Source organism: Balaenoptera physalus, assembly GCF_965194825.1.
Source record: "Balaenoptera physalus genome assembly, chromosome: 14".
NCBI classification, from domain to species: domain Eukaryota; kingdom Metazoa; phylum Chordata; class Mammalia; order Artiodactyla; family Balaenopteridae; genus Balaenoptera; species Balaenoptera physalus.
In genome coordinates, this window is record NC_138893.1 from 71,526,140 (window position 1) to 71,670,318 (window position 144,179).

Sequence of the window (144,179 nt, forward strand, 5' to 3'; positions counted from 1 at the left end):
AACCAGTCCTCTACCCCGGCCCCTCTCCAACTCAGTAGGGAGTTGAGGGGGCAGGTGTGAACCAGGCCATCACACCTAGAGAACACAGTCTTCAGTGGTTCAGGATGTGGGCATGGCTCAGAGAGTTGCTGGCATTATGAGCCTGGCTGGGGCCCAGGCACAGACAGTGCGGTGGACCAGGGACCACAAAGCATCCACCACCGGGTCCGCGGTAACTGCTGCAGTGCTTCGAGAGGCCAGCAGGGGGAGGCACTGCCGACTCCAGCCTGCTTGCAGAGGGCGCCGGCGCAGGGCGCGGCTCCAGTGCGCAGGCTCATGGGAGCCTCCAGGATTGGATGGCACCGATCTCGCAGGGCCGGCGGGCTCCCGCGGGAACCCGACTGGCAAGTGGGCTGGGGGCAGGTGTGTCGGTTGGAGCCAAGCTGGGCCGGCGGGGCAGGTCCAGGTGAGGAAAGGTGGCGGGGGCCCGGCGGGACGTGGGGGAGGGTAAAGGGGGTTGCTGCGGTGGGGCGTGAGAGGGCAGGCTTGGGCCCACCCAATGGCCTTGAGAGGAAGATGCCTTGATGCCCACTGAAGGAGTGGACTGTGGCTCCAGCCACCACAGGGAGGCCTCCTGGGCTGGATTCGGGCGGGCCCTGGGCAAAGTGAGGCCGGAGTCCGCTGAAGCCTTGCGGGGAGACAGCCTGGGCAGTGTGATGCCCAGCTGTGCTGTGACATGTGTGTCACAGGTTTGGGACAGGAAACACTGGCTCTGTGGTAAAGAAGGCCTTGAACTCTTGCTGAGGACTGTGGAACCGCTGTGATTGGTAAGAAGCCATAATCAGGTACTAAGACAGTCTCTGCTGCCTGGGCTGGGGAGGTTTGGAGGCCAAGAGCTCCATTCTCACTCAAGGACAGTGAGGGCTGAAGGGCCTAGAGAGAAACAGAGCAGTAATTCATGATTAATTCCACAGCTATTTTTGAACACCTCCTGTGTGCTAGGACTGTTCTAGATGGGCAGGGCCCCTGTCTTCATGGAATTATATTCCAGGTGGGAGAGAGCCTGTCAAGGCTGAGCCCTGGGATTTTGCCTTGCCTACTTTTGCCTTGCTTTTTGATGAGATGGGGAAAACTGTAGGTGAGAGGTAGGTTTCATTTTCGGAATGGTTGGAATCAAAAATTGTTTTAGACATATTATGTTGAGATGCCTAGTAGGTTTTCTCCCAACATGCAGCATATGAACAATATACTTGGAAAGAATTTTACACTAAACTCCATACACCCACCACCTAGACCCTACCATTAATATTTAGCTACACTTGTTTTTTCACATGCCTGTTCATCTCACCATCCCTCTCTCCATCTGTTAATCACCTGGTATATATATATTTTTTATTGTGGTAAAATACACATAACATAAATTACCTAGTAGATTTTTAAGTTAAGATGTCATATAGGCCATTGGAAATTTGAGTCTGAAGCCCTAGGGGATGTTAGGGCTAGAATTGGTCTTTGGAATCATCACCACATAGGTGGTATTTAAACTAAAGGACTAGGTGAAACCACCTAGGTTGAGAGCGTACATAGAGAAGAGGAAGGAAGCCAAAAAAGAGGGAGGTGGTGGCCAACCATGGTGAATGCTACTGTGCAAGATAGTTTGGCAATTAGGAGGATTTTAATCATTTTAACAAGAACAACTTTAGTGGAGTAGAGGGGCCTTAAGGTCAAGTGGAATTTTGTTTTTAAGATGGAGGAAACTAGAATATGTTTATATGCCAGTGGGATTGAACTCATAGAAAGGGAGAAATGATGCAGATGAGGGGAACACTGCAGGGGAGGTATGTAAACACCTGAGAGGGGAGGAGACTCCAGAGTAGGTGAGCAGTTGGCTTTGAAATGAACAGGAACACATATTCCGTTGTATCTAGAGGGAAAGCCGAGACAAATGCAGATGCGGACAGGTGGTCAGAGGCATCATCTGTCTGTGAAGGCAGTCACTGGCTGACGGCAAGGGCAGCAGGGGAAAGGAGAAGAGGTGTTAGGAGACACATGTGACATAGTCCTTCTGGAGAACGGGAAAGTGAACTAAGTACAGAAATGGAATTGGATTGCTAGGCAGTGCTGAGTGCCCATTTGAGATGTGTAGTCGTGAAAGAGTGGGATCAAGCTAGTGGGGTTGTGTGGCTTCCCATGGATGGGAAGGGTGTTGTGAAGTTTAGGTGCGGTAATACGTGGAAAACATTTAATACAGTGGCAAGCACATGATGAATGTTACCTGTTTGAATTCTTACTTTGTTTTTCTTTTGTTTATACAAATGTGACTGAGGAAGGCTGACATTTACCTCCTGAGAGGATCTTCTCCTGTGACATGTTCTCCAATCACACCAAAGTCCACTGCAGTTTGCAGCTACTTGGAAGTCTGGCTCCCAGTGTGGTTACATTTATACAGCTTGATAATTGAGTATGTTTGCTAAAAAGAGACAAACTATAGCAAATAGAGCTTTCCATTTTCAGACTAACTCATAGTCTTGGACTGGAGGGGCTGGGGGTTTGTCACAGTGGCAGTTCTTATAAGTTTTCATGAATATCTTTTATTACTGCATGTCTTATCGGATCTGATGTAATGGCAATCTACAGAATCTATGGATCTCAGATCACCAGGGGAAATTTTCAGTTTCATAGGTTGTAATTTCTCCGTGACCGCTTGGGCTGTATTATGATACAGATAATAATAATGGCTGACATTGACAGGTCTTAAAAGTGCCAGGCACTGTTATAAGCACATTATATGCATAATCTTGTTTAACTGTCATCTCAACTCAATGAGGCAGGTACTATTATTATCTCTATTTTTCAGATGCAAAAATAGGCTCCGAGGGGTTAAGTAACTTGCCCAAGGTACACATGGTCTGATCTCCAGTTTCTGCTGCATACTTCAACTTTTTTTTTTTAAAGACCTTGGCCATCACTCATCTACACTGTAGTGGAGTAGGCAAGATAATGGACTGAAGCAGATTGCCTGGGTTCAAAAACTGCCACATACGAGCTCTGTAACTTTGGACAAATTATTTAACCTCTGTGTGCCTTTGTTTCTTTATCCATGAAATGGGAATAATAATTGTACCTGATGATAGGGTTCTTGTGAGGATCACATGAATTAATATACTTAATAAGCCTAAATTAATGCCTGGTTATGTAAATGCTGCACTACCACCTACCTGGTAGTGCAGCCATGGTGGTATGTGTACTGATTGATTGACTCCCCTAAAATCATTCTCTAAGGTTCCTACTACTGGTCTAGGTTGAGTTTGGGAATACTCCTAACTCGGGGATCATCTTTGTTTCCTCTGATTTTATTATCTCTCTGAGGGAAGCAAAAATACCAATTTGCTTCTAGGTGCAGAAAACAACTTGGATTTCATTCAGATTCATCTGACCAATGATGTTCATTTAATTTGTCCTGGCATTGCAGTACCACTTAAAGGGAAATAAGGCTTGGGGAGTAATGTGATTCCATTTTGCCCTTCCCAGATCAGCAGCCTATTAGAGGGATTTGGTTAGAAAGGCCAATGGGCTATATAACCAGTGCTGGGCACAGTGTATGGTAAATGACGTGGGTCAAGGGGCTGCACATGAATGTGTTCTGAAATGATCTGTAAAATTGAGACCTGCTGTGATGTGTTGCTTCAGTTACTAAAAGCAACTGAGCAGCCTTGGCATGGGAGGCCAGTGAAAGTTCTAAAAGATGTTTTCTGGTAGACAGCAGGTAGACTAAATGCATGGTATAAAGTAATGGTTCCTAATGGGTCTGCGTCAGGATAATCAGGAGAGTTTTATGAAGCTTTGCAAAATGATAGGCTTCATATTCACAGATTCTGAATCAGTAAGTCATGATGGGGGTCTGGAATCAATCTATTTTTTAAGAGCTCCCTGAATGACTCAAATGTGTACTTAGCATGGGATATCATTAATGCAAATCAGTGCTTTTCAGTCCTGTGTTTTAAAATCACTGTTCAGTTAGCTTTTTAAAAAATACTGATGCTCTGGACTCACCCCAGGGTTTCTGAGTCAATTGGCTTGGGCAAATTCTGGACATTTGGTATTGGTATTTTAAAAAAATCTTCTTATGTAATTAACCTGCAACCAGGTTTGAGAATCGCTGGTGTAAATAATCAGCTAGATTTCCCTCCATAGTTTAGTTACTCCTAGCTTGAACATAGACATAGCTTCAGGTATCATCTTATCAGGAGAGTGAAAAAATTAGTATTTCTAAAGTTTCCCAATGCAGATGTTCAATTTAATAATCAGGTAACAAAGATATGAATTGATGATTGAATTAGCATTTATCACTGGGCAATGAAGATTTCATCAGGTTTTCCCTGGGGAGGAGAATTAACATTTACTGAGACCTTTATGTGTAATCTCAATCTTTTTTTTTTTTTTTAAACTTTATTTATTTATTTATTTTTGGCTGTGTTGGGTCTTCATTGCTGCATGCGGGCTTTCCCTAGTTGCAGGGAGCAGGGGCTACTCTTAGTTGCGGTGAGCAGCTTCTTACTGTGGTGGCTTCTCTTGTTGTGGAGCACGGGCTCTAGGTGCATGGGCTTCAGTAGTTGCAGCACGCAGGCTCAGTAGTTGTGGCTCGCAGGCTCTAGAGCACAGGCTCAGTAGTTGTGGCACACGGGCTTAGTTGCTCCACAGCATGTGGGATCTTCCCGGATCAGGGAACGAACCTGTGTCCCCTGCATTGGCAGGCGGATTCTCAACCGCTGTGCCACCAGGGAAGCCCCTGTAATCTCAATCTTACAACAACTCTGGGGGGTGTGTATTATTCCCATTTTGTAGGTGAGAATTTGGGGGCTAAGGGAGGTTAAGTAACTTACCCAAGATTTACACCCGGATATGTACAGCTCCATAGTCTAGGTTCCATTTTCTCAATGATTCTTAACTTTACACAATTGGATTACCTGGGGAACTTTAATGATCAATTCTTGGATCCCATACTCAGAGATTCTGATTTCATTGATTTGGTATAGCCAGGAATCGAGATTTTGCAAAGCTGTCTATCCAGATAATTCTAATGTGCAGCTGAAATTGATAGTCTCTGCATTATACCATGTAGCCTTCTGGTGGTCTAATCATTTTCCTTTACACCAGTAGGTTGTCCTTCTGTAGAGTGCTGTGACTGGGTTCCTTGCCTACATACATTCACATATCTTAGGGTCCTTTCTGCTCCTTCCTGCCTCTTAATAAATACATATTGAGTGCCCAGTTTGTGCCATTTTTCTTGGTGCTGAGATGACACAGTGGTAACAAGACAGACCAAGTCACCAGCCTCATGGTACTTATACTGAGGGAGATACACAGTAAACATATGAGCAGATAAATTTTGACTTACATACGTAAGCAAACTTTAAGGTAATGCAAAGTGCTTTTAAGAAAAATAAAACAAGGTAATGAGTAGAGTGATCCTAACAGCAATGATGAGCATTCCAGTTGCTTCACATCGTTGCCTGAACTACTTTGTATTGTTTTGTGTGTGTATGTTTTATTTTAGACATTCTAATAGGTATGAAGTGGTATCTTATTATTGTTTTTTTGTTTTTTGCATTTTTCTGTTGACCAGTGGTGTTGAACATCTTTTCATATGTTTTTATACCATCTGTATTTTTTCTTTATAAAGTGTCTGTTGAAAATTTTTGCCCATTAAAAAAAAAATTGGGTTGATTTTCTTCTTTTTGAGTTGTAAAGGTCTTTATATGTTTGGGATATAAGTCCTTTTTCCTTTCTCCCAGTCATGATTTTTCTTTGTATTATTTTTTAATGATATATTTTGAGGAACAGAAGTTTTTACTGTTTATGAGTCCAATTAGCAAGTTTTCTTTTGTGGTTTATGCTCTTAATGTCCTGAGACATATATTCTCTCACTGTTTGGGAAGCTGGAAGTACGAAATCAAGGTGTCAGCAGGGCCATGCTCTCTCTGAGGGTTCTTGTGGAGCACCTTTTTTTCCTCTCCCTCTATTTTGATGGTTGCTGCCAATCCTTGGCAGCACAATTCAGTTGGTTGACACCATTCAAATCAAAGCAGTCTTCCCTCCACCCACAAAAGTCATGACCTTACCATATACAAAATACATTTGCTCCATCTCAACATCCTCAAGAGGCTTGACCTATTCCAGCATCAACTATGAGTCTAAAGTCTCATCAAAATTTCATCAACTCAGAATGTCCCAAATCTTATCTTATAAATCATGCAAATCAGATATTTGTGAGACTCTGAGTATGGTCTATACTGGGGCAGAATTCATCTCCATTTGTTTATCTTGAAACCTAGAAGACAATGGTGTTATAGGCATAGGATAGACATTCTCATTCCAGAAGGGAGAAAACAGAAGGGGAAAAAAGGTTCACAGGTCCCAAGTGAGTCCACACAGCAGGGCCAGTTTCATTAGGTTTCAAGGCCTGGGCATAATTCTCTGGCTTGATCCACCCTCTGGGCCCATGGAGGCCCTGTGGGCCTCTGAGCTGCCCTCAGTGAAGTCGACTTAACTGACGTTGGCCTGCAGCAGCAGATGAGATGCACCCTCTGTATGGCCTGTTTCCTGATTGCAGAATACAAAAAGTCTGACAGCCTTCCTACATTTCATTCTCCTACATTTCATGTCCCTTTGTTCCAGGCTAGCACTGTTTCTGCTGGGAGGGATGGCTGGATCCATGAGTCTTACACCTAATCTCTCTGGTGAAATGTTGTCCAGCTGCTTCTTTAGTCCTGTTTCCCGAGCATGATATCTTGGACAGGTTGAGAATTTTACAGATCATCAAGTGTTGGTTCCTTTTTGCTTAATAATTTCTTCCTCAATTTATCTCTTTCCTCTTGCATTTTACTCTAAGCTGCAAGGAGAAACCGTGGTCACATCTTTCACACTTGGCTTAGGAATCTCCTCAGCTAAACATCCAAGTCATTACTTACAAGTTTTACTTTCCACCCAATGGCAGAACACAGTTTAGCCAAGTTTCTGCCACTTAGTAACAAGGATCACTTTTCTTCCAGTGTCCAATAATATGTTCGCCATTTCCTTTTAAAGTCCTCACCAGAAGAACCTTTTCAAGTTTGCATTTCTAGCAACAGTCTGTTCTTGACGATACATGTATTCTCTAAGCATTCTCTATGCTTTTTCTAAAATTCCCCTCTTTTCTTTCTGACTGCTCACCAGAATTGCCTTTAACATTTGTATTTATACCAATAGTTTTTTTAAGGCAATCTAAGCTTTTTCTATTATGTGCCTCAAAACTCTTCCAGCTTCTACCCATTACCTGATTCCAAAGCCACTTCCACATTTTTTAGGTAATTATTACAACAGCACCACACTTTCTGGTACCAGAATATGTATTAGTTTCCTAGGTTTGCCATAACAAAGTACTACAAACTGGATGACTTTTAAAAAGGAGAAATGTATTCGTTCACATTTCTGGAGGCAAAATTCTGAAATTAAGGTGCCAGCAAGGCCATACTGTCTCTGAAGTCTCTATGGAAGGATCTTTCCTTGCTTCTCTCTGACTTTTAGTGGTTCCCAGTAATCTTTGGTGTTCCTTGGCTTATAGACATATGACTGCAATTTTTGCCTCTGTTATCACATGGATTTCTTCCTCTGTGTCTGTGTCCAAATTTCCCTTGTCTTATAAGGACATCAGTCATTGGCTTAGGAACTCATCTTCACTTGATTATACCTGGAAATACCCTATAAATTTACATTCACAGGTACTGGGGGTTAGGACTTTAAAATATTTTTTGGGGGACGCAGTCACATAGGAGAAAATCTAGGTGGTCTTGGTTTTAGCAATGAATTTTTAGATACAAAACCAAAAGAAAGAAAAAATTATAAATTGGACTTTATTAAAATTAAAAACTCTGAAAGATGCTGTTAAGAAAATAAAGACAAATTGTACACTGGGAGAAAATGTTTGCAAAACACATATCTGATAAAGGACTTGTCATAGAGTTGGAATTGTACAGTATATAGCCTTTTCAGATTGGCTTTTTTCCCTTAGCAACATTCACTTAAGATTCCTCCATATCTATTTCTGGCTAGGTAGCTTATTTCTTTTTAATCACTGAATAATATTCCATTGTATGGATATACCACAGTTTATCCATTCAACTATTGAAGTACATCTTGATTGCTTCCAGTTTTTGTTGATTGTGACTAAACCAACTATAAACATTTGAATGCATGTTTTTGTGTGGACATAAGTTTCAGATCAATTGAATAAATATCTGGGAGTACAATTGCTGGGTAATATGGCAATACTAAGTTAAGCTTTGTAAGGATCTGCTAAACAGTCTTCTAGAGTGACTGTACCATTTTGTGTTCTCAGCAATGAATCCACATCCTTAACAGCATTTAGTATTGTCACTTTTTTGAATTTTAGCCATTCTGATAGTTAGGTTGTAACATCTTATTGTTGTTTTAATATGCAGTTCTCTAATGACATATGATGTTGAGCATCTTTTCGTTTGCTTATTTGCCATCTGTACATTTTTTTCTTTTTTGGGCCGTGCCACACGCCATATGGGATCTTAGTTCCCCGACCAGGGATTGAACTCGTGCCCCCTGCAGTAGAAGCACGGAGTCCTAACCACTGGACCGCCAGGGAATTCTCTGACATCTGTACATATTCTTGGGTGAGGTGTCAGTTTAGCTTTTTTGCCTATTTTTTTTTTTTTTTTGCCTATTTTTAAATTGGGTTGTTTTCTTGTTGAGCTTTGAGTTCTTTTCTTCTAAGCCACCCAGTTTGTGGTACTTTGTTACGGTAGCCTTTGGGCACCAATACAGTTATCTTCTAGCAGTTATTTATAGTTTTTAGTTTTACATTTAGGCCTATGATCCATTTTGACTTAATTTTCATGAAAGTGTAAGGTCTATGTTTAGATTCTTTTTATTTTTGCATGTGGGTGTCCAGTTGTTTTTTTTTTTATAATTTTATTTATTTATTTATTTATTTTTGGCTGTGTTGGGTCTTTGTTTTTGTGCAAGGGCTTTCTCTAGTTGCGGCGAGCGGGGGCCACTCCTCATCGCGGTGCGCGGGCCTGTCACTATCGCGGCCTCTGTTGTTGCGGAGCACAGGCTCCAGACGCACAGGCTCAGTAATTGTGACTCACGAGCCTAGTTGCTCTGCGGCATGTGGGATCTTCCCAGACCAGGGCTCGAACCCGTGTCCCCTGCATTGGCAGGCAGATTCTCAACCACTGCGCCACCAGGGAAGCCCCTGTACTCTTTTAAATTTGTTAAAGTATGTTTTATGGACCCAAATGTGGCCTTTCTTGGTGAATGTTCCATATAAGCTTGAGAGGAGCATGTATGCTAATGTTGTTAAATGAAATAGTCTATAAATGTCAATTAGATACACTTGATTGCTGGTATTGATCATTTCAACTATGTCCTTACTGATTTTCTGCCTGCTGGATCTGTCAATCTGATAAAAGGGTGCTGAAGTCTACAACTGTAGCAGTAGATTTGTTCATTTCTTTTTGTAGTTCTATCACTTGCCGCACATATTTTGACACTCTGTTGTTAGGTGCATACATATTAAGAATTGTTATGTCCTCTTGGATAAGGAGTACTTATCATTATGTAGTGTGCCACTCTTTGTCACTGATACTGTAATTTTCCTTGTCCTGAAGTCTGCTTTGCCTGAAATTAATATAGCCTCTCTAGCTTTATTTTGATTAGCATTAGCATGCTGTATCTTTTTCCTTCCCTTACTTTTAATCTGTCTCTATCTTTATATTTAAAGTGAGATTCTTGTGGACAGCTTATATTTGGGTCTTTTTTATCTACTCTGATATGCAAATGTATTTAGACTGTTCACATTTAAAGTGATGTTAGCATAGTTAGGTTAATGTCTACATATTTGTAACTTTTCAACTTGTTGCACTTACTGTTTCATTATCTTCCCCCATTTTTCTGCCTTCTGTTATTTTAAGTGATCATTTTATCATCAATTAAATCATTTTATCTCCTTTTAATTAAAAAGTTACTCTTTTTTTAGTGGTTGCTCCAGTGTTTGAAGTATACATTTACAATTAATATAAATCTACTGTCCAATAACACTATGTTATTTCACAGGTACTGCAGTTACCTTGTAACACGGTAGTCCCAATTTCCTCCTGTTGTTCTTTACAACATTGCTGTCATTATTTTCAGTTATCCATATGCTATAATCACCCAATACATTGTAGCTTTTATTACCTTGAAAAGTTATTTATTATATCAATTAACAGTAAGAAAGATGAAGGATTCTATTTCACCTTCATTTATTCCTTTTGTCTTGCTCTTCATTTATGTAGATCTTAGTTTCCGGCCTGTAGCATTTTTCTTTGTGCTGAGAAAACAAACAAACAAACAACCCACCCCCCCAAAAAAAGACCAAACAAACAAACTTCTTTTAACATCTCCTGCAAGGCAGGTCTACTAGTGACAAATTCCCTCAGTTTTTGTTTGTCTGAGAAGGCATTTATTCCTCCTTCACTTTGGAAGGATGATTTTATGAGATACGGAATTCTAAGTTGGTGGATTTTTCTTTTAACTTTGAAAATATTCCACTCTATAGTCTTCTGTTGATCAGACTCACTGATTCTTTCCTCAGTCATGTCCAGTCTACTGATGAGTCCATCAAAGGCGTTCTTCGTTTATGTTACAGTGTTTTTAGTTTCTAGCATTTTCTTTTTATTCTTTCTTAGAGTTTCCATCTCTTTGTGTACATTACCCATCTGTTCTTGCACATTGTCTACAGTTTCCATTAGAACTCTTAGTTACTTTAAATATATGATAATTTCAGTATGTGTGTCATATCTGAGTCTGGTTCTCATGCTTGCTTTTTCTCTTCACATGTTGTTGTTTTCCTTTTAGAGTGCTTTATTATTTTTGTTGAAAGTCAGATATGTTGTGTTGAGTAATAGGAACTAAGATATTTAGGCTTTCAGAGTGAGGTTTTATGTTAATCTGGCTAGAGGCTGGGCTCTGTTTATGTTTCCTATAGCTGTAGGTGTCAGAGGCTGCAGTTTACTCTAGTTTACTTGTTTTTTTGTGTGTGTTTTTCCCTCTTCTACTGTCTTTAGTTTTCCCTAAGAATTCCTTCTTAAATAGAATTTATGACTTGCAACTTTTTCACTTATAGTCCACTGCTAACACACTGAAGCCCAATTGATATGGTAGGGTTTCGAGGACGAGAAGCATTGTATAACCTAATGATTAAATCTCAGTTTTTGTAGTGGGCCTGAGTCCTTGGGATGTGACATTTAGAAGTGTTTTCTTATTCTTTTTTTCTCCTCTTACATGAGACAGGATGGCTAGAGGGGGCTAGAGTTGATCAGTTGCCCTTCCTCCAGGTCAGATAAGGCTCTAGTCAAGTACCTTTCTTGGGAGGGCAGCCTTTTTTTATGGAGAGTGCTCTAGGTGCATTTCAAAATGTTTACTTTTCCCCTCCCTTTGTCTGAAACACAAGGGTATTTTTCTCCACTCTTCCCCATGAGAACCTGGTGCAGTATGGCAATGCCTCATGGACTGGGTATGGTCATAAGGGGATGGTAAGGAACAGTGAAAGACAGGGAGAACATGAACAGATGAAGTAGTGGTAGTAGAAAGGTTGCAACCTTTATAACTTCAGTGACTCGGAAAGAACACAGAATGCAGTGATTTCATACAAATAGCATGGTAAGGACCCATGAGGGGTGATAGTTCTCTCTCATTTCTATGATTGATTGGGTAACACCTATTTTTTAAATGTTTAAACTTTCATTAATAACTTGATTTTTAAATTATTTTTACGTAATTATCTCTTTTATTTTACTCTTATTGAAGTAGATTGTTTATCTTTTTATGGCTTTTTAAATATCAGCTTTATTGAGGTATAAGTATGTACAAATATCTTTATCTCATGAATAAAGATAATTTCATTTATTCCTTCCCAGTTGGAATACCTTTATTTCTTATTCTTGCCTGACTGCACTGGCCAGAACTGCCAGTGGCTCTTGAGGTGGCACTTCAGCACTTCATTCCTCCCTGCTTCACCCCGCTCCCAACACTCACACACTCATAGTGCAGAGGATGAGTAATAAACCGCTGAGCAAAAATGAAATTTCCTAGTGGTAATATGAATATTGCTTATCTTTATAATCAGAAAAAGCAACAACATTATTCCTTAAAAAAAACAACTAAACTGAAAATAATTGTTAAAAGGTATAAAACATGTTAAATAATTAATAATAGTCCAAGAAGCTTATACTAGCAGTTTGGTCACAGGAAATATAGACTTTACAGGAAGGAACTATTATCCCTGAGGTGACTTCAGGAAGGGGAGCAAGATTACTCAATATTGAGCATTTGGGGTTTCTTTCATTCTCTTCTCTCCAGGCCAGTATCTCCGAGAGTGGGTCGAGATAGAACTTTTAAAGGAATTGGGAACAGTTACGTTCCTGGGAGGTGGGCGTCTGGGGCCTCCACGTGGCAGCTCAGAGGTGAGAGGAGATGACTTCTGGTTTACAGAGAGAAGAAAAATTACCAAAGCACTTTGGCTCTTTCCGCGGTCCATCCGGGAGCATGCAGTGTCCTTGACCCGCAGATGGAGATGGTGGCTTGCTACCCAGGAAATGGAGCAGGTTATGTGCGACATGTGGACCACCCCAGCAGCGACGGCTGCTGTATCCCCTGCATCTACTATCTGAACAAGAACTGGGATGCCCAGCTACGTGGTGGTGGGGTCCTGCGGATATTTCCAGAAGAGAAATCGTTCATAGCGTACGTGGAGCCCATTTTTGACAGACTGTTGTTCTTCGGGTCAGACCACAGGAACGCACATGAAGTCCAGCCTTCCTATGCAATCAGATACACCATATGACTGTTTGGTACTTTGATGCTGAAGCAAGGGCAGAAGCCAAAAAGAAATTCAGGAATTTAACTAGGAAAACTGAACCTGCCCTCACTGAGGACTGACCCTGATCTGAAATACGCTGGCCTCATTCATTTTAGTAACAGTTCCTGAATTCACTTTAAGAGTTGAGATCCAAAGAAGGCCTCTTCTTTAATGACTTGGTGATGAGAACCCCCCTGCTGCTTGCATCATTCACATCCCTGTCTTGTGTACAGTACTGTGTGTTTTCTTGCCAAGACTGCATCTACCTTCAGACACTCTCTTTGCCAGGTGAACTCATTTGCTAACTCCAGAAATACCTGTAGACGACCTAGCTGGCCAGCGGTTTAATTGTCAGATTTGGTAATCCTGGGTATCAAAGCAAGAACCTGGAAGCACGGGCGAGGGACTGAATCTTACTTGCACTTTATGTACACTTCCTGATTTGAAAGGAGGAGGTTTGCAAAGAAGTTAGACGGTGACAGATGCCACAGAGAGGCATCACTGAAGCCTTAACATCAGGAAACAGAAATCTGTGTCATCTGAACAATTTCCAGATGTTCTTAATCCAGGGCTGTTGGCGTTTCTGGAGGATTATCACAACTAATGACGTTATTACCTCTAGAAAGGGCTGCTGTCATAGTCATCAATCTCTAAGTATCCTGTGGGTGGACACTCCTTTTTCTTGGTCCTGCAAACTGGACTTTCTGCCTCTGCCCCATTTTGCTGAAAATATGACTTTCTCATCAAAGATGACAACACCATTTATTTTCTATTTTCACTTCTGACTTAGAGAACCTAATTCATTAATGTTCTGGTTGCTTTATTGAAATGAAATTTGAATTTAAATCAAAGGAGAAAAGAATCTTCCTGGTAGTTTAGAGCCAACAACCTCTGATAATGGTGTCGAAAGACCTGGGACTACTGATATACAATAAACGTGTGCATCTTGAACAATTTGAGATTGGAGATTGAGTCGGAAATGTGGGCATTCCTATTTTTCAGTTTTTCTTTCTAATGAGCTCACCCTTCTTTAACAAAATAAGAAAATCACGAAAACTAGGGCACTGTATTTTAAAAAGGAACTAGAAATAAAACAAAAAATCCTGAAAAGCTGCTTGAGTTCTTCCACATTTTCTGACCCTAGTAACCTCTTTTCAACAGATTTGACTCTTCAGATTCACTGTGGTTAGCAGTGTGGCCAGAATCATGGAATTTGCTAGAACTGTGGGAAGCTCTGCTCCTACAGTAAGCACAGATTCCGCTGCCTCAAGAACTCTGTATTGAGCTCCTGTTTTATGCAAGTTACTTTTCTTAGTTTTCAATTCCATTTTCATATTTTAAAAACCCCTGTAATTTCTTGCTTGAAAATCCCATGAACATTAAGGGGCCAGAAATACTTTCTTTGGTCACTGACACATACATAGACTTTCCAAGAAAGAAGCATATTTTTATGTGTGTCTGGTTTTGGAAAATTTCCGGATAAGACTTGTCTTCATTCTCATGACTGCTCTGTTTTTTTTCTGTAGTATTCATCACCTCCTAACTTACTATGTAATTTACTTATTTGTTATGTTCATTGTCTGGTATCCTTTCTCTAGAGTATAAGCACAATGAAGACAGGGATTTTTGTATGTTTTTAATCAATGGAATGTATTCCCAGCACCTAAAATAGTGCCTGGCACATAGTAAGGGCTCAATAAATACTTGTTGAATAAACTCATTCTCCTGCCGTAAAAAAAAAAAGAATTGGAAGTAGGCTCAGCCCAGGAGGTCAGAATTGCCAGGGCAAGGTGCATCTTGCATCTAACAAAGTCGATATGAAGAAATGGTCTTTGCTAGCATGTGCTTTAGTTTTGAGAGAGTTTAAGATAAACACACAAAAGAAAATAGTACCCCAGCTGAAAATTTGAGAATACGTATAGTATTCATTGGCTCTTCTATGTCACTGTAACTCCTGAAGAAAAATGTCCTGCTTTTGTTGGCTGGGCAAACTAAATACATGTGTTTTCCCCCTCTTATGATCACGTGAGACCACTTTGTGTCATGTTGGAGCTTTTCTCCTCTATCTTCAGTGCTGTATTCAAAACCAAGTAATTTCTTTTAGGCTTCCCTCTTCTCAGGGTTAATTCCCTGATTTTCTACACTATAGCACCTTCTCCAGCAGTTGGAGGAAAATCTTTATTTTAGGGGTCTGACTTCTGTGTTCTTGAAATGGTTATGCAGATTGCCTGGTGATGCATACACGTTTTTCACAGAATTAACTAATTAGTTAATCCATCAAACACTTCTTGAGTGTGTAAAATATCTAGTCACTGAAGATACAAAAATTAAAAAGTTACAGTTCCTGCCCTCAAATGCTCATGGTTCAACCTGGGGAGATGTGTCCAAGAAATCATTATAAACAGAAATATAGTAGAAGCACAGAATGGGCTTACTTAGCCAAAACATGGGGGGAAGTGGGTAATACAGTAGAAGCTTTCAACTATATTTCCTGAAAAGTTTTCTTTTGCTTTAAAAGAAAGTGAAGATTCTGTTTTTATTGTATAATTTACTTTTGTAGACTTTATAGACTGCCTAGGCATCAGTACACATTTGTTGATGGTGAATTCTACAGTCTTACACTATTACTGATTTACTACAGTGGTTTTAACTCAAAAACTGAAATAAATGTTAATCAGCTTAATATTGATATTATTTTGTTTATTTCTTCTATGATATACTATGTCAAATATAAGAGAAGAGAAATTCATCCAGTTTGGTTCTTGTGTTTCTATAGGGTTATCTCAAACTCACTGCACTAACAGACACCAGAAATGGGCATGTGTTTCTGATCAAAGCTGATTGTTCTGGAAGTACTGCTGACTCTTATGGAAGATTTGAAATTGGTGACCGTTGGTATAGATTGATATGGATTTCAGTCAACTCATCTCTATGCAAGAGAGATCTTACTAATTTGTGTGTGTATTGTGCGTATGTGCATTTATATAAAGAGGATAAGATGTTTGGTTGCCATTCACATGTTTATTTGGTGGAATGCAGTGGATAGCATATTTAAACACTGGTATTTAAATAGTAAGAGTATCTCCAGTTATCAAGGAGCATCTTAAAACTATCTGACATTTCTGAAGGAAATTCATTTTAACTGTCTTTAATTAAGATTGTATCGTTTAATGGGCAGAAGACCTAAATAGACATTTCTCCAAGGAAGACATACAGATGGCCAATAGGCACATGAAGAAATGCTCAACATCACTAATTATTAGAGAAATGCAAATCAAAACCACATTGAGGTATCACCACAGGCCGATCAGAATGGCCATCATTTAAAAGTCAACGAATAACAAATGCTGGAGAGGGTGTGGAGAAAAGGGAACCCTCATACACTGTTGGTGGAAATGTAAATTGGTGTAGCCACTATGGAAAACAGTACAGAGGTTGCTTAAAAAACTAAAAATAGAATTGCCATATGATCCAGCAATCCCACTCCTGGCCATATATCTGGAGAAAATTCTAATTTGAAAAGATACATGCACCCCAGTGTCCATTGCAGCATTATTTACAATAGCCAAGACACAGAAGCAACCTAAATGTCCATTGACAGATGAATGGATAAAGAAGATGTGGTATATATAAATAATGGAATACTATTCAGCCATAAAAAATGATGTAATGCCATTTGCAGCAACATGGATGGACCTAGAGATTATCACACTAAGTGAAGTAAGTCAGGGAAAGAGAAATATCATATGATATCCCTTATATGTGGAATCTAAAATATGATACAAATGAACTTATTTACAAAACAGAAACAGACTCGCAGACATAGAAAACAAATTTATGGTTACGAAAGGGGAAAGGGGGTGGGAGAGGGATAAATTAGGAGTTTGGGTTTAGCAGATACAAACTACTATATATAAAATAGATAAACAACAAGGTCCTATTGTATAGCACAGGGAACTATATTCAATATCCTGTAATAAACCGTAATGGAAAAGAATATGTGTGTGTGTGTGTGTGTGTGTGTGTGTGTGTGTGTGCGTGTGCATGTATATATAATTGAACCACTTCGCTGCATACTGGAAACTAACACAACATTGTAAATCAACTATACTTCAATAAAAAAATTTTTAAAAAGATTGTATCATTTAAAATATTTTCAATCATGTATTTGCGAGGTAGAAGCTTGGATATCATTCTTGGTGGTTTTTATTTAACAATGAGGTCTTTGACATTTCAGTGTTATTTCCAGAGGAGGCCTATCACTTAAGTCCATTACCTCAGTACCAGTCACAAGGCCACTGCTGTCCTTGTAAAAAGAGATTTTTTCCCCTTTGTCAAAGTAGAATTTTCAAAAATTAAAAATGTGACTCATTAAAATTTGAAATGAAACCATGTTAAGGATTTTATTCAATTTATTTATTAATGAAGCAACCAGGAATGTGGCCAAGGTAGTTCAGAGAACATTTTGAGGATCTAGGCTTTTATATGTATTTTGAACGAAGGTTAGAGTAAGAATGCTAGGTTAGATTTTAAAAGCCTGGTTAATGTGTGACAGGGCAATAAATTATAATCTTTGGTACCATCTTTTCTCTCAGAAATTATTTGTTTCCCAACTGGCTGAAAATCTATAGGTTAACATGTAATTTTACTAAGTCTAGGACTTTTAATCAACAGTAAACAATGAGTTGTACAAAGTACAATTTCTTTATATAATTAAATAATCCTTGGGAGGGCCTTTTAAACATCATCCTCATATAACATTGAAAGGATATGCCACCTATGTTTTTGCTTTACCTCCATGTTTTAAATAATCTTTCTTAACATACTATATCAAAGTTTTAAAATATGTTTCCAAACATTAACTTTTAGATTAAGATTATAGTAATCTTATTTCATTTGCAGGTAAACTAATTGAAAGAGTCACCAGACCAAAAAAACCTCTAGATTTCAACCAATGGGAGCAATGTAACATCATCTTACAGGCCTATTATGGCAAAGATTAGAAGAGAAAAAAATGTTTATCCTGTGTGAGGACATTTTATAGATTGAACATGACCTCCTTGAAGATAGGCTCTGAAGTTAATTCTTATCCTCCAATATCGAATCTCCAGCACCTAATTCAGAATAAGTTTGGCATTAAAAGAATTAACTCGCTGAGTTACAGTGACTAAATAAATGAGTAATAATATGTCAAAACTGTGAGAACTCGAGTTGTCTAAAATTCCTTTACATTGTATGTTTGACCAGGTGAACAACAATTGTGTGCTGGCCCCAGGATACTAATTCGACCTTCTGTCTGACTCTGAGAACACAAGGCTCAGTACCTGCAGAAACCTTTTACCCATCTCATCCGGGAATGGGGACAACATGTCTTCATCGGGGAACACTACAGCAGAGTCTGGTAGGTTCTTATGCATTGTGCACCGTGGTGGACATGGGCATCAGGAGGAGCCAGAGCAGTGCTTCTCAGACGGTAAGTACGCATGAACCACCTGTGGATTTGTTAACCCGCGCGTTCTGATTCACTGGGTCTGTGGTGGGGCCCATGACTCTGCATCTCTAACAAGCCACCATGCTTAGAATAGCAAGGATTAGACTCCTATATAAGTTTTATTTTACTCTGATCAAATAATGCTTATTTCTGATTGTAGATATAGTATATATTTATTGCAGAAATTCTTATGTACTTAGGAAAGTACATAAAAGCACAAAAAAGGAGGATTTTGGTATATAATACTAATGCAGTGTTTCAATTAGATGTTAACTGTCTCCCAGCTGACTCATGGTGTCATTGTCGTGCCTCACTCACTGGTAGCTTGCCATCAGTTCTCAACATTTCTTTTATGTCTTTTCTCTTCCATGTACAGCTCAGCTCTTGGTTCCTCTTCTACCCTGCCTCCCTGTAATCAGTGTTGTTCCCTTCCCCTAGGGGCTTAAGCCAGAGGTCTACATAGGGCATTCCCTGCCAGGCTGCTGCTCTAGCCTTGCAGGTCTGATTTCAGAAGTACTTCTGGTCCTGTTTACACTCCAAAAAGCCTGGAGGCAGCTTTCTTTCTCATCATGATGTTACTTATCCATAACACATATGTTGTTTCCAGTTTTTTTTTCCTTCAATTATAGATATTATTATTGACATGTTAATATTTATAGATTTTATTCTTTGGTTGAATTCTTTCTTCAGGATAAATTCTCCAGATTGGGATCCTTGAGCTAATGAATCTTAATTTTGTATCACTTTTACTACCTATTGTGATATTATTTTTAGAAAAGGTTAAGCACGTTACCAGCAATATATCAGTTATACTGTAACCTCACCACATTTGGTGTTACCACAGCAAAAAGAAATGTGGTTAATTTGTTAATTTACTTGTTATGAAATGATGCCTTGAGCTTCCTTTAATTTACATTGCTGTGATTACTGTCCAGGATTATTTATTTCCTTTTGTGTAACCTGACTTAAAAAAAAAATCTGCTTGATACTTTTTCCATTTTGAGCTAACTGTGCATTAACAGTTCTATCAATTATCTTCTGATCTTCTATTCAAGAATCTGATGAAATTTAAATTTTATGTGAGTCTTTTAAAATATAATTTTGACTCGGCTTCTTTCTGTTACATCCTAAGCACTCCATGCCTTTGTTTTAGCTTCTGTGAAAAGGACAATAAAAGCATACAAAAAATAGTTGAGGCATTAATTTTCTTAAGACATTTGCAAATTAATATGCAAGTGGCCAAACTGGGTGGGCTTCCGTAAAAGAAATTAAAATAAAATTAGCAATTCTCATATTTTGTCGTCAGAACTTTTCATGAATATATTTTTCTGTATTCAAAAAGTACTACATTATATTGTAGTAATTTATAGTTTTATTCTTTATTGCCACCTAGCAAATTATCTCTTTTCTCAAGGAAAGAGAATGCTTTGCAAAATTGAAAAGTTAAACATATAGATGGATTTAAAGTCCACAATAAGAGAGACAGACAGACAGAGCAAGAATCAAGTTACTTTATTATTATTATTTTTTAAATTTTTATTGGAGCATAGTTGATTTACAATGTTGTGTAGTTTCAGGTGTACAGCAAAGTGAATCAGTTATGCATATACATATATCCACTCTTTTTTAGATTCTTTTCCCATATAGGTCATTACAGAGTATTGAGTAGAGTTACCTATGCTATAGGGTAGGTCCTTATTAGTAATCTATTTTATATATAGTAGTGTGTATATGTCAATCCCAATCTTCCAGTTTATCCCTCCCCCTACCCCTTACCCCCTGGTAACCATAAGTTTGTTTTCTACATCTGTAACTCTACTTCTGTTTTGTAGATAAGTTCATTTGTACCTTTTTTTAAGATTCCATATATAAGCTATATCATATGATATTTGTCTTTCCCTGTCTAACTTACTTCACTCCGTATGACAATCTCTAGGTCCATCCATGTTGCTGCAAGTGGCATTATTTTGTTCTTTGTATGGCTGAGTAGTGTTCCATAGTATATATGTACCACATCTTCTTTGTCCATTCCTCTGTTGATGGACATTTAGGTTGCTCCCATGTCCTGGCTATTGTAAATAGTGCTGCAGTGAACATTGGGGTGCATGTATCTTTTCAAATTATGGTTTTCTCCAGATATATGCCCAGGAGTGGGATTGCTGGATCATATGGTAGCTCTATTTTTAGTTTTTTAAGGAACCTCCATACTGTTCTCCATAGTGGTTGTACCAGTTTACATTCCCACCAACAGTGTAGGAGGGCTCCCTTTTTTCCACACCCTCTCCAGCATTTGTTGTTTATAGATTTTTTGGTGATGGCCATTCTGACTGGTGTAAGGTGATACTGCATTGTAGTTTTGATTTGCATTTCTCTAATAATTAGTGATGTTGAGCATCTTCTCATGTGCTTTTTAGCCATCTCTATGTCTTTGGAGAAATGTCTATTTAGATCTTCTGCCCATTTTTTGATTGGGTTGTTTGTTTTTTTGATATTGAGCTTTGTAGATTAATCCCTTGTCGGTTGCTTCATTTCCATATATTTTCTCCCATTCTGAGGGCTTTTTGTTTTGTTTATAATTCCCTTTGCTGTGCAAAAGCTTTTAAGTTTAATTAGGTCCCATTTGTTTATTTTTGTTTTTATTTTCATTACTCTAGGAGGTGCATCGAAAAGGGTCTTGCTGCGATTTATGTCAAAGAGTGCTCTGCCTACCAAGTTCCTTTAAAAGGATCAAAATCTTTAGTCACAGACACAGTCCCCAAATCACTTATTATCCCTTATTGAAATTTATAGTTTTTATGGAATTCCAGCTGGAATTTGTATTCTCTTTTCTTGGCTCCCATACGCCTTTATTTATATCCTTATTGGAGTGTATGTTTTATTGCCTCATTCATTTTTATATTTTCTTATTGAACTGCAAACTCCTTGAGGATGGAGATTGAGTCTTTTTCCTCTTTCCTTAAGCAAGCTCAGTACTTTGTGTATTGTAGATGTTTAATAAGTGTTTGTTGGTTTGAACATGATCTCAGAGCTGCTCTTAGTGTTGACAGGAAACAGAGAACAGAGGAGGTACTAACCTGTAGTTTCTGCAATATGCTGTCCTTCAACAAATTACAGATTAGCAGTTTTGACTCACGGTAAATTTCTGTTACCAAACAGATGTTTGTAATAGAAAGAATGAAGTGACCTTCAAGCCCTTAGGAAAGAATGAAGTGATCTTTAAGAACTGACTGAGTTTCACTAAGAGCAAGATAGGTTAAACCAGCCTCTAACTAGAGTAGTCTAGAGCAGCCCTGGATCAAGAGGAAGCTCTCCTTATCCTAATGGAGTAGGCATTCTTCTTCCTGGTCACCCTAAGATTAGAATGACTCAAACCACCAAACCCCTGGGAATTCTTTGCTTGGAACACCTGGTGGCCCTAAAGCCTCCCTTGGAACCCTATTGCAAGGTCAAATAGTTGCTTGAGCCTAGCAATGCATGCTGAAATTAGAAATCATCCTTTTATAATTCTGAAAAATTGTGGAGTACGCAGGAGATTCATTTACTAGTTGAACTAGTATACTAGTCACTTAGATGTCCCATTGGCAAAATCTATGTGAAGATCCTCGGCCTTCTTCATGTTTCAGGCACCTTTAAAACTTAACCACAGTGACCTGAAATTTCTGGTTATTGTACTGCGTCAGGTCCAAAATCTGAATTATGCGGTACCATGTAGGACCTGAGCTAGCTAGCCCAGGGTTTATGCTGCTTGCTGTCAATTCCTGAGTATCCTGGAGGAGAACACAGTTCTCATTATAGTAAATATCTATGCCAAAACAGACCACTAGGTTCTTTGTGCTGGTTCATCTTTAGTTTTTCCAGTCAACCCTACTTTTTCTTGAGATAATTTTTTTCTAACCTTCCCACTCATGTGTCTGAGAGAGGGCCACATTTGTAACTTGTAATTTTTAAGACCTTATAAGTTCATGTCCATCTATCAATAAGCCAAGTGGGGTATTTAAAGGAGTCACTGGGAAGTACTGTTGGTACTGTGCCTTTAATATGGGTAAAATGACAGGTTACCTAGCTCCCAGAGGCAGGGTTAATGAACAACAGGTAGTTAAATCAGTCCACACATCTTTCATGGTAATTATGTCCTTAACTCTTAGTTCTGTAGTGTATCTAGAGCCATCCTGACTCTGGCCATTGGTCAAGGAATTTCAATTCACAAGAAGGGTTTATAGGATACCACATGAGGGGCTGCTAGTAGGCCTCAATTGACATAACATTGCTCACCAGTAGAAAGCATCCCATAGTCAACCTAGACTCACTCAACTCCCATATAATCTCTATCACCTGACCCTTCAAGAACATTGAAGACTGCATTCTGAACTCTTCCTGAGTCACTGAAGTTATAAAGGTTGCTACCTTTCTACTACCACTACTTCATCTTTTCATGTTCTCTCTCTCTTTCACTGGTCCTTACCATCCCTTTATGACTATACCCAGTCCATGGGGCCTTACCATGCTGCCAGGACTTTCAGGATGTGCTCCACAAATAGCCTCCACCAGGGCTTGCTCCAGTGCCGAACCAAGGAGAAAGTCTGGACACCATAGGAGTTCATAGGAACGTGAGGTCAAACAAGCTTTCTTAGGGGCAGGATCTCAGACTGGACAAAAAAGGGACACCCCTTGCCTTATCCCAAGGTTAAGGTGTCTAGGAATGAGTAGGAAGGGAGAAGGGGGTGTTCTATGCAGCCTGGTGCTTTTAAACTCTCATATCTGCCCCTAAGCCACACATGAGCACACATAAAAATGGCTCTCTGTTGCCTTTTCATTTTTCATGGACCCCATTAATTTATGGCCTTCTATGTCTTATATGACTTCTCGTCTCCTAGCTTTCCACTTCATATTTCATTCCTTGAACTGATGCTTAGCACCCCTTCTCCAGTTTTGACCTGTTACTTTCCTTATTTGATTCTGATTTGGACTCTTCTGGCCAAGTGATTATCATGATTTTGAGAAAATACCTTGTTTATTCTAGTCTACTAATCTAGAATCCATGATGGAAGGGCACATCCCCTACTACCATAACAGAAAAGCTTTCCCTGTTGCCTAGCATCTTGCATTTGTCCAAACCTTGGAAAAATACTTTTATTGCTAGAGAAACATATAATAAGATTGATCACACAATGACAATTGCTAACAAAATTCATTATTCCATGGACATTTTTCTACTGCATGTTCTGGCCTGGGCACTGTATTCTAGGTTGGAAATAGAGAAGTGTAAGCAGAAATGAAAAAATTCAAGAGAGGAAGATAAAGTTGGATATATCTTTCAGAAAATAAAAGAAAAAGATAAAGAGATAGAAAATAGAAAAAAGGTAAAGTTAGAGCATGAATCTAAGAGCCTGCATTTAACTAACAGGAATTCAGAAAAAAAGTGGAGACTGAGGAGCTAATTATTAAAGAAAAATTCCTAGACTAAGATGAGTTTCCAGATTGAGAGTAAGTTCCATTACCCAGCAAAATGAAAGAAAAAAGAGCACACCAAGGCACATTATTGTGAAACCTCCAAACATGGAAAAGATCCTAAAAGCTTCTAGTGGTGGAGAATAAAGCAAGTTACATATAAGAGAATGTGCTCTAGAGTGAAATTAGCATCAAATTGTCAGTTTATCAAATTATCTCACTGGAAGCTAGAATAAAGGGTTTCTCAGACATGAAGTAAGTGTCTTCACGTTTATTTTCAATGTAGAATAAGTAAAAAATCTAAAGGAGTGATATAAGGAGCTAAAGATGTTTACCCTGGAGAAGAGAACCTAACAGTAGGTATTACACCAGTGTGCAAAGATGCCAGGAGCTATGGCGGGAGGACCCACTCTGTAGTGCTCCAGAGTGAGGAAGCCAGAACAAGGATTACAGAGTGAGACTCTGCCTTAACATGTTAATGGCCTGTGATATTCAATGATGAAATCATGATCATCTAACACAAACCTATGCAACATTGAATAGAATTATATAAGGGAATCTTCTTGAGGGATTGCTAGACTATTTAATGTAAAATCTAACTAGACAGTAAGATGCCATTATGACAATAAATACCATTTTATTCTTTAAATTAGTAGACAGGAAGCTGTCTGGCATAGGCTAAAAAAGTGGGTCAGAAATCTAGAAGGTTTTTGTTTTAGTTAAAAAAAAAATCTTAACAGAGCCCTGCATTCCTTTAGAGAAGGTAGGTTACTTAAAAAGTATATACAAGGTCTGGTAAACTTGAGGGCTCTTCATTTATTCAAATCAAAATTTGAAAGCTCAAAATTTGACAGAATTCACAAAAGCATCGTAGCCAAGTAGACACAATCCTTTTTTCCTAAAGGTTAAAATCATATATGCTTGAAAAAAATCACTCTGCACTTAAGTGTCAGTTCATTTAGCTACCTTATATTAGAGGAAAACCCATACAAATAAATATAGGAAGAACCTGTCTCAAATAATTTATTCAACTCATTAAATAATCAAGGAATAGTGAGAGGATAAAAGCTGGTTGAAAGAGCGTTTTTGAGAACAGGGTATGTTTGATCCACTAGGTAGGGAATTTTGAAATAAGTTTGCTGAATTAGAAATAAAATTGATTAATGTTCTACAGGGTATTGAAACTATAACCTTTTCTGTCAGACAGACATCTTAACAAAATGATATTATTAAATTATTAACTTTACTTCTGATATAACTTTCACATATATGACCCGCAACTTTAGTTCTTCTTTTTTTTTTTAAACATCTTTATTGGAGTATAACTGCTTTACATTGGTGTGTTAGTTTCTGCTTTATAACAAAGTGAATCAGTTACACATATACATATATCCCCATATCTCTTTCCTCTTGTGTCTCCTTCCCTCCCACCCTCCCTATCCCACCCCTCTAGGTGGTCACAAAGCACCGAGCTGATCTCCCTGTGCTATGCGGCTGCTTCCCACTAGCTATCTATTTTACGTTTGGTAGTGTATATGTGTCCATGCCACTCTCTCACTTTGTCCCAGCTTACCCTTCCCCCTCCCCGTATCCTCAAGTCCATTCTCTAGTAGGTCTGCGTCTTTATTCCCGTCTTGCCCCTAGGTTCTTCATGACCATTTTTTTTTTTTTTTAGATTCCATAAATATGTGTTAGCATATGGTATTTGTTTTTCTCTTTCTGACTTACTTCACTCTGTATGACAGACTCTAGGTCCATCCACCTCACTAAAAATAACTCAATTTCGTTTCTTTTTATGGCTGAGTAATATTCCATTGTATATATGTGCCACATCTTCTTTATCCATTCATCTGTCGATGGACACTTAGGTTGCTTCCATGTCCTGGCTATTGTAAATAGAGCTGCAATGAACATTGTGGTACATGACTCTTTTTGAATTATGGCTTTCTTAGGGTATATGCCCAGTAGTGGGATTGCTGGGTCATATGGTAGTTCTGTTTTTAGTTTTTTAAGGAACCTCCATACTGTTCTCCATAGTGGCTGTATCAATTTACATTCCCACCAACAGTGCAAGTGGGTTCCCTTTTCTCCACACCCTCTCCAGCATTTATTGTTTGTAGATTTTTTGATGATGACCATTCTGACTGGTGTGAGATGATATCTCATTGTAGTTTTGATTTGCATTTTTCTAATGATTAATGATGTTGAGCATTCTTTCATGTGTTTGTTGGCAATCTGTATATCTTCTTCGGAGAAATGTCTATTTAGGTCTTCTGCCCATTTTTGGATTGGGTTGTTTGTTTTTTTGATATTGAGCTGCATGAGCTCTGCTTGTAAATTTTGGAGATTAATGCTTTGTCAGTTGCTTCATTTGCAAATATTTTCTCCCATTCTGAGGATTGTCTTTTCATCTTGTTTATGGTTTCCTTTGCTGTGCAAAAGCTTTTAAGTTTCATTAGGTCCCATTTGTTTATTTTTGTTTTTATTTCTATTTCTCTAGGAGATGGGTCAAAAAAGAACTTGCTGTGATTTATGTCATAGAGTGTTCTGCCTATGTTTTCCTCTAAGAGTTTGATAGTGTCTGGGCTTACATTTAGGTCTTTAATCCATTTTGAGTTTATTTTTGTTAGGGAGTGCTCTAATTTCATTCTTTTACATGTAGCTGTCCAGTTTTCCCAGCACCACTTATTGAAGAGGCTGTCTTTTCTCCATTGTATATTCTTGCCTCCTTTATCAAAGATAAGGTGACCATGTGTGCGTGGGTTTATCTCGGCTTTCTATCCTGTTCCATTGACCTATAGTTCTGTTTTTGTGCCAGTACTGTACTGTCTTGATTACTGTAGCTTTGTAGTATAGTCTGAAGTCCGGGAGTCTGATTCCTCCAGCTCCGTTTTTCTTTCTCAAGATTGTTTTGGCTATTCGGGGTCTTTTGTGTTTCCATACAAATTGTGAAATTTTTTGTTCTAATTCTGTGAAAAATTCCATTGGTAGTTTGATAGGGATTGCATTGAATCTGTAGATTGCTCTGGGTAGTATAGTCATTTTCACAATGTTGATTCTTCCAATCCAAGAACATGGTATATCTCTCCATCTATTTGTATCATCTTTAATTTCTTTCATCAGTGTCTTATAATTTTCTGCATACAGGTCTTTTGTCTCCTTAGGTAATAGTTCTTTACTTTAGTTATTATTTATAACTAATTGTACTGTACCTCCCAAACTGTTTTGACACTGTAGAGCTTCATCAAGTTTGAAAGCCTTTGAAAGGGCAGTGGGATTGAAATTAGGGGAATTTAGGATAGTCTCTGAAAATCCACAACAGGACTCAGTGGTGAATACAGTCAGAGATGAATTGGTTGCAAAGAGAGGAGACTTTTTGGGAAGCTGCTTAGAATTCCATTTTATGGATGCATCTTAACTTACCAACTGTCCTATAATTGAAGGACATTTTTTCCCCCAATTTTTATGGCCACAAATGGTACTAAAAGAAATATCCTTGTTCTTTGATCAGTTTTTACATGTGTGAGTATTTCTGTATGAGAAATCTAGATGAGGAATTTCTCGTTAAAATTAATGCACATTTAAAGGAAGTTGATACTATTTCAATTTACATTCCCTTTAATCTATTTCCCTTAACCCTCATCAGCAGTGAATTTTATCCATTTTAATAATTTTTCCCAACTGATGAGTCAAAGTGATATCATACTGTTTTAATGTACATTTTCCTGAATGCTAGCAAGGTTGTCATCTTTTTTGTTTATTGGTTATTTCCATTTCATATGAATTTTCTGTTCATATCTTCTGCTTTTTTTTTCTACTAGGTTGTTTGCTTTTTTTTTTTTGCTATTGAGTTTTTTTTTAATTTATATTTTTTATTGGAGTATAATTGCTTTACAATGTTGTGTTAGTTCCTGCTGTACAATGAAGTGAATCAGCCATATGTATACATATATCCCCTCCCTCTTGGACCTCCCTTGCATCCCCCCCACCCCGCCCATCTAGGTCATTAAGAGCACGGAGCTGAGCTTCCTGTGCTATACTGCAGGTTACCACTAGCTATCTATTTTACACATGGTATTATATTAATGCCAAACCTAATCTCCCAAGTCATCCCACCCTCCCTTCCCCCCATGTGTCTGCACATCCGTTCTCTACATCTATGTCTCTACTCCTGCCCTGGGAATAGGTTCATCTGTACTATTTTTCTAGATTCCACATATATGCATTAATATACAATATTTGTTTTTCTCTTTCTAACTTACTTCACTCTGTATGACAGACTCTAGGTTCATCCACATCTCTACAAATGACCCAATTTCATTCCTTTTTATGGATGAGTAATATTCCATTGTATATATGTACCACATCTTCTTTATGCATTCATCTGTCAGTGAACATTTAGGTTGTTTCCATGACCTGGCTATTGTAGATAGTGCTGCAGTGAACATTGGGGTACATGTGTCTTTTTGAATTATGGTTTTCTCAGGGTATATGCCAAGTAGTGGGATTGCTGGGTCATATGGTAGTTCTATTTTTAGTTTTTTAAGGAACCTCCCTACTGTTCTCCATAGTGGCTGTATCAATTTACATTCCCACCAACAGTGCAAGTGGGTTCCCTTTTCTCCACACCCTCTCCAGCATTTATTGTTTGTAGTTTTTTTGCAAATTTTGCTGCTAGTTTAGTCCACAAATTGTTATAATAGTTTAATTAATTAATTTGTTTATGGCTGCATTGGGTCTTTGTTGCTGTGCGTGGGCTTTCTCTAATTGCGGCGAGTGGGGGCTACTCTTCGTTGTGGTGCGCAGGCTTCCCTACTTATTTATTTATTCAATCATTTGTTTATATCAGTATGGACTCAGTATATGTATTTTGTACTTTATATTATAATCTAGTTGTTATGTTATTTACTTTGTTCAAATTGTTCTAGTCCAGGTCCTTGGGAGCTCTTTCAGGTTGACTCCTGGAGTCTGTCAAAAGACCCATCCTTTTGTTTTTTGAGCACTTTATTGCATTACAAGATACTCCAGGCTTATCTTGCATTTCCTCCTGTCCCAGCCCTAGATGCAGCCATTTCTCCTAAGAACTTAGTTTTCTCTTATTGGATAATAGCATTTAGGAACCAAGATATGGGCACGGGGCATGTTTGTTGCTGATGTAGTATCATTGTTTCTAGGCTCTGGATATTTTTTTTTAATAAATTGAAAAATAATCACATGGTTTAATGGAATAAATATTTCTTGAAAAATGTAAATGAAGAAAATTAATTCTGGAAACTCGAATAGTAGTAACCAACTTACTACTGACCCTGCGTCAAGTGCTGTGCTGAGCACTTCATGTATATCTTGTTTAATCATTGTGACATCCTTGTGACATAGGTACTGTTAGTATTTCTATTCTGTAGATAAGGAAACTGAGGCATAGAGAGCATAGGGAACTTGGCCTAGATCACACCAAGTGACAGAACTGGGATCAAAGCAGATGCAACAGGAGGGAGGCCATCTACATGCCAAGGAGAGATGCCTCGGAAGAAAACAAACCTGCTGGAACCTTGATTTTGGACTTCCAACCTCCAGGACTGTGAGAAAATAAATTTCTATTGTTTAATCCACCCAGTCTGTGATATTTTTTTATGACGGCCCTAACAAACTAATACAGTAGTGTTTACCTCATAAAATAAGGTGAGAAGTGTTTCCTTCTTTTCAATTTTTTTGAAAGTTGGTGTAGAATTGGTATTTTTTCCATGAATGTTTTGGATTTGACAGTGAAACTCTTTGGGCCTGGTGTTTTCTTTGTGGGAGAGTTTTAAATTATGAATTCAGTTTCTTTACGAGCTATAGGGCTATTCAGATTATGTGTTTCTTTTTGGGTGAGCTATACTAGATTGTGGCTTTCAAATTATTTGTTCATTTCATCTAAGTTGTCAAACTTACTAACTTAAAGTTATTCATAATATTTCTTTAATATCCTTTAAATTTCTATTGAAAGTATTACAAGGTCTTTCCTTTCATTCCTGAGATTGCTAGTTTGTTTCTTCATCTGTCAAGATACTTACCAATTTTATAGATCTTTTCAGTGAACCAGATGTTGGTTCCATTTTCTTTTTCTCCTTATTTAATTGATTTCTTACCAACATATGTTCTTACCAACATATCCATTTTTCTGCTTCTTTGAATTTAATTTTTTCTTCTGTTTCTAACTTCTTAAGGTGGAAGTTTAGATCATGGATTTTAGGCCTTTCTATTTTTTTCATAGAAGTATCCAGTGCTGTACATTTACAAAAACATTACTTTTGCTCCCTCTTTAAAATTTCAATGTGCTGTTTTATTCACCTTCATGAAGTTTAAGATATTTTCTAGATTCCCTGTGATTTCTTCTTTGACTCATTGGTTAAATAGAAATTTGTTGTTTAGTGTCCAAATATTTGGAGATTTACCATATATCTTATTATTACTGGTTTCTAATTTCATTGTGATTTGAGGATATTTACATGATATATTTTATAATTTATATGATAAACTCTGTATTATTTAATAGCTTAGAAATTTATTAAAAATTGTTTTATGACCCAGTGTGTGATCTTTGAGAATGTTCCATGTGTGCTTGAATGGGTATTCTGTTGTTTTAGGGTGAAGTGTCTATTCTTTTAAATTAGGACAATGTGAATTATAGGGTGTTTCAAGTCTTCCATGTCTTTACCAATATTTTTTTCTATTTGTTATGTCAGTTGCTGAAAGAGAATTTTGTGGATATGTGTCTTTCTCCTTTCAATTCTGTTGGTATTTACTTCATGTAATTTTAAGTTTTGCTATTAGTTATATACATATTTTGAATTGTTATATTTCTAATGAATTAACTTCTTTATCATTATGTTATGTCCCTCTTTATCCCTGGTAACATTCTTTGTTCTGAAGTCTATTTTTATAATAATCTAGCCATTCCAACTTTCTTTTACTAGTGTTAACATGGTATCTCTTTCCCCTTTTTTTTCTTTTAAAGTTTGCTGAATCTCTGTTCAGTCTCCTCCCCACACTGGCCCCCATGCTTCATTTTTGGATAGTTTCTATTGCTATCTTTTGGCATACACTTATCTTTTCTTCTCTGCTTATCTGCTATTAATTCCATTCGGTTCATATATTCTTCATTTCATTTCTAGAAGTTCCATTTGGATCTCATTTTTACACTTTACATTTCTCTTCTCATTACATGATGTTTTCTTTACTTCCTTGAACACCTTTATAAAAGTTATAATAGCTTGTTAAAGGTTCTTGTTTACAAATTTCATCATCTGTTATTTCTAAGTGTATTTCTGTTAATTGACTTATCTGGTTATGGGCCATATTTTCCTGTTTCTTTACTTGCCTGTTAACTGTTGACAAGATGATGGACATTGTGAATTATGCAATTTGGGGTTCTGAATTTTTTTTTTTGGTATTCCTATAAAAAAGTTAAGTATTTTCTGCCTTGCAGTTATGTTACTTGCAGTTTGGGTAACTTGATCCTTTTTGAGGCTTGCTGTTAAACTTTTTGTAGGTGGTCCAGAGTAGCTTTTATTCTGAGGATAACTTAGTTTTACTACTAGGAGGTATCTTTTTTGTGCACTCTCTCCAGTGCTCCCATGTTTTGCAAGTTCTTATTCTGGCTGTGAGAACATACACTGTTCCTAGCCCTTACTAATCTCTAGGAATTGTCTGGCTTGCTGCTTTCCAGCGACTCTTCCTGGGTGTCAGGGTTTGTCCTCTACATAAAAGCAGATCCATATTCTGTAAAGGACATGAGAGAATTTCTTTGCCAATATTCAGACTTCTCTTGTTCTGTACAGCTAGCTCCCTTCTCTCTGATATTCTGCCCTACAAATTCTGCCTGCCCTGATCTTCTGAAGTTTGACGTCTTTCTTCTCAACTCAGTGAAAGAAAGATCAGACTCTCAAGGTTCCTTTCCCTGATGTCTAGCCTGGAAACTCCTTGAGGCCTTAATCTGGGGTAATCATAAGGCTCACATCATTTGTTTTCCCTCTTTCAGAGATCACAGTCTGTTGTACAACATCTGAAAATTGTCATCACATGTATTTTGTCCTATTTTCTGGTTATGAATAAATTTTGCAACACTAAATCCCTCATGGGCAGAAGTGAAAGTCAGTGGTAGGTTATTCTATTTTCATTTCTTTGTTTATTAGGTGATGGTGGACATTTTTTTCATATTTTTATTGGCCTTTAAGTTTTCTTCTTCTATGAGTTGCTTGTTTATAATTCTTCTAGACATTTTTTTCCCCTTGTAACTGACCTCCCTAGAATTTGAAGCTCCTTCTTAGGTTTGGAGAGCTCCCTGTCCTTTAAATCTTGGTATGAGGCAATAGTGGCAGTGATATCCAAAGTCAAGGACTTTAGGAAGATATGGTGCAGTTTTAGCATTCAGCATCAGGAGTGTTAGACGTGCACCCCACAGTATTCAGAGGACAATATCTTATCGCTCAGCTTTTTTGGTGGTTAAAGGAGTTTCCCAGAGGACATGTGGTAAATTTTCTTTATTCTTCAATCAGCGATAGTTGGTTGCTTTTCATATTGAATTTTAAGAATTCTGTATATATCCTAGATAAATTCTGTCATCTGTTGTATCACTTTTCCCTGGTAAATGCTTATTTTTTGTTGATAGTGTCTTTTAATTGAATATTCAAACTTATCAATATTTTCTTATACCATAAATTGTGCTTTCATAATTCCAGAATCCATCCCTAACCTGAGATAACAAAAATAGCCTCTTTTATTTTGCATATTTTGGTCTTTGATCTTATGCTGTGAGAAAGGGATATGATCTTTTTTTTCTGGTAGGAAAGCTAATTGTCCCAACCCCACTTATTTTAGTACTTTCCCCACTTGATCTGCACTGCCGTCATTATCAAATGGCAGGTGCTCTTATATGCTTGATTGAGACTGTTTTTGAATCCGAATTCTCTTTTATTGGTCTACTTTTCCATCCCTACACCAATTCACACTGTTACTCTAGCTTATAATAAGTATTGATATCTTATAGGGCAAATGCCCCCTCTCTGTTCTACTCTTCCAGAGTTGCCTTTCTTGTTCTTAGATTTCTGTTTTCTAGTTTGTCTACACACATACATACATACACACAAATACACCCACACATCCTGCTTGAATTTTGAGTAGATTTTCATTGAATCTATGGATTAATTTAGAAGATATTTACCATAATTATGATAGGAGTTTTTGCCTATATGAATATAGGTTATTTATTCTATTTTTTGTACCTTTCACCAAAATTTTGCAATTTTCAGTATATATTTTTGGTTCAATTTATTTCTAGTTACCTTATATTTTTATGTCTATTGTGAATGACATATTTTCTTTTGTTGCAATATCTGGCTGGTTATTGTTGGCCTATGGAATGTTTCTAATTTATTGATCTTGTGTCATCTCTTCTGTCAGACTTTTTTATTATTATTATTATTTCTAGTGTTCGACCATGGAGTCTCTTTAATTTTCTATGTAGACAATTACAATATTTGCAAATAACAGTTAACTTGCTTTTTTTCCAATCCTTATGGCTTTTATTTTTCTTTCATCTTTCTTTTCATTGCTTGGGCCCTGTATTATACAATGTTAAATAAGTAGTAGGCTTTCCTGTATTTTCTTTAAAACAGTAAGAATGTTTCTAAAGTTTTACCATTAAGGGTAATGTTGGCTCAATATTTTGATAAGATAACCTTGTCTATAAGTTAAAGAAGTTTTCTTCTATTTCTACCTTGAAAGATTATTGAATTTTTCAGATGATTTTTCTTTATATGTTCAGATGATAAGATGATTTCTGTCTCTTATTCTGTTAACATTTGTTAATATGCCGATTTACATTGATAGATTTTTATGAAACTGAGTATACTTTGAATTCTTGAGATAAATCTTAGTCTATGCATTTTTTCCACTGCACCATTTAGTAATATTTTATTTAGGACTTTTGCATCTATGGTCATTTTTGAGTTTGGCTTACAATTTTTCTTACTCGTATATTACATGTTTGGTTTTCATGTGAGGATTTACTAACCTTTTAATATAAATTAAATACCTTTACTTAAAAAAAATTCTCTAAATCAGTTTGCATAAGGAAGAGATTTTTGTTCATTGGAAGTTTGACAAAATCTCATCTGGAAGTCTGTTTGGGTCCAGATGGCTTTTTCCTCCTTGGTGTGAGACTTTTGATTATTGGTTTAACCTTTTAAATAGTTATTATACTATTCAGGTTTTCTGTATATTCTTGAGTAGATTTTGATAATTTATAATTCTATAAAAGTTTCCATTTTATCAAATTTGTCTAATTGTAATTTCTTATTAGTTCTTAAAATGATAGTTGGATTTGTGGTTGTGCCTTTTCTTCATTTTGATATTATTGAGTAGTGAAAGAGTTTTGTATATTTTTAAGTCTTTGATTTCAAAGAACCAGTCTTTGATTTTGTTGATTATTCTATTGTTTTATCTTATTTTCTATTTGCTGTTTTTCTTTATGATATCTTTCTTTCTATTTTGGGGGGCTTCCTCAGTTATTCTTGGCCTTTGTAATTGAATACGAAACTAATTTTTGTCATTTTCTTTTGTCTTTTTAAAAATGTTTTCAAAACTATACATTTCCCCTTTAAACACTGCTTTAGCTACTTCACGTTAGTTTTGATATGTTGTCCTTTCATTGATATTTCTTACTATATACTTAGAAAATTAATTCATATGTTGTAATAGTTCATAATTTCTGTTTGATTTCCTTTTTGGCACATTAAGAAATGCACTTTTTAGTTTCAGAAGTACTTGTTTACTATACTTTTACTATACTTTTTATTGTTGATTTTTTTAACATGCTACATCATACATTTCTAAATCATAATATTTAAGGCTGCCACGATATAAGAAACAGTACTCTGAGTGCTCAATTCTAAGATCAGAGAAAAATATCTCCCTTGGCTACTATATGAAAGATTCTGTGCAGTGTAATTAACAGAGTAATTAATAAAAATCTTAAAATAAAACCAACAAAGAGTTTCCTAGGGATGATTCATATTACATTCTTCAATAAAGTCTAAAACAACTTTCTATGTACATTAACATATTACTAATGTATTTATTATTAACAATGTAAGATGTAAAAATGAGACACATAACATACTATTCTTTATTCAAGAAGGAGACTCTGAAACACAGAAGAATTGAATTCTTTAGATCCCAATGCATAGGTTCTGTAGGTGGTATATATTTAGAATTTACTTGAAGGGTACTTTCTTTTTTTTTTTTTTTTAATAAATTTATTTATTTTTGGCTGCATTGGGTCTTCGTTGCTGCACGTGGGCTTTCTCTAGTTGCGGGAGTGGGGGCTACTCTTCGTTACAGTGTGCGGGCTCGCAGTGGCTTCTCTTGTTGCAGAGCACGGGATCTAGGCACGCGGGCTTCAGTAGTTGTGGCTCGCGGGCTCTAGAGCACAGGCTCAGTAGTTGTGGCACATGGGTTTAGTTGCTCTGTGGCATGTGCGATCTTCCCGGACTAGGGCTTGAACCCATGTCCCCTGCATTGGCAGGCGGATTTTTAACCACTGCGCCACCAGGGAAGCCCAAGGGTACTTTCTTGAATAATATGGAAGTAGGAACAAACGGACTGCTCAAAAATCCACTTTCTGAGGATGATCCTAGAAGAAGGATCATGTTTGCTATGTTATTTTTTCAAAGCAGGGAGAACAATGATTAATATAGGAGATAAAGATGAGATGACTAAAACAGGAAAAGTAGGTGAAAATTCCCCTCATGTAGCTTGGCTTTTCTCACTAAGGCTCAAACTGTCCTTCTCTGTCGCACTTTGCATTTGATCAGTTCTTTCCTTTTCTTTGTTCAGGCAAAGATTGGAAGGGAGAGGACTCTGATATGAAAAACCTGGATCTATGTTTGCCTACATGGTATCATGATAACTTGCCTTCATCAAGTCATGACAACTTGCCTTCATCAAGTCATGACAGCTTGCCTTCATCAAGTCAGGAAACGACACCTGTATCAGTGAATTGTGAGGTAAAACTAGAAGAAGAGGGATCTCTGCTAATTAACTATGGCTGATACCTAAATCACTGACTGAGCTCTCTAAAGAATAGATGTCTAATTTATCTCCTTACTGCAATGATTTCTCAATTCTCTGTCACTCTGATATTGAAGATGACCAAAACAGGGATTTGGAAGAGTGGGACTTTTGCAACTGAAGAAAACCCCTTTCACTGTTCTTTTGGAAATTTTACTTATTTTAGCATCTATTTTATTTTGTGCTACTAATAGAGACACAAAATAAATTTCACATAAAATTTGAAGCACCTTTAGATATATTGATGATAGAATTTTTAATTGATAGGGACAGCATGGTGCAGTGTCTCCAAACTATGGAATAGTAGATGGCTGTGAAAAAATCTGGGGCAAAATCCTCACCTTGATATATTACTTTCCTTGTGAAGATACTGCCAGTGTTAGAGCACAGAAAGGGAAATATATTTTCATCTTATGGGTGCCTTGTATTTTTTTTTTCTTATCTAATCTATTGGAGCTTTGGGACTTCCATCATGTTACTGTCCTCATACTCACTCTCTGTAGGTTCCAGCATTAATAGAGATAAAAATCAGTACCAAGAATAGGCACTGCCTCCCCTACTTTCCCAATTTGGCTGCCACCACTACCCAAGGCTGACAGTTGTGCTGCTGCTTTGAAAAACAACATTGTATTTTGGTTGTTCTCTCATGTAGGAGTCTGTCCATTCCTCCGTGACATGCAAGGTGGCCGTATCAAGACCACCATCACATCTCTGGCTGGCAGTTTCTCTTAGTGTAATCCAGGGTTCTCAGCTCCACTGTTGATACTTTTCTCTGATCAGAATGATTTTCTATTTGGAGAGATATTTGGAAGTGAGAAACTTCACAGAATGTCTTGAGTAGATGCTTTATATAACCATACTGACTCCCTTCTAGAACTGAGTATATTTTATGCTTTGGGTGTTTTCCCCTATATTTTATGGCTTGACTTTTCTAGGATGAGTTTTGATATGCTTTAAAGTTTACTTTTAGAAAAGAGTATCTTAGAACATTTCTGGGTATTTTTTAGAATATGTTGTTTAGAATAAAATTGCTAGTTTTATTAGAATTTGCCTTGCTTATATTTCATGAATTAATTTGATGTTATAGTTGCTTGATGCCCTTTCAGTTATGATGCTGTCCCTAGGAATTGTCTAGACTTCATAGACTTGTATGTAGATGACTAGATTTAGAAGATAGATCAATTAATTTTTATTCCAACCCTCATTTTAAAGGTGAAGAAACTAATTCCCAGAGAGCTGAAATGATTTGTCTGTGATCATACAGCTCTTCAGTCACAGCGGAAAGACCAGGAACCAGGCTCCTATCTCTTAGTATTACTGTTTACACTTTGTCCTCATAAATCTTTGCATATGCAGTGCAGAAAAGTTAACTTAGGCTCCTTGGAAAATTTTATCCAGCCTTTTCTTTGACATTACTTTGATTCAGTGAGCACTCTCCAAAAAGACCCGGTATCTTGATAATTTAGAATATTTCTCCTTGTGCCTTCTTGATACTGTTAGCCAAATCACATTTCATTCAATCAAAGACATGTTAGAGTCCTAAGTGAGCCTTATTTGAATTACAACTATCTAGAACAGTTTGCTTCTTTGATAAATATAATCAAGTTTATTTGGAAACATGACTTGAAATATGTCTCAGGTTTAAGTTATGCTAGGACTTCTCACTTGGGTGATGTCACTTTTTCTTAGTAAATGAGTTGTGCGCAAATGACTTTTTAACGTCTTGTTGGAGATGGGAGGGATTGTGTCAGTGTATAAGCATTGCTCCATTTCTTTTCCTCTGTTCCATTTCATTCATAATCTCCACATTCCTACCGTAATTACCTGAAATTAATTTTTAGAGATCTGCTTTACCAATTAGTGTTGATAAACTATTTTTCAGGACTAGGTCAACTCTGTAGAACTCATTTCATTTAATTTATTGGTCATCCACGTAGTTTAATGAGAAGGAATCTTTGGGAACATTTTCCCTGGATATTTTAAAGTAAAAATTAAAATACACAGAACAATACTAACAAAAGAGAGCTGGTATAGCTATAGAGAGATCAGAAAGAAGAGACTTAAAAGCAAACAGCATTAGGCATTAAGAAGTCACTGTATAATACTAAAAGGTTTAGTTCACAAGGAAGATATAAAATTCTAAAATTATAAGCACCTAATAATAGCTTCAGAATATATAAATCAGAATTACAAGTAGTAATTCATAACTTCACTATGATAGTGGGCCATTTTAAAATATCTCCTTTATTAATAGATTAGAAAGTTAGTTAAGAGTATAAAAATTTTTTAAAAAGTCAATTAGCAAGCTAGATATAATGAATGTATATAGAATTGCATCCAAAAATTAGAGAACACATTTTTTTCAAGCATACATGGACCATTTATAAAAATTTATCATGTACCACATCAAAATATATCATAATAAATGTCAAATAGTCTTTATAGTACTGACTGTGGTCTCTAACATAAAGAAATTCAGTTAGAAGCCAACCACAAAAAGATGAAGCATACATTTGGAATTTAAAGACACGTACTTCTAACTCATGAGTCAAAGAAGAAGTCATAATGGAAGTTTAAAATTTTAGAATATAATAAAAACAAAATTACTATCTATAAAAACTTGTGGTTTACTCACTATGCAGTAGTTAGCATATGTAATCATATAATCTATACCAATACATTTATAATGATACCAGCTATGAAGTATGTAGGAGTAAATCTAAGAAAAGGTGTTAATTGAGAACATTATAAAATGTTTTGATGGCTAGCCATATAATATTAATGAATAATAAGACATAAAATGTTTTGATGGCTAGCCATATAATATTAATGGATAATAAGACTTAATATAACAAAGATAACTTTTTTTCTTAATTTTAAACCACAAAATTAATTTAACTTAGTTTCAATACAAATTTCAAATTTTGTCTGTATGTGAGGGAGAGAAAGATTTAATCAGCTGATTCAAAAATGTACTTGGGAAAACAGAAGGCCAAGAATAGGCAGTATTAGGACAGGAAGGTAAAGTGTATATGTGGTGGAAGGACAACTGGGATAACTGCAGGTTATCAAGACTTGTTATAAACCTATAGGGGTTGAGGAAATGTGGTACTAATATAGGAAGTGGCAAGTAAGACCAATGAAACTGCATAGAGATTCCAGAAGATGACCCATGTATATATGGGAACTTTTTCTGTGACCAGTGGCATTGTGGATCGAATGGTCTATGCAATTAATGGTGCTGGTACAATTGGTTATTCCAATAGGAAAGATAAAACTGAATTACCACCTGTGAGTAAAGGTCGACAGAACATTTTCTTCTTTACGATGAGAAAAATGATCTTGTGTTAGCCTTCTAACACCCTGTTTCTCTGGAAGCCTGAAAAATGGTAGACTATCAGTTGTGTTACCAGGCAGCATTGATTATGGTAAAACTGACTCCTGGGCTAGAAGGATTATGACTAGGACTATAAACGCCTTGCTGAAAGTATTGATACAAATGGGATGAATGTGGGAAGCTCCTTGCTGCAGTCTCTAGAGGTTAGGCTCACGAGTTGTTACAAGAGGTCCTGCTTCCTGTGTAGCTTGAGGCTTCTAAGCCAGGGTAACTGGTACCCACCCATGTCATCTCACTTCCCTCCACTTGAGGTGACACTAGAATGCCATTAGAACTCCTGATGAGGGCAAGCCTTAGGCTATTCTGCTGACATGTATCTCCCTTCCTGTATCCTTCTGCAAAGCTCTCCTAGTGCCAGGTGTGGCCTCCTGGGTCTTGTGAATGTCTTTTGAATGCAAGATCATTGTTGGTGGTTGAGCAGAATGGGCAAGGTACACTTTACACTGAAATTTATTCTAGGTGAATGAAATCCCCAAATATTAAAAGCAAAGCTTAAAAAAGTTTAGAAAAATACATGAGAATTGATATCTTTTTTTACCCGCATAAGGAAGGATTTTTAAAATTTATGTTTTATGTTATTCAAAATGGCAATTAACCAATTCACTAGAATTTAATATATTCTAAAATGGTCAAGTTATTGCTAAAGTATAATTTAACTTTATATTTTAGGCAATGCTTATTTATGTTAGACTAAAAACTTAATAAGTTATATGTTTTGACTTGTCCAGCGAAACGAATATGCTTGATAAGAGTGCTAGGTAGTCGTTTACATCTTTCCATTAATATGCTTGCTTTTAAAATCGATTGTGCTTAGGTCCATATTTCTGTAATGATGTCTGTATATATGCCCACAAGCATATATATGCCCACTAGGAAGTATTCCAAGTCTAGGAAATTTCATGGAATTAAGCAAAATATATACACATGCATATACACTAACAAGAAGGGAAAGGATTAATAAGTTTCACAAAATAAGGATCATCAAAAGATGCTTCAAAAAAGATGAAAAGACATAACACAGAGTGTGGAAAGACATAACACAGGGTGTGACTAGAGATGCTGCATGAGAAACAGATGGAAGCTGAGGGTGGGAAATTAGGCAGAGGCCAGACCACGGCAGGCCTCCCAGTCTTTGGACCTGTTGTTCCTTTTGCTCAGGATGCTTTCCTGTCTCTTTGCCTAGCCCTTCCTTCTGTCTTTTAGGTACATGGTGGTTAAGTATCACCATACTCTGTTACTGCATTAACATTTATCACAGCTGTAATTTTTTACGCTTGCTTGTGTATTTTCTCTTTCCCCATCAGAATATATGTGCTCCACAAGGGCAGAACACATGCCTCTTATTCAGTGTTTTATCCATAGCACTTAGAATAGTATCTGCATGTACTAGGACCCCCAGAAAAGAACTGTCAAATGAATGGATTAATTGAAGCAGAATTGAGGGCTAAAATATTGGTAACTAAATCTTTATTTTAATGTGATTTTTCCCTTTAATTATATTCAATTTTGTCTATCAGTGGGCCAGGTACTGTATAGAATGGTGCAAAGGCAACAAAGTGGACTAAAGTCCATTGGGCAGAACAAAATCTTGTGGCAGAGACATACCTAGAATTACTGGATTAGATTACAAGTGCTAAAATAAAGGTAAATAAAGTGTTAGGAATTTTATTTTCACAATAAACTAAATGTGATAAGCATTCATTATAAGAATCTCTTCTGGGCTGTAGTAATAATCTGTTTATCTGTTTTTTTTTTAAGAAAAATGAAGTTTATTTTTATGAACTTTTGGAAAATAACTTGGGTGATTCAGTAGAAATAATTTATATGTGCATAGTACTCTACACTCTGTTTTGACAGATTGGAAAATATTTAATAGGGAGATACACATTTCAAATGATTTTTGAGGAGTAGAAATCACACTGTGATTGTGGTTTTAATTCTATTATTGAATACCTTATTGCTCTTCTTGAGAAGCTATAGAAATCATTTTCTTTAAACTATATATTCTTAAAATCATAGCCATAATTTCTTCCTTTCTTATGCCTGTAGGTTTTTGAAAATGAAGTTAACTCAGGGGAAGTAAAATTGTTTTCTTCAGGATTTTCAACATAGTGATGATTTTGAGGATCAGTTTAAAAAGGAGACTGAAAGGTATAACTAATATGCTTATTTAGTGAGTTTTTTGCTTATTCATATTCATAGCTAGCCCTCTGAGTGGAGACAGTGAATAATGGCCCTCAGATGTTTGATTAGTTTTAAAAATATAGTTCTTTGTAGTAAGTACAACCTGATTTGTCTAAAAATAGGGTGTATTTATGATCTCATAAATATGGTATTAACACAAGAAAAGATATTCCTAAAGAATTAAATTTCTCTGTCATATCAACAATTACCCAGTTCCAAAGCCTTTGTAAATGTGTTTGGAGCTCTTGGAGGGGGCAGTGTACTTGAGGTAAGGTAAAGCTCAGTACACAACTAAATTTTATGAGACATTATATGCTTCCAGAAAGAAAATAATATACTAGAAATGGAATTATTAGCATGGTGAATACTTGGTACTATAAATGAAAAAAATTTTAAAAACTGGGAGAAAAGTAAATTTCCATTAGAAAAACAAAAGAAACAGCAGCTTTCATGCTTATAAAATGTTCAAATTTAGGTGTTACGTGCAAAAACATCAAATAAGGAAACATTTTTTTGAGCCGTATTTTCTTAGAGATTTATAAGTAATGTTAGCTACAGTCACTGGAAGAGCACTGCATAATAATGTGTATAGTATGCAACTTGTGTAAACAACTTTCACAAGTGCATTAAGTGAACAAATAATATTAATTCAAAAGGCATTTTGAGATAATATTGTATGCTACTAATATATACTAATTAGTAGATACTAATTATATACTAAGCACTGTATACAAATACAAAGTATTAATAGTTCTTGCTCTCTAGTTTATAGTTTAATTGGGGACACAGACATGTAAAAAACAAATTTAAATACAGTGTAGTAAATATTATTATAGAGTCAGAGTCCAAGGATTGTGGGTACAGAAGACAGAGGACTATGCAAGGGGGAGAGTTCCCCACCATGTTCTTTGAAGAAAAGATATTTTGGTTGGATTTAGGATCGGATCTTAAATAAATAGAAATTCAGCAGGTGAAAAGGGAGGGAAGAAAGTTTCAAGCTGTTGGGAGAAGTTTGAGCAAAGGTAAGGAGCTATGAAAATATCTTATTAATGGTGAGAAATGTGATGTGTCAGGAGTCATAAGGTATACGTGAATTGGAATGCCAGGAAGCTTGAGAAGATGAGAGACAGAGCAAAAATATAATGTGAGCCAGAGTGTGAAGGAACTCAATATATGTGAAACCAAGGAGTACACATTTTATTCAGTCTGTTAGAATGAAAATGAAGCACAGATGGAGTCTTTTTTGCATTTTCCTATCTGTCTGTCAATCACCTATCTGGAAGGAGGATTGCTGGTAATGAGGTGAAAGATAGCTGGCAGGAGATGGAGAACAAGTTGATGTTTACAGTAACCCAAGAAAAGGTGGGAAGGAGGAAAGAGCAAGAAACCTGAAATTACCCACAGAAACAAAAGGAAAAGACATTTACTTTGTTAAGGCTGAGGCATAAAGGACGTAAAAGAAATTAATAGAGATAAGGATGAAAAAGTAGGCAGGGGACATCCTCAATTTATGAGTCCAGTAAAGAGCCTGAGTTTATCCTGACGTTGGTGAACAGGTATAACAATAAAATTTGAATTTTGGGGAGAATTTTCTCTAGAAATTGGAGATTAGACCCAGAAATCAAATTAGGAGCCTTTTACTAAGTGGAGTTGCAAATGAAAGTGCAAAGAGAGCCAAGCAGATAGCATAAGTGAGTAAGCTAAGTAGTGAGAAGTTGGAGAGGAAACAGAAAGGGAGTGTGGGCTCATATTTGAGAAATCTGTTAGAGTATATAGAGCAGTTATTTAGACAGAGATAGAAAGATTAAAGGGTCTTCTGTTTTTAAGGTGAGAGAGAATCAAGTATTCTTATGATATTGTGGATAGGGAGAATTTGTAGATAGGGAGAAATTAGTTATATATAAGAAAAGATAATTTTAGAAAAATCTCTCAGAGGAGACAGAAGGCATAGAGAACATGGAAGGATTAATTCTGAACGTGGAGAAAGTAAGGAGTAATGAAGAATGTTGATGCATTTTTAAAGAGAGTAAGTTGAAAGAGTTCTTACTTTCTGGTTTACATTTTATAGAAGGGACTACATTTTTACTAAAGCAGAGAATTGAGAAGGGGACTACATGAGGGTGGTAATACGGCAGTTAGGAATGGTAGAGGAAATGGAATAGAGACGTACCAGTGTTTTCCAGATGGCTCTCTGCTGATACTAGAAAACCCAGGACTCCAGTACTCTTCTTCCGCCACAGCCTGGATAAAGGAGGAAAGAAAGTGAATAGGTGGCTTGATCCAAGGCAGCTAGTTTGCAAGCCAGGTGAAAGGGAGAGGAGTTGGAGTTTGTGATCGGACATTCGAACTTTGGAATTATCTCTTCGAAAGTGGGCCAGTTCCAGGGGCTGACAATGGAAATGGGTGGCTGAACTGAAATGGAGGTGAATGTCAATTGAATAATTAATATAAATTATCAGAGATTCTTTCTTAAATGTATACATTCTCTGAAACCATGAACGAATATAAATTTCTTTTCTAGTGAGAGTGACCCCAGCTTGTGGACAACCAGTAGCTTCTTTCTAAAAAAGAAGTCGAGCAGTGAGGATGAAGAGCTTTCAGGGCCTTCCCATACTGACACCCCTACACTTCAGGATATGACCTCACCCCATTTTATTAGCAGATTCTTGAAGAGGCTATATTTCAGAGGTATGCACAAAGAAATTTCTAATATAAATGCAGGTCCTGAGCTAGGAAAAACTTTTTCAAATGGGGAAAACATGATTTTCTAGGATTTTCCTTTAAAAATGAAGAAAATGCTCCACCCCTCACATTCATAAAGGGCACATTTCTACCCTTTCTTTAAATATTTTAGTATAGCAAACATGTCAATTTAATAAAATGATCTGTTTGTATTTCTTAATGATTTGTATAGCCTTGAATATGACCTGCTTCTTCATTTTCTTAATTTTAATTTGTTGCACAGTATATACTTTGTAAATAAAATAATAACTTTTTTTTGGATTATACATTATCATATGTTGTGGGAAAAAAGAAAATACAGGTATGTGTAATAAAATGAGTCATAATACTGAAGAATATTCCAAACTTTTTCTGTGTATATGTATTTACATTTGTATATAATATAAATATAACTGTGGAGAAAAATATACATATATAATTATTGTGTATAAGGTTGAAGAATCACATACATACCTCAGAAACCTTGGAGTCAGAGAAGATCTTAGAGGTCACCGTTCAGCCTCTCATCAAGTGCCAGAATCGTCTTCTCTGATGACTTTTTTTAATCTGAGGAATGTCAAATCTAATTAAGGCAATATCACACTATATAATTATTAAAGTACAGGTCTCACACAAAAATAGTTTACAAGAAAATACTTTTTAAATACTGAAGTATAACTTATATACTGTAAAATTCACCCTTTTAGCATACAGTTCTGTAAGGTTAGACAAAGGTCTACCACTACTGTCAAGATACAGTACATTTTCTTCACCCCTCAAATTTCTCTTGTGCTCTTGTGTAGTCAGCTCCTAACTCCACCACCAACACCTGGCTACCTGTAATCTGTTTTCATTCTCTTTACTTTTGTCTTTTTCAAAGTGTCATGTGGATGGAATCATAAATATGTTGCATTTTGAGTATTTTGCACTTAGTGTAAAGCTATCCACACCATTGCATTTACCAGTATTTAATTAAAAAAAAATTTGCTGAGTAGTATTCTATTATATGGCTACACCAGTTTGTTTAGCCATTTACAGTTTGAAGGACATTTGAGTTGTTTCCAGATTTGGCAATTATGGATAAAAGCATTACAAATATTCACATACCGGTTTTGTGTAAACCTAAGTTTCCATTTCTTTAAGGTAAATATCTAGGAGTGGGATTTCGAAGTCATAAGTATATAAATGACAAACTATTTTCCAAAGAGGCTGTACCAATATGCTTTTTACTTTCTTTTCCTCCTACTCTTTTTTCTCTTTGTGTTTCAGTTAAGGCAATTTTTATTAACCTGTCTTCAAGCTTATTAACTCTTTCCTCAGCTGTGCTGACTCTACTAATGAACCCACTGAAAGCATTTTTTTAGCTCTTTTATAATGTAATTTTTTTATTGTCAACACTTCCATTTGACTTATAGTTTTCATCTCTGTTCAAATTCTGTATCGGGAGGGTGAGAGGGAGGGAGACGCAAGAGGAAGAGATATGGGGATATATGTATATGTATAGCTGATTCACTTTGTTATAAAGCAGAAACTAACACACCATTGTAAAGCAATTATACTCCAATAAAGATGTTAAAAAAAATTCTGTATCAGTTCATGCATGTTGTCCACCTTTTCCACAAGAGTTTAAACATATTAACTATACTTATTTCAAATTCCCTCTCTGATAATTCTAATAGATGGGTTATTTCTGAGTTTTTTTGTTTTCCTGTTGATTGTTTTGTTCTTTGACAGTGATTTTTGCTGCTGTTGCTGCTGCTGCTTCTTTGTGTGTCTCACATTTTGACAGTATTGGTGTTTGTGCACAGGTGAATATAGTACAGTTGGAGATAGTTGTGCCTGTTCCTCTGCTAGGTCGTTAGGTCATTGATTCAGCATGTTGAGGACATGAACTGGATTTTGAACTGTAGTGAACTACTGACTTAAAATTTCTCAAGGTTTAACTTGTACTTAGGTGGCAACTGGAATGTTAGAGAGTTTCTTTTACCATTCCTAGTCCATCCCTAACTTTAGGTCTTTCCCGTGTGTCTGGTCTTTAGGAGTCATCTCCCTGCCCTTGCCCTCCCTCCAGCAGTAACCTGGTGCTTGTTGTTGTAGCCCAGTCTCAGCCTGGCGGTCCTCTATCCCAGGATCTAAGCGGTGGGATCTAAGCAGGTGGGGCTGCCTCTCCTCTCTATGGCATTCAAACTCTGCCTTATATTTTTGCTAAGTCTAGTGTGGGAGAGGGTTTCCCGTCCCTTGCTTAGTGGTAGGAGACTCATTATAGTATTGGTATAGGATCCTGGGATCAGGGATGTTTCCGGCCCTCCTCCAGGAGTGGAGGGTTTTTCTTCTTCCCTTTTTCCAACTGTACTGTATTCACCTGTGCACAACAGGGTTTGCTGCTATTCCCCCTGCAATTGAAGACTTTTGTTCTGTTGGGGAGGTAGGTCCAAGTGGGGCTTTTCGACAGCGGTGGCAGTAGCTCTCCTCCTCCAAGCCTATGCCACTGAGAACGGTTCCTTCCATTTCCTATCCTGTCTCCAGTCCTTCTTATGAGCACTTATGGAGGTCTGTTGAGTCTGTGAGGTGTGCACACTCTCTGTATCTATGGCTTCCTGGGGTTCTATATGCTCACACTAGGCTGAATTGCTCATTCAGCCTTTAGCAGTATATTGGGCTTTTTTGAATCTGAATGCTTTCTGTATAGTATCTGGCATCTTGTTCACCCCTCAGCTGCCACAAGTGAGCCAGTGTGCCCTCCACACACTGTGACTGCCACAAGTGACCTGTCGCTCCTTAGGAGGCTGTCTTTCCTTAGATTTCAGAATACTTCGTTGGCCTGTAACCACAGCTCTCTGATGGGTTCAAAAATTTTTTTATTTTGTTTTTTTCAACTTTTATATGTTGTTAGCATGTGAGTGATGCTCATACTACCTTTCTACATTTTAGGCAGAAGTGGAATTTTGAATATAAATGTATTTAAAAAATAAAAACAAGAGCATATTCCTTTGTAAACATGTCTTTTTAATGAATATATATTTATATTTCACTTTTTAAAAGCTAAATAATGTTCCATTGTGTGACTACACAATTATCTGTATAGTCGATCTCTTCTGGTTGGTCACCTAGGGTAGTTCTTTTAAAAACATTATAATGTACAGTGATATGATAAATATCCATGGAACTCAATCTTTGGGAATATTCTTAGACTGTGTTGAAAAAAAGAACGAAACTATTCAAACTGCTACTGCTGCAGCAACAGTAGGAAGTCCATGATCTAAGATCAGCGTCTAGCCAAGCAAGTGGTTTTGAGGGGTTTTAAAAGAAAAGGGGTTTACATTCTGAGTGATAGAGGAACAAGAAACTTGTGGTTAGTATATCTAGGATTATTCTTTTGAATTCTGTTTGTGTTCAGATATAAAGACTAGATGATTTTGTTTTGCTTTATTATGGTCTCCTAGTGACAACTAATATTGGTGCTGTACGATGTTTGTTTCTGTACAGCAGGAGAATGTCATGGCCTAGCTGCTTTTCCTTTCTTAGTTCCCTCATTTTCAGTTTCACCTTAGGACTAAGGTTAAGCCCCTCTTGGGGTCTGTTATTAAGGTCTGCACTAAAAAAAGATTAATGCCCAGAAAATATAAAGAACTGCAAATTAATAAGTAAAAGACAAATAACCCAATAGAAAAATGGGCAAAAGACATTGCTCTGGACTGTATTTTTCTGTTCCCCCCAAATTTATATGCTGAAGTCCTAATTCCCAATGTGATAGCATTTGGAGATGGGACCTTTCGGATATAATTGAGTTTGAATACATCATGGGGGTGGAGCCTTCCCAGTGCAAATGGTGCCCTTACAAGTGAATAAAAGGACCAGAGAACTCTTTCTCTCCACCAAGTGAGGATATAGCAAGAAAGTGGCCATCTGTAGACCAGAAAGAGGGTTCTGTTCTCACTGAAACCTGACCATGCTGATACCATGCTGGCTTCTGGCCTCCAGAACTGTGAGAAATAAATGTCTGTTATTTAAACCCAGTCTGTGGTAATTTGTTTTAGCAGCATAGCAGCCCAGGATGACTAAGACAGAAATTGGTATTGAGAAGTGGAGAGGAATTTTGCCTCAGATGATTCTTACTTCCAGTTCCACCCATATCTGGTTTAGTTGATATTTAGATGAGATTTTGGATTTTAGACCTGAGAGTTGATTCTGGTTAAGTTAAAACTTTTGGGGCTGGTGGGATGGAACAAATGCATTTTGCATGCAAGAAAGACACAAACCTTGGGGCCAGGGAGGAATGCTATGGACTGAATGTTTATGTGTCGTCCCCCCCCCCACCCCAGTTCATATGTTGAAATGCCAATCTCCAATGTGATGGCATTTGGAGGTGGGGCCTTTGGGAAATAATTGAGTTTGAATAAGGTCATGAGGGTGGAGCCCTCACAATGAGATTGGTGCCCTTATAAGGGAATGAAGGAACTAGAGCTTTCTCTTTCTGCCATGTGAGGATGCAGGAGGAAAGCAGCCATCTGTAAACCAGGAAGAGGGCATTCACCAAGAACCCAACCATGGGTTGGGACCCTGATCTCAGACTTCTAGCCTCCAGAACTGTGAGAAATAAATGTTTGTTGTTTAAACTACCCAATCTATGGTAATTCGTTATAGCAGCCCAAGCTGACCAAGACAGACATCATCAGGCACTTCACAGAGGAGGAAATATGAAAAGGTATTCAACCTAATTTTGAATCAGGGAAGTGAAAATTAAGCCACAGTGAAATAACAATTTATAGATTAGATTATTAAAAATTTAAAAAATGTGACAGTAGTAAATATTGGTGATATGGAACACAATGGAAAACAACTTGGCATTTTTTTTTTTTTAACATCCTTATTGGAGTATAATTGCTTTACAGTGGTGTGTTAGTTTCTGCTTTATAACAAGGTGAATCAGCTATACATATACATACATCCCCATATCTCTTCCCTCTTGCGTCTCCCTCCCACCCTCCCTATCCCACCCCTCTAGGTGGACACAAAGCACCGAGCTGATCTCCCTGTGCTATGCGGCTGCTTCCCACTAGCTATCTATTTTACATTTGGTAGTGTATATATATCCATGCCACTCTCTCACTTCCTCCCAGCTTACCCTTCCCCCTCTCTGTGTCCTCAAGTCCATTCTCTATGTCTGTGTCTTTATTCCTGTCCTGCCCCTAGGTTCTTCAGAACATTTTTTTTTTTTTTAGATTCCATATATATGTGTTAGCATACAGTATTTGTTTTTCTCAACTTGGCATTTTTTAATCTGTGCATACCCTATGCCCTAGCAGTTATCTTTCCTAGCTATTTACCTTAAAGAAACTCTTTCCTTTTGGCACCAGAAGACATATGCAAGAATATTCATACTGTCCTTATTTGTAATAGCCTTAAACTGTAAACAACTCAGATGTATTTTAATAGACAATACCAGATTCCTTTCCTAAAAGAGCAATTTATTCTTGCTCCAGCTGTTTGGAAGGGTCCAGTTGCTCACATTCTTATCATCACTAGATAACCCTTTTTCTAATCTTTGCTAATCTGATGGATGAAAAATAGCATTTCCTTATTACTCTAATGCACATTATCTTACATGTTTATTAGCCTCTTCTTTCATTTGCATATTTATATCCTTTGCCCATTTTTTTCTTATTAACTTGTATGAACTTTTAACATGTTAGAAATCTTAACACCTTGTTTGTCTGACAAATATATTATAAATTTTCCCCCTGTCCCACATCTTAAGAAGGGCGACCTTCATAAACATTCTGGTTTTCTAGAATGTTTAAAAAGGTCTTCTTTACTGAAAGAATACACAAATATTCTCCTAAATGTTCCCAGAATTTCCATTCATTCATTCATTCATTTTGTTTAGATCACTAATCTACATGCAGTTAATTGCTAAATATGATAGAGGTATAGAAAATTGACTGGACAATTATACCAGCATCATTGACTAAATAAATGACCTTTACCAACTGAATTTAAATGTACTTTTATCACATATTAGATTCCCCAAATGTTTAGATTCTTTTCTGTCCTCCAAACATTTTCGCTGATTGAACTGTTTGTTCCTGTGGACATGTTACTCTGTTTTGATCATCACAGTTCTAAGTAATATCTAGAAAGGCAAATCCTCCCCCTAATTTTTGAAAAGTAAATTTTTGTAGGCTATTTGGGCAAGTTATTGCTACATATGGAATTTTAAATTATTTTGTTCATTCCCATGTAAACCCCTTTGAAGTTCAGATTAGAGTGACATGACATTTATATTCGTTTGGGAAGGATTGGCATTTTTATGATACTACGTTCTTCCCACTATGTAAAGAATGAGATGAGTCAGGAGATCAGCTACAGTGTGTGTGTGAGCTACACAATGGCTATTGTTTCAGGTTTGCCTTCCAAATCTCACACAAGAACCTCTCTTGTGGACCATCTTAACTAGAAACGTTCAGGAAATGGAATTCTGGGAAGAGTAGTTCAGCCTAGCCATGTTGACATATTGCAAAGCCACCACAGTCCATCCCTTGTCAAGTTGGCCCTCATATATTATCTCTTTAAACCATACTTAATCTCCAAATAAAAACAAAATTATGCTTCCATCTATAGTGATGCAACTATCCTGTCTGCAACCGAAAACATACTCTCAGCCTGTCCCCAAAAGAGGATATAAAGTCTCTTTGTCTTTGAGTGATGTTCTTGTTTCTTCAGCAGATTTATACTGTCCTTCAGTATCATGTAAAAGAAAACAAAAATATTTGGCGTATATATGTAAGCCAAATATTTTTGTGTGTGTATATATATATATATATATATATATGCCAAATTTTTTTTGTGTATGTGTATATATATATATATATATATATATATATATATTTCTCCTTGAGTCTTCATGTGGTCTTCCCTCTATGTGTATATCTGTGTCCCAATCTCTTCTTCTCATAAGCATACCAGTCATACTGGATTAGGGCGTGCCCTAATAACCTCATCCTAATTACCTCTTTAAAGATCCTATCTCCAAATACAGTCATATTCTGAGTTACTAGAGGTTAGGACTTCAACATATAAAATTTGGGGGGATACAATTCAGCCCATAACAATATTCAGTGTCTTTAATTGATATAGGACTATTAGGTTATCTCTTTTCTTTCTTTTTTTTTTTTTTTTAATTTATTTATGGCTGTGTTGGGTCTTCGTTTCTGTGTGAGGGCTTTCTCTAGTTGTGGCAAGCGGGGGCCACTCTTGATTGCGGTGCTCGGGCCTCTCACTATCACGGCCTCTCTTGTTGCGGAGCACAGGCTCCAGACGCGCAGGCTCAGTAGTTGTGGCTCATGGGCCCAGTTGCCCTGCGGCATGTGGGATCTTTCCAGACCAGGGCTTGAACCCGTGTCCCCTGCATTGGCAGGCAGATTCTCAACCACTGCGCCACGAGGGAAGCCCAGGTTATCTCTTTTCTAATGAATCTTGGTAGTTATGTCTCTCAGTGAATTTGTCCCATCCATGTAAGTTGTCTAATTTTTGGAAATAGAGTTGTTCCAAATATTCCCTTATTAACTTTGTAATATTTGTAATATCTGAATTGATACCCTCTCTTTGATTTGGAATAATGTGTCTTTTTTCTTTGTTTCTTGATAAGTTTGGTTATTTATTGATTTTGTTGGTGTTTTTCTTTTTTTAAAAAATTTATTTATTTTATTTATTTATTTTTGGCTGTGTTGGGTCTTCGTTGCTGCTCGCGGGCTTTCTCTAGTTGTGGTGCGTGGGGGCTACTCTTAGTTGCGGTGCGCGGGCTTCTCATTGCAGTGCCTTGTCTTGTTGTGGAGCACGAGCTCTAGGCACGCAGGCTTCAGTAGTTGCAGCACGCAGGCTTAGTAGTTGTGGCTTGCGGGCTCTAGAGTGCAGGCTCAGTAGTTATGGTGCATGGGCTTAGTTGCTCTGCGGCATGTGGGATCTTCCCGGACCAGGGCTCAAACCCGTGTCCCCTGCATTGGCAGGTGGATTCTTAACCACTGCACCACCAGAGAAACCCTGTTGCTCTTTTCTAAGAACTAGCTTTTAGTTTCATTTATTTTCCCTATTGTTTTCAATTTCATTGATTTCTTCATTGATATGAGTTCTTTCTTCTTTTCAAATATAAGCATTTAATACAGTAAATCTTCCTGTGAGCACTGCTTTAGTGGAATCCCACAAATTTTGATGTGTTTTTATTTACGTTCAATTCAAAATATTTGCTCATCCTCAGTGGTCAAAGCTGGAACAAATTGAGCAAAAATGCAAAGCAGCATTGGATTATAACCCAAAGTATAAAATAAGTATACACGAGGCCATACTAATATAATAAATGAATGAATATAATAATAAATGGGGAGAGGAGACAAATCTCCCATACAGAAGAATTCTAAGTAAATTATGTTGATATTCCACTCTAAGGAAGATGGAGCATAACTCCCCCATCCCTTAAGTAGGGCTGCCATAGTGATTTTTTTCTCCCAAAGAGTACAGTATGGAAAGGGGAATAAAAAAGTAACTTTATAGTGGAGAAATCTGAGACAAGCTACAGCCAGTGATCAAGGTCAACATCAAGAGTTATAAATCATGTTAATGGTAGGTACCCTTGGTATGATGTGATGAATATGGCCCTTTATCTCTGTGATTTTCCCAAAAATCTATAAACCCAGGCTAATCATGAGAAAAACATCAAATTCCAATAGAGGGGCGTCCTATAATATATCTGATCAGTATTTCTCAAACTGTCAAGGTCATCAAATTTAGGAAAAGTCTGAGAAGCTGTTACAGCCAAGAGAAACTTAAGGAGACATGAGAACTAAACTTATTGTGGAATCCTAGATGGGATCCTGAAACAGTAAAAGGATATTAAGGAAAAGCTAAGGAAATCTGAAGTATGGACTTTAGTTAACAATAATATATCAATATTGGTACATTAATTGTAACAAATATGCCATCCTAATGTAAGATGTTAATAATAGGGGAAAGTGTGGCAGAGGGTATTGGGAACTGTATGTACTATCTACTAATTATTTTGTAGAGATAAATATGTTCTAAAAAATAAAGTCTATTTTTAAAAATCTTCTCTGATTTCTCTGTGACTTCTTCTTTGATCCATGGGTTATTTAGAAAGATGTTATTTACTTCCCCAAAATTTGAGGATTTTCCAGATATCTGTAATTGATTTTTAGTTTAATTTTATTATGGTCTGAGGTCATACTTTTTATTAATACGTTTTAATTTTTTTTTTTGGTTCCGCCATGCAGCTTGCGGGATCTTAGTTCCCCAATCAGGGATTGAACCCAGGCCCTCAGCAGTGAAAGCATGGAGTCCTGGACCTCCAGGGAATTCCCCTTTTTAATTTATTAAGGTTTGATTTTTGGCCTAGAATGTGGTCTATCTGGTGATGGTTCCAGGTACACTTGAAATGAATTTTTATTATGTTGTTGGAAGGAGTGTTTTATAAACGTCAATTAGGTCAAGTTGTTCACTTCTTTTCTGTCCCTATTGATTTGCTCTGTACTTGTTCCATTTATTCCTGAGTGCTGAGTATTGAAGTCTGTTTTGTCTGTTTCTCCTTGCAGTACTATCAGTTTTTACTTCATGTGTTTTGACATTCTGTTAGGTGCAAACACATTTAGCACTGTTATGTCTTTTCTGTGAATTGATCCTTTTGTCATTAGTGATGCTCTTTTTTAACAATAGATTTTATTTTTTGGAAGTTTTAAGTTCACAGCAAAACTGAGCAGAAGGTGCAGAGATTTCCCATATACTCCCTGTTCCCACACATGTATAACTTTCCCTGCTATCAATATCCCCCTCTGGAGTGGTATATTGGTGATGAACCTGCATTGACACATCATCACCTGGAGCCTATAGTTTACTTCAGGATTCACTATTGGTGTTGTACATTCTATGGGTTTGGACAAAATGTATAATGACTTGTATCCATCATTTATAGTATCAAACAGAATAGTGTCACTGCCCTGAAAATCCTTTTACCTCCACTTATTTAACCTTCTCCCCAGGAATGATGTTTTTATCCCTGGCAATGTTCTTGGTCTGCAGTCTATTGTGTTGTTGATATATTCTCTGATATTAACATAGCCACTCCACTTTCTTTTGATTAGTGTTCCCATGGTATATATATTTTCCATCCTTTTACCTTGCCTGTGTTATAGTATTTAAAGTGGTTTCTTGTGGGCATTGTATGGTTGGGCCTTACTTTTTCACCCAATCTCCAATCTCTGTCCTTTAATTGGTGTATTTAGGCTGCTTTTATTTATATCTACTATCTTAGATTTAACTCTACCATCTTGCTCATTGTTTTCTGTTTATTCCTTCTATTCTTTAAATTTTTTCTTATTTTTATGCCTCCTCTTGGATTATCTTCTGATTCCTTTTTTCTTCCCAATTTGCTTATTATTTATACCTCTTTTAAAAATGTGTTCTAGGTTACCCTAGGATTTACAGTATACATCTTTAATTTCTCAGTTTTAGTGTCTTCCTAATTTCTCCTGTCCATCTTTTTTGCAGTTGTTGTCAACCATTTTAATTTTACATAATAATCACAAAATACATATTTACTATTTTTGTTTTAGATAGCCAGTTACCCTTCAGAGAAGTGAAAATTAAGAAAAAAAGATTTATTTTAACTACATTTATGGAATTTTCAGAACTCTTCATTTCTTTATGTAGATTCAGTTTCCTATTCTGTAATATATTTTTTTCTGCTTGAAGATCTTCCTTGAACATTTCCTGTAGTGCAAGTTTGCTGCTAATGAATTCTCTCAGTTTTTGTTTGTCTGTAAAAGAGTTTATTTCTCCTTCATTTTTTTCTGAAAGATATCTTTATTAGTTATAGGATTCTGGATTGTCTTCTGACTTGTGTAGTTAATGATGAACTTTTGGATCTGAGGCTTGGTGTCTTTTATTCATTTTTGGAAAATTACCAGCCATTATTGTTTCAAATATTTCTTCTGCCCAATTCTCTCTCCCAGTCTCTCTCTCCCCCACTCTCTCTCTCTGTCTCTCTCTCTCTCTTTCTCCTATTTTGGAATTCCAATGACAAGAATATTAGTCTGCTTGATTTTGGCCTTTAGCTCTTGGATGACCTCTTTTGTGCCTTTCCCCAACCACTCTTTTCTCTTTCAGTTTGGGTAATGCCTATTGACCTGTTTTTAAGTTCTCTGATTTTTTCCCCCCTTGCCTTTATCAAGCCTATTGATGAGCCCTTTGATGGCATTCTTTTTTCTATTTCAGTATTTTTTATTTTTAGCATTTCTGCTCAATTCATATGGCTTCCATCTCTTTGATGAAATACCTCATTTTTTCATGCACGTTGTCCACTTTTTTCAGTAAAGCTTTTGGGATTGATCTTAGTTATTTTAAATTCATTGTCTGATAGTTTTAACATTTGTGTCTTATCTCTGACTGGTTCTGTTGACTACTTTGTCTCTTGACAGTTTTATTTTTTCTTTTTCTTGCTTCTTTGTGTGCCATATAATTTTTTTGCTGTTGAAATCTGGATATCTCATTCCTGGAGACTGAGGTAAATAGGAAAGGACATGCTTCTTTCTTCAGTAGGCCTTCATTGTAAGGAGTTGAGTCAGTTTAGTCAGGAATTGAGTTTGAGTTTCGATGTTCCTGTGGTTACTCTCAGTGCACCACCGGCTTTAAATTCCTGTATTGTTACCTTGTGCTTAGAATGGAAAATGGCATGCCAGAGGGTTTACTTCAACGTATACTCTACCCTCTGCTTTAGGTTTCTCCATTAGGCCTGCATCTCAGAGAGGGTTCCTGTCCATGATTTTGTCCATTCCCCAGTGACAGTGCTCTTATTTGAAATTGTTTTGCTTGTTAACCTGGTGAGAGGTGGGAGTAGCATTCTCTGTTATCCTTGTTCAACCTCAGTCTTAGGCAGGTGCAGTGTCCCTGGGTCTTAGGGGTAGCACTTTCTCAGTTACCCAGTCCCTTCTTCAGGAAAATGATACATTATGGTCGGAGCCCAGGATGCTTTCCTCCTCTCTCTACCCCCAGTGTTAGTGGGTCTTAACATGTGCTTTGAGGCTAGTATGTTTTGCTGCCCTTTTCTCGACTTCTTATGCTTTCGATCCTTAGGGAAGATTGGGTGGGACTTCATGCCTTTCCTGCAGAAGCTGCTGCTCCCCTCTCCCATCATAAGGGAGGATTTCTTGAGTTCCTCTTGAGCTTCTGATGAGGTCTTTATATGCATTATCTTTTGCTGTTTGCCACTTCTTCTCTTCATTAATTTATGTACGTATCTTTTTCCTATGAATAAGTTTATTTTCAACTGTCTACTTTGTTTTTTACAGGGTTTGATTTAATTATTAGTTCTATAATCAAGTCCTTTTGGCCTTTAATTTATTTTCTTAGGTCTATAAATTTATTTTCCACCTTATTCTTTTGTTTACCTCATTTTGAACTCATTTAAAATAATTCATATTTTTATTACTTCTTTCTGCAGATGGTGGATTTACAATTTATTTTAGGTTCCATTCAGAATGGATTAAAAATTTTTTGCATGACATATTGCATTACTGACTTTTTCTGCATCTCATGTTTTATTTCCATCTTGTTTACTAACATGTATAGCTCTGCATCTCTTTCATTTTGCTGGTTGAGCATGAATGAATTCTTCTGTCTCTCATTCCATTTGATTTGAGTCTAGTTATCTTCCACTATAAACTACGCGTTGAAGGCTGGATTTAGCCTGAGGACAATGACAAGTGTGCCGAAGGTTAAGAGGAAAGGACCAGAAAGCTCAAAAGGTGTGGATGAATTGTTATGTGACAGATATTATAGATCAGTTTACTCAACATTGATCACACCCTCCTCTTAGCATACCTTCCTGTATGGTCCAGGCAGAAAAACTAAAAATTATATTTCTCAGGCATCCTTGTAGCTATTGTGGATTTGACCAGTCACGTGCACTTAGCCAAGTCTTAAATGTGTAGAGAAGCATCCACGTTGCTGGTACACACCATAGCATGCATGGCATTCCTAGTGCCTCATTATAGCTAAGTTGGTACATTACAAGAGCCAGCAGTTGAGGTGGCGACTTCTAATTCCTCTATGGTTGCTAAGGTAGTGTCACCCAGGAGCCAATGGTTAGAGCAGTGGTGTCCAGTTTTCTCAGATTCCTCACTGTGGCAAATGTAGCAGTTTTCTTGGCAGACCATTCTGCTCTGTTATTTTTGGATCATAATGGGGGAAGCACCTGTTCTTCACACCCACCCAATGTTGTTTGTTGGCACCAAATAGCTAGAGAAAATTCCTTTTCTGTAAACTGGCTTTCTGCAAAAATTCTGTTATATAATAATTGCCCTTATTTATAGCTGAAGCCTGACCTGTAACACTTTGATTGGAATTCTTGGACCAGGCTGCAGTCAAAAGAAACCAAATTGAAAATGATGTTAACAATAAATATATTTTCTGCCATAATGGAGGTCCAGAGATGGGAAGTATTCTAGGTTCAATATGATCAGTTGCTCAGTGATGTCATCAAGAACATAGATTCTTTATGGTTTTTTTTTTCGTATTTGCTATACTCAACTCATTCCTTCTATGATCACAATAGGGCTGCTTGTGGTAATTGGTGCCTTTTGCTTCTGTGTTTCAAGGGATTGAGGTGGGAGAGAGGCTTGCTTCTCTTGCCCATAAGCCTTGAACAAACTTCTTTTTGCTTCCACTTGACCCAAATCACCTACCTATTACCAAACTATTCACTGGTAAGGGAATTATTGTGGAATGATTAGAAACGGCTTTAACTAACCATGTGGGTAGAATCAGTGTTGAGGAGTCAATTACAGCGTCCATTGTAGTCATTCTACCTTTTCTTTCCTTATCTCTCTGCCTTCTCTCAGCTTTTTTTTTTTTTCCCAGTAAGGCTAGAACACAGTGGGAAGCCAAATTGGTGTTTCTTTTGGGGATCAAAGATGATCAAAATGGCTTCTAGTGGGAATTTTGTCTCCTCTTCTGAGCTTCCTAGACCTCTTCTTATCTTATTAGAGATACTTGTGCGAAATTTTAGGATTTCTGTGACTGTCTTTCCCAACCAACAGTCCCTCACTTCCACCCCTAGAAAGAGCTTTTGGATATAGTAGGGCTCCAGACAAGATGAGTTTCCCAGGGCAGTGCAGAGTCTTAGAAACTTCCATCTCTTTTTTATGCCCACTCTTTTGCTTAATTGCTTCTTGTATATTTTTGCTGTTATTTACTTGATTTTTGTTATATATTTAGCTTTGGAAAGAGATTTCACTTGAGCATTTTACCTCAAAATTCTTTTTTAAAATATTCTTTTAATATTGACTTTCTAGATTTATTGCATTTGGGCCTGTGTACATGATCTGTAAAATTTTAGATATCTGGAATCTAGACTATCAAGTGACCTAAAAGACCATTATTTTTTCAAAAAATTCCCATATATACTGTTAAATAGAATGTATTCTCTTCTGTTATGATTGGTTATAAGTATATAACTATATGATATATATCTACATCTATAGTACAATATATCATATATAATTACTTGTAATTGTATATAGCATATAGAGATATATATTATATATATATATTTTTAGTGCTATTAATTACATCATATAGATCTTCTCAATCCGTGGGGGGGGTGGTGTGTGTGTGTGTATGCACATGTGCATGCTTGATCTGTTTTAGAGTTAGAGGTGCGTTAGACTCAGCACATACTCTCATCTCAGACTCTAGGGACTTCCAAACGCTTGGTCCCAGGGAGGGCAAAAGTTCTCTCTTTTTCCCATCCAAGTCTTATACGTGCTTGCCTTGGCATAATTGTCAATACGTACCCTCAATCACATTATAAAACAGAACACTTCTCAAACAGTGTTCTCCAAGAATAGTGGATTTTGTGTAATTTCAAGGTACATAGTCATGATTTTTCCAAAATAAGGATCCTTCCTTTCAAAGTAATAGACTCTTCACCTCTGGAAAGACAAAATTCCATTAATTCTTAAGTGGCTGAGTCTTTACTTAGGAGAAAACAGCAACAATAAAAATAAAATCTCCCTTCACATATATATGTTACAAATATGAATTTTTCTCTTTCTTAGGTATGGAAATTGTTTCTGAAAGGGAGCTAGCTCAGTTGGCTCTGGTTCGACCATTAATATTCAGTATTCATGAGCAATCAACCATCAAGAATTATTTTAAAATGCTTGAGAAAAAAGTATCAGAGTATGAAATCACCCAGGAATTTATGGTAAATATTTTGGTCTTAACCAAAGTCTACATGTGATTTCTTTTTCCACGTCTCAACCAGAAGATTTCTATTCTTTGTTTTCTTTTTCCTTTTTAGATTGATTATGTTGTTTTTATTTTTAAATATTAAATTGGTTTTTAAAGTAATAGGTGTACATAGTAAAAGAGTAACAGCATAAAAGGTTATAAAATGGATAAAGTCTCTTTTTCTCCCTTGACTCCTTAGGCCCCCTTTCCACTATTAAATTTGTCATATAAACTTACAAAAAAATTGTTGACATGTACTTTACTATTTTACCCTTTCTTTCCTTTTTAAAAGGAAAGGAAAGAAAAAAAAATTCCACATAAGAAATAATTCCCAAATATATTATGAGCACATATCTCATTCTTTTTAAGTGTTGCAGGGTAGTTAATTATATGAATAAAGACTTTCTTTTCTTTAAATAGTCCCCTATGATGGACATTTAGATTATTCTAGACATTGTTATTATGAACAAGAATCACCCCTCTTCATGTACATATGTGTGAGTATTTTTTAGAGCAAAGTCCTAGAAAGACAATCAGTATTTGTGCTATCAAATTTTTAGATCTTTGTTCATCTTTTAAATGACAAATGATTTCTTGTTGATGATCTGATTGGCATTTCTTAATTTGAGAACAAACAGATAGCTTTCCATATGCTTTTAAGCCTTTCATATTTATTTTCAGTGAACTGCTAATTCCAATTGTTTGCTCAATTTTCTATTTATTCTTTTTCATATCAATTAATAACTATATAATGAAGAAATTATACCTTTTGTACGTGTTATACTTATGAAAATTTTCCACTTTGTTTGTGTTACACGTATGCGTGCACATACATTTACTGAGAAGAAATAGCTAATTTTTAGTGGTTGGATGTGTCAGTTTTTTCTTTTTGGGCTTCAGGGTTTTCTCTGTCCTTTAGGAATTCCCTTTTCACTCTAGGAGCATAGCAATTATTTCATGCTTTTTTTTTCTAATATTTTACAATTTTTTCAATATGTAAATCTTTCACCCAGCTAGAATTTAATTTGTTGTAAGATATTTGGTAGGGACCCAGCATTCTATAGCTAATCAGTTGTCTAAAGATCTTCTTGTCCCAGCTTCTCTTCAGTAATGTGAAATGCCACTTTTTCATATACTGAAGCCACACATATATTTTAATTTATTTTTGTGCTTTTTTTTCCCCATTGATTTGTTTATTCATGTACTGGTACCAAACTTCTAAAATTAGCATAGCTTTATATTATATTTTACCATTAATTAAGACTAGTCTTCCCTCATTACTCTTCTTTTACAAAATTGTTCTGATTCTTCTTACAGATATTTTTTTTCTAGATTTATTTTAGAATTGGTTTGCAGAAAGATTAAAAGGTACAAATCTGATCATATTATCCTATGGCTTAAAACCTTCTCTGACTCCTCATTCCCCATGGCAGTAGTTGCCAACACTAACTTATGGTAGTGCCAAGTTGGCTACCCAAGAATTACTGAAGAGCTTTTAAAAAGTCTAGACTCTCAGGCTTTATCCACAAATATTCTAATAGGATAGGACTGGATACATATCAATTCCTTTTGTGTATGAAACACGGCCTTCCTAATTAGTTTTAGTTTCCCTTTGGGCTAAATCATGTGCACTGTGCTGTTGTTAACATACTATTAACTGTTACCCCAAGAGGACATGTATGCCTCCATGCCTCTATTACAGTTCTCCTACCTGGTATGATACCCATTCACCTCTTCTTTCCTTTCACACACACAAATTTCCATGTGACTAACTTCTGATGACTCGGGAAGGCTCAGTTCAAGTGCTACTTTCTTTCTAGGAGCTTTCCTTCCCATCCCTTCAAGTACAATCTAGTGCTGTCATTTATACTAGTGTCTCTCTACATTGATCACATGGCCACCTCTCTAACTGCTGTTAACTTCTTAAGGATGAGGCCATTTTCAGATTCATCTTTGTATTTCAATATCTAGAACAGTGATAAGCGCATACTAAATATTCAATTAATGTTGAATTCACAGTTGGTAGAGAAAGTTTTTTGAAAAGAAGAATTCTTTAGTGTCATAGCTATAATTTCTTCATGGGGCAAGGAGTAAATTGTGAGACTTTATATTTTTGTTTATATATTTTGTTGCTGTTATGTTATTATTTTTGTTTATAAAATGATAGATTTAGGGGTAGGTCCTAAGAAGGAAATATTCTGTATTGGTTGTTTTTTTTTTTATTTTTAATGAAAAAGAAAAAATCTTGAAGTTCAAGGAAAAAAGTATCTCCAGAGAGTTGAACATTTCCTTATCAAGCAACTTGTTGATTGACATCTCAAATTTAAGATATTTTATATAGGACTTTTCCAATGGGGCTCTGACTTCTCTACTTACCATACAACACGTTTAACATCAGGACATGTCATGAAGGGACTTAAGGATTATGAACACTACACAAAAACAAATTTGTTCTTTTCCTTTTTTTTTCTTTTTTTTCTTATAGTAAATACATGACTTATATTTCTTACCCTTTAAAGGCTTTAGAACTTAAGAATCTTCCAGCTGTGTTCCACTCTGGGAATGAACTACACAACAGAGACAAAAACAGATACCGAGATATTCTTCCATGTAAGCTAACAATGGTTTTAATTATTTTCCTATTTACATTTGTGAAAAGGTAAAAAGTGGGTTGTATGACTTTCAGTATTAGCCATTTTGACCTGTGACCATGATGAAGAGCTCTGGTAGCTAGCAGTGGATGACCTGGGCATATTCTTGAATATGCTAGAACATGATGAAGGTCAAGTCTTCTATCCCAGGTAAATCTTCTAGTCACTGTCACAGGGCTGTTTTCACAAGTCCTTCAACCTTGTTCTTATGTATTGCTACTTCTCAGGCCATGAACCATCTAAAACATAAAGTCTAATAGTCTGAGACATCTGCCACATTTGATACCCCAAGCCCTTACCACCTTCCCTGGCCATTTTGTTTAGACACACAAATACAATGGAACTATTTATATTCATTGTCCTGGACATTAAAGCTGTCAATCTACCCTCCAACAAGAGTCTGCCCTTTGATTGTTGCCAAAGGGTTACACATAGCTTTCCTGTGCTGGGTAAAGCTAGTGCTGCACCCCTCCCCACCCAGTTGCAGATTTGTCTGTCTCAGACCATCCACAGAGCAGAAACAAAACAACACCCTTTTACTCTTAGGCTGGAAATCTCATTTTTATGCCTCACATTCCTTTCAAAGTCAGAAATTTTCCAAATTAAATTACCATTTTTCTTCCTACAATGTGACCTTCCTCCTTTATTCTATATCTTATCTAGTTTAACCACTCATTTGTCCAAGCCAGAAAACTTCGAGTCACCTGCAGTATCCAAAATGGTCACAAAGTCCTTTTGCTTCTACCCTCTTAATACCTCTAGAGTCCTCCCCCATCTCTTGATTCCCACTGCTGCTAACTTAGATGGAGCCTGCTTTATCTCTCAGCTAGTCTCTGTCTTCTTCACTGCCTCCACTCCCATCTACTCACAGCAGCTACTGAAATGACTTCCCTAAAATGCGAATCAGATCACGTTACCCTCCTTTTAAAGCTCTTCTTTGGTTGTCTGCTACTATCATGGTAAAGTTCTTTAGCATGGCATAAATTTCACCTCTCTAGCTTCAGCTCTCCCACAGAACTTTTTTTGGTTTCTGGGATTCATCCTTGTCTTTCTCTTGTCCCCAAGCCTTTCAATCTGCAGTTCTTGCAAGAACCACCCACCCTCCCTTCTTTGCTGAGGTAATTCTTGCTGTCTTTCAGAGCTAGCTTGGCCAGACTTCCCTTATTTTCCTCAAAGCTAGGTTTGGTGTTTCTCCAGTAGTCTCATACTGTCTTGTGACTACCCTTTCCCACTTACTGAACTGTATTTTAATTATCTATTTACATTCCTGTGTCTCCTATTAGACTTGAGGTGGTTGTCATAAAAATCAGAGTAGAACACAGTGACTGCTATCATTGGATAAATACTTTCATGTTTAGTTGGTTCATTCAGATCTAAAATAACTTTATGGTTATAAAAGTAATAAGTACCTTCCCAAGATAGTTAAAATAATTTATTATGCTGTCTTCTGTGGGGAGAGTGTGCAGAAGTGCATTGATGAATATTTCTGAAATCAGGGTGATAAACCATTATTAGACAGTTTAAGAGATAATGCCAACAATTTGGTGCCACTCCGAGAGGTCAAAGGTCCCAATTATATAATTATATCTCTATCTCTACGTATAGGCCGTACCACATGTCAGGTTCTATGACTCCTGGCCCAATACTTTTTCTGTTACTTGTCTTTAAGTCAGGGTATTCTCAGAACTAACTAATAATGATAGTGACTTAGACTTCTAGTAGTTTTCCGCTTTTCAGAGCACATTTACGCATATCTCATTTAGTTCTTTCTACAATCACATGAGGAGGGCAGAGCAGATGTTAATATCTGAATTTAAGGATGCAAGTCAATAAGGAAAGGATAATCTTTCAACAGATAGTTCTGAACAACTGTATATTCGTATACCAAAAAATTAACTGTGACCCTTACCTCGCACCTTATATAAAAATTTACTCAAAGTAGATCATAGGCCTAAGTATAGGAGTTAAAACCATAAAACTTCTCAAGAAAACCAGAGAGAAAATTTTAATGTACTTGGATTTGGCAAAGTTTTTCTTAATAGGACACAAAAACCTTGAACTGTAAAAGAAAAAAACAAATTGGACTTCATCAAATAAAAAAAAATACCTATATTGCTCTTCAACACACTGTTATGGAAATTAAAGGCAAGCAACAGACTGGTAGAAAAATACATTCAAAACATTTATCTGACAAATGACTTGTATTTAGAATATAGAAAGAGTTCCTATAATTGATAAGAGGACAAATAGCCCAACATTAAGTGAGCAAAAGATTTGAGCAGCCACTTCACCAAAGAAGATATACGAGTGACAAATACATGAAAAGATGCTCAAATCATTAATCATTAGGAAAATGCAAATTAAAACTATAATAAGGTCTCATTTCATAACCCACTCTAATGGAAGAGAGTTTAACAGTTCCTTATAAAATTACACGTATACCTACCATATGACTCAGCATGTATTTGTGAAGGACTTAGATCAGTGCTGGGCACACTTAAACCTATTACAGAGGAGATTAGGAGTTTAGGACACTCAAAGGCACCAGGGATGCATGGGCACAGAGGGAATGTGAGGCCACGTGAGAACACAGCAAGAAGGTAGTCGGCTACAAGCCATGGAGAGAGGTGTTAGAAGAAACTAACCCTGCTGACCCCTTGATCTTGGCCTTCCAGCCTCTAGAACTGTGAAAATAAATTTCTGTTGTTTAAGTCACCCAGCCTGTTGTGTTTTGTTATGGGAGTCCTAGCAAACTAATGCACTGTATAATTCCATTTATATAAAATTCTAGAAAATTCAAACTAATTTGTATTGACATAAATTTGATCAGTGGCTGCCTTGAGGGCAGGAGTGGAGCAAGATGGATAGATTACAAAGGGACATGAGAACATTTTAGCAGTGTTGGAGATGTTCAATTATCTTTATTGTAATGATGGTTTCATGGGTGCACATGTGTGACAATTATACCTCAATGCACTGTTGAAAAAGGTGGTTTGTGAGTGCGAAAAGTATATTACACTTTTTATATTTTGTATAGTTTACCATTATAATATAGATAGCTAGAAAAATATAAGCTTTCTAAGGGAGAGATTCAACAAGCATCCATACATTAGCGAAGTCTCTGTTTCTATTACTATCACCACCGCCAATAATAATAATGGTAATAGTAGTAGCAATTGTTGTTTTTGTAATATCTTTATATGTATCCCGCACTAAGTCCTTCATAGGTAGTAACTCATCTAATCCTCACCACAACCCTATGATGTTGGTACTCTTAGTATCTTTGTTTTACTGAAAGGCTAAAATAAATGACTTTCCTGCACCTCAAATAGGAGACAGACTGGGATTCAAACCTAGGCTTACCCACTCTACAATAGCGCTTCTCTATATTAATTCTTTTTCCAGACTATTAATAGGTTTTCCTGTGAGTTATATTATTTTCTACTTCAAAAAATCATTCTTAGCACTTAAATGATCCATTCTCAGTCATTCTTTATGTAGCTATACAACTATATTTTGCAAGGCTTTTCGTTCTATACTGTTTCACTTTCTATCTTCCTTTAATCTGAGGTCTCTGTTCTGATTAATTAGTTGTTTGGTTAGAGATGGGCTAAGTAGTTAATGTGTTATCAAACTCTGCCTATCTGCAGCTATCTCCTGTTTTTAAATCCTGATAAATGAATCTTTGGTGATTTTAGGATTGTGAGATTTCAGTCCTCTTCTCTCAATTTTCTCTGGGTGTTACTCCACTGTCCTCCAGCTTGCAGTGTTTTAGATGAGAAATATAATGATAATCTGATTCTTATTCTTCTATAAGAAACATTTTTTTTTCATTCTGAAACCTTAAAACATTTTTTTTTTCCCCTGGAATTCAAGGAATGTTACCAGGTGTATTTCATTTCATCGGTCTTACCTACAACTTATAGAACCTTTTAATCTGCAGACTCAACCTTCTTTTGTAGGAAAGTTTCTTCAGTTATTTAGTAATTGCTCTTTCTCAATCTACTCTTTTTTCTTTTTCTGGAGCTCCTATGATTTATAGGGTTGGTCTCCTGAATCTATCTTCTAAGGCTTATACCTATTATCTATTTCTTTACTTCTGCCTCTTTGTAGTCTTTGCATGTACTTTTTCTTTCTCTCTCTAGTTTGTATTCTTATTTTCTTTCTTTCATTTGGTCTTCTAGGGAATTAATTTAAGTTTCAAGAAAGACCTTCCTCCTTCAGATCATCTACTAAAATTTTTAGCTTATATGATGATTTATTTTATGTGTCAACTTGGCTAGGCCACAGTACCCAGATATTGGTCAAACACTAGTCTCGATGTTGTTGTAAAGATATTTTTAGATTAACATTTAACCTGTAGACATTGAGTAAAGAAGATTCCCCTCCATAATACAGATGAGCTTCATTTAATCAGTTGAAGGCTTTAAGAGAAAAAATTTGAGGTCCCCCGAGGAAGAAGCTATTCTGTCTCCAGACTGCTTTTGGACTCAAGACTGCACCAGCAACTCTTCTCTGGATCTCTGACCTGACAGCCTGCCCTGCAAATTGCAGACTGGCTAGCCCCCATAGTAATGTGAGCCAATTCCTTAAAATAAATCTCTTTTACTGTGTATATATAGCCTATTGATTCTGTTTCCCTAGAGAACACTGACTAATACAAATTTTGGAACCAAGAGTGGTTCTAGAGGAATAGAATCTTGAGGATAGGTTTTATGAATTGGTTCCCTAATCTGACAAAATTTAAAGGCATTAATGACTTTATTTCTAGTAGTAAAGAGAGCACTGGTAATTCATGGTGTGATATGGCAATAGAGATACACAAAATCTCACCATTGGATATTCCTACTCAAATACTTATAAGAGGCAAGGTTCTAGATAACTGTGTATTTAATACCTTAGAGTATTTTTGTCAAACTAACAAGTATAATGAGATTGGCTGGTTGCCGCTAATTGCACTGGACAAAGTAGGGAAAGAAAGGGTTTCAAATTTCCGGCTCAAGCACCACATAAATGACCTAAAAGTTTTATGTCTGCCCTGAAAGAAACCCCTATCTCCTATAGTCATGGAGCTGAGACATCTGAAAATCTAACCCAGAGTCTTATGTGCAAATGGCTAAAATACAATGGAAATTGAATTCCCAACCTTGCAGGGTGTTTTCTGTTAAAGTGATGACATTGAGTGAGAAGGAATGTGATCCTGAAAATTGGAACAGAAACATATGGGAAGATCCTGGTGAAGATGCACACATCAAATCCCTAAACTCTGAAGAATCTTCTTTGCCAGTGCTACTGATACTGGCACTAATGTGACACTAATTTCAGGAGACCCAAAGCATCACTGTGGTCTACCAGTTAGTGGTGCTTATGGAGGTCAGATAATTAATGGAGTTTTAGCTCAGGTCCATTTCACAGTGGGTCCAGTGGGTGCTGACCCACTATGGTTATTTCTCCAGTTCTGGAATACATTATTGGACTAAATATACTCAGCAACTGGCAGCATCCCTACATTGGTTCCCTGACCTGTGGAGTGAGGGCTAATATGGCGGAAAAGGCCAAGTGGAAGCCACTAGATCTGATTCTACCTAGGAAAATAGTAAACTAAACGCAATCCTGCATTCTTGGAGAGAATACAGAGATTAGTGCCACCTTCAAGGACTTAAAGGATGCAGGGGTGGTGATTCCGACCACATCCCCACTCAACTCACCTGTTTGACCTATGCAGAAAACAGATTTTAGAGAATGACAGTGGATTATTGTAAGCTTAAGCAGGTGGTGACTCCAAGTGCAACTGCTGTACCAGATGCGATTTCATTGCTTTAGAAAATCAACACATCCCCTGGTGCCTGGTGTGTACCTGTTGATCTGGCTAATGCTTTCTCTCCATACCTGTTAGTAAAGACCAAAAGAAACAGTTTGCTTTCAGCTGGCAAGGTCAGTGGTACATCTTTACTGTTTTACCTCAGGGAAATATCAACTCTCCATCCCTATGTCATAGTTCACAGGGATCTTGATCACCTTTCCACTACTTAATATTATCACAGTGGTCCATTATATTGATGACATCATGCTGATTGAACCTAGTGAGCAAGAAGTAGCAACTGATTGCTCTAGACTTACAGGTAAGACATTTGTGTGTCAGAGAGTGGGAAATGAATCAAAAAATTCAGTGACCTTCTACTTCAGTGAAATTTCTAGAGGTCCAGTGGTGTGGGGCATGTCAGAATCATCCTTTCTAAGGTGAAGGATAAGATTTGCATCTGACCCCTTCTACAGCCAAAAGAGGCACAGTGCCTAGTGGTCCTCTTTGAACTTTGGAGACAACATATTCCTCATTTGGGTGTGCTACTCTGGCCCATTTACCAAGAGACTCAAAAGCTGCTAGTTTTGAGTGGGGCCCAGAACAAGAGAAAGCTCTGCCACAGGTCTAGGCTGCTGTGCAAGCTGCTTTGCCACTTGGGCCACAGGATCCAGTAGGTGCAATGTCAGTGGAAGGTAAGGATACTGTTTGGAGGCTTTGTCAGGCCCTTATAGATGAATCACAGCTCATGCCCATGGGATTTTGGAGTAAAGCCTTGCCAGTCTCTGTGTATAACTACTCTACTCTTGAGAGCTGTTCCTTTTGAGAAACAGCTTTTGACCTGCTACTGGGCCTTAGTAGAGGCTGAACACTTAACCATGAGCCTGAAAGTTGGGTGTGCACAGCAGCATTCCATCATCAAATGGAAGTGGTGTATACAAGGTCGGGCTTGAGCAGGCTCTGAAGGTACAAATAAGTTACATGAAGTGGCCAAAATGCCCATGGTCCCCTCTCCTGCTACATTACCTTCTCTTTCTCAGCCTGTACCTGTGGCTTCGTGACAAGTTCCCTATGATCAATTGACTGAGGAAGAGAAAACTGGGACCTGGTTTACAGATGGTTCTGCACCACACACAGGCACCACCTGGAAGTGGACAGCAGCTGCTCTACAATGCCGTTTTGGGGACATGCCTGAAGGAGAGTAGTGAAGGGAAATCTTCCCCGTTGGTAGAACTTTGAGCAGTGTGCTTGGTTGTTCATTTTGCTTGGAAGCAGAAATGGCCAGAGGTACAAATCTTTACTAATTCATGGCCTATAGCCAATTGTTTAGCTGGATGGTCAAGGACTTGGAAGAAACATAACTGGAAAATTGGTCACAAGGAAATCTGGGAGAGAGAAATGTGTATAGATCTCTCTGAAAGGGCCAAAAACATGAATATATTTGTATCCTTTGTGAATGCTCATCAAAGGGTGATTTAAGAAGAGGTTTTAATAATCAAGTGGATAGGATGACCTATTCTGTAGATACTGGTCAGCCTCTTTCCCAGCCACTCCTGTCATTACCCAGTGGATTTATGAACAAAGTAGACATGCTGGCAGGAATAGAAGCTATGCATGGGCTCCTCATCAACATGGACTTCCACTCACCAAGGCTGACCTTGCTATGGCCACTGCTGAGTGCCCGATCTGCCAGCAGCAGAGACCAACACTGAGGCCCCAGTATGGCGCCATTTCCCAGGGTGATCAGCCAGCTAGTTACTTGATGGCAGGTTGATTACATTGGACTGCTTCTGTCATAGAAAGAACGGTGCTTTTGTTCATAATAAAATAGACACTAGATATGGATTTGCCTTCCTCGCATACAAGCTTCTACCAGATCTACCATCTGGACCTGCAGGATGCCTTATCCACCATCATGGTAGTCCACACAGCCTTGCTTCTGATCAGGGAACTCACTTGGAGGCAAATTATTTGTGGCAGTGGGCTCATGATCATGTATTACTATCTCCTTTTTGAGGGGAACTTTTCTCCTATGACTACTTGAGTTATTTCTTTCTTGCTAAATACAGGCATACCTGGTTTTATAGCCCTATACTTTATTGTACTTTGCAGATACTGTATTTTTTACAAATTGAAAGTTTGTGGCAACCCTGTGTTGAGCACATTCTTCCAGCAGCATTGCCTCACTTCATGTCTCTGTGTCACATTTTGGTAATTTTCGCAATATGTCAAACTTTTTCATTATGATTATGTTTGTTATAGTGATATGATCAGTGATCTTTGATGTTACTGTTGTAAAAAGATTACAACTTGCTGCAGGCTCAGATGATGGTTAGCATTTTTTAACAGTAAAGTATTTTTTAATTAAAATACGTATATTGTTTTATAAACATAATGTTATTGCACATTTAGTAGACTACAGTATAGTGTAAACATAACTTTTATATGCACTGGGGAACAAAAAAATTCATGTGACTCGCTTATTGCGATAGTACCTTTATTGTGGTGGTCCGGAACCAAACCCACTATATCTCTGAGGTATGCCTGTGTTCCATAGTTTGTTTCTGAAATTCCTTCCTTTTATATGCTCTGCATCCTTTAGTATTTTAATAATTATTGTCATTTTTTTCACTTTTTTTTTTTTTTTTTTGAGTTCTGGGAAAATTCCTTAAGCTGGTTTTCTAAATCACTAATTTGTTTTTCTGTTCGCTTCTCATTTTAGGGGTTTTAATTGAGTAATTGTGGTTTTTATTTGAAAGCAAGCTTTTATTACTTTAGATTGTTTCATTTTTACATGTTAAATCTCCCTTTTGAAAATAAAAAAATTACTTTCTTCTGCAAAATGGTACATATTCACTATAAAAATTTAGATAATAAAATAGTCACTGCTAGCATTTTGATGAATACTTGCCAGGTTTTTCAATCATATGTTTATATATGATATATATGTATACATACAGATATATGATGAAAGATCTCACTTTAATGCTCTTTTACCTCCTTTATAATTTAATAATATAACAAATTTATGTCAATAAACAGATATACATCATTCTTTTAAATAATAAAATAATGTTTGCTCAAATTTCATTTAAAATACAAATAGGAGTTTTTAAAGTATTCTTCCCTCTTATAGAAAGGAAGACATTTGCTGTGATTTCTCAGAATGATATACTTTTGTGAAGTACTAGATATCTTTATATATCTAGTGATTGTTTTTTCTACTTATTCATATTTACAAGGAGAGATTTATGTTTGCTATTTTGGAATTTGAGAAAGGTTCTGTCAGAAATTGTGTAAGCCCTCTTCAGTGATCTTGGTCATAGTGTTTTTGGGAGATAAGTGGGTCACATGACCTTGAGTAATGGAGAGGAACTATTGGTGAGACCACTGCATGGCAGGGAAGGACCCTCCTTTTATTCTCTCTGTGGGAGCAGTGGTGGAACCAGAGCTCCAGATGTCTGTGTAAAGTGAAGAGAGTTCCTGGGCCAGTGGAGTTTATTAGTGAGCCAAGTAGTTGGATTTTCCCCTCTCCTATTTGTTATAATAGTCCATGTTGGACGAGTCCCATGTTACTTGGAGCAAATCCCCTTTGTAGCATCGTTTTGACACAATACCTTTGATTAGCATGCCACTTCACCACGTGAAGGCTGGGAATGGACATAAAAGATGGCTGCCTTGTGTGTGGGGCATTGGTAGAATTACAGTAATCCTAGGATTTGTGTCTGCTCAAGTACCCCAATCTTTTTTTTTTTTTTTTTTTTCTCCCTTTTGGCCCTACTGCCCTGGGCTTGCAAGTTCTCCGGATTTGTAGGAGAATGTCATTCACTCACTTGCTCCCTCAGAGGCCTACTCCTTTGCTGTGTTCAGTCATAGGCTAGGAGGTACCTCCCTTGGCCTATTCCTACCTGTGCCATATGTAACAGAAATCTCTCAGAATGTCTGGATACCAATGGCATCCTTCTCTGTTCAGAAACTGATTTTTTAAAAAACTACCTTAACCTAATTGTATATTTCTTAGGTCACGCCAGTAGGTTTTGGGGAGGGAAGAATTTAAATTCATGGACTGAAATAACCCTTTGAAAAGAAACTCCCATGCCATCTTCTCTATTGGTCAAAGAGATAAATGGATTTACCTGTGTGAAAGGGTTTCATGAAATCTGGGTGTATTGCATCTCCTGCTTTTCCTTTGTCTACCCTATGTTTCTGTGTTTGTAATAGATGATGCAACACGTGTTCCTCTTGGAGAAAACAAGGACTACATCAATGCTAGTTATATTAAAATAGTCAGTTCTGGAAAAGAGTATTATTATATTGCTACCCAAGGACCACTGCCAACTACCACAAATGACTTTTGGCAAATGGTTCTGGAAAATAACTAATGTTATTGTCATGATAACCAGAGAGGTAGAAGGTGGAGTTATCAAATGCCACCATTACTGGCCTGTTTCTATGAAGAAACCTTTGGAACTGAAAAATTGTCATATCTTCCTGGAGAACTACCAGATACTTCAATATTTCGTCATTCGAATATTTCAAGTTGTCAAGAAGTCCGTAAGTTAAAAAAAATCAGTGTTAGATATATATTTCATTATATAAGCACACGTGTCAGGATGAGAAGTTAGGAGTAAGATGGGACATAGCTGGGGATGCTTTTTAAAGTAACTTGTTTTTACTTCTCCCTGGTACCAGAAACTAAGACAACAACACTTCTACTTCTGCCTAACCAAACTCTGACTGGAGAGATGAAAAAATTGAAAAGGGGAGTTAGGGCGGTTGAGAGTGAGTGTTGGAAGTTGCCTAATCCTGGGATGTACTTCGGCTGCTTCTGCTGAGAGTGACAGATATGTGTGGAGTCCTTAAGATCTCCTGATAATCACTGTGCCAGGCACTGTTGCTCCTTACTGAGTAGCAAAGAGTGTGGCGAGCTCACTGGTACCTCCAGTTAACTGTGCTCAATGAATGTGGTAATATTGAGATTTGTATGGGGTGCTTTGGGAGCTCAGAAGGGAAGTACTTAGCTCTCCTTGGGCTTGAGGGGAAGATTTGCTAGAGAAGGTGACATCTGGATTGAGAATCACCCAAATGAGAAAGCTGGAAAGAGGAAGTAGATGATCAAGGTATAAAATAGCATGGGATGTGTATAGAGAGATACAAGTAGTTAAGTGTTTCTGGAATGTAAAAGTTCAATGCCAGGGAGTAATGAGAGGTGAGATGAGGCTATAGAAAATAAGTAGAGAAAGCCAGAACATGAAATGTCTTGGATTTCAGCTAAGGAACATGAATTTCATTATGAAGATAATTGGGAGACATTGAACAATTTTAGTAAGAAGGTCCATGATCAACTAGGGCAGTTAACAATTAGATAGAAAGCAAAGACTTTGGTGTTTTTCAGATAAAATTGGCAGACTTTATGTGACTTATGACTTGTGACTTATAAGGAGTGTTCAAAAATAATGCTGTCAAATGCGATAGCCACATTTGGCTATTTTATATTTAAATTATTTAAACTTACATAAAATAACAAATTCAGTTCCTCATTTGTAGTATCCACACTTCTAGTATTTAATCACATGTTACTAGTGGCTACCATATGGGCAGCAAAGATACAGAGCATTTGCATCATTGTAGAAAGTTCTATTGGGAAGTATTGGTCTAGAATAATTCATAGAATAATTCATTTCTTGCTCTAACAGACTCAGAAAGTAGAAAAGGAATGATTTATAGGAGAAAGTGATGTTACATTGCTCTAAGTGGATTTGATTAGCAGGTAGGTGATACATGTGTTCTATAGGAGTGAAGGGGATGGGAGTTAAACTGGAAACTTGAAAAGAGTGATGAGATTTGGAGTCATCATCAGAGAAGTTGATTGGAGCACAGGAATGATCAGGAAAAGGGTTGCTGGAGGTGCTGAGGTTGGAACCCATAATTTTCAATAATAGTAAAATATGCAACTATGTGATTAATTTTTTCCTAACCATGGGATTCCTGACCACAGGTTATGAGACTTACCCAGGGAGGGATGTTGCTTAGTATATGTGGCAGGATTCAAAGGATGAAAGGAGTTGACAGTTTGGTAAGAGAATGATTTAGATAATCAGCTATGAAGTCTAAATTTAGGGAGAAGGATGGAATCAGGGGCTAGGAGGAAATGGAGGACAACAAGGACAGGAGAGCTCTATTTAGTCACATTGTTAGAGTTGAAGTGAGGCACAAATGAGGTGGTAGAATAAGAGCTTCTGCTCAGAAAATGATGTTGGAATCTAAGAACTGGAAGATTTTTGATATTGGACATTATAGGTGATGGTGAGTCCAAGGAGTGATCACATTGTGAGGACTAGAAGAAAAAAATGGTCTCCTCTGCAAGAGAGAAATAAAAATGTGAGGTTAGGGTGTCTGTTTGGCTGTTGAGATCCCAAATTTGCCCAGTCAGAATCTGTGGTAGGGTGATAGTGATAAGAAGGTGAAGCTAAGAGGTATGAAACTCAAAAGGAAGAGAGGTTTTTGTACAAAGAGAAGGAATAATGAATTGGAAATAGCATTGGGCAGCAAGGGGTATGCAACCTAATCTCTAGGCTCTGTGGTACCTGGAGTACAGGAAAATAGGTGGCCTTGATTAGAGAGGGCTGCAGAGTGCAGTGCCCATGGGAGGCAAGGCCAGGAAGTGGAAGAAGCATTTAGGAAAGTGATGATGGTTTCCACGAGTTTACTGTGGGATGGGGGCCTGAGTGCAAAGGGAGATGTTGAAGAGATAGAGAAGTGGGGAGGGAGGGGAAAAGATAGAATTGAAGAGCATGAGGATCGGAGCATAGAGTGGTGTGACCAAGGAGGCCAAGAATAGTAATAATGGCGGACATTGATGGAGAGCTTGCTGGCTGTGTGCTAGGCCCTGTGCTTGCTCTGTACACCTGAGGATTTGCCTGATCCTTCACTCTCCTAAGACTTGTTGATTCCCTCCTATTAACCAAGTATTGTGCCAGATGCTGGAGATAGAAAACAGACACAGTCTCAACTCTTAGAGTGCTTACAGTCTAGTGGGGAAGGAAAACACCAGTTTTAAATGACGTGTGATACATGCTATGGCAGGAGAAGGACAGCATGCTTGGAGAATATAGGCCATTTGGGAGGCCCAGAGGAATGATCTGTCTGCAAGGATTCAAATGCCTGGTTCCACCTGTGCACCCTTGACAAGGGCGTCTAGGATGGTGACCTTTGGGCTGAGGCCCACAAGCCTCAAAACCATGGGGTTGCTGTTTGGAGAATCTGCATCATAGCACTGTGTCAGGAAACCAGTGAGGCCCACCTTTGTGCAGGTTCTCAGTGGTCAACAGTGCATGAAAGATTTAATCCCTAAAATATGTGATGGAGTGAGAGCTATCCTCAATTTGGTGCCTTCACAAGATTTTCAAGTATCGTTTTCCTCATCCAATTTCATGTACCGATGATTCAAAATTGAGGTTTTCTTTTTGGAACTTAGGAAAATTGTATTTCTATTTGGAACGTAGAAAAAAGTGGTGCATTAGGGAGAAGCAGAGGAGCAGTGAGAAACCCTTCCTGAGTTTTTTCACGAGGGTGCCCAGTGAAGTAAAATGAGGGCTCCACATTGGGGAAAGGGTGAACCCTCTGGAAAGGATGATCAGTAAACTCAAAGTGCTTTATCTGTCAACACTGAGGAGAGTTCCATGGCTCCACTTTCAGGGGGTTCAGCACAAGAGTGGGGACCAAAGTCTACTCACATGGTCATTAACTGCCCTGTCCACATCACCAGAGGAGGTTGTCCCCCACCAAATCCCGGTTAAGCAACTTGACAGCACTTACTGTTTTAATTAAATCTAGTATCATAATATTTAAGCCAAGATAGATTGCTTTTCTATCTTATTCCTAACATGTTAGCTCATCTTTCATCCTAAGTGTTTTGGATTCTTGGTTTGTTTGGACTCTTCTACATTCTCATGGTACAGAAGAAAGATGGTAGAGTTAGATTTGGGAGGACTACATTATTGTCCCAGCTCTAAACATATGAGCCTTCTGACCTAGCATACATCTATCAGTCAATCAAATTCTTACTTTTTCATCTGTAACCTGAGGATATCACAGTGCTTGCCTCCCCAGGGTTGATGTGAGGATTAAATGAGATAATGTGTGTGAAGTCCTTAGCACAGTACCTGGCACAGAGTAAGGGCTAAATTCCTGTCACCTGTTAGTATTTTTATTTTTATTATCCTATTACCATATAGCAATTATTATTAACTATTTCTGGCATATTAGAAATTAAAAGAAGATCTCTACTATAAGACGTTGATAAACCTCTCCTCTCTCTCTGCCTTCCTCTCTCTCCCTCCCTCCTTCTCTCTCTTTCCCTTTCTCCCTCTCTCCCTCCCCACCCCACCCCCACAGACAGGAGCTAGTCACTTTGTAAAACACTTGCAGTTCACCAAGTGGCCAGACCATGGCACTCCTGCCTCAGCAGAAGGTTTTATAAAGTATGTTCGTTATGTGAGGAAGAGCCACCTTACAGGAACCATCATTGTTCACTGCAGTGCTGGCGCTGGCCGGACAGGGGTGTTCCTATGTGTGGATGTTGTGTTCTGTGCCATTGAAAAGAACTTTTCAGTAAGTGTGTGAATTAAGCAGATAAACTGATGCTGTTAGTAAACACTATACTTTTAACAGCCTTCTAATAGCTGAAGACTGATATTTGGCCTTCAAGAGCAACTGAGTAAATAGAGAGCCTGTGAGCTTTGGATACCTGCTTCTCGCTTAACTGCTGCAGGTTCTTGGAGGTGGTTGTGAGGATTAAAGTACACAATGCAAATGAATGGCTTCGGACAGTGTCTGGAGCGTGGTAGGTGCATCGTAAACATGAGTTCATTTTCCTTTTCTTTCCCTCCACCCACACATACAGTTTTTAGAATCTTGTTAGAGAATGTTGATGATGTGTGCCTATTTTTAATGAACAGAAATACATGCATGTGAGCACATTGGGAAAAAAAAGTAGACTTCAGAGTTAATGAGAGGTCCCTGGGTTTGACTGCCAGTTTTGCCACACATTTTAGATTTTGGTGACTTTCTGCAAATTGCTCATCTTCTCTGAAACTTAGTTTTCTCATATGTAAAATAAGGATAATAATATTGTTGGGTTTGAGTCAACCATTAACAATTCTTTATTTTCCTCCTAAATTTGGAACCAGCTAAGGGATAAACACAAGAATTAGACATATGGTGATTCTACTATGATCTTTATTACTGATTAATTAGGGAATGGGACTTTAGATCTGTGCCCCAAAAGGCCTACTTTTACTGAACTGCTTTCCTGTGCTGCAGAAGTGAGGAGGGGAAGACATTTGTTTAGTTAGCAGGCACTGTGGGGTGGGGGGGAAAGCGGCTCTCACCATGCCCACAAGGAATATGAAAATCCACACCTCAGTCATAAGATAACAGGGGCTACGAGGCATTTTTCCTGGTAGGCAAATTTTGCAGAGTTATCTTGTTATCAGAACAAATGTTAAATCTCTGCTCTCTTAGGCATTATGTAGTTATACCCCAACAGTGACAAACTCTCCCTTGTGATAGCAAATTGGCTGCATGGGTTCTACAACTCTCCATTCTAAGGTAGTATTACGTCGGGGGTAGAAAAATGTCCTCTCCCAGAAACTCCCTGGAGGACAGAGGGAGTTTCTTTTTCTCAGAAGCTTGAGACAGTATCTCCTAGCATTTCACTGTTTCCGCTTCAGTTATAGCCCTTTCCCTAAACTGATCACTGTGGGAGATGCTGGTCCATTAAGGTCTGTCAGGACTACTCCAGGCCATACGGCTGAGAATGAGAGAGGAATGGTTTTCCAAAGCAAACTGAGAGTTTTGTTTTGTTGTTTTTAACAAAGAATGAATATAAACTGGGTGGTAAAAAAATGACAAATGTCCCAAAAATGCTGAAAATTTAAGTAGTATGAATCTGTTACCTGTTCCTATAATTAATGTTGTTTTATCCTTTTAACAGAAAACGCATTAGCATAATTTTTATTTTATATATTCTTCATCATAATTAATTTGTTTATATTTGTTCTTATTTTATATTTCTTATAGAAACTGTAACAACTATAAGTATTGTATTTTGTGATTCTGAGGAGCACTTTTTTCCCCCAACATTATACCTTCTTTAAACTCAAAATGTGTTTTATGATAAGTCATCTGTCAGCTTAATTGACAGTGTTTTTCTTAGCAGTATGTAAAATAGTGATGTATTTTACAATTAAGGATGCTTAGATTCGATGGAAAATAGTGGTTCAAGAAAAGGAAATGCATCCATTGTTGCCTTATTGGCTTTTCATAGAGCCTTGAACTGTCAAATGTTCTTACTTATGCCCCTCTCTACTCTTTTCAGAAATTTTGTCCACCAGAGCTACTCAAAGTATGGTCTTGGACCAGCAACAATCTGTGTTATTTGCAGAAAGATAAGTTTTCTGAAATTGAGAGTAAGCATTTAGAAACTTTCAAAGCAGTTTGATATATTGCTGTGACATCCAAGAGCATGACAGTGGATTGGCCTTGGTGAACAGGATGTAGACCAGTTTGTGCGTTGTGGAAATCACACAGGGAGTCTTACATGCTGCAAGCTGTATACCAGCCGTGTGTGGCTGACATTTTAAGATTAGTTTATCAATTATAACTCTAAAGGATATGAAAATCTGAGAATATGTAACCATTTATTTCTTTTTATTGTTATTTTATAGTCGTTTTTATTTTTAAGTAAGCCTGCTTAAAAATCCTTAAAACATTGGGAGCAAACTGGCTCTTCTCTTGCCAACACTGATATTGCTCTGTAGTTGAAACATTCTCGATAGAACTTTCCCCTCTAACAGTTGTTAATTATGTTACCATATTATCACATAATGAAGTGAGTAATCCAAAATTTAACACATTAACCTTTACGAAATCAAAAATTCTTACCACATCACTAAACACACTGTCCAGTTCATCTGGCAGGGTTCTTTTTTTTTTTTTTTTTTTTGGTAGCAAGACTTTCTTGATGAAGCAGTGTGTTGGTTTATCTTTTGGGATAAATTCTTTAATCTGTATAACTACCTCAGACTTGTTTTGTTGTCATTGCAGCTCTACTACCAGAACATAATCCTACACAAAACTTAAGCTCCAAATTACATTTGATGACAATGTAGTACTATGCATTTTTATGCAGTTTAAGGCTAGTTAGTTGTGTTTATCACTAATCAAACTGAGAAAAGGAAGAATTCTTCCTTCTTATCACATCACTTTCAAATCAAACATATACTGAATCACTATGTTAGCAATAGCTGTGCAGTCAGTAAGTTGCAATGGTGAATACTTTGCTACTTTTGTTTCCTGAGTTGTTACCACTTTGCATCACTAGCCAGTCCCTGAATTCGTCAAGCTGTGGCTTCATTAGAAAATGGTACTTTATCTTTTTTTGCCACACCTTCAGCCCAGATTTTCAGTAAAGCACCTTCAGTACAGTCTGTCACCATTATCTGGCAATCGTGTAAGGGTTTTTAGTCTTAGCAATTCTAAGTGCTATTTTGTAAGTCTGCAGAGTATTAATGTTACATGTGAAATGTTGAACATGAGCTTTTTATTTTAGTATTCTTTAAAATAATTCTTTTGTCTTGGAACTTATTTCTTTTGTTCTGTAAGTGACAAGTACATTTTAATGGTTTCTTTGCTTTGTTAGCCAGTACATCTTTGCAATTAATACAAGTGTGGTTTTAGCAATTCACAATTAATAATGGCTATAAAACTCAATGTATGAGGAATCATAATGCTAGGTAAAATTAACATGATGAACTCTTTTGGTCTTCATTTCTTTGTAGTTACTTCCACTATTATCATTTGGTTAACCACTATAGCTATATTCAGAAAAGCTGTGCCTTTTCTTGTCAGGACAATCCAGTGCAGCAGCTTTTGCCATCAGTAAATTAAGGTTAAAAATGAACAATACAAATATATTTTCATAATTTGCCTAATCTTAAGTTACAAATTAACAGACTTTCAAGAAACAATGGTTTTTAAATTCATTGAAGTTCCATTTTATCAATATTTCCTTTTATGGATCATGCTTTTGGTGTCAAGTTTAAGAACTCCTCACCTAGCCTAAAGAATTTTTAGGTCCTAAAGAATTTTTCCTATGTCCTTTTCTAAAGTTCTGTAGTTTTATGTTTTACATTTAAGTCCATAGTCCATTTTGAGTTAAATTTTTTATAAGGGGCAAAGTTTAAGTCAAGGTTCACTTGCTATTCTTCCTCCACTGAATTGTTTTTACACCTTTGTCAGAAATCATTGGGAATATTTGTATGGGGCCTATTTCTAGTTCTATATTCTGTTTCATTGATCTATGTGTCTATCCTTTCGCCATTATCACACTTTGGATTCCTGTAGCTATATAGGAAGTCTTAATATCAGGGAGAGTGATTCCTTCTCTTGCAAAATTGTTTTAACCATTATAGGTCTGTGCCTTTCCATATAAATTTTAAAATTAGCTTGTCTATGTTTACAAAAAAGCTTGAGGGATTTTGATAGGATGAATTGACATTTTTACTATGTTGGATCTTCCAATATGAATGTGGTATGTCTCTCAATTTATTTAGGTCTTCTTTGATTTCTTTCATCAGCATTTTGTCATTTTCAGCATATGGCTTCTGTACATGTTTTGTTAGATTTATTTTATTTCATTTTCTTTGAAGCAGTTGTAAATGGTATTGTGTTTTTACTACCATGTTCATTGTGTGTACACGTATGTACAAATGCAGTTGAGTTTTGTGTTTTTAAAAAATATTTATTTACTTATGTGGTTGTGCCAGGTCTTAGTTACGGCACGTGGGCTCCTTAGTTGTGGCAGGTGGGCTCCTTAGTTGTGGCATATGAACTCTTAGTTGCAGGATGCATGTGGGATCTAGTTCCCTGACCAGGAATTGAACCTGGGCCCCCTGCATTGGGAGTGTGGAGTCTTAACCACTGCACCACCAGGGAAGTCCCCAAATGCAGCTGATTTTTGCACGTTGATCTTGTATCCTATGATCTTGTTGAACTCACTTATTAGTTCTAAGAGGTTTTTTGGTCCTGTTTTGTTTTGTTTTCAGATTCCTTGGGATTTTCTGCATAGACAGTCATTCCATCTGCAAGTAGGGACACACTTACCTCTTCCTTTCCAATTCATTTGCCTCATATTTCTTTTTTCTGGTCTTATTGCGCTACCTAGAACTTCAAGTGCATTGAAAACAGGTGGTGAGAGCAGACATTCTTGCCATCACTAATATTAGGGGGAAAGCAAATTAAAATTATTTGTTCTATGAAAGATGCTATGAAGTGGATGAAAAGACAAGCTACAGACTTGGAGAAACTGTTTGCAATCCACATATCCAACAAAGGTCTCACATCTAGAGTATATAAAGAACCCTCAAAACTCAATAGTAAAATAAATAAATAAATAAATAGGCAAGTAATTCAGTTAGAAAATGGGTAAAAGACATGACATTTCAACAATGAGGATGTATTGATGATAAATAAGCACATGAAAAGATGCTCAGCTTCATTAACCTTTAGGGAAGTAAAATTAAAACCATGATATTGAGCTGCATGAGCTGCTTGTATATTTTGGAGATTAATCCTTTGTCAGTTGCTTCATTTGCAAATACTTTCTCCCATTCTGAGGGTTGTCTTTTCGTCTTGTTTATGGTTTCCTTTGCTGTGCAAAATCTTTTAAGTTTCATTAGGTCCCATTTGTTTATTTTTGTTTTTATTTCCATTTCTCTAGGAGGTGGGTCAAAAAGGATCTTGCTGTGATTTATGTCATAGAGTGTTCTGCCTATGTTTTCCTCTAAGAGTTTGATAGTGTCTGGCCTTACATTTAGGTCTTTAATCCATTTTGAGTTTATTTTTGTGTATGGTGTTAGGGAGTGTTCTAATTTCATTCTTTTACATGTAGCTGTCCAGTTTTCCCAGCACCACTTACTGAAGAGGCTGTCTTTTCTCCACTGCATATTCTTGCCTCCTTTATAAAAGATAAAGTGACCATATGTGCGTGGGTTTATCTCTGGGCTTTCTATCCTGTTCCATTGATCTATATTTCTGTTTTTGTGCCAGTACCATACTGTCTTGATTACTGTAGCTCTGTAGTATAGTCTGAAGTAAGGGAGCCTGATTCCTACAGCTCTGTTTTTCTTTCTCAAGATTGCTTTGGCTATTCGGGGTCTTTTGTGACAAAGGATTAATCTCCAAAATTTACAAGCAGCTCATGCAGCTCAATATCAAAAAAACAAACAACCCAATCCAAAAATGGGCAGAAGACCTAAATAGACATTTCTCCAAAGAAGATATACAGGTTGCCAACAAACACATGAAAGAATGCTCAACATCTTTAATCATTAGAGAAATGCAAATCAAAACTACAATGAGATATCATCTCACACCGGTCAGAATGGCCATCATCAAAAAATCTACAAACAATAAATGCTGGAGAGGGTGTGGAGAAAAGGGACCCCACTTGCACTGTTGGTGGGAATGTAAATTGATACAGCCACTATGGAGAACAGTATGGAGGTTCCTTAAAAAACTAAAAATAGAACTACCATACGACCCAGCAATCCCACTCCTGGGCATATACCCTGAGAAAACCATAATTCAAAAAGAGTCATGTACCACAATGTTCATTGCAGCTCTATTTACAGTAGCCAGGACATGGAAGCAACCTAAGTGTCCATCGACAGATGAATGGATAAAGAAGATGTGGCACATATATACAGTGGAATATTACTTAGCCATAAAAAGTAACGAAATTGAGTTATTTTTAGTGAGGTGGATGGACCTAGAGTCTGTCATACAGAGTGAAGTAAGTCAGAAAGAGAAAAACAAATACCGTATGCTAACACATATATATGGAATCTTAAAAAAAAAAAAAAAAAAGAGTCATGAAGAACCTAGTGGCAAGATGGGAATAAAGACACAGACCTACTAGAGAATGAACTTGAGGATACGGGGAGGGGGAAGGGTAAGCTGGGACAAAGTGAGAGAGTGGCATGGACATATATACACTACCAAACGTAAAATAGATAGCTAGTGGGAAGCAGCCGCATAGCACAGGGAAATCAGCTTGGTGCTTTGTGACCACCTAGAGGGGTGGGATAGGGAGGGTGGGAGGGAGGGAGATGCAAGAGGGAAGAGATATGGGGACATATGTATATGTATAACTGATTCACTTTGTTATAAAGCAGAAACTAACATACCATTGTAAAGCAATTATACTCCAATAAAGATGTTAAAAAAAAACCATGATAAAATATCACTAGACATCCATCAGAAAGGCTAATATAAAAAATAATGACATCACCAAATGCTGCTGAAGGTTTGAAAAAACTAGATTACTCATATGTTGCTTATAGGAATGAATGTAAAATGGTATATCCAGTCTGGAAAATAGTTTAAAATTTTCTTTAAAAAAAACAAAAGCAGAACTAAACTAAACTTACCATATAACCTTAGCAATAACACTTGGGTATTTATTCCATAGAAATGAAAACTTATGTTCGCACAAAAACCTGTATGTAAGTGTTCATAGCAGATCTATTTATAATAGCCAAAAACTGGGAAACAACCTAGATGTTCTTCAACAAGTTTAATGGTTAAAAAAATTGGTACCTGTCCATACTGTGGAATACTATTTAGCAATAAAAAGGAATGAACTACTGAAATGCTCAATTTGGATGAAACTTGAGGCAATTAGACTAAATGAAAAAAAAGTTAGTCTCGAAAAGTTAGATATTACATGATTCCATTATGTAATCCCCTTGAAATAACAAAACTATAGAGATGGAGAACAGATTACTGGTTGCCAAGGGTTGAGGGTTGGGGTGGGTGGGTAGTTCTGATGGATAACAGGAGGAAGTCTTGTGGTGGAACTGTTATGCACCTTGATCGTGGTTGCAGTTGCATGAATTTTCACATGTGATAATATTTTATAGAACTATACATACTCACACATACACGCCCACTCTCACAAATGATTGCATGTTAAACTGGCAAAATCTGAATAAGCTCTGTAGATTGTGCCAATGTCAATTTTTTGGTTTTGATATTATACTCTAGTTGTAGAGGATGGTATAATTGGGAGAAACTAGGTGAAGGATACACAGACTCTCTCTGTACATTTTTTGCAACTTACTATGTATCTATAATTATTTCAATATAAAAATTTTTAAAGGCTTAATTAACATTTTAAATTATTATAGAAATGACATTATATAAATAAAGGAATGCTTATATTTTCTCTGATTTTTATGTACTTTTGGATTATAGTTGACAGTTGACAAACCTTAAATTTCTTGTGGTCTTGCTGCACATGACTTGTCCTCAGCTTACACCACATGTGACTTTTCAGGCAAGTTCAGGAACACCTGAGCTGGTCTATATCTTGTTCCACTGATGAGGCTGCTCGATGTTACACCACTGTCAGATTGCCATAAGAGTTTCTAAACACTTATTACCAGTTTCTGGACTCATCTCATTGTGGTCTAGCAACAGCCCTTTGCAGACCTGCACCAGCTTAGTGACCACACTGGGTAGTGCTGGTCTCCGTGCACAGGTGCAGAATCTGGTGTTGGGCCAACTGTTGCTCGGGGTCTCCATTTGAGTTGAGAGGGCTCTTTATATAAGAAACAGCTGTGTTACTGTTGTGGCCAGAAAGTCTTCTATGCTTCAGACTTCTGCAGAATCACAGTGCTGCTTTAAGTTCTCCCTTCTGAGAACAGAAAAGTATACACAGGGGCAAATTTGTTGTTATTTCTTTTGGAGAACATTTTTTATTATAAATGATTACTTCCTGCTTTTTCCTGGAAACCCATTTAAACAAGTCTTCCTTATCCATTAGACAAGGTTAAACATAGTACATTTTCTTATGACTGAAAATGAGAACTTTCTGGTTAAATCTTGAGATATCTTTTACTGGAAAGAAGTATGAAAAAAAAAAAGAAGTATGGCGTACTCCTTTGGCATCTGTGGGTTTTGTGTTTTCCCCCTCTATGGATAATACAAAATTACTGTCATCCTGTTACAGTTCAACACCATGAATATAGTGGGCCAAATGAGAGAACAACGTTATGGAATGATCCAAACAAAGGTAAGTCTCACCACATAAATTCTAATAAGAACAATAATGAATATAAAGATGAACATTGTGTAGCATATCATAATTTGTAAAGCTCTTTTGCCTACACAGTTTCATTGAATTCTCACCGTTTGAGGTAGACATTAGTTATGCTCTGATATTACTGATGAAGTACTTCAAGTTCAGAGCAATGAAGTTTGTTCCATATTGTCATTCAGACAGCAAGTAGAGGAGCCAAGACTGAAACTGAAGTCCCCTAATGCCCAAACACATGCTTAGTCCATAATGCCATTTTAAGTGACATATCTAAAGTTATTTTCCATAAATTTCTGGATGACAATTTGGGGATATTTATTTGCAACTAAAATATCAAAGTCACTGACATGTCATAAAAAAGAAATCATTTATGTCATAGATTAGTTATATTAATCATTGGGGGATCAAGAGAATATGGATAATGAAAATAAACAGGTACCCCTAAATCTTTTTTAGGGTTTCTTTAGGCAATGTTCAATGATATGAAGTGTTTCATTTGAACTCGGGTACATCTAAAAAAAAGTTTAAATTTGATTTATCCAGTGAAGATATAAAGAGATTGAGATTGAGTCAGTTTCCCTTCTGTTCAGTTAAGCTTCAGTTAACTAGTTCTAGACCAAGAATTATATTATTATCATTTATCTTCCTGATATTTTAAAAAATGTATTTACATAAAGAAGTTCTTGGTTAAATGTTTGCTCTTTTTAGGCACTTTTCTTTGTGGTTGAAAAGTACAAATGTGTTTTCTGAAAGTGGATATTGGTATTCAATTAACATCCCATTGTTTTTCGTATATATATATATGTATTTAGGAGCAGTATATCTTTTGTTATAAAATTGTGCTTGAAGTTCTTCAGAAGCTTCTGACTTTAAAGTAAGAAAGACTTCTGTTGCTTCACTCTTGAAATTACCAAGTGTCTTGGAGCCTCCTCATAAAGAACGTGTTCGAGCTGTGCTGAAGGGCTTTGCTTATGCAAATGTGCTGTCTTGGTGTATCATTTGACTTTCTTTCTGACAACTCCCTGAAGGCAGCATCATTTGGTTTGGGTTGGACAGTGTTTACCCACTGATCTTACTTAGGTAACATCAAGTACCCTCCCACATTTTCCAATGAAATGAAAGTTACATAAAACAACTGCAGCCTATTTGGTTGAAGGGGTTACAGAACCCAATAAAGGACTTAAACTGTATTATTTAAGATTTTATTTGGAAAGACAGCTGAAGTGAGCTGAGGATTCTGCGGATCACAAGATGGCAAGATCATATCATGACCTCTTACAGGCATCTTCAAGACAGATATGTATCCATGTTTTTTAGCTAGAGTCTGTACTTGTAGGTGGTGTTTGAAAAACTTAGGTCACTAAAGAGTCCAATTAGGATGGGTTAACTGTCTATGCAAATTGGCTTCCATTTTCCTATACTCCTACACTCCTCTGGGGCCCCAGGGACCTCGGAGGACAAGCTGCCTTTCTAGAGCAGCTAGACAGGACCTGTTGGTCTGGGAAGCATTTTCATGGGTGGGCAGAGTTCCTCCTCTCCATCACATGAGCACATTGGTGAACGGTCCAAAACTAAAACAGATGTTTATATAGAAAGTCCAAGAGGAAATTTTTGCCTGTCTTGAGTTCTTTCCTATCCCACCTGAACACTTAACATATTACTCAGTCTGCTTTGTTAAAAGCAAATATTACATTCTACTTGCCTCTTACTCTCTGCCCTTCAGCTAACCAATAAACTTTGATATAAGCTGTATTACGTACTTCTGAGTATCTGTTACACCAGATATATTTTTCAAACTAAAATCTATGATAATTATTTTTTTCTTCAGAGTTCCATTAAATCATTTATTTCCATTACTGCCCCACCTCCACTGTAACATTTAGAAGTTGGCTTTGGGAACCAGATTTTGGAAAACCAAGTTCATAGTTGTGAAAACGAAAACTTCCATATTCTGTTTTTGAAAAGATATGGCCATTATTATAGTCATCTTATTATAGGACTTTGCCTCATACAATTACAGTGATATTTTGGTCAAGAGATTTCAGTGACCAGTTATACTTGATTATAAAGTATAAAGCAAGTGATACATGTCTCTGTATGATGTAATTCAGTGGAGATCAGAATAGTCTATGCATTATATTGGGAAAGTTTCTAATATTAATCTGTAAATCTTGAATTTTTAAGAGAATTATTTTGTTCTCTTAGCTGAATGAATACTTGAAATGGTTGAATTAAAACTGATAAATCTCATTTTAAAAATAATTATATGCTGGAAATGTACTTTATATATTAAATGGAATTGATGATTTTGCCTGTTTACATTGTATAAATAATAGTCTGTGCTAAACATTAATTTAATTTTGATGATTGGCTTTTAATATTTGTATTACTAATTTTATTTTCTATTATTATAAAATAATAGATATAATGTACAATAATATTTCTGAGAAGGATTCTATGCTATTATTTAAATTAAAAGATTTACTATGTATTGCCTGAAATATTTTTATTATTTGGGCCTTGAAATGTTCTTGCAAAGAAAAATTCCACAATTCTCAATGGTAAACCTGTCTCTTCTTTAATGTGTGCCTCATTTTTATAGCTGGACTAATTTTTAGTTTTTCAGGGAAATTAAGTAAATATGGCAATACTGATTACATTTGTTTTTATTTCATTTTGGGGATGTGAATTCCAAACTGAAAATTTTTTTTTTAATTAATTAATTTATTTATTTATTTATTTTGGCTGTGTTGGGTCTTCGTTTCTGTGCGAGGGCTTTCTCTAGTTGCAGCGAGCGGGGGCCACTCTTCATCGCCGTGCGCGTGCCTCTCACTGTCGCAGCCTCTCTTGTTGCGGAGCACGGGCTCCAGACGCGCAGGCTCAGTAGTTGTGGCTCACGGGCCTAGTTGCTCCGTGGCATGTGGGATCTTCCCAGACCAGAGCTCAAACCCGTGTCCCCTGCATTGGCAGGCAGATTTTCAACCACTGTGCCACCAGGGAAGCCCCGAAAATTTTTGACTAATTGAAATACTAAGTTTTGTACCAACAATAAATCAATTTTTGCCTAGAATATGAATATGAAACTCCCATTGACACCTTTGTGAGTAGATGAATGCTTATTTAGAAGAAATTTTAAAATATTTAAATATATATTTATAAGCATATATGCATATATTAACTTTCAACTTTAAATACATATTTTTTAAATTGTATGTGCTTGATGAACTTATATGTTGGACCCAGATTTTTCAGGAATAAACATTGTAGGTTTTATTCTCATATAAGTCTTAGCAATTTATTTTTCTTTGCACCTTTCACCTCCAATCTGTCTAAAACACTGTTGAATTTTCAATTAAGTTTACAATTGTTACTCAAGGTCATTTCAGTAATGTATTTATGTTGAAAAATCTCAAAGGAAAACACCTTAAATAACTCTAAAACAAATAAGTTTCATTTCCTACTTACTTTTTCTTAATCCCTGGGAAGAATTAATTTTCTTCTGTGTTGTCTTGAGGTTCAAGTAATTGAACCAAAAAATTGGAAAACACTAAGTAAAAACAGGTTAGTGGTGGGGGTGATGGATTGCTCAGTGGAATACTCAGTTAGTCCACAGCCACAATAAAAAGCAATAACCGATGACCTCATAATGAAACAATTTGAATTAGAAGGAATCTTAAAAGATATATAATCTTTTAACCATCTATCTAACCATCATATCTAAAACTTGAACATTTTTTAGACACTACTAGCAAGCAACATCATATTTGGAGCTGAAAAACTAGAGCCTTCCGATTAACAAAACAATACCTCCTGTTAGCACTATAAGTGAGTACTGCTCTAGAGTTAATCAGCCAATGCAATAAGATTACAAAAAGGTATAATTGCTATAAATATTGGAAAGCTGGAACACAGTAATCTTTTGTTTGGATATTTTGCCCACATAGAAATAGTAGACTCAACTAAAGTATAGTATTAGAAGATTCATTACGAAGTATGGATAAAAGATACCTATGCACCAAAAATCTTTCTCTCTATCAGGGGTCAGCAAACTATGGCCCACAGGCCAAATCTGACCTATTGCCTGTTTTTGTAAATTGAGTTCTATGGCCATTTCTTTATATATTGTCTGTAGGTGCTTTTGTGCTACAATGGCAATGGCAAAGTGGCAGAGATCATATGGCCCATAATGCCTAAAATATTTATTATCTGGCCCTTCAAAGAGAAAGTTGGCCAACCCCTTTTATATATCTTTAATAGGAAAAATATCTCTGAGCAATAGGGATATGTACCATATATATTTTATAAAATGTATAAAATACTTAAGATTAAACTTACCAAGAACTTGACCAGTTCATATTCTGAATGAATAGTAAATGAATAGTAAATGCATGAAAAGAACCATGATATTTTTGAAAAGAAAAATTAATTGTGAGGAAGGGAGAGGGTTTCCCTTAGCAATAATCAAAGTATTGTCTAAAGTCACAGTAATTAAAACAATGTGAAACTGGTACAGGGATACATAAATGGCTCAATGGAACAAAATAGTCAAGAAGTAGAGTCCACAGACTCATATATATTTGTGAATATTTAATGTATATTGTATGCTAAAGATAGCATTCCAAATCCAGAGCTTCAAAATACATGAAGCAAAAACTGATAGAACTGATAAAACTGGAAAGATAGGAAAATCTGCAATTATAGTTAGAGATTTCACCTCTTAATAGTTAATAGAATAAGTAGAAAGAAAGTCAGTAAGGATATAAAAGATTTGTATAACACTATCAACCTGCTTGACCTAATTGACATTTGTAGAGAGCACTTCACCAAACTACAGCAGAATATACACTCTTTCAAGTGCACGTGGAACATTCACCAAGAGAAATTATATTGGGGGTTCAAAAAGTCTCAATATAACTCAAAGGAAAGGAACTGTATAAGTATGCTTATGGAATTAAGTAGAAATCAATAATATAAAAATATTTCAAAAATTCCAAAGTATCTAGAAATTTAACAGTGTACTTCTAAATAACTTATGGGTCAAAGAAAAAAAGAGAAATTAGAAGATAATTTGAAATAAATGAAAACACAACATATCATAACTTGTGAGATGCAGTGACAAAGTTTAGGGGGAAAGTCATATTCTTGGTTGGGCTATGCTGAATTTGTTATGTCTGTGGGACCTCCAAGTGTCTCTGCAAGTCTAATGTTAAAAGGATTCCTGGGCTTCCTTGGTGGCGCAGTGGTTGAGAGTCTGCCTGCCGGTGCGGGGGACGCGGGTTCGAGCCCTGGTCTGGGACGATCCCACGTGCCGCAGAGCGGCTGGGCCCGTGAGCCACAATTACTGAGCCTGCGCGTCTGGAGCCTGTGCTCCGCAACAGGAGAGGCCACGATAATGGGAGGCCCGCGCATCGCGATGAGGAGTGGCCCCCGCTTGCCACAACTGGAGAGGGCCCTCGCGCAGAAACGAAGACCCAACACGGCCATAAATAAATAAAATTAAAAAAAAAAAAAGCACTCCCTTCTTCAAAACTATCAGTTAAAAAAAAAAAAAAAAAGGGATTCCTGAGCTAAAGACCTAGATATTAGAGAGTGTTTGCCTTGAAGGTGATGTTTGAAGGCATGGGAATGGATGAGCTCCCTAAAGGAAGTGAGATGGAGGCCAAGGGCAGAGCCCTGGGGAATGTCAACATTCATTCCCACTTTGACTGCCCTTCATGGCCCAGCCTAAGAGCCACGGTTCTTCCATGAAGCCTCCTAACACGCATCTCTCCCTCCTCTGATTCTTTCATCAGTGCTTTTCAAAGTCTGTGGTGAAAGGCCTGTTTTATTTACAAACAGATAGACCCCAAAATATCCAACAGATATTTACTGGAAAGTGTGGTGGGTTAACAGCAATTGAAACTGGATGAGTATCACTACCGTCCACTTCAAAAGTGAGTAAGTGCAAGCAGCACTTGGTAAGGCCTAAAGAGGTTGGAGCAGTCTAGTTGCTATCTACTCTAAAAGCAGACCAGCCAAGACTCTTTTCCAGGACAGAGTCCCACACTGAGGAGAAACTGTAGAATCAAAAGTGAGCAGAACAGGGATAATAGGGATGAAGAAAAGAGAAAGTCCATGTAAAAGTGAGTGAGGGGAACAGAGCTGGAAAACCTTTTTAATGTTTTGAAATATAAAAAAGTTATAAGAGAGAAACTATAGTATGCAAATGACTATATGACCTAACAAGGTAGATATAGTCACTTCAAATGGGTATACTATAGGCAAAAAATGTTTAAGTGATTTTGGTAATAACTGGTAGAGTAGTATTGGATTATCATTTTGAGCCTATTGTAATACTGGGTAAAGCAAATGAGTAATTATGTGATGTTTGAATTCAGTTATCCTCTGTGTCATTGTGAATGAGGACTCTAGATGTAGAAGAAAAAAGATACAGGTGTAATACAGAAGTTAAGTAAAAACCCTGTAGTTCTCAATTGAAAATAACAATATGAACCCAGGAAGTATTTAGATGCTAGATAGATAGATAGAGAGCCAGATGCTTTGTCAACTTAAATGTCCTAGAAACAGTGACCAACTTAGTAAAAATGAGCATCCCTAGTGCCCAGATTTTGATTTCTAAATCTTGCAAGAATGAAAGTGACATAGACATTTTCAGACACAACAAATCTGAGAGAGTTTGCTTCCAGCAGAGTACCCTAAAGGAAATTCTAAAAGTTAAAATGCCAGAAAATTATCCCAGATGAGTTAAAGATGGAATTAAGAGCAGAGAATGGGTTAAATGTTTTGTTGGGTTTAAGATACACACATTGAATTAAAATACATTACAGGGACTTCCCTGGTGGTGCAGTTGTTGGGAATCTGCCTGCCAGTGCAGGGGACACAGGTTCGAGCCCTGGTCTGGGAAGATCCCGCATGCCGCAGAGCAATGAAGCCTGTGCGCCACAACTACTGAGCATGCGCTCTAGAGCCCACGAGCCACAACTACTGAGCCCACATGCCACAACTACTGAAGCCCGTGTGCCTAGAGCCCGTGCTCCGCAACAAAGAAGCCACTGTGATGAGAAGCCCGTGCACCACAATGAAGAGTAGCCCCCGCTCGCTGCAGCTAGAGAAAGCCCGTGTGCAGCAACAAAGACCCAATGCAGCCAAAATTAATTAATTAATTAATTTTTAAAAATACAATACGACACTAACATACTGGTTGGGAGACATATAAATAGATTTAAAATGTTCTGAGGTTCTTGGACTATTCAAGAGAAGGGTAAATTTATCAACTAATATTAGATTTTGATAACTTTAAAATGCTTTTTATAATTTCTATTGTAACTACTAAAAGAACAGGAAAAGTGTATAAGTTCCAAATTAAGAGAAGGTAAAATATAGGCAAGACAGGACAGAAAAAGAAACAGAATGTGGTGCAAATAAAAAGCATATAAAAAGAGTAGACTGAAGCCCAAAGATATCAGTAATTATAATAAGTGATAAGTGGATGAAATGCTCAATGTAAATGATGAAAAATATCAAGAAACAAATTTAAAACATAAGGATACAAAAAGGCTTAAAATAAAAGGGTGTAAAAACGGATGCAAACACTAGGCAAAAGAAAGCTGGCATGGTATATTACTTTTAGACAAAATAGAATTTTAGCAAAAAGCATTACTAGAGAGGTGTTCTGGAAATATATGACCACTCTAAATTTGCATGCACCTAATAACAGGGCCCTAAAATATATAAAATATATATACAAAATAAATGAAGCATATATATAAAATAAACTATAAAGAGAGAGACAACTACAAAATAATAGTGAGGGGTTTAAACCTCTCTTAGTAATTAATAAAACAAGCAGACAAAAATCAGTGAGACTATAGGAAGAAGACAGCCATCTACAGGCCTCAGAAGAAACCAACCCTGCCAACACCTTGATCTTGGACTTTTACCCTCCAGAATTTTAATAAAATAAATTTCTGTTGTATAAACAAACAAACAAAATAAATCAGTGAGACTACAGAAGAACATGATGTACCCAGTTGACCAAAGAACATATATAAAACATTGCATCCAAGACTGCCGAATATACTTTTTTTCAAGCTGTCATGACACTTATACCAAAAATGACCCTGGGCCAAAAAGCAAATTTCAATTTATTTCAAAATAATTAAAATCATAAGCAGTGTGTTTTCTAAACCAAATGCAATTATGCTAGAAATTAGTAACAGAATGATAACTGGAAAAGCCACATATATCTGAAACTTAAGAAATGTACTTTTAAATAAATAACGGGACAAAGGAAAAATCATAATCGAAATAAGTTTGAACTGATAATGAAATTAGTACATTTAAAAACTTTTGTGAGAGAGCTAAAGCAATATTTAGAGGAGAATCTATAGCCTTAACTACATATATTAGGAAAGAAAGGACAAAATTAGTAAGCTAAATAAGCATTGATCTCAAGAAGTTAAAGGACAGCAAAATTAACCAAAGTAAAGTAGAATGAAGTTTAGACTAGAAATGAATGACATAGAAAACAAATATATGATAAGGGGAATCAACATAGCTTGATCAAAACTGGTTCTAGTAAGACTGATCCAGAAAAATGAGAGAAGGAACAAATAACAAAAAGCAAGAATGGAAACAAAGGTATTTCATTATAGAATCTGGAGACTTTAAAAAAAGAAAATGCAGGCTCTAAAAGCAAAGGCAATAAAAGAAAAAATAAATAAGTGAGAGTATATCAAACTAAAAAGCTTCTGTACAGCAAAGGAAACCATCAACAAAATGAAAAAGGCAACCTACTGAATGAGGTAAAATATTTGTAAATCATATATTTGATAATGGATTAATATCCAAATATATAAAGAACTCATACAACTCAATAGCAAACAACAAAAACAAACAAATGATAAACAAAAAAACAAGCAAGCTGATTTTAAAAATGGGCAGATGATTTGAATAGACATTTTTCCAAAGAAGATACAGATGTCCAACAGGTACAAGAAAAGATGCTCAACATCACTAATCATCAGGGAAATGCAAATCAAAACCACAATGAGATAACACTCACACCTGTTAGAATGGCTATCATCAAAAAGACAAGAAATAACAAGTGTTGGCAAGGATGTGGATAAAAGGGAACACACATGCACTGTTGGTGGGAATGTAAATTGGTGCAGCCATCACAGAGAACAGTATGGAGTTTCCTTAAAAAATTAAAAATAGAACTACCATATAATCCAGTAATTTCACTTCTGGGTATTTATCCAAAGAAAACGAAAACACTAATTTGAAAAGATATATGTACCCCCATGTTCATTGCAGCATTTTTTACAATAGCCAAGATATGAAAACAACCTAAGTGTCCATCGATGGATGAATGGATATAAAAGATGTGGTATATATATACACAATGGAATACTATTCAGGAGCAAAAAAGAATGAAATCTTGCCATTTGCAACAACATGGATGGACCTTGAGGGCATTATGCTAAGTGAAACAAGTCAGATAGAGAAAGACAAATACTATATGACCTCATATGTGGAATCTAAAAAACAAAACAAAACAAAATAAAAACCAAGCTCATGGATACAGAAAACAGGTTTGTGGCTACTAGAGGCAGGAGTTAGGGGTGGATGAAATGAATGAAGGGGGTCAAAAGGTACAAATTTCCAGTTATAAAATAAGTCATGGGGATGTAACATACATCATGGTGACCATAGTTAATAATACTTTATTGCATATTTGAAAATTGCTAAGAGAGTAGATTTAAAAGTCCTCATCACAAGAAAAAAAATTTTTAACTTGTATGGTAAAGGATGTTAACTAGACTTATTCTGGTGATCATTTCACAAGATATACAAATATCAAACTGCTATGTTGTATACCTGAAACTAGTATAATGTTATATGTCAATTATACCTCAATAAAAAAGCTGAAAAAAAAGAATGTGAGAGAATATCAATAAGTTTATGCCAACACACTTGAAATGGACAGATCCCTAGAAAAACTAACAATCAAAATAGAAAATCATAACAGGTAGGTCTAAAATTTCAAAGAGGGGCTTCCCTGGTGGCGCAGTGGTTGAGAATCTGCCTGCCAATGCAGGGGACACGGGTTCGAGCCCTGGTCTGGGAAGATCCCACATGCCGCGGGGCAACTGGGCCCGTGAGCCACAACTACTGAGCCTGCGCGTCTGGAGCCTGTGCTCTGCAACAAGAGAGGCCGCGATAGTGAGAGGCCCGCGCACCGCGATGAAGAGTGGCCCCCGCTCGCTGCAACTAGAGAAAGCCCTCGCACAGAAACGAAGACCCAACACAGCCAAAAATAATAAATTAATTAATTAAAAAAAAAAAACCCAAAATTTCAAAGAAACTGATTCATAATTAAAACCATTCCACAATAAAAAAGTAGGTGGGGCTTCCCTGGTGGCGCAGTGGTTGAGAGTCTGCCTGCCAATGCAGGGGACACGGGTTCGAGCCCTGGTCTGGGAAGATCCCACATGCCGCGGAGCAACTAGGCCCGTGAGCCACAACTGCTGAGCCTGCGCGTCTGGAGCCTGTGCTCTGCAACAAGAGAGGCCGCGATAGTGACAGGCCCGCGCACCGCGATGAAGAGTGGCCCCCGCTTGCCACAACTAGAGAAAGCCCTCGCACAGAAACGAAGACCCAACACAGCCATAAATAAAATAAAATTAATTAAAAAAAAAAAAAAAAAAGTAGGTGGCTTCACTGGCAAGTTCTAAAAAATAATTAGAAGTGTCTCCAATCTTATACAGTTCTTTGATAGAAAAGAAAAAGTTTAGCATAGCATTGATACCAAAACCCAAAAAGGAAACTATGAGAACACATCAGGTCAATTTTGACTCATGAACATGTATGCATATATCCTAAACAAAGTAGTAACAAATTGAACCTAGAAATGAACTGTTAGGGGATAATTTTTAAAGAAAGCATAATTATTACTTTCATAATATTAAATATACACAAGTCAAAATTTGTATTTAATTCATCAATTAATGAGGGAACCCATAAGCTAGTTCTCAGGAAAATTTTAAAATATCACACATAATTAGGTATACAGTAAGCTACAAGGATATATTGTACAGCACCGGGAATATAGCTAATATTTTACAGTAATTATAAGTGGAGTATAACCTTTAAAGTTGTGAATCACCATATTGTACACATGTAACTTAAAAATTAAAAACTAATTAAAAATTAATATTAAAATACATAATTAAAATTAATAACAATTTTTAAAATTACACATAAATGCTGAAATTTACAAATAGATGATAAACTGGCTTTTACCATAATGGGTGAGAAGAAGAATGAATTGTCTCTCCACTGGGCAGATTTAACTTACATGTCTATGGATCAGAATCATTTGTATTGCTATCAATTATCTGCAATTACAGAGTTGTAAAATAGCTCAAAGACTATGAAAGGTACAGTACCGATAAAAATCAGAAAACCTAAAATTAAAAAATTCCTAGTTTTCCATTGAGAACACCAAGTAATCCTTTTGGTCCATTTCAAAGCTTTTTACAGTTTTTCCTGGCAATATAAAAAGGATAAGATATCATGATCAAATTGCATTTATTCTAGGAATGCCAAATTGGTTTAACAATGTAAAATCAATGAATGTGATTCATCACACTAATGGATTAAAAGAGAAAATCCTACAGACAGCTCAATAGATGCAGAAAAGTTCTGATGAAATTTGATATCCATTTTTGATTTTGAAAAAGAAAATCCTTAGCAAACTAGGAACAGAAGAAAATTGCTTTAATCTGCTAGCGGATAGCTGCAGCAAATTTACAGGTGATGTTCATTTAATAGCAAGACATTTTTCCCTCCTACAAATCACGTGCTGTCTTGGACTTGCCTTCTGAAAAATGGGTAGGCATGGAACTGGGAAAACTGAGTCCACTACACAGTCAGGCTTGGATAGAAGCCCCAAGGAAACAACTAAATGTCTCTTGATGCAAAAGATCATGCCTTCCTCACTGGTGATGATTCTTAAGTTCTTTCTCAGATACAGAGGGAGTAGATTTGGTTAATTTTACACCATAGAGCACCTTCAGTATTCTCTAACAGTATCCTTTGTGCTCAGGATCACCACTGTGATGTCAGCAATCCAGAACCAATCCTCTCACAAACCCAATGTAGAAAAGGTACTTCACAGGTCAAATAGAAATGCCTATGTTAGCAGTATTTTATTCTCTAGGAAAGTACATCTGAAGAGCCCAGTACTCTAGTGTTAAGGTGCTTGTTTACAGGGAATTCTGCCTGTATGAAGCTGAAAGCAAAGCAGAGTATTAAAGCTCTTTGCAACAAAGGGCCAAATCAAAGAGACACAGCATTCCAGAGTCTGAGCATTACCAGCTCTACAAAACAAAATGGTGCGTGGGTCCCTTAGTGACTGTCCAAGCTGGTCTGCCACCGAGCACCGGGGCATGGTGGGGCCTGCCCAGGATGCCTGGGCTGACATGCTTGTGGGAGCAGCTTATTTTTATGAGACTTCTAGTGACCTCTCAGGGGAGATAATGTCTGTGCCCGCTGGCACTGACAGCTGCCTCCAGAGCTAAGTGATGGCATTTGGGCACAATGGCCACCCCCTAGATTCTCAGGTCAAGTTCTGTGGAAAAGAGTCGTCCAGGGGGTAAAGAGACTGCCAGGCTCCTGCAGGAACCATGAGTAAGGGATTTTGTAAGGGAGGCCTGGGGTTGACCAGGGTTGCTCACGTTTTCTCTGGCTGTTGACCTTCTGGGAACGTATGTCAGGTTGAAGAAGGGTTGATGGAACAATAAGCTGTAAAAGCAAGTCATATAAAGCAGTGCAATAAGAACAAATAATCTGGGAATACACTTGTGTCGGGGTTCATCAGTGGTTTTAGTGAGAAGAAAAGAGGCCTCCGCTCATCACGGTAATGACAAGGCCAGGGCTGGATCTGCACCTGTGCCCAGGAGGGTGTCCTTCCCCGAGGGAGAGTGTGAGGAGGGCAGGAACCTGAGGGGTAATGCTGGGACACAGGCTGGGAGATCCTCCATAGATCTGTGGGCAGAGGGGCACCCTGGGAGGAGGCTGGTTTGCCGTAGTCTGGTTTGATTGAGACTTCTGCTCCTGGAGAATCACAAACATACACTTCTAGTGCCCTCACCCTTCAGTCTCACTCATGCGCTCGTTGGTTGCCCACACCCAGATGCATGGACAGTCACACAGGTGTGATCTCCTGGCACTTCTCTGCTTTCCCTACCACACACCTTTCTTCTGAGCAGGGCAGGAGGGGACAGTGTCGTGTTCCACTTATAGCCCTTTCCTTGAAATAGGTGCAGATTTGTGAAGCATTATACACTTTTTTTTCACTCTCACCCCTAGACTCTTAGAGTGACTGTTTGTACCACTAACACTACAGCAAACACAACATTATATAATTATTAATTGATGACTTTCCTATGAGCTCTCATGGCTTGCCTGTGCTTTACTCTGCTTTGAGTCACCATTACCTAGCATGATGCCTAAATAGAGTAAGTCCTCAGTAAAAGCTAGATGAATGGAGAATGAATGAACAGAAAAATTGTGATTACTTACTCATCATGTAATGTCAATATTTTGGAGTGTTGTTCATATCATAGGCATTGGTTTATGACATGAGCATACTATCCTGAAATGCTTAGTCATATTCCGCAGAAACCAGTCCCATGAGAGTCGGTAAGAGAAGGGTTCTTGGGAAATACTGCATTCCACGTGCTTCTGTTGGAGTTCCACAGTGCACATTAGTATACTAGCATCAGACAGACCAGGAGGAGGACTTGCACGTAGAAAATGCCATCCCTCTCTTAGCCTCTGGTATGAAATTATGACTCTAGGAAGAAGGATGAGTGAATTAAATATTGGAATGTAATAGCAAACTTGCTTTTGTCTCTTTAGTGGATATATAGGAATTCCACTACATTGATTAGAGTTCATCCTCCAATAGTTTTTCCAAGATGAGCTCATGAATTCTGTATTCTCTGATGTCTGGTGTATTTGAAAATGTCTTTATCACGCATGACGTTTGGCTCTGTATAAAATTCATGTGTTATTCTTTTCTCACTTGGAGGGTTTTGTAGACACTGTAGACATTTTGTAAACATTCACCTACCTTCTCATAGCATTGAATGTTGTTATGGAGGAACTTGTGTTGAAAACATAATTCTCATACAAATAGACAGGCAGCACAGCTCATTGTTTCATTTACCTCATTAATGGCCGAACCAGCAGGAAGACCAAAGGTCTGGGTGGGATTATTTCCCCAAGCACCACCAACTCACTTTTAAACTGCTTTTATTCTCCTATTACCTTTTTCTTCTCCTTCTTCTTCTTCTTCTGTTGGCCTCTCTCTCCTTTAGTTCTTATTTTGTGGAATCATAATTCTCATCTAGTGAGTATTCTTCAGCTGCTGGTTGCCTGTTTCCTCTCCTCTGGTGTCTGAATGGTATCCATGGTCGTTCCTTTCCACTCTGACAGGAAGCCCTTCTCTCTACAGTGAACACTGAAGGGTGGTGTTGGTGTTGTCAGGACTGGCAGCTTGGACTTCACTCTGCTGTCTCTAAGCATGTCCTTACCAGTGCTGTCCTCTGTGTCCCTGCTCCTCAATTTCAAATAGTTCATATTTTTGAATGAGTGAATGAATGTCAATACCTTATTTTCAGGGTACGTTTTCCTAGTGTTTTGGTGAACCAGGTCACCACAAATGCTCGTTTGCTGTTAGAGAAACTGAGTGAACTAGTAGCTTAGTATTGTCACAGAGGCCCTTAGGGGTTCTCCTTTATTGTGGAGTGAAAAGAGATGCTTTGCACTCTCACGATGCATTGCCGACGACTAGAGTTGTTAAGTAGATAGCATTTGACATTCTCTTGCAGACCATAGCATTTGACATTCTCTTGCAGACCATCTCCCAAGAGAGGCAAGCCGGTAACAATGTACAGTCACCATCTTGACTGCTGTTGCTGTTAGTATAAGGCATTTTGGGAAATCTCTGTTAAGCGAATCCTTCTGAACTTGGAAATTCTCTTTTGCTTAGCTTTTTCTGTTGATAACAGGTAAACCAGAGGTGGCTGGCTAAAAATAAAAAAAGTCACAGTGTAGGTCAACGCTGGGTTCTGCACTCCATGTGTGTAGTTGCTCAGATATGTCAAAGTGCCTCACCCTTTGTGTGTGTCCCAGAGCTGATGGTGGAAGGTGAACATCCGATTCAGAGCCCTGCTCATGCTGGAACCTGAGCAGACATGACTCCCTCACTGAGAACGATCAGAGGGAGAACAAGGAGAGAAAGTGACAGTCCTTGAGTCAACATGGGGGCTCACCATGCCCCTTCATAATACTGTTGCCAGGTGTAGCACACTGTCCACATTGGCCTGGCTTTTGCATACTTGGCCTTACATGGGCCCAGTACACAGTGTCCTCTTGTGTGGTTGTGGTCTGTGTGTGTGTCCCTCCTGTAATGGGAAGTAGGATCATGGCCATTCCTTAAGTAGAAGTGGTTGTTCATCTTTCCACAGACAGTAGTGAGACTCTGAGGCCCATTCCTCGTCCCTGGGCCAGAGACACTTTGATCCACCCAGAGGACAAGCCATCCTTGTGTTCCAGGCTGTTGAGAAGGAAAGGTGGGTACCAGGCTCGGCGGGACCTGGTTACCAGGAATAGCTTTCATTTGTCTCTTTCTCGGGCGTATGCCAACTTCTTTCTCACCCAGGGTCCCTTCAGACAGGGCAGGTCAGCACCGGGCCGGGCTTAGAGCAGGCACAGCTCCCCTCAGAACTGTTATTCTCTAATTTCCCACGTGATTTTCCTCTTACAAACCAATCCATCCCACCTGAGAAAAGAAAAAAAAAAACAGACCACAATAGTAAAAGTTTACTGTTGGGATGATAATTTCACTACTCACCTCTGGATTAACCTTGGTCTAACGTATTTCCAACTTGACTGCATTCATTCTGTATTGTCCGTGCTTAATGTATTTTCTGGCACCCAGTAACATTAATTAAATAAGTGTCTATATAAATGACATAAGAACAGGCGGCAGGGCGAGTTAATCCTAACTCTAAGTATTAGTTGAACGCCTGTTCTTTGCGTGACCTGTCGGGGAGAGCAGTGCCAGCCACCTCGGGACATGAGGGCTGTGCCTCCCTACTGAGCAAGATCTCAGCACAGAGGATGCTCTCATGCATTACCCCATCGGAAGCTCACAGGAACCCCTGAGGGAGAGGTTTAGTGGTCCTTGTTGGAGATGAGGACTCTTAAGTCACACGTAACTACAGCCAGAGCTGGCTGCTGTGATTCTCCATCCCTCCACGCTCCCTCCGCTCTCTGGTGGGGCTCAGGGTTCCCCTGGTTTTCTGCTTGGATTTGGAGCTGACAGTGAGCCTCCTGCTGGACAGAAACACGGCCACCCTGGCACTTCCTGTGTGTGCCGATTCTCCACCTGCCAGCAGCACTGGCCCCCAGAGCCCACGGAGCCCAGAGCACCTACTGGTGTTGGCTCCAGGTGGCTTCTATGGGGCCGGAATCCCCAAGTTCTCACCCCTCCAGGCCGCTCATCCCCGTCCCTGGTCAAGACTGGCCTGGAGTTACAGGCGGCTTCTGCAGTGAGGGGAATCTGCGGTGAGCTTTGAGAGGGTGGGTTGTGCTCTATCAAAGAGGGAAGGTGGGAGGCCATCGATGAGGGCTTGCCTGGATCCTTTATCACCACCTCTAAATGGTTTTCTGCCACTAAAGCCTGTCCCATCTTTGTCAGCCCCCCACCACCACATGGTACCCACACGCCCACGCCAGCAGTCATTGTGTGTGCCCGTCTTGGGGAGCCTGCACCTCTAATGAGGTCACTCTGCTCAAAGTTTGGCGTGGCTCCACGCCACATAACCAGTAAGTTCAAACCTCCTGGGTAGGCCGACTATGCACAGCCTTCTGCCTCCCGGGGAAGGAAACCAGTGGAGAGCAGCCCTCACATCTAGGTCTGGAAGGGGTAAGCTGGCAAAAAAAAAAGTCTGCTTTGAGGTCACTGGGTCAGCCTCTAGGACAAACAGGCCCTGCTTACCCTGGGCCCAGGCACCAAGGCAGGGGCAAGGATGCAGGGGCCGCAGGCCAGAAACAGCTGCCCATGGGGCCTCCAGCTTACAAGGTAGTTGCTCAAGCCAAAGAATCTCCATGACCCAAGGCCGTGCTTGGACTCTCAGGGCAACAGGAACAGCAGGCCAATAGCTTCCAAGGCTTGGAGACAGATCCAGCATGAGGGCAGCCCTGAGCCCCCAGGGGCACTTCAACCTGGAGGGTCTCCATGGAGGTCATACCTGCTGCCTGGGGTGCGGTGCGGTGCGGTGCCCTGGCCGGCTCTCCCCTCTCGGCCCTCCCGTGGAACTGAGCGCGCTGCTGGCGCTCAGCAGATCATAAATCACCGTCCCACAAGGCTTTCAGCTGGGATAACTCCACAGCTGGAGGAACTTTCTTTTTTTCCCCCAACCTTAACACATCATAAAACACAGCTGTTTAGGGAATGAGAACAACCAGGAGGTATATTTGCCTCAGAGGCTCTGGTCCTAAGAAAGCTTGGAAGGTGAGGTTTGGAGTCTAATACATCAGCCTCACCAGCAAGCATGAGAACGGCCATTTCCCCGGGGCCCAGGCACCTTCTGAACAGCAGGCTGGCTGCTTGACCAGGGCCAGCCAGGCCTAGGGCAGAAAGAGGTCCTGGCACTCTCTCCAGGGCCATCTTGGGTTTGTGACAGGTGGGCTTGCTGTAATCAAGTGTAAGTTTGTCCCAGAATTCAGTCCTGAGTCTCCTCATCCCATTCAGAATCTGTTGGTATGTGACCCTGGGCTCAGCCGGCCAAAGACAAGGCCAAGTCCAGAGGAGGGCTCAGAGGGACCTGCCTAAAGTTTGGTCAAGGAGGGAGTCTTTGCCAAGCCACAACTTCTGTTTCTTATCAGATCAAGATTCTCCAATATGGGTACTGAAGACTTTACTTTCATTCGTTCATTCACTGACTTACTCTCTTTTCCCCGTTTTTCTTTCATGTAGTAAATATCATTGAGCATTTCCTAAGTGTCAGGGGCAACCTAAGAATCAGAAGCAGATAGGTGCCTGTCCTCATGGTGTTTTCAAACCCTTCTGGAAGATTACAGTGTCTATAATTTAAACATCTTTAATTTAAACATCTTAAAATAGTCATGATGACTATTTGAGGAGATTAAAGGTATGAAAGGAAGCGGGTGCCAGGAGAACATAAGGCAGAGGAAGTGGACCTGTTTTCAAGGTTCAGGGCCAGTGCCATGGGGGGAGTGATGTTTGAGCTGAGATCTGCAGGGCGAGTGAGAGTTACTTTGCTGAGTGTGCCACCGGGCGTGCCAGACAGCAGAGACAGAGACACCTGCAATGGGCCCTTGCAGGGGGAGCAGGCTGTGTCCGGGAAACTGAAAGAAGACCAGTGCTGATGGTCAACGAGGGTGGAGGGTGATAGCTGAGGGCGGACAGGGGCTGGGCTCGGGCTCAGCTGCAGACTGTATACCAGACAAGGGTTCCCCTGGAAAGTAGGGGCAGGGTCACCTGCTTGGAGCGAAGGGGAGTGTGCACAATAGGAGAGTTTAGGAGAAGAGAGGTTAGCAATAGTCATTTTGGAGGGCAGGAGAGCAAGCTGACAAGAAAGACATGGTAGGTGTAAAATATAGGACATTTGAGATACTGAAATGTGGGTCCATAGTGGAGTCCACTTTGTTTCTCTTTCCTTTATATACATCTCCATGTATATGTGCATCTCAAACTTCATATATATATGGTTCTGTGTACAGATGTACATATATGGTTATACATATTAGGTTTTATATGTATTAGGATTATGATCTTCATATATATATAATTTTTTAGTTGATGCAAGTAGTGTGAGAAAAGGTGCAGAGGAGAGAAACGTTGTGTTGCATTCAGGAAACTGCGAGCTGATCAGCTTGACCGGAGCCAAAGGTGAGGGGGAAGGGCTGTCTTAGCTTATGTCCCTGGGGGTGACTAAAGAGAAGGAACCGATGGGACATATTAGCTTCTCTGGACAAAGCTCACCTTAATTGGAGGCTGGGGATGATTGCATGCTAGTGAAATAGGCGCTGGTCCTGCTGATGTGAGCTGACGTGACTTGCAGGATGCAGGAGGACCCACCTGCTTATGCACAGCCCCACAGCCTCTTGAGAGCATTGCTCTTAGACTAAAGTGTTCTTCGTAACCATCAATTTCATGAGTCTGAGAAAAAAAGGCCAAGTAAATTACAAAAAAACAAAAACAAAAACAACCTCCAGACTCCCTTTTCCTCTCCTTGGGAGGACTGTCTTTATTAAAGGCTCCTTGGTATCTAAAGCTGTGAGAAGTACTGTAGTTCAGCAAAACTGTAACTGTTAAACCCAGAGTCATACTTGTTTGTTCTGCATAATGCCTATTAGCATCCCAGGAAGCTTGTGTTCCCGTATTATGGGAAACACTAGCTAAAATGTCATGTTTCCCAGAGGCTTCTGTTCTCATTTAAACATGTTGCCAGGGAGTAACACATTGGTACATTAACACACATATATTACTCTGGAGGGATGCAACAGAATTCAGTCTAAGAGCATCCATGTTCAGCAGAGAGGTTGCCCCCACCCTCTGCTCCCACGGCTGAACCAGAAAAGAAGACGGGAGAGATGTATAAGGCTGAAAGCAGCTGAGGAAGTGCTGGAGGGTAGGGGCACTGTAAACTCTGCAGGGCCCCAGCCCGGTAGAGGATGACTCAGGTGTTTGCAGTAAACAGCATTGTAACGGGGCCTTGAGCTGGTCTTTGATAGGTGGAACTGGGGAAGAAAGGGCTCCAGGTGAAGGAAAGGATGGGAGTAAATGAAGTAGCAGGCAGAGTTCAGGAGTAAAGGGGAGGCTGAAGTTAAGGATACAGGTTTGGAATCAAGGTATTAGGTGTGTCAAGTCAGCATAAGTGGTGGCGACCTGCAAAGCAGTGGTTCTCACGTTTCCTGTTCTCACACACATGAGAAATATGGCACGTGCATCAGTAGCTCTGGCTCACTGAGATAGTTATTCTTACCTGGGGAGGTAAGCAGAGGGTGGAAGTAGTGCATCTTCCTCTTTCTGTCAGTCTTGGAAAAGTCTCTTCAGTGACTCTCATAGACCCTCGTATTGATCATGTCTTTTGTTTTCTGTATTCTGATGCTTTGACACCTTGGGGCCTTGTTGCCCCTCCCAGGGTCAGCCAATTCCTGAAGATAGTAAACAACTCATCTGAAAGTATGCTTTTCAACTGCAACCAATCCAGGGCCCACACCCCAACTGCCTCCTTTATTGGCTCTCACACTTTGGGCCACTATCAACCTTCCCTAATCACCCAGGGCCACATACCAGAAACGTGCCCCAGAGCTACTAAAATTGTTCAAACTAGCCAATCCTAAGCAACCTCACCCTGCCGTGCCTAATCATTCCCATGAAAACCACAATAAATGCTTTTGCCCATGTTTTCCCCTCTTTCTCTGCCTCCTGATCGACTCTGGTGCTTCCCCTTGTGGCCCTACATGGCAGGCTGTGCCTCCTGTTTCTAGGGATTTGTGGATATAACAACTTTTTCTTTCATGACAATCATTTCCAGGACTGCATGTCTTATTATACCTGATTAAAACAAATCCTAGGAACCCTTACAACAGCCCTATGGGTAGGCTGATCAGGACTGTCCTGATTGACACCTGTTGCTCTACATAATTATTAATGATACGGCTTTCATTCTCTAAAGTGTCCCAGTTTGGATGATAAGTTTTAAAGGGCCGTACCTTCCTGTTGAGAAACACAGGTGAAATATAGCAAGAGAGGAGGGTCAAGGGCAGAATCCTAGAGATTTGTGGTAAGGAAACTGAGGACTGATACGAAGTGGGAGGAGAGCGTGCACTTATCACATCAGAGAAACTGAGACTTGGGAAGTCACAAGAGTAACAGGTTGTGGAGAAGGCAAAGGGAATGAGAACCATGAAGGAGCCACTGCACGTGGTCTTCCATAGGTGTGGAGGGCAGGGGCACAATGCCTGCGGGCCAGGGGTGGATGGAGGATAAGGTGGGAAGTAGTGACTGCACAGTTCACTACTCAGGTTTACAATCATGAAGAGAAGCAGGGAAGGAGATGGGCAGGAATCTGAAAGTCAACAAGCCTGAGGATATGGTTTGTTTTAAATTGATAAACTCAGTTTTCATGAGTTTTGTGGATGAAGAGAAGTCACAAGACAGAAAACACATGGGGAAAGGATAGTCTCTTCAACAAATGGTGTTGGGAAAACTGGATATCCACATGCAAAAGAATGAAATTGGACCCCTGTTTTACATCATAAATAAAAATCAACTCAAAATGGATTAAAGACTTAGATGTAAGACCTGAAACTATAAAACTCCTCAAAGAAAACATGGGGTGGGGACGGGGAACTTCTTGACACTGGTCTTGGCAATGACTTCTTGGATTTGATACCAAAAGCACAGGAAACAAAACCAAAAATAGACAAGTGGGACTATATCAAACTAAAAAGGAAAGGAAACAGCAAACAATCAACAAAGTAAAAAGGCATCCTATAGAATGAGAGAGAATTTGCAAACCATCCATCTAATAAGGGGAAAATATTCCAAATATATAAGTATCTCCTTCAACTCAATAGCAAAAAAACCCAAAAAACAAATAATCCAATTAGAAAATGGGCAAAGGACTTGTATAGACATTTCTCCAAATAATACATACAGATGGCCAACAGGTATATGAAAAGGTGCTCAACATCCCCAATCATCAAGGAAATGAAGATCAAAACCATAGTGGGATATTACCTCATGCCAGTTAGGATGGCAATTATCAAAAACAAAGGATAAGTGTTGGCAAGAATGTGGAGAAATTAGAATCCTTATACACTGTTGGTAGGAATGTAGAATGATACAGCCACTATGGAGAACAGTATGGAGGTTCCTCAAAAAATTAAAAATACAACTACTATATGATCCGGCAATCCCACTTCTGGGGTGTATATCCAAAAAAATTGAAATCAAGGTCTCTAAGAGTTATCTGTATCCCCAAGTTCATTACAGCATTATTCACAATAGTCATGATATGGAAACAAACCAAATTTTCATCAACAGATAAAAGAACAAAGAAATTATATATATCATATATACATGTATGTATACATATGATGTGTATATATGTATATATGTATATACATACATGTATATATATGTGTGTGTATATATATGTGTGTGTGTGTGTGTATATATATATATAAAATTGAATCCTTAAAAGGGGAAATTCTGCCATTTGTGACAACATGGATGAACTTAGAGGAAATTATGCCCAGTGAAATAAGCCAATCACAGGACAAATACCACATGATCCCACTTATATGAGACATCTAAAATAGTCAACCTCCTAGAAGCAGAGAATAGAATGGTTGTTGCCAGGCGCTGGGGTGTAGGGGGGAACTAGGAATTGTTTTTCAATGGGTATAGAATCTATTATGCAAGATGAATAAGTTCTAGAGATTTTGTTATACAACATAGTACCTGTAGTTAACAGTACAGTATTGTACTCTTTAAAATATGTTAAGAGGATTGATCACACGTTATGTTCTTACTGAAAAAAGAAGAACGCAAGGATATTTTCTTGAAAGTGATGTATATTTTTAGTGCCTTGGTGCCATGGTTGTGGTGATGGTATCACAGGTGTATGCATATGTCCAAATTCATCAAGATGTATAAATTAAATATGTGTATGCTTTTGTATCAATTATATCTCAATAAATCTAAAAAATAAAAAGAATTTATGGGACAGAAACATGGAAAGAGGTCAAGAAGGAATCAGGAAGGCGTGGGATCCAGAGTCCAGGGGGAGACGTTTGTCTTGAAAGAGGAAGGCTATTTCTCAATAAAGACCCACTGGGGGAAGATAGAGACATTCTGAGGCAAAGGAGAGAGAAGGTGAGAGTGTCATTATCAGATGAAATTCTCAATAAATTATGAAGCGCAGTCATCCCCTACGAGTTCAGGAAGTAGGGGTGGGTGCGTGGACTTGGGGAGAGGAGAAAGATTGGGAACAGATGCTGGGGGGATATGCCGGAGGCCAGCAAGGGATGAAGAACTGGGTTGTGCAGCAGCCTCAAGGGGCCAGTGGAGGTTAACAAGGACGGGCTTGTCGAGGAGGAGCCGAGGCCCACAGTTCCACAGCCTCTGGATGCAGGCTGCACGGCGGGGAGGGGAGAAGGGAAGCCAGGTGCTGCCTTCTCCAGTGCTGGAGCAGGAATGGAAAAATGCCAGGAGGGCCAGGGATTTGGAGTTGTATGTGAGCTTAAAGTTCAAAATGATTTCAGGAGGAACTTGCAGGATGAGAAAATGGGTGATATTTAGGGGGATAAATAGCAGGTGAACAAGGGCTGGGGAGAGATGGATGTAGGGGCAGACTGTGGTCAACGAGGGTAACATCAGAGGGACTGATTCTTGAGGGATATTTGAGATTCTGTGCTCACCTTAGTTTCATCTATCCCAAGGGTCCCCCTCAGGCCGATTTCATTCTGTGAAAGTGCAGGTAGCCCTCAATTTGCATCTGTCTGATATGCATGAATGTCAGTTACCCTGCTTTCAAGGTTTTTCCTTTCCTTTAGTTTTCAGATGCGTTCGTTTTGAAATCGAGCAGGACCCTTTGTGACCCTCTTGGGTATAAGAACCTCCCCAACTGTGTCCCCCATCTCTTGAAGTAAAAGCCTTTGCTTCAGGCCTCCCCTGAGTCTCAAAAGGCTCAAGAGTTAATGATTAGGAAAATGTGAACATATAGTACAAAGAATATCTGTTGGGGCAGGAAACCGGTAATAATTTAAACAATACATCAGCCATTTAACATGGAATCTATAAAGTATGTCAGAAACTATAATACACTTTTGATTGTAAAAATTAAAGGTAATATTTTATATAAAGATAAGAGGTAAAACTGACTTCAGACATAAATAAGAAATGAAGGACAAGGGCTCCATGGCTGGGTGGTTAAGTTTGGCAAGGTCCTTGTCATACTTGGGAGGGGGGATAGAGATGATGAATAATAATGTACATTATTCTCAGCTCAGAGGAAAAGGTAAAGTTAGGGATGTAGGTTGGAAAGGTCAGGGTAACAACTGCAAGAACAGAAAAATATAATCACTTCAAAACCATAAAAGAAGCAAAAATTGCCTGTGCAGGAAAAATGTAAATAAAAAGAGAAGCAATGGAGAAGTATGGAAAAGAGAAACTATAAAATAAAATAGCTGAAGTAAGTCCAAGTTATATCAGTAATCACAAAAAAGTAAGCAGATTAACTTGCTTATTAAAAGATAGATATCATCAGATTAAAAAATTTTTAAATCCATCAATATGCTGCTACAAGTGACAGAACTGAAACAAAATCATGCAGAAAAATCAAGGGATAGAAAAAATATATATATCAGGCACATGCAAACCTAAATAATGATGGTGACACAATATTAATAACAGATAAAATAGAATTTAAGGCAAGTGGCATTTTGGGGGTAATGTGGGACAATTCACTGTCCTCAAAGGAACAGTCTGCAATTATGAGCTGTATGTTCTTAAATAACGTAGCCCTGGAATATCAAAAACAATATTGTCTCAACATGCATAAAGCAAAACCCAACAGAATGGTAAGAAATTGCAAAGCTGTAACCAAAATGGGAGATTTTAATTTACTTCTATTTAAACAGGTAAGACAATTAGTAAGGAAACGGAGAATCCAAACAACACCCCCCCCCCCCCCCCCGCTTGATCTGATAAGTAAATATATCACCTGGCAATCATCAGGGCAGTTTTCTTAATCATCCGCTGTATATCCAGGCTGGTGCTTCTTTCTGATGGGGACATCTTCCTTGGTAATAGAAGACAAAAATCATCGTCCTTCAAAACCTAAGAAGTAATCGCAATGACATGAAGTAACTAGAAACCCCTCCAAGTGGCATGCTAAGTGCCATGTTCTGTGTTAGTGCTCTGAGCCTCAGGATTCCCATCTGGAAAATGGGCATGGGAATTGCTGTGTGGTCTGCTTCCTGGGAGTACGGCCTGGCACAGGGAGGGGGAGGAGGTGAAGGGGCGTTGAGCCCATTAAGTACCATCCATACCCCAGCGTCCCCACGCTGTGAGGTGTCCTTGTGGATCCAGACCAGAATGCTGCTGGGTTCAGAGAAGGTAAGAGACAAATCATGGCTTAGTTAGACAGGGAGCAGATTAAATCAGCTATATGAAGAGTTTGAAACTGGTCCTTCGGGAGGAAATCTGGTCTGAACAGGGAGCTTTTATTGTCCTGGAAATGAGGGAATTGGAAGTGTCCAGGTCATCAGAGCCCAGCTAATTAAGGCTAGGCTTAGTCACCCTAACAAGAATTTTGGGAGTCTGATAGTCTGATAGCCAGCGGACTTGATGCTACCATCCGCTGGACCCTGAGACCTGAAGGCTCTGCCAAGCCACAGAGGCTTGGCAGGGGGATGCTAAGGACCTCCATCCTGGGCCCACGCTTGGACCCACCGATGGGTGGAACCGCTTACTCCTGAGAGCTGGTTCAGGGGCCCTGGCCCAGGCTGTAGATCTCCACCCCTGCCTATGCTTGAAGGCCTACGTGTCACCCCATTTGCAATGAAGAAAGAAAGGATACTTCCAGGGAAGGAAGAGTCCAGAAGCAAAAGGAATGGGGTCGTATTAATTATCTATTGCTGTGTAACAAACTACAAATTTAGCGACTTAACACCCAATTATCATGTCGCAGTTCTGTAGGTCAGAGGTCTAGGTGGGCTCCACTGGGCCATCTGCCTAGGGTCCCATGGGATTGAAATCACTGGGCCAGGATCTTATCTGGAGGCTCTGGGGGAAATCTGCTTCCCATCTCCTTCAGGTTGCCGGCAGGATTCAGGTCTTTGTGGATTGGGGACTGAGGTCCCCACTTTCTTGCTGGCTGAGATCTGGAGGCTGCTCTTAGCTCCCAGTGACCACTCTCAGGTCCAGACCCCTGCCCCTCCACCTCAGCAAGGGAGCCCCTCCTTCATGCTCAAGCACCCACATCAATCCCCTCCGACTACCTTGTCTTCCACCAACCAGAGAAAACTCCTCAGTTTAGAGGTCCCAGGTGATTAGGTTAGGTTTGATGAAGCCCTTCCCAAAGTCTCCCTATCTTAAGGTCACCTGATGAGTATCCTGAATGCCATCTGCAAAAGTCCCTTTGCCATGTAAGTAACTTCATCAAGGGAGTGGTATCTCACCATATTCACAAGTCTTACCCACAATCAAGGAAAGAGGTTGTACAAGGGCGAGGGGCTTCAGGCTCATCTTGGCCTTCTAACCCTACCACAGGGCTTGCAGAACTGGGATTTGACCCCCACCCCCGTCTCTGACTGCGGCATCTGTGCCACAAACCCCACTCACCACACACATACCACGATACTGCACATACAGATATATACACACATTCACAGACACTCACATAAAACATACACCAAACCACATACACGTGGATGTACACACACACACTCATACACACACACTCCACTGCTGGGAGGAGGCTGAGGACAGGGTAGGTACGACACTGACTATTGAGAGTTGAGGTTCTGGTGTCACTTAGAAAATCATCTTAGGACCAAAAATAGAATTCTGGGTCAAGCCGATTCTGTTTGAAATAAAATCCTAGTTCAAGAAGGAAGTTACAGGATCCATAGCAACCACTTTAGAAAATGGAACGGTTGGTGGAGCTCAGAGGAGCGGAGGCCTCAGCTGCACAGCCTGCAGTTTGGAGCCCCTTCCTGGCTGGGTGGGCCTGGATACGTCGCCCTTTCTGTGTGACGGTGACACCTGCCTCACGGCTTGAAGCCTGGCAGTACTAGGCCCTTAGCAAATGTGACCTCACCCTGTTTCCTTTTCAGACAATGTTGCTGTCCTCACACAGTTGTCACAGAATCAGTTTTTGGAAAGAGAAAGGAAGCATTGTTTTGTGGCTGCCGACGGCCAGCTCCAAAGCGAGACCCATCGGGGAGGAGGCTGGGAAATATTTGTGTGTGGGCGCAGGTGTGGGTAGGGGCTGTGGTAAGTGTTCCTGATGGTGTGTGTGTGTCCGTCTGCGTGTTTGTGTGAGAGAGGTGCGGCAGGAGAGAGAAGACGCCCACCCCGTAAATCGGCCTCCTGATTCATGATCCCAACGACATCCACTAGGTGGCGCTGCCTGCCTGTGCAGCTGCACGTCAGTGCCAGAAAGCGGTGGGTCCTGGGAGGCAGGCTCCCCCGACTCCCGCTCACCCAATCCCTGTGCCCTGCTCCGTTCTGAGTCAGAAGTCTGTGGCCAACAGATGAGCCTCAGCTGGAAATCGCTGCCATCAGCCCCAAATCCTGTTTGAGGATGGGCTTAATATTCCACTTCCCAGGGCTGCATTTGTTAGTTTCAGGGAGGAAGGGAAGCCTTCATTTGCCTCATGCAAAAAGTACTTTACATACGTTACTGCTTTGGATCTTCTCAACCACCTGTCAAGTGAGTAAACGGAGGTTCAGAGAGGTTCAGCAACGGCCCAGGGTCACACAGCCTGGAGGCGAAGGAAACCAGAACTACCTCCAGAACTACCTGTCTTCATGTGCCCCCACCTGGGCCCTGTCCCGTGTTTGGTGGAGGAGGCTGTGCTGGGCGCAGGGCAGGGGACTTGTGGGTGCATCAGGGATCATGGACCCAGAGAAGACTGAGGCCAGATGGGGCGGGGCTTCTGTAATTGGGGCTTTGCTCCCTTCCTGTCTGCTGGGGTGAGAGTGACTGTAGGGCTTGTGGCGCAGAGCAGTATGAGCCACCAAGGAGGGCATTAATGACCTCTTTCTTTAAGGAGAAAAAGTCATGGGCAGGCCTGGGGCTGCCCAGCTTGATTCCACAGCTGCCAGGTTCCCTCACATCAGCTGTCCCCACGTGCACCTGACGCACAATTCTAGAGCCCTGGGCCGAAGCAGGAGCTTTCCCAGTGGGGCGCATCTGGGCAGCCTGGGGTGCAGAGGCAATGGAGCTGGGAAGGAAGCCCTTGGGGAGTTGGAGCAGGGCTGGGGGAGGGGGAGGGACAGGCTGGTCGCCCTGTTCTTCTGAAGACTCCGCAGTCCCCCAATCAGGGAATCCAAGTCTTTCCTACATTGCCTGAGATGAGCAAAGGTGGCCGGATGGGGATGGATGACCAGGGTCCAGGGAAGGAGAGGGAACACCTGATTCGCACCCACCTCTGAGCCAGGTGTGCTGGGCAGGTTGCAGGGCTAACTCCTATGAGAAACCTGCTGATGGAGCCATCTCAGGCTCCCTCCATCCCAAGGAGGGACAGAGCAAGCAGGACGGTGAGGGTGCCACCCAGGCTCGCGGGGCCCACGTGTGATTGCACCCTGCCCTGGGGGAAGGTGAGAGCCGGGCTCAGGCCTCCGTGGGAGGGTCTCCTTCCCCCCGGCCCCGGCTGCCCGTGCCCAGTGTCCGGTTTCCTCATCCTCAGCCTGTCCGCCAGGAAGCTGCCACCGCCACCCTCCCTCCCACCCTTCTGCGCCCCCGAGGCCAGTCACACAGCCCCAAACTGAATGCCTGGAGTGCCCTCTGCCCGCCCACCCCTGCCAGCCATTGGTCCAGCTCTGCCTGGTTTTCTGTCTGAAACATGTGCAATGACTCCCCTCGGCTCCCCACAGCTCTGCCTGAACTGGGGGGAGTCTCCCCAGTCAGCCTCCTGCCTCCAGGGTCACCTGCCTCAGGCTTCACCCGCTCAAGTCCACTCAAGAGATGTTTAGTGAGAACATTTCCTGGAGTTGTGCTCTGCGTTCCCACAGGGAACGTTTCCCACACAGCAGCAAAGCGGCCTTTCTCCATCAGTGCCACCCCTGCTCCCAGGGCTCCCAGTCACTCAGAATCTCGATCGGGGGCTCTTAGCACGACTCTCCAGGCCCCGAAGGCTCAAGCCCTTTGGCCCCTGCCTGCTTCTGCAGCCTGCGCCCCAGCCCAGCATCCCAGCAGCCTGGGCGGCCTGTGTCTGAGCCTCAGTGGGGCTCCCGCTTCTGCTCAGGACACGCCTGGCCAGCGGGAGAAGGGGTCGGAACCTGCAGGCTGTGGGTAGGACCTGGGAGGTCACACTGCAAGGGAAGGAAGGCCCCTATATTTGTCTTTGGGGCCTCAGGTGTAATAAAACATCTATTTGGCCTGTGCCGCCAGTTCCTGGCACAGAGCTCCTAAAACCCTTGGAATTTCCTGAGTGGTAAGAGTGTCTTTTGTCATTCATAAAGAGCCCCTTGACCATACCTGACGTTATGTCTCACAGACACACGTGTATCGTGGCGGGCCCTCAGGGAGTTTCAAGGCAGGGGGTGGCCACCAGGAAGAGCAAGCACGAGATTGGAGGTGGCAACTTTCAGCCCCACCGGTTCCTGACTCCCGACTCCCTGTGGGGCGGAGGGGACTGGAGATTGCACCCAATCATGTGACCAGTGATGATTTACTCAATCCTGCCTAGGTGATGAAACCCCAAGAAAAGATCTTGAAGCAAGACCTCTGGGTTGGTGAATACGTGGGTGTGCTGGAAAGGAGCCCCGGAAGCTCTGCGCCCCCATCCCACCCCTCACCTTGTCCTGTTCTCTTCAATCTGGTTGTTCATTTGTGTTCTTTATGATAAACCGTATTAGTGAGTATAGGCTTTTCCCAAGTCCTGTGTGTCGGCCTAGAAAATTATCAAAGCTGGGGGTGGTTCGTGGGGACCCTGACTGTGTAGTTGGCTGAGCGGAAGTGTGGGTAGCCTGGGGACAGCTGCCAGCTTGGGGCCAGCGTCTGCGGTGGAGGCAGCGCTGTGGCGCTGCGCCCTCGCCCTTGCGGGCTGCTCTGACACCAGGCGGTTAGCACCAGGAGCGCGTTGAATCGTAGGGCGCCCCGTCGTGTGGAAGGAGGGCTGGTGTTGGCGCGGCAGGCCTGCAGCCTCCTCCTCCACCCTCACCTCCTATGTTCATCCCCTTCACGACAGTGTTCCAGGCACACTGGTGTGTGCTGCAGGTGCCGTCCTGAGGCACAGTGAACTCCTGAGCCCTGCGGAAGAAGCGAGAAGCACGAGGGCAGCACGCCTTTCTGGGGCAGAGTCACCTGGAGTTACCTGGAGGAGGGACAGTGGCCTGACAGTCCCTTGGGGAGGGCTTCCCTTACCCAAGGCTCAGCGCTAAATCTCAGGCAGGGAAAGGACCCTCGCAGTGACTGCCGTGTAGCACCCCGGGGCCTGCAGCTGTGGATACAGCAGCCATCCCCTGCACATCCTCTGTGAAGTCCCAGGGGAGCTGGCAGCACCTGCAGTTAAGATAAACTGAGGAATGGGGTAACGGATGCTGCTCCAGTTAGTTCTACTGTTTCAAAGATCAGAGTGGACCAGCCTGGGGCTCAGGACGCAAGATGGGTGAAGCAGGGGGACCTTGGTGGCCGGCATGGCTGTGCTGGGCCCTGGGGTCTTCTTTATACTGATCATGACTCTGGAAGGCACGGAGTCTCCACAATTACTACTTGTCCAGGTATGGGCCAGCTCACTGCAGAACCTTCTCTAGTGTTTTCTGGGTCTTTCGCATCCTGTTTTCCATTCTCCAAACCCCCTCCATGAGAAGGGACATGCTATGAGCATTTGAGAGCTCAGAGGCTTGCTGGCTTTTGTCCGCCGAGCTTGGCAGTGGCTTGGGAACAGGACATGTTAGCAGGAATCAGCGTTATTGGAAAATCACAAAAACATGTTTTGATGACATTGTAAGCTCTCCACTCTATAAAGAATTCCAAATGATGTGACCGGGAATGCTGTCGTGGATCCCAGGCCCGGACCCTCCAATTCCCTCCTCTGTGCCTGGGAAAGATACTGCCTCCTCCAGGCACACAGCGAGGCCCTGATCATGGGGAGAAACGCAGATGGGTCCTCCAGACTTTGGAGAGGGCGTGATGTACTTTTGTCTCTTTTAACTTATTCAGAAATTCCACCCGAGATTACTCATACACGTGAGTAATGAGTCCTCATGACGGGCTGCAAAACTTCAGTTGGTCAGCATGTATGCAACTCGTTCATTCAGCTGACATTTACTGAGTCCTTTCTGAGTACTCACTGAAGCCCTGTACCAGCGCTTCTCTAAATGTGGCCACCAGACCGGCAGCATCACCTCTATGAAGATTTGAAGTCGGAAATGCAAATTCTCAGGTCCCACCCAGATTCCCTCATCAGAAACCCTGGATAGGGGGTCTCCAGCACTGTGCTTTAACAGGCCCTTACAGCTGATTCTGATGCACCCTTAAGTTTGACAGCCACTGCCCTACAGCATGCTCAGCGCTGGGGATGGAGGACAAAGGGGATCACAGGGAAATAAAAAGAGAATTGAAAGTGCAGGAAAGAAAAGAAAGGTAACAAGGTAGCAAAGCAGGCATAAGCCAGGTTAGCAAGTTTGTCTCTCTTGAAGTGTATATGTTGGATATTTAGAAAGAGCTTCTTGAGAACTGTGTTAAGGGTGGATTGGAAGGAATCCAGGTTAGAATTACACCAGTTAGGAGGCTGGTGCAGTAATAGTCCAGACAAAAGATGGTGAGAGTCTGAATTAGGGAAAGCACGGTGGGAAGGGCAGGGGGTGGCTGGATTTGAGAAAAACTAGGTAAATGCGTACTCACTGGTGGGGTAGACATCTCAAATGAGTCCCAGGTTTCTGGCGTGGAGACTGGGTGGTGGTGATGTCATTTTTTGGAGCATGGAACAGGAGTGAGTTTGGAAGAATCAGTAATGAGTTCAGTTTGGGACATGGTGAGTTTGAGCTGCCCTTGGAACTTTCAGATTGAAATGCAGGTCTGGCGGCAGAGGAGATGGGGCTGGAGGTGTAGAGGGAGGTGGGAAGGACTCCCTGGGGAGGCTCAGGGATAGACAGAGTGGGGACCCAGGCTGGGCCTTAATGTAAGCACAGCCCCTGAGACCATTGCACGTCACTGAATTGACTCTGGCTTGAGTTCAATGATGGGAAATGATCAGGGAGGTCATGCGTGGAGGCTGGAGAGCAAGGCTCTGCTGCTCTGGTTGGGTGGAGCTAAGGGGAAGGCAAGGCTCAGTGTGAGTCAGGGCAGCGGGGCTGCCGGAAGCTCACTGCCGCTGCTCCCTGTATCCACAGAGGTAGAACCGCTAGAACGAGGGCACCGGGTCTCCTCCGGGCTGCTCAGACCCCACAGAGGCGGTGCCTCTAGAAGAGCCTGAGAGGGAAAGAGAAGGGCCCGGAACTCGTCCGGTGGTAGTGTTTGGGTGGATCATTCCGCCTGCAGAGCGGGGGTGAAGGGAGGGAACAGGTGCATTTGTTTCCTGGTGGCACTTCATCTGGGCGGCTCTATAGCTCCCGGAGAGAGAGAGCCAGAGGAGGGGGCTGCCAAGGCTTAGAAGGGGCTTTCTGACTTCAGAGCTGCAGCTCCTCCCAGAAGCCCCTCCCCTAGGGATGTCTTGGGAAGCTGGACTTCATTTGGGGGATAATGCAGAAGGGGCCCTTCCCATGGGAGCTGAGTCCGATGGACCTTGAAAATCCCCACAACACTGAGATGGGGGTGACTCTGTGACTCATTCTCCAGGCAACTGTACTGGGTATTAGTCGGTGAGGCAGACAGGTCATGGCCTTGGTCATGGCAGTCATGGACAGGCCACTTGGCTGAGAGGACACCTTGAGACATCCTTCCCTGGATGGAGGGTGGTGAGGGTTTCAGACTTGCTTCTATTTTCCTTTCATTCATCTGCCTTTTTGTTATGGTTCTGGTTCTTGGGAGGGTGGGTCTTTTTATTAAAAGGAAATCAGAAGCTGGGAGGTAAGCCTCCTGTGACTATTTTGAGGATGAAGAGGGTGGGCACAGGCAATACCAAAGCCATTCATACAACTTTGAGGTGAACGTGCTAAGTGACAGCATGTGATACAAGGATGGTCCAGGGCAAGTCAGGAGCCTGGAGCCCTGGTAGAACAGGTGCTGGGCAGACATGCAGATGCGCATATGTCACAGTTCCCATATTTGGCACCTACAGTCTGGTGGTGATGAGAGACAGATAGACATGGGAAGCAGCAGGCAGAAAGTGTGGTATTAGGGTTGGGGCAGTGGACGGGTGGGGTGGGCACAGAAAGTAGGTGCAGGGTTCAGGACAGCTCTCTGGATGTTGTCTGATAATTGATGAATAAATAAAGGAGGGAAGAACCTTCCAAGCCACGAAGCAGATGGTGTTGAGATGTGGAGGTGGTGGAGCCCTCGTGCAGGTTCGAAGAGTTTCCAGTGGTTCATCATGACTGGAGTAGCAAAGGGGAAGCCAGGAGGGGTAGGAGCTAGGCTGGGGCTAAGCAAGGGCCAAGCCAAAGGGACTTGCATGGTGCCCTGCGGGGCTTTGCTCTACTTGGTTGGAGACAAGAGCCCTTAAATGACTTTATGCAGGGAAGTGGTGCCTTATGCATTTTGGCAAGACTGCTTCAGTAGCAGTGGTCTGGAGGATGTGTGATAAAGGTACGATTAGGCCAGTGGAAATGGGTTGGGAGTGGAGAGGACGGCCAGCGAGATAGGAGGTAGGGCCAGTGGGACTCTGGAGCTGAATGGCGAAAGCATCTCCTCATGTGAATAAACTGGCCTGGAAGATTAGAGAACTCCAGTCCCTCAGTGGTAGAGGTGAGCCCTGGGGCTCCATCCCCGGGTATGACTCTGAGGCAGGTGTTAGTCAATGAGTGAGTTGCCCAAGGTCACAGTGTTGAAAGTAGAGCTGTGACTCCAACCTGGATGTCACTGATCCCATGAATCATGACGTTTTCCACTCATTCCACAATCCTCCCCGTGTTCTAGCTCTAAAACACAGCTTTACACACACACACACACACACACACTACATTTAATACGTTCAACAATTAGCTCTGTTTGAACCAGGAGACCCATCAGTGATGGACTTGGTTGAGGGGATAGCTCATGACCACAGAGTCACCCAGTACACCTGCCTCCCTGCGGCCACAGGAAGCCAGCCCCACTGGCCCAGGGAGCACCTCCTGGCAGGGAAAGGTGAGGGGCAGGGTCATGTGCTCAAGCCTTCGAGGAGGCTGCAGGTGGGCTTCCAGGCAGAAGGACATGGCTGAGTTTGTCTGGGTAAGTGATCGTGCGCCCATCTCCATCTCCTCAGCTATCAAGTGGAAGGAGAACCCGAGAATACCAATCTCGCAGAGTCGGCGTGGGTGTGACATGGGAAGGATTGGGCCGCACGATTGGCATGGTACCTGACACGGCAGGTGCTCCCGAAGTGGCCGGGTTCATCAGCACCAGCATCAGCGGCCGCCACCTCCTCTCATCATCACCGTCGTCAGCATCATTGCCATCATTAACCTCCCCGCCTCCTTGCCTTCGCAGCCTGGCCAGGCTGTCCGTGCCTGCTCTCCGTGTAAGCCCGGAGACAGGGATTGGGAGGACCGGTAATGAATACAAATCACTCCCCGGACACTGAAGAGGATGTCGTTAGCATCTCGGCCTCCCAGCGGTAACTGTCCTCATTACCTCCTGAGCAGCTGCTGTCAGAGCGCGGAGTGGAGGCTTGATGAAGACAGATGATGCCCGCTCGGCCCGGCCTTCGCCTGGGGTGATGCTGTGCGAAAGCGGGGACAAGCATTTAACCAGAGTTCTGCTCTTTGCCAGAGCTGAGTGACTGCAGGCAGGTGCTAAGTGCACTTTCAATAAAATGTTGAGTCAATAAGGACACTTGACAAGGATGTTACAAGCACCCCGTCCAAGTTTTCAACAGAATTCTGAAGGCAACTTGGAGGCCTGAGGAAGTGTGATAATTTCTTAAGTGTCTCTGCAAAGACAAGTAAAAGGAATTCTTTTTTCTAAAGCTTATTTATTTTCGGGCTTCCCTGGTGGCACAGTGGTTAAGAATCCTCCTGCCAGTGCAGGGGACACGGGTTCGAGCCCTGGTCCGGGAAGATCCCACATGTTGAGGAACAACTATGCCCACGAGCCACAACTACTGAGCCCGCGTGCCACAACTACTGAAGCCTGCGTGCCTAGAGCCCGTGCTCCGCAACAAGAGAAGCCGCCACAATGAGAAGCCTGCGCACCGCAACCCCTGCTCGCTGCAACTAGAGAAAGCCCGCAGTGCAGCAATGGAGACCCAAAGCAGCCAAAAATAAATAATAAATAAATAAATAAATAAACAAAAATAAAGCTTATTTATTTTCACTTTTGTGATTTAAAAATGAGATGATTAGAAGATCAGCAAATATGTCTGTCTCATCCTCACGATGGCCCTTGTCACATAAATATGTGAAGTACTTAGCACGGGGCTGTCATGCTCACCTTTTGAGGGAGTACCCCAAGTGACCATAGTCAAAAGCCAAGGGATGTAGATCCCTGGGCTTGAACAGGAAAATCAGGACCCGTGGGTCCCCAAACTTAGAAGCCAGAACTTCCCCCCAATGTCTGGCCCATCATGCAGCCATGTCTGGGCAGGAGCAAGAGGAAGGAGGTAAGGCCCAGATCTGTCCTGTCCACACATCCTTAGGCTCAGGGAGTTAAGCCTCAGGAATTAAAAAAAATATCTGAGGCCCCAAGACTCCTGTAGGACTGGCAGGTGTATGGGAGCCCTGCAGGGGTGCAGGTGAGCGGCACTGCCCTATGCAGCCACCCTTCTGCCCAGGTCAGTCTCAACTCCACACCTGCACAACCCCACCCAGTGGGCAACCCCTGTTCATCCTGCTCTGGGACAATGACAAGCTGCCACAGGCTCGCTTTCTTGGTTCCTTGACTTGGTCTCAGGCCCTCCAGGGATTTGGACCTCCCACCCACCTCCTCCCGTGGCTGGTACCCATGGGTGAGGCTGCTCATCTTCAAGCTGACTGGCACCTTCCAAGCCCATCCTTCCCCTCATCATTCCACATATGATTGAAAATTCTACTTTCATTTCTGAAACCCACTTGGTAGCCCAGGAATTTGACTGTGCTTCCCAAGAAGCCAGGACTTAGGTCAAGAGGCTGCCCTGGGCCTGAGAAGTCACTAGGGAGGCCCTGGCTGGGAGTTGAGTGAGGGTGGGCATAGGACAGTTCCAGCCACATCTGGGTGGCGGCCGATTTCTGAGGTTCTAGAACAAGTGGTGTCACTCCTTGAGAGGAAGTGTGGGCTAGTGGAAAGGCACTGTCTGTTCAGTCCAGAGGAGCTAGGAATGAATCCCAGATCTGCCTGTTACTATTAGTGTCACTCTGGACAAGCCATCTAATCTCTCCAAGCTCCATTTCTTCACAGACCTGAGTCAACTTCAGTAGAAATTGAATTTATTGGAAGAGATCAGGCCAGTGACAAAGAAGCCTGGTGCACAGACTTGGAGAACAGGCAGGAATCAAGGCAGGCGTAGCCACCAAGGCCAAGGTCAGCTGGGAGGGTGTGGGTCCAGGCCACTGCTGCTGCCACGCTGACACCACTGCCCTGTGCTGCCACCTCGGCCCTTAAACCTTGGTGGAGGTCACTCCTGGTTGGAGGAGTGTAGAGGACATGGCCTGGTGGGCACAGGGAGAAGAAAGATTGAAGAGCCATGCCTACCCTGCTCAGTTTCTATAGCGGTGGCTGTGCTCTGTGTCCCCCAAGACTCATGCAAAGGCCAGCTCTCCAAGCATGAAAGGACATTCAGAGGCTTGGCAGCCAACAGAGAGAATGAGAAACAGCTTAGTGCCAATTCATGTGCTTACCAGGGAATCCTAGGGGTTAAAGATAAGGTCTGTTGAGTTCCGGATGCCCATAAGGCCCTTTCTCCATCAACTTCCTCATGCTGAGTCTCACAGCCCATGGAAAGTCCTCTGATTTTCCCAGAGAAGACCCTGAGGGGCATTTGGCCTAGCCTTACCCACTTGGTTCGGGGTCTGAATGCCTAATACCTGGATCAGAGGGAAGAGGAAGAGGCTGATTGATTGACTGACTTTTATTTCACAAACCCAAGGGGAAGAGGAGGGACTTAGTTGCCTGGGTGATTAATTTGGGCATCTTCGGAGATAATTGGGAGAAGGTCACTTATCTTTTGTTTTTAATCAGGATTTCCAGGGAGAAGAGCTGGAGTCAGTTACTAGACATCCTGCTGGTTTGGGAGCCATAGTTCTAGCCACCCAAACAACAGGACAAAGGCAACTATTCACCCTCAGTTTATTCTACCAAAGATGCAAAAGAAATGCCAAGTGCCAAGAGTGGGTGGGTTTGAGGTCCGCCTCCCCTCCTTACCAGCTATGGGTTCTACTTGACTTTGCCAGGCTTCAGAGGCTTCTCTCCAAATGGAAATCAGGGTGTGGTGCCCAGGGGCACTATGAAGGTACAACAAAACCATTGTTGCAAACCTCCTGGAACAAAAGTTGGCAAACTTTCTCTGTAAAGGGCCAGATAGTAAATATTTTAGGCTGTGACCCTGGGCCACACGGTCTTTGTTGCAAATACTCAACTCGGCTGCTGTAGCCTAAAAGCATACATAAATATACTGCAAAGTGCAAGGAACTCTGCTCAATATTATGTAACAACCTAAATGGGAAAAGAATTTGAAAAAGAATAGATACATGTATATGTATAACTGAATCACTTTGCTGTACACCTGAAACTATCACAGCATTGTTAAACAACTATACTTCAATATAAAATAAAAAGTTTAAAAAAAATAAATAAGGAAGTAAAATAAAACATAAATAAATTGACCTGGTTGTGTTCCAATAAAACTTTATTGACAGACAATGGGCTGGATTTGGTCTGCAGGCCTAGTTGGCGGAACCGGTCGTAGAAAATAGTATGTGCTCAATAAAGGTGAGGCTGCTTCTGTCAGAAGAAGCTCGACTGGGTCATAAAGAAGTTGAAAAACATGTTCAACAAAAGTGGGGCTTGAGAACAGGCAGGAGGAAGAGAAAGGGTCTCAGAAGTTTTCCTCAAGAATTATTGGCTTACACAATAGCGCATCTGCCCCAACACACCACACCGGTCATGGGCAGGCCTGCCTTGAACACTGCATCTCCTGCAGGGGTCTAGAAAGGGGCTGGAGAGTGTCCTGGGCCACTAGACGGGGGCTGGTCACATGGGTGCATTGAATGGGGATAGTCTTGGGCAGTGACTGACTTCACTACAAACTGGATGGCAGGTGCCACCACTGGGAGTCCTGACCAGAGGACAGTGGGTGGGGCAGGGGCTCTGAGCTGGACCCTTGCAGTACTACCTGGTCCTGGCAGTGACCATGCTTACTCAGGTGGGGTTATGCCCATGTGGACCTTTTCCTGGTCCATGAGAAGTTTTGGTGTTAGTCCCGGAACATATGAACGCTTTCTGTGCAGGAACTCATGCCAGCTCTCTCATCTAGGCTGAAATTGCCAGGCCTTGACCTTAGTGGTTTCATATTTACAGCCTTTGCTTTGGAGTCAGCAGGAAGAGTCTCCTGTCCATCTGTCTGTGGCTGGGATCTGGGGCGAGGCTGAGGGCAAGGGCTGGGAGCTAGGATGAGGCTAGAGAAAGGGCCCCAGTCGCAAGAAGGACTGAGTGAGTAGGGGAGGTAGAGGGAGATGTGATTGATACCTGGGGGTGTTATTCACCCCTCGTGCAAGGGCTCAGCCATTGACTCGGCCCCAGGCTCTCACCTTGCACCTGCCTTCTTGGGGACAGGAGCAGAGAAGGATCATATTGATGGAGCTGCTCACAGTCTAGTGGGCTGAGAGCCTAGGAAACAGAACAATAGGAGAAGCTCTTCAGGGTTACATTTTGTTTTTTTCCCCTGTATGTTTGGCGATTTTTCATTATTCAGAATTGTCCTTGAATTTTAATCTGTTTTTTTTTTTTTTAATGACAGAGATATAGACGCTCAGAATTGTCCCAAACGTCCTACCGGGTCATAAATGTGTTGTGATCAACATAAGAATATCCCCTCAGAGCTCCTCCCGCCCTCCTGCACTGAAAGCAGAGGGCCGTTGAAGATGGACCACTGCTGGGGGTGTTCACAGCATGTGGCCAGTCTCTGGCAGCGAGACGCTTTGTGACCCAGGCGCTGGGCCCAGATAGGAGCGCCCCTCTTCTGTACTTGCTTAAGGAAGACCTGTCATCTTTCCTGAGGCACAGCAGACTGCATCACCCTTTTATCTCTCTCTCACGGGCCTTGGCACAGTGGGCTTTCTCAGCCTGCAGCCCAGCTGTGCTTTTCGACATCCCATTAGCAGAGGGACCGAGGATGGAAGAAGTCTGGTCCCCTCCCTGAAGCTTGACCCCAGAGTCTTTAATTAGTGTGTGACACCAGTGGTCCATAATTTCCGCCCAAGCCCTGCTTTGATTTCCGCAGCACAAACATGACTCAGGGACCACTGATAAGGGGCAGAGGGGACAGAGCAGAGGGCCCAGCATTTCTCGCGTCCACAGCCAAGGCATTGAATGGCTGATGTTGCTAATCCCTTAATGAGGGCCTGGCGGCTCCCGATGGCAGGGGCCAGAGAAGCGGGGATAGAGGAGCACAGCCTGGGCTGCACAGAAGCCCCAGGAATGCCTTACATTAACAAACCTAGCTCCCGGGGCAGCTGCTCCTGCCTTTTCTTGATGCTTATGGAAACTTGTGCTAATTATAGATAGCAACGTGGCTCTGGAAAGGAAGCTCTTTCTGAACTCTCATGGCCTCCAGTGATAATATTTTAGAGCTGTGACATTAACATAAACAGTCCATGGTAGGTGGGCAGGATAAGAATGAGCCGGTCCAGCACAGCTTCCACACCCATGCCTGCCAGACGGATGCCCAGGGGGAGGATGGCCCAACTGCGCATCAAGGTGGTTCTTAAGTGCATTTTTTTTTTAAGTGCATTTTTGAAACCAGACAATCTTAGGTTCAAATCCCACTTCTGCTCCTATCCGCTGTGGGTGGACCTTCGGCATATTCTGTACGGACCCGAGAGAAGGCTTCCTAATCTGTCACATGGGAGCAGTGACACGTGCCTTGCAAGGCTATCTTGAGAACTGATGAAATGGTGAAATGTAAACCTCTAGCTGCAGCAAGGTTGTATTTCTAGCAGGGCAAGGTGTACTGCTTTCACGGACCCCAGGAGCTGCTGCTACAGCAGGAAGGAGGCCCAACAATGAGCAACACACATGAGTCAAATACGTGCTGTCGGTGGGAAGAAGTGCCAGGAAGAAATGATGGAGCAGGGAGGAGGAGGGTGTATGTATGTTGTCGGGGAGGGTCGAGGAAGGCCTCCGATTTGAAGGAGGAGAGGGACATGAGTGTTCTAGAAATGGGAACAGGGGACACACATTCCATCAGTCTCCCCCTAATGTGATCTGGTCTGTAAAACTGAGCTATATAATGTTCTGTCTTTTTAGCCCCCTCATGGAGACCTCCGTGTGGGAGGAATGACCCCCATCCTTGAAGGTCATCCAGTGAGGCTCAACTGAGGAGCCACTTCCTCTGGGGGACTCTCCCAACCCTAGGGGTCCAGGGCTCCCTCAAGGATGGCATGGCCATGCCTTGTCACTCTCTCCAGACATGGAACCCTTGGGGGTAGCCCAGGTGGTGATCCTCTCTTTGTACTCCAGTGCATTCAGGAGACCCTTAGTGCAGTTCTTGTGTGATTTTTCGAAAGATGCCCTACATGGTAGCACTTTCCATGAGGAAGCCTTCAAAGGATGCTTACTGAGCCCGTGAATGAATGGTTCACCTAAACGGGCATAAATCCCTCAGGCCATGGAAGCAGGCTTGCCTCAGGACAACGGCTCCACCTGGCCCTTTCCTCAGGACAGGGAGCCAGTCCAGGCTGCTCTCAGGCTCAACTGCTGTGTGAGTGCCCAGCGGGGGCCCACCCTCTACCCTTGGCCCAGGTTGGAATTCCCAGGAATGCAGGACCGCAGGGCCTGTGGAGAAGCACCCTCCTGGCTGAGTGGAGATCTGCCCTTCAGCCTTGTCATGGCCATGTGCACATTCAGGGCACCATTAACCCCGCCGCATATCCTGCAAGACGCTGCCACTGGACTTCAGAGAACCTGAGTGGCTTTTTCTCTTTTTAATCACAGAGCCCACGGCAGTTGGCAGTTTGTACCATCTCTGCTCAGCCCTGGGATTTAGCGACAGGTGCCTTGGAGCATGTCCCCCAGAGCCCATCACCAGCATCCGTGGAAAAGAAGGAAAATAATTTGTTCCCCCTTCCAAAAAATGTGTGTAGAGAAAATAGGCCTAGTCTTAGATCTGAGCCAACTCTCTTTAAATTGATCTGTCTCAAAAGAAGTGAGAAAGTGCAGGGGTTTTCCCCCTGGGTAAGAGGGAAACATGACAAGAGCCTGGAAACTTGGCAGGGATGCCCTGGATCTCAGCTCTGGCATCAGGCCACTTGGCCAAGGACGGGGGAGAAGCTTTCCAGTTGTCCTGATGAAATTCCCTCCTCGGCTTAGACGAGGCAGGCGCATGTGTGTGCGCAGCACAGATGGGGCTCTAACCTTGCACGGGAGGCTGCACTCCTCCACTTGACCTCAAGTCAGTGGACGCTTCCCAGCATTTAATGAGCCCCACTGTGTGCTGGGCACTCACAGGTGGCACTTCCTACAGGTGGCACTTCCTTCACGGTAGGAAGGTGACCCTGGAGGAGCACAGTTTTCTAGTTCCTCCTAAGGCCTCCTGATTCTGCCTGGTCAATCCCGTGTCAAGGATTGTATCCAGGTGTGCGTGCTCACCTGGGAAGTGACAACCATCACTCCAACGGCCTCTGGGGTCTTTCCTGCATCAGAACCCAAAGTCCTCATGTGGAAGTTTGAGTTCCCTGGTACCCGACATCTGGATATGAGAAACCATCCAAACGACTGGGGGCATTTTCGCTGCTGGACCCAGATGTTTGGCATCAAGGAGGTGCCCTGCATAGGTCACTCCACCTGTTTAAAGAAAATTGAGCTCTCATGTAAAATACTTTTCACACTCCTGAGGAAACTGAAGTAGATATGCTGGGCTCTGTAGCCAGTGCCTGGAGTTTCCTGTGCTTTGTATGGGAAGGCTGAACCTGGGGTGGGCTGGTACCTGGAGCCTCCAGCAGGCTGCTTCCCATGCACTGGCCGCCCGCAAACCTCGCCATGATCTGGCTGTGGGGCTCCGTGACCATGAGGGCCCACGCTCACAGCCTGCCTGGCAACGAGCGGGCCCAGAGAGTGGGGAGACAGAACAGCCAGAGGTTCCGGGTGGTGATGGACGATAGCCGAGGACCCCTGGGGGTCCTGCTGCTGAGGGCAGAACTCCTGGCCCATGTGTGCCTCATACCCCATCTCTGGGGAACCCTGGACATCCCTCGCAGCTATAGCTGCCCCTGGGCATCCCCTCTGATGAGCTTCCTCCAGCTGAGCTCAGAGAGGAGAGAGCAGTCAGGGCCTTGGAATCCCGCTTCGGAGGTCCAAACTGAAGCTGCTGATTGAGATCCAGGAAGGGGCGTCCAAAGAATGGGCCCAGGCAGAGCCACGGGGGCTGCGGGGCGCCCCACCTCATCCGAGCTGAGTACAGGGGCACAGGCAGTTCTGATGTCCCGTGTCAGCTTCTGTCTCTCCTTCATGAGACCGAGCTAGAGTGACATGCATGTGGAAAACGTTTCTACCTCTGCCCCGGGGCTGGGCGAGGGGGCGGGCGGTGCTTTTCGGCGCCACACTTTAGAAGGGCCTCTGAGCCTCTGGAGCATATCCACACGGGGGCCACACGGGAGCACTGGGGGTCCCTGGAAGGAGCATGAGGAATGACCCTGAGATGGGGAGGTCCGGGAGACTGGAAGATGCGGTGATAACCTGGACCCCCAGGTAAGGCCAAGCCCTGTCACTGTGAGTGGCATGGGACTTGCACACCCCGTTCACAATGCCCCTACCACTGACCAGTACCTCTCCCCTAAGAAGCAGGCTGGCCTTGCCCTTCAGAGGACTTATGCTCTGGGTTAGGCCTTCCAGCCTCCCCCAGGAAGCCACAGAGCCCGGGAATTGCAAAGACAGCAGGAATCCCATCGCAGTGTCCCCCTGGGAGCCATCTCCGCTGTCTTCCGGGTCCTGTTTGATCCCTTTGGTTGTGCCTGCCCCTGGATTTTAGCTCTACCTCCTGGGAGACGGCAGCCACTAGACTTGGCTCAGCATGGCCCAGGACTCTTTCTAGAACCTACTCAATCCTTTGTCTCATGCTTGCCCTCTTTTTTCCCTTATTCCCACTGATGCTTTTCTGTTCTGATTAGAGTGGCTTGCCATCCCTGCTGCTTCCTCCCAGGGCCTTTCTGCCCCTGCCCCAGGGCCTCTCTGGCCCTTTACTGGATAACCCTCTACTTATCAGGACGAGGGAGCGTGAGGGCAGGTTCTTCTGACGCTGATTCCATGAGAGCTGAGAACAGTCACAGGCCAGACCCTCCTTAGCACGTGTTCCACTGCCATGTGGGATGAGAGTCTCACCTCCCTGAGCATGGTCTCCCTTCCTCGATAGGGTATGGGAACTGGGACCCCAAAGGGCTGCAGAAGGGTGGAATCCAGTGCTGCCGAGGGTCAGGTGCCAGGCTCAGCGTCTGCTGCTCCAGGCCCCAAGTCCTGCACGTCTCGCTCCTTCTCCAGAACATTCCTCTGTCTAGAGCACTGACCACCACAGGAAATGGGTCCTGAGAGCCCCAAAGTGGCTCCGGGCAGTCCACCTGAGCATGTACTAGGCAGAAAAGGCCAAAGGGCCAAGTCCGAGGCACAGTCCTGGGGTGAGTTGGAGGTCAAGGCCAGGTCTCCAAAGTCCATGGACTGAGTCCAGTGGACGAGCTGGGTTGCAAGAAGGAAAAGGAATCAAAGGTCAGAGGAAACAGGGACAGAGTCATAGCAGGGTGGTCCCAAGAGTGAGCGGACCTGGAAGCTGGCCTCATCTTCACTGGCTGTGTGGGCAGGTGGGGTGGGCTCAGGAGGTCCTGGAACCAGCCGGGCACGATGTGTGCTTGTGAAAAGCCACCCCTGTGTGCAGGCCTGAAGGGATGGACCCTCTCGGAGGGGACTTCAGCAGGTGGCCCTGAGCTCTTGGCACCTGGATCCTGAGCCTCCAAGGAGCATGGCAGCCAGGCCTCCCTGTGGCCATGGGCTCAGGGAGTGCGCGGACCCACTGGGACGGCCAGGCTACAGCATGTGTAGGAAACAGCCGCGGGAGCTACCAGAGACAGCAGGGCAGAGGGTCTCTCCGAAAGGGCCTGGGGACAAAAAGCCTGGGTTGCTAGTACTTCCTGTGTCTTCTCTCCCTAGAGCAACGCAGAGGGCATCTGCGTGTCAAAGGCCCCCTCCCGCTCTCTACCAAGCCCCTGCTGAGGCACCTTGGCCCTGCCCGAGGGGTTGGGTGTGAAGAGGTGAGACCCTGGGGCTCGAAGCAGCACCTGTCAGAGGAACAGCGAGGGCTGGAAGTCCCGGGCGGTCAGGTGGGGTGGGGAGAGTGGAGCAGCGAGGTGGGGCTCAGGGCGGGGACACAGAGTGCCAGCATCTTGTCCTGCAGGCCAAGGGGAGGTGGGCAACGTCGGGCTGAGAACACAGCCAGAACAGAGGCCCCCCGAAGGGAGGGGGAGAGAGCAGCCCCCTCCAGCTGGGGGTGGGGTCTCTAGGTCCTGAAGAAGCTCAAATTTGGGCAAACGGATTCCTGGGAGGATGTCTTAGAAGGGGTCACTAGTGCCAGGTGCCGCTCTGGGACCTGTACAGGAGCTTTCTCTCTGAATCTCCACGTGGGCTCTCCAAGCTTGTCTCAGTGAGGAGGGCATGAGGAGACAAGGCAGGAAAAGGTCCTCTCACTTGCCCGGGGTCACACGATGGCTTGGAAGGGGCCCAGTGATGTGGACTTCACTTGGTGGGTCCCCAAGCCCCATGCAGGTCAAGGTATATCTCTAGGCGGTAGAAAGAGGTGGTCTGAGGGCCAGAAGGATCCTCAGAGAAAGGGCCACCACCATTCAGGAGCCTGGCCGGCCTGCTAGGCCCTCCCAGCTCCCTCCCCTCTCCCGGGCCCTCCCCTGCTCCGGCAGACACAACGCCAAGGCCAGGCAAGCTGGAGGCGGGCGTTGGTGGGGAGGTGGAGGGCTTAGTGCAGCGCCCCAGCTGGAAGGCGATGTGGGAAACTTCTGCTTGAGGGGAGCTGCTCAGACGGGCCCCTAGGCCTCCGGGTTCAAGGTCCCGTTTTCCCACTGCCTCAGCAGACGGATAAGGGGCTCCAGCGGCCGAGGTCTGAACAATGGTCCTGCTGGCTGCGCAGCTCTGGCGGCAGGCCGCCACCCTCTGAACGCAACGACTTGGAAAGGCTCCTCCTGGGAAACGGGGCGGTGCGGCCTGTGACCCTCATGCTCCCCCGTGTTCCGCCTTTCTCCACAGAGCCCTTGCCTCAGGCATGAGGGTGTCAGGGAAGTGGGTGCTTCTGGGAGTGGGGGTCTCGTGCAGAGAGGCGAGGGCTGGCGGGTACACGTGGCACAGAGTGAGGAAAAGAAAGCGTGTGCGTCTGTGCGCAGGCATAGGGGCGAGGGCTGTGTGGAGGGGTATAAAGCAGGGGGTGCCTGGGCTGGTGAGGGGGCAGGTGAGGGGGTCTGTAAGGCCTGGGGTAGGTGATGGTGCTGTGGTTTGCATAGAGGGTGGATGAGTGGGGAATGGGGAGCCCATGTGCGGGCTGGTTTCACGAACCAAGGCCTTAACTGCCACAGGGGAGGCCCTGCAGGATGGGTGGGTGTGAGAACACGCAGAGGCAGGGCGCCTGGCTGGGCCGTGGGCCCTTCTCCCTGTGAGGGCATCATGGCCTGGGGGCAGGCGTCGAGGGCCAGTTCCCTGGGGTGGGAGTCATTGGAGGCAGGAAAGGAGGACTCCATAGCCAAGTGAAGGCAAGGAGTGAAGGCTGGGGGGCACCCTGGATAAGGAGACTCCGGGGCAGTGTCTGTCTGTCCCTCCCTGCAGCAAAGGATGCCTGTGAGTGAAGCTGCATCTTCAGCATGACCAGCAGGGGGTGCTGTGCCACCGAGGGACGCCCCTCCCCGCCCCCTCTCCTGGAAACACTTCCAACAGCTGGAATACATATTTTTACATTTTTGAGTGGGTGCCCATATCTGGCATCGCTTCGATGGTAATCTAGCTCCGGTCCTAGATGGCAAACTGTCTGCACTTCATCGCCTCCTATGCTAATAATATCACAGGATGTCACACCCGGGGCAGCCTGGGGCTCCTGATGCCCCCACCCCTCTCAGCCCTGAGAAAGGGACATACAGTTCCTGATGAGAAGGCATCTGGAGCAGGTGTGAAATAAAGCCTGAGAAAGGGAAGGTGCCCAGTCCACATGGGAGGAGCAAAGGGGAGCATGGAGGCCAGGGGGCTTCAACCAGGGGCTTCTCCAGAGCCCAGGGCAGGACACCCAGCCCAGGTCTCTGTCCTCGCAGGCTTGGTGGCCCCCGGGCCTCCTGGCAGGGTGTGATTTTCTTGGGAGCGGCAAAGAGTGGCCTGGGGTGACATCAGAGGCAAGAACAGGGGTCCTGGGAACAGCTGCTGGGACTCTCAGGTCAAACCTGGAGGGGCCCGCCTTGCCTCTGCTCACTTATGTCACTCACTGTGTTGTGAACTCATGCAGCACAAAGAATGCGCTATCAAGGCAAGGGTGGGTGCCGGGATGGCCCAGAGGAGGGGTTCAGCCCAGCTCGGGGGTTGGGGGCTGCCAGGGACTTCAATGGAAGGTTTGTCTGAACTGTGTTCCGAAGAATGAGTAGGAGTCCGTTGGGCCAAGTGAGCAGCATTCCACGCTCGAGGCCCGTGTTGCACAAGCAGGAAGAGGGAGCCGGGTGGTGGGTGGTAAGTTGAAGAAGGCTGCAGGTCTGTGTTAAGAGTGGCGGCTGACCAGCCCCCGTGGGGTGCTCAGACAGCTGAACCCACACGTGTTGGACCCCAGGGCCAAGGGCAGACTCTGGGGGAGGGAGTGAGTCCTAGGACAAGGGGGCTGAAGGGGGTGGAAGTCAGGTAACTGAAACCAACAGGGGCGGCCCCAGATCCTACCTTGGTATCTTTAGATTCAACATTAAGACAAACTAAACTTTCAAATCTGGGCTTTTCCAGGGACAAATAGCCAACTTCTCTGGAGCTGGGATTCTATCTGTAAAATGGAAATGGGGGAGATGGGGTGATGATAATCCCCACAGGGCAGTCGTGAGGGTTACATGAGATGTTTGTAAGCCCTTATCAGTGCCTCACACACCGTAGGGGTCAATAAATGTTAACCATTATTATTATTATTCCAGGGTTTCTGCAGGTGAGGAAGGTGGGAGGGAATTTAAGTATGTTATCTAGTTTTGTGTCTTTTTATCTAGCATGAGGTAGTTAATGTTCCTGCTTTATGGATGAAGAAGCAGGGCAGCCAAGCTCAGTCACTGGCCCAGGCCACACAGCCATAGCTCAGCAAAGCTGGTAACTGGTCCAGACACGTCTGCTTCTCACCGCCTGAGGGGCAGCCCAGGGCTGGGGCCAGCCGTGCGCAGGCAGGACCCTTCCTGGGGGCCGTGGGATCAGCCCCTGGAAGGCACTCTGACCTGGTTGCCTGAGTGGAGACAGTAGCTGTGTTGAAACATCATCTTTGGTAGCAGCAAAGAAGGGGAAAGAAAACTAAACAAGCATGTCATCGGCAGCCTGGCCCTCTGGGGACTCCCTGTGGCTTGGACCATCTTACTGCCTCGGCTTTGTTTGTGTTGTGCTGGGTGAGAAGGAGAAGGGCAGCCCAGGAGTCTGCAGGCCAAGGGCAGGGTGACCAGCCTGGAGGCTGCAGGCTGTAGTGGTCTCTGCATGGGGATCATCTGAGTACCTCTATGGCTCTTGAGGGACAGGGCATGTGGCCCGCGGTTGGGGGCAAAGGAGGAGTGTGGGATCTGTGAGGAGCCCCCCTGCCAATCAGTCATCAGGGTGGTTGGGAGGTTAGGGGGTGGGTGCTAGGGGACACCAAACAAAGGTCATAAAGGTGGTGTGCAGGTCAGATTTATCCTGTCAGTGTATTTGATTTGGCTTACAGAGTGCTTCTCAAAAATTTTTATTTATGTCCTAACATTTTCCTATAAAAATCCAGGTTTGAAGTTTCTCTTGAAAAAAATGGAGTATCTGGCCACACTGTGTGAGAGGAGAGAGGCTGCCTATGCAGTTGGTGAAAATGTTACCACAGACCCCACCACTCTCTATAGTGCCCCCTTCACTGCTTATATGTCCCCTGCCTTGGTGGGCCACTCTGTTAGCAGCCTCCACCATGGATGGGGATGCCTTCCATGAGTCCTTGGCATCTCCCCAGGACCCTCAATCTGGCTATGATCCTGGTTGCCCTAGAGAGGAATATGGGGGTGGTGACAGGCACTCAAGGTCATTGGTGTTAGCAGTCCACAGCAGAGTAGGGAGTGAATGGGGGGGCAGTGAGAGAGGGCTCCCCCACCCCAGAACTAGCGATTTTGGTTTGGGCTGGAAACCTGGTGGGAGCAGCCACCCGGGGACCCTGTGTGTGGCTCGGCCTCTGGTTCTCTCATGCTGGGAGAGAGAAGGCCGGAGCTGACTGGCCCCAGTCACACTGTCACAGAGGAAAACTCCACCCACTCTGGGGGAGATGAAGGGAAAGGGCAAAAAGAGGTCCCTAAGATTTCCAGAAGTTTCCAGACATACCACAAGCTTCCAGGACAGACAACAGACATTGAAGCAACTGTTCTTAACCCCAAGCTGAGGGGGAGGCAAAGATGTGGGGAGAAAGCTCCACAGCTCCCTGGGTCAGGCACACCCTCTGGGGGGCACAGGGGTAGCTCCCTGGTGTCAGGACAAGGGGCAAGCACTGGGTCAGGCTCGGCTGAACAACGGGGCAGGACCCACCCCAGCAGGCCCCCAGGTGACCTTGGGCACAGAGCAACTGCTGCCAGGTGAAGATGAGCCTGGAGGTGATGGGGTGGGGGTGATGGGAGGTCAGGGGGAGAGAGACCGAGAGAGAAGGAGAGCTGGAGAGAGACAAGGAGACAGAGACAGACACAGAGATGCACAGAGACAGCGAGAGACAGATTGAGAACAAGAAAGAGCGGGAATCTGGATGAGCCTCTTGGGGCCTGCGGGTTCCACCTGACTTGGGACAAGCTGGGTGCCCACCCGCCTCCCTTGAAGAGCTGACCGCAGGTCCTCACCTCTCCCCTTCCAAGGCCTGGCTCACGGCCCATGCCGGGGAGCATCCGGCGCTAATGATGCTGGCACATACCAGGTGCTCAAGAGCTCTCCTTATGATGGCTGCTGCTCCGTCTCCTGCCGGTGGATCCCTGCTCACCAGGAAAGCACACCAGGAAGGCCTCAGCCAGCCTGGGGACATCTGGGAAAGGACCACCGGGGCTGGGTGGGCTTCTGCCGATGGCCACTAAGATCGGGCAAGGCCAGCGCCATCCTCAGCAGCAGGGCCTGGCAGGAAGGCTCAGCAACCCCTCTGAGCCCAGCCTCGGGCCCCAGGCCCTGCCCACCAAGAGGGGCCTGTCGTCGAGGACCCACAGACTGGGGCTTTGGGACGCATTGACGACAAAATCAAAACCATATTTTTCTGTGTTGGAAGACTGAGCGTGATAAATTTGGAAAGTAATAAACATCAGAGCTTTGCAGACCATTTCCCAGCATCTCACAGCACACTGGATTCATGCAGCGGGAGTGGCGCACCCCCAAGTGCGTGCGGCCTGGACCAGGGGCTGCTCCGATCAGTAAAGGTGGGGCCGTGCTCTGGAAGGCTGAGTGCACTTCGTTAGAGGCTGGTGATGGGGAGCTTCCAAGTGGATGGTTTGGAAGCCCACGAGCAGGCAATGTGGGGGGAAAATGCCCCGTCGGGAGTTGTGGCCAAAGCAGATCATGGTTATTCACAGTGTGGTTTCCAGCTGCTTCCAAATCTGCCTGCGCCAGCTGGGAGTCTGAGTGAGTTATGCCTCCCTGTGTGGATCTCAGTTTCCCCAGCGTCTCCTAGACATCGGCCAATCTGCTGTGACTCCGACATTCTTCCGAGCAGGCTCGAAGGTGGCACCCAGGGCTTCCTGGAGATAGAACCTCTGCATCAGATGCATCCCCCACGTCATGAACTGGCCTGAGTAACACATAGGATCAAAGGCCGTAGAGGGCCCGGAAGGGGTCTGCTCCACCTCATTCCTGTGCCTGCTGGTGGCCTTTGCTGGCTGGATAGACACGTAGAAACTTCTTTTGTGTGAAAGCCGGGATAAGGGAGATCAGAGTGCGTGGGTGCAGAGCCTTTGGCAGGATGGGGTCTGTGGGCCAAGCTGTGTTCATGCACCCGGTTCAGGGGACTCTCCTCCCCGGCTGGTGGCCTCTGAAGTGCCGTGAGCCCACCCTGCGCTTGTGATTTCCTGGCCTTCCTCTGTACCTGGCACAGGGCTGTGCCTCTAGTTTGACCTCTCTTGGCCCTCCTTCTTCTCTCTGGAACACTCCCTTCCTGGAATTGGACCCCAGGACCCCCCTGACCCATAGAGACTCCCTGTGGCACTGAGTCTCATGAAGAGTCCCCTCCTGGGTGGCCCCTGCACAGAGGCCTCCGCGATGGGACCCTTGCTGTGCAGGCCGATGGCGCTAGCTCTGCCCCCTGCTCTGACCACCATATCTGCTCATCCCCTTCCTGAGCAGAGTTGATGGCCCAGCTCACAGGCTTGTCTTATACATACTCAGGCACCTTGCACAGATCAGGCACGCAGAGGCACACTATTTTTGCCTCCTTTCCCCTTGCTCATTTCTGTTTAAAAAATTCTGCCTGCACAGCATGTGTAATTTATATATTTCCATAATCCCAGCCTGATTTCTAAAGAGACTCAAGCAGACCAGAGAAGGTAGTTTGAGTTCAGGATGAGTAATATTGAATCGTCCAACCTAAAATAGAGCCGTGACAATCCCACTGGATAAGGTGGAGTCTGTGTCCTTGCCGTGTAGTTCTCATGATGCACCAGCACTGTAGCAGTGCTCAAAGGGGTGGAACCAGGGTCCTCGGAGATCGCTCAGACCCTCACTTTACAGAGAGGAGAGTGAGGTCCATCACATGGGCTCTTGTGCTTTCTCTGCTTCCTGGTCTCTCCAAGGTCCAAAGGACTCCTCAGCTGGAGGATATCTTCAGGTTATGTCCTCTTACACATCCCCATCCAGGCATGTACACGGCTCTTGTGACAGTGAGAACCGAGAGGACTGCCTGTACACGCAATAGCCCACCCACTGAGAGGAAAGCCCACATTAGAATGCGAGGAATCTTGCAACGAGTGGCTCCAAGTTTACCTGTGTTGCTGAATCATAGTGTCCAGGCAAAGGCTCCAGGGATCCTGGAGAAACGAGGTGGTAGGCGCCCATTTTTTTGATGGCTAAAGCAATTTATTTTAAAGAAAGACTGATGAGTACAAAGAAATTCCTGTGGGAGCAGGTGTGTTGGCCACCTAGTGTAGGTGTCTGATTTCCTTCCACAACTGGTTCATTTAAAAAATGCACATTCTTCTGATTGTCAAAGTCATCTGTGCTGATTACACAAACACACACACACGCGCGCCGGTACACACCGATAAATACATAAAAAAGAAAATAACAATCACAAATGGCACCACTGAGAAGCATTTTAGCAACATTCTGGTAAATTTCTTCAGTTCTAGACACCTAGCTGTACACAAGAGGGGGACTGTTTTAAACACTGTCGCTATCGTATCGTCTTTGTGCCATGTAATGCTGTGGGAGCTTCATTTTGCTTACATATTTGCCTGTATTTCTAATCATTTCTATTCATAGATTCCTGGAAGGGGAATCACTGGGCTGAAGGGTGTGAACATGTTGAGTATTTCTTGCCAACTAGTCTTCCAGAAAGTGAGTCACTTTATTTGCTCTCCAAGAGCGTGACGGTGCCCACCACCAGTCTTTAAAAAAGGATCAGGGCTGGAAATGACTCAGACGTGAATCTGGTGCCTAGCTATCTAGTGACTAGATGCCAGTCCAATCACCACGTGAAGCAGGAGCTGCCTGTCAGGGGGCCCTCTGCTGAAGCTTCAGGGACAGAGGGCTGGCTCCCTGCAGGAAAGCCTCCACTCCTGCAGGTTCTTAGGTTGGCTCTGTGTGCCCTTGGCTGCCAGGCACCTTGCCACCAAAGACTGTCTGAGGCAGTGGAGAGTCTGTGTGGTGGGCAGGCCCCCTCCCCCTCCCATCCCTCCGTCACCCATGTCAGTCATGGTAGACTTAGGTTCTAGTATTCCTTATTCAAGTTGGGGAACTCCTTTAAGAAAAAACAAACACAAAAGTATGAATACAAAATTAGGTCTAAAAGTGAATATGCCCAATGTGACCAGAATCACAACAAATCATACATTTTAAAAAGCTGATAAATAATATAAATATCATAAAACCCTTCAAAAACATAATTTTGACTCACTTCCAGCCATACTTCTATAATACTTTCCTTACGTTTTTGGCTGAGTAGTCTTTGTTCTCTTCATATGACAGTGATTTTCTACAGTCATAATAAAAAGATAATTTAGTCTTTCTTCAGAGTATGGCTGATCAAAAATAGTAAAAGTTTTTGGGTAGTTTAGAAAAATTGCTTTCAATTTCATAACTCATTGGTAATGACATGTAAATTATAGTATTATTATCAAATTTGGGGAACATTTGTATCATGTTTCTGTGTGTATGTGAGCTATAAGATTTTAGGGCATTTCAAGGTTTCGCATGGTTACTATTGTTAAATATTCTCTGAATGATGATATTCACATGTTTGTCACTTTGTGTTTTCTTTGTTGTCAGTTTTAGTGAATTCAGCAAGAAATTGAAATATCTTCCCAATATCTTCCTGGGATTCACTCCTTTTAATTAGTTAGATTACTAAACCCATCCAAGAGCCTATTTATTATTTTTTTAGAGATTTATCTCTTCCTCTTCATGGTAAAATCTGAACATTTAAAATTTTAATTTGATTAACGATAATTTTGATTGATTCCATTGCACATCTTTATACCTTGTCTTATACTCCACTAATTTTCATCTGATTTTTTCAGTTTCTTTTTTTTAAAATTGAAGTCCAGTTGCTGTACAATATTATATAAGTTACAGGTATACAATATAGTGATTCACAATTTTAAAAGTTATACTCCATTTATAGTTATAAAATATTGCGATATTCCCTTTATTGTACAATATATCCTTGTAGCTTATTTTATACCTAATAGTTTGTACCTCTTACTCCCCTACCCCTACATTGCCCCTCCCCCCTTCCCTCTCCCCCTTGGTAACCACAGTTTTGTCTTCTATATCTGTGAGTATGCTTCTTTTCTCAGTTTCTTAATTTAAAATTTAATTACAAAAAATTACATGTATGTTCAAATTGGAAAACTATAACTTTTCATTTGATTTATTGCAACATTTAAAAACATTTTTCTAAGTTAAAATTTAAGCAATATATTCCCAATTGAACCTCTCCTTAGCTGGATACCAAAACCCCTGGGGCCCCACCAGTGCCACCTGATGAGGGTTGGGGGGTATATGTGACAAATGGGAAGCCCCAGTGCAAAGAGAAGGCAATCTTACTTTTTATATTGTTAGGGTCCCTCCTGGGGCTTTGGAAGGGGTTCCTGTAAACTGGGGGGCCTGTCCTATAAGTGTCATTAGCTTGAAGGTAAATTCACCTGCGGCATCAGTCTTGGACTGCCCTCCCCACCTCCTTCTGCCCTGTGGAGTCTCTGTTCAAAGGACTTTTGGCTTTTCTAACCTAAAGCCTTAGCCTGAGATGGTGACTGTGGCTTAGCAGGCCAGATGAGACGGACTTGGCCATGTTCATTGTTCAGCTTCATCAGGGCAGCTTAGGAGATATTCCCGTAACTCTTGACAAACCTGCTCTCTCACGTTGAGAAGTGTCTACAAATCTGTGTTTGTGCATGGGTTCAAGAACTAGGAAGAAGGCCTGGATATAACTTATGGATCTATCTATCTTACAAACTCCTTAAAATAGCTTCAGGTTTATTTTTGTCTTTAAAAATCAATATAATTCAAGAAAAAGAGATGACAAGCCTCTGACTGGGAGACATATCTAACAAAGAACTTATGTAAACTATACAAAGAACTCTTAAAACTCAACAGTAAGAAAATGTAAGCCACTGACTGGGAGAAAATATTTGCAAAACACATATCTGATAAAGGACTTATGTAAAATATACAAAGAACTCTTAAAAGTTAACAATAAGAAAATGAGCAACTCAATTAAAAATGGGCAAAAAAATTATGCATACTGTATGATTCTAACCAAATGATAACCTGGAAAAGGGAAAGCCATGGGGACAGTAAAAAGATCAGTAATTTCCAGGGGCTTCTCGGGAGGGAGGGATGAACAGGAGAAGCGCAGATGATTTTTAGGGCAGAGAAGATACTGTGACATTGCAATGGTGGATACATGTCATTACAGGCAGACCTCAGAGGTACTGCGTGTTCAGCTCCAGACCAGTGCAATAAGGTAAATATTGCAAAAAGCAAGTCACACGAATTTTTGGTCTCCCAGTGCATATAAAATTTATGTTTACACTATACTGTAGTCTATTAAGTGTGCAATAGCATTATGTCTAAAAAACAATGTACATACCTTAATTAAAAAATGCTTTAGGGACTTCCCTGGTGGCGCAGTGGTTAAGAATCCGCCTACCAATGCAGGGGACATGGGTTTGCGCCCTGGTCCGGGAAGATCCCACATGTCGCAGAGCAACAAAGCCTGTGTGCCACAACTACTGAGCCTGCACTCTAGAGCCCATGAGCCACACCTACTGAAGCCCGCGCACCTAGAGCCTGTGTTCCTCAACAAGAGAAGCCACCACGATGAGAAGCCCACGCACCGCAACAAAGAAGCCCCCACTCGCCACAACTAGAGAAAGCCCGCACACAGCAACGAAGACCCAACACAGCCAAAAATAAAATAAATAAATAAATTTATTTTTAAAAATGCTTATTTCTAAAAAATGCTAACCATCATCTGAGCCTTCAGTGAGTCATAGGAGTGACACCAAAGATCACCGACCGCAGATCACCATAACAAATATAATAATAATGAAAAAGTTTGAGATATTTCGAGAATTACCAAAATGTGACAGACATGCAGTGAGCAAATGCTGTTGGAAAAATGGCGCCAATAGACTTGCTCGTTGCAGGTTGCCACAAACCTTCAATTTGAAGAAAACGCAGTATCTGTGAAGCACAATAAGAAGTGCAATAAAAATCAGTTTGCCTGTACACGTTTGTCCAAACCCATAGAATGTACAGCACCAAGAGTGAACCCTAATGTAAACTATGGACTTTGGGTGATAAAGATACGTAAGTGTAGGGTCGTTGATTATAATGAAGGCACCACTCTGGTGGTGGGTTGTTGATAACGGGGAGGTTGTGCGCGTGAGTGCAAAGACATGTGGGAAATCTCTGTATTACTCTAGGCTCAATTTTGCTGCGAACTTATTTCTCTAAAAAATAAAAGCTATTAAAAGCAATAGAGTCAATGGTTTTCTGACTTATTTAATAGCCATTTCCAAGTAATTCATTCAATCCATATTTACTAATCGATCTCTGAGGCCCAAGGGACATAGTCTAGAAAAAGGCTGGAGAGATTCCTAGGGTCACAGCAACATAATGCTGCAGGAAGACAGTCATCTAGAAGGGCAAATAAATTAAAAGATCATAATCGCAATAAATGTTTTTTCAGTCGTCCGCATTTCACAGAAATAATGAGCAGGGGGGACTCAAGGTAGTCTAGAGAGTGCGGGTGTCTTTCCCAAGGAAGTGACATCTGACCTCAAGGGTGGCTGGAGTCACTCAGGTCAAGAGAGTGGCAGCAAGAGGGCAGGGAAAAGGACGTGTGTGGAGGCCCCGAGCAGGAAGGAGCTGGGGCTCTGAGGTGCAGAGAGAAGGAGCCTGAGGCTGCAGCTTAAGTTGCAAGAGGGTGACTGTCCGAGGGCTCCGTAGAGGGGGCAGGGCCAGCCCTGCAGTGCCTGGGGGCCCTCGCCAGGGCTCTGCTCTCTCTCCAAATGGATCAGAAATATTTGAAGGGCTTTAGTGAAGGGGTGGAAATGATCAGGTTTGTGTTTCAAAAATATTATCTTGGCTAATGCACAGAATGGATCAGGTGAGAGCAAGAGAGAAAATGGGAGACTAGTTAAGAGGCATCGCAGTGACCCCGGCAGGAAAGCGTGTTGACCAGTGTGGTGGGAGAGACATGGACAGAGCCAGGAGAGCTTCTTAGGCCAGGAGCCAGGGGACAGTGTCAGAGAGACAAAGTGTTGTATCCTGAGATACAGGACACTGGAGGGGAAGAGACCTGGGAACAAGGATGAGGTAGGTGCTCACTGCGGACTTGCTGAGTGAGATGTGCCTGGGCCGCACGCAGCTGGAGCCCCGCACTCGGTCTGGGCTGGAGACATATCTCTGAGCAGATAGACAGTTAATTGGAGCCATGCGGTGGATGAAATCATCTAAGGGGAACGTGTGGGCTGAGACGAGCAGGGAACAGGGGGTCTATGGCCGCCTCCATCCTCTGTCAGGAGATCATCAGATCATCAGCAACAAAAGCTAGAGCCCAGATTTGGTCCATGCTCTCCAGGTGACAAAGGCCTCGCACCCAACAACGTCCCTGTGATTCCTCACCAGACCCTTAGAGGCGAGCATGCTTGTACCCACAGGGAGGCTTTGAGTGCAGGGGAGGCAGAGCGGGACTAGGAATCACAGAGGCTGAGGCTCTGATTCACAGGGTATTAATCCCGACCACCGAGAGTCGGGGGAATCCAATGATACACTGCATTTACAAAGCACCAGGCACCGCACCGGACACATGGCTGTTGAGGTTTTAAGGGACTCATAAATAACACCCCATTACTCTCCTCCTCTGCTCACATCCAACTGAGAAATGAGACGCTGGAGCCAGATCAGCTGAGAAATGGACGAGCGACAGAATCCTTGTGGTCCTACTGATGGACAGCGGGCCTTAGCTCTGTGGTCCACACGGGGTACTCAGCTTCCTGCACCTGCCACCATCCTCCTGGTCACACCGTCACATCATGGGGCAGCCCACCTAAGAGACCATGTGGGCCGGCAGAGCAGAACAGTCAAACTCACCCGGAGCAGAGGGAGGGCCGGGAGGGTCTGAGTCTTCTGGGGGCTGCCTTTTTTTTAAAAAAATAAATTTATTTATTTATTTATTTTTGGCTGTGTTGGGTCTTCCTTGCTGTGTGTGGGCTTTTTCTAGTTGTGGTGAGCAGGGGCTACTCTTCGTTGCGGTGCACGGGCTTCTCATTGCAGTGGCTTCTCTTGTTGTGGAGCACAGGCTCTAGGCACGTGGGCTTCAGTAGTTGTGGCTCGCGGGCTCTAGAGCACAGACTCAGTAGCTGTGGCGCACGGGCCCAGTTGCTCCATGGCATGTGGGATCTTCCCAGACCAGGGCTCGAACCCATGTCCCCTGCATTGGCAGGCGGATTCCTAACCACTGCGCCACCAGGGAAGTCCCTGGGGGCTGCCTTTTGATGGCTCCGCCCCACCCGAAGTAGAGCTTCAGACAGTGCTGTCACCCACCACCAGCTGGGGTGGGGGAGGGTGGCAGGGACTGTCACTCTGGTGAGGTCTCCCCACATGGCACTGTAAAGCCCTCTACCACACCACCACTGATAGGTGATTGTAAATACTCAGGCTCTTACTCTCTACTTTACTGTTTTCAGGGTCACAAAGAAGTGCTTCTTTCTGTCCTGTTGGTTATGTCTGTCAGACATGATCTCTGATGTCTGGGTCACAGGTGTCAGAATCTGGGGACCAGCTCCCTTCCATGTGGTCTTTGGGTCCCATGGACGTGGCCACAGTGTGGATGGCATATGTTGATCCAGGCATCCCAAGCTGTCTGTGCTCAGGGGACCAGAGAGGTAAACCCTGGCCCCAGTGGGGAGCTTGCCCACTTTGGTCTGTTCACGGCTCAGCACAGCTCAGACTTCCAGACATCTAGCACCCGACACACCCATCCTGTGTGCCTCCAAAGTCTCCTCTCCCCTCCCCAACCCTCCTTTCGGTCCTCTTGCCCTTGCCAGTCCTTACCAGAGACACCCATCCCCACTGTCAGGGCCGGTTATGACAGCTGGCTCCGGGATGGGATATCTGGAACAGAGAGAGACAAACCCAAAAAGCATGTGTGTGTGTGTGTGTGTGTGTGTGTGTGTGTGTGTGTGTGTGTGTGTGTGTGTGAGAGGGTGGGGAAGGCAGGGTGGGCTTCCAGTTGGAATTCCCTGTCCTGGTCCAAGCACAGGTGAGGCGTTCTTACCTGCCTTTGATGCCAGGCTAGGCATCAGTCATTCATAGTAATGAGAAGAACTTGTGTGGCAGGTGCATGTCTTGTTTTATTTGTTTGTGGTGCTTCTGCCAGGCTGGAAGAAGTTCAGTCTGGGAAATATCGGAGCCTTCCCCTGCATCCCCGCTCGTGAAGGTCCCAGGGTCCCTACGAAGAGCAGGACACTTGGACAAGCCCTCCAGCTCACTTGTTAGGGCGAGGATGCTGAGGCTGCAGCATGTATGGTCTCCTCAAGCCCAGTGGCCCCATGTGCCCTGGACCACAAGGTCACAGCAACCTGGGCCTGAGCAGAGCATCCTGTTCCTGAGTGGGGTCTCCCATGTAGGGAGCCACTCCCCTCAGAGGTCCTGTCATTCCCCTGTGGGGTTGACGTCAAGCCGGGCAGGGTCTCCTCTCCTCTAGGGACCCCTGGACTTCCGGCTGCCCCGCATCTGGGCTTTGGCAGCGAACACCTTTCCTCCTACCATCACACTGTCAGGTCTTTGAAGATCACAATCCAGGAATAGGGATGGTCTCCGGGCAGCTTCTGCTTCCTGTCCTGTTGCAACCCTCCTAAGCAGGAGGGAGTGCAAAGGCCAACTTCAAGCCTAGACAGGAGAGGGGACAGAGAGAGAACTGACAAATGCCACATCTCATCAATTATCCTGCCAACCCTGTGACTGTGTCCCATACTTGATCTCACTGCTTCCCTGTCTGTGATCTCCAG

General features: G+C 41.4%; 1 protein-coding gene across 1 annotated transcript; it reads left to right on the forward strand.

Moving 5' to 3' along the window:
* The first annotated feature begins 242 nt into the window (after positions 1 to 242).
* Positions 243 to 95,507, forward strand: PTPN20 (protein tyrosine phosphatase non-receptor type 20). Its single transcript, XM_082425478.1, is given in 11 exon segments — positions 243 to 445; positions 729 to 8,663; positions 12,394 to 18,365; positions 35,709 to 35,878; positions 40,857 to 59,515; positions 62,061 to 62,151; positions 72,214 to 72,370; positions 72,372 to 72,546; positions 76,390 to 76,605; positions 85,070 to 85,132; positions 85,969 to 95,507. Coding segments are annotated over 7 exon segments (915 nt in total). The 5' UTR covers positions 243 to 445; positions 729 to 8,663; positions 12,394 to 18,365; positions 35,709 to 35,878; positions 40,857 to 59,368; the 3' UTR covers positions 86,035 to 95,507.
* Positions 95,508 to 144,179: the final 48,672 nt, after the last annotated feature.